This window comes from Puntigrus tetrazona, chromosome 10 (assembly GCF_018831695.1).
Source record: "Puntigrus tetrazona isolate hp1 chromosome 10, ASM1883169v1, whole genome shotgun sequence".
In the NCBI taxonomy this organism is placed as follows: domain Eukaryota; kingdom Metazoa; phylum Chordata; class Actinopteri; order Cypriniformes; family Cyprinidae; genus Puntigrus; species Puntigrus tetrazona.
Genome location: NC_056708.1, coordinates 16,321,601 through 16,465,779, shown reverse-complemented (window position 1 = coordinate 16,465,779; position 144,179 = coordinate 16,321,601). Strand labels below are relative to the sequence as shown.

Genomic DNA, 144,179 nt, shown 5'->3' with positions numbered 1-144,179 from the left:
AATAAATTACATTTTAAAATATATTAAAATAGAAACAGATCGTGCAAATTAACTGCAATAATATTTCAAAATATGACTGTGGCTACTACCGCTGCTGCTACTACACTTCTTCTATTCCTGCATAACTGAACACTCAAGCAAATAAAATAGATTTAAAAAGCAGGTAATTGTTGAATCTCAAATAAAACACGTCTTTCTCAGCAACGACCTTTTCTTTCGGGATCTGTAACGTTGTCTCCATGTATCTGACCCGTTTTAATTAAAATGTTTCTTTGAACATGTTTTTGAAATGCGCAATTCAGAGAAGCGTGCGAGCCGGTTCTGCGGTATCTGCGCCGTCAGCATGTTTAAACGTGTCTTTGCGTATCACCAACATAGAATCGATGTGCTCAGAATGTGTGTGTGTGCCGTTTCACTGTTATCTGACTGATTCAGACGCGCTGTTGGCCCGATGTACACTGAAAATGTATGACAGAGATGAATGTGTGTACTGTACATTTCCATATAGCTAGACCTGCGGTGCAGAAACTCATCTGTCCTGTATGAAACGATACACACGAGCTGCGCTCACGACATGCAACGTATTCTGAATTCCCAGCTTGCTTCATATATATCAGAGCAAAAGAGAATGAAACCCCATTTGAAAAAACAGACTACAGTATTGTTTTACAAGCATGGTTGCATGTGGTGGGTTTGGAGAAGATTTTTTTTTTTTTAAAGATAGGGATTCAATCAAACACAGAACAATTCATGCCGCTAACAAACTACACTGGGTATATATTGCAGTGAATGGGTGCCGTCAGAAAGGCAGTCCAAACAAGTGATAAAAACATCACAATAATCCACATGTAATCCACTCCAGTCCATCAACTAATGTCTCGAGGATTTTAGCACACTAGAAGTGTAATATCTCATTTGAAGTGAAAAACTTACTTTTGGACACATTACTTGGACAAATAAACTTCATTAGACCGATGTAATGTGTGTGTATGTACAGGACATTCATGTAAATATTATATCTAATTGCGTGTGTGTTTGTGCGTGCGTGTGTATACGCCATAATTAATGACTGTTTGACTGTGAAGCAAAAATAATATGACGTTGTTAAGTAATGTAGGACCTAATTACGGTCGAATGTTGGAAAAAGTTACTAAAAAGTAGGTAGCAGTAATACATTTAGATCTTTGTTTCCCAATGCTGATTAAAACAGTTCAGAACATACTGATGTTCGTACTCCAATCAGCAGCCATCGCTAATGAGTGAAGTGAGCGAGGGTTTTTTCGAGAGGATTCAGGTGTTGAAATGAGCGTTGTGTGTTGGGACTCGCTGCTTGCGCTGTATGAATAAGGAACAGGCAGATTGTCGGACAAATAAAGGGCCCGGACTTCTCGCCTCGCTGAGGGCTGGCTAATTGAGCAAACAATTATTTTGGCATTCAGCGCACACTAGGCAGATGTTTTTGAAGACAGCTGTCGGGATAACTCCGTCTGATTAAGTCAACAAGGAGTCTTATTTAAAATATGCTAATTGTGTATATTATTAATACATTTTGAGCAGAAAAATCCGTTTTCCTGGCGCCACTGTGGAAATAAAGTGAAAATGCAACATTTCTGCACCTCTGTATTTAGCGCGTGTGGCGAAATCACAACCCAGCTTAATTTACAGATAACGCTGTTTTTGCATGACTAAAACTCTTCAGGGGCCGAGGACCAGCAAATTGCCACTTCACTTTTGTGATTCATTTTTTTCGATCTATTGTGTGCTTTGAAATGTTTTTGAATTTGAAGTGAACGCACTTATCCGAAGCGAACGAACAATCACCACTAGTGCGCGACAAAATGTTCCGCCATTGTCCAGCGTGTTTACCCACAATACCTTAATTCGATCATTTCGTGTCCCGTGTGTGAAACTATGACAGAATCCCGATGAAGCTCCTGCTCTTTAATGCAGCTGGTGTCGCAGAAGGCTTTGGGAAATATCTCACATCTACATTAGAATATCTCATATTGCGCTTTTGACAGCTCCCTTGAGCAGCGGGCCGTGACCTGATTCAGTGGTTCATGCTCCATAATGCATGGCTGTCTTTAGCAGGGCAGGCGCAGAGCTACGGTTCAGTATGTACACAAGCAGGGGCTATTAGTGCTGGATAGATGGACGAGAGACGGAGAGACAGACAGAGAGAGAGAGAGAGAGAGAGACCTGACCTACACTACAGACCGAACCCACACGACCCCGCTCTTCACATAAAAGATCTGACGCACACACAAACATGTTTAAGCGTGGTTAATTAAACAGTTTAACTGAATTAATTACATGGTGATTAATTAACCTTACGGTGATGATGATGATCATTCAAAGGCTTTGCTTTGCATTGAACAGACGTTACAAAATTAGATTCCATTACGATTCCGGTTTTGTTTCCTTAGAATATTGATTATTAACTTTTGTCCACCTAAAGTGATGACTGTTTCTACAACCACTAACATCATAGACCTAGCAACGTTTTTATACATTCATTTTAAACAGCTGTGTGTAGTTTTATGTATTTTTGCGGTTAAGTGGAGCGCTATTTTCACGAATTTCTTACAGCTCAAAAAAACGAAAAGCCATTCTCCTTATCACAGGTCAGATTTTTGGAAAGCGATTATTTCAAGTTAAAAATGCTTTAAAAATATATATAGGCTATAACACTATACTTTGTGTAACATTACCTAAATTACAGTTAACTGTTAACTGAATTTGGTAAAAAAAAAATAAATTGGTTCCATTTGTCCACCACAAGATATCATTATCCACCATATGGACTCTCACACTACACAGACTGTGACGCATCACCCTGGACTGCATTTCCCATCATCCATTGCACTGATTGCACACAGCTGTTACCAATTCCTCACCTGAAAGGAATCATACACACACTCTTTAAGACTAAGCCTCTGTTCTACTCGCTGAGTATAGTTCTGCGTGTATTGCTCTCCCAGTGATAGCAGCAATGCAGAGCCATCCTGTGTTTCTTAGGTTAAGTCTAAATCCAGTGTCATGGTATATAGCCCTAGTCTGTTTCATTCGCGTCTCGACCCTTGCTTGGTTTTTCTCATCTCATCTGTCTTCAGTCTGACCCGGATTTCTCGTCTTTTTCTCGATTAACCCTTGTCTTGCCATTTCGTTTTGTCAGCTCCTGTCTGGATTATCTCTCTGCCTCGCTCACTGGATAACGTTCGCTTCCGATTGACCCAATCTGCTTCCTGGATTGCTCTTGAGTTTCGTCTATGATATACCTGTTTGCTGTTGTTTGACCCTGCCTTTGTTTTTGACCATGTGTCATTCTGATAAAGCTTGCAAACGGATCTGCTCGCCTCATCGGCTCCGTTACATTAACGTAGGTGTTTCTAATGCAAGGGCAATTTCATATTTAGCTTTCCTCTTTTGGAAAGTCATAATAGTTGATTTCTTTTCTTTTCTTTTTGCATTACAGGAATAGTTCACCCAAAGATAAAAGCTCACCCACCCTCGTGAAAGTCTAAAGCTGGTAAAACATCAAAATGTTCTTGTGAAGCAAAAAGCAGCATGTTTACAAACTCAAACTTCTGCAAATATTTGAGATATTTTACCAAATTCTCGCTTTTGGCCAAAAAGCCTGTCCATAATGACATTTAATAACATAACATTTCATCCATTTTCTCCTGTAAAGGTGATTGGTCGGTTCATAGTTCTCTCCTGATCCAGAAGAAATGACTTTTTCACTGTAAACAAAATTTTATGGAATATGCTTTTGAATGCATCTGGATGGATTTATTTCAGACATCCAGCTTTTTTCTTGACGAGATAATCACTGAAAAATGGTGAATTTCGCAAAAAAGTATCCGGAGGTTCTGAAGTAGAAAACCGAATTTGTTCTTGTAAAATGTACCTTACTCCATTTTTATAGTGTAGGTTTGAGAAGACTTGCTCCCAGCAGCAGCTGTTGTTAGATAGATGCTAATCAAAAATGACTGCGCTGCTGTTACGAGTTGTTGTTTTATGCCCAATGTGAAATATCACTCCGGCTCAGGAGCAAAGAGTACTAGAATGCTGTTTAGACTGAAAACCTCTTAAATTTAGTATTCTTTTAATTACCAGTGGTCTAAGGGCGCCCTTGGGAGAAGACATCCTCTTAAAAAACAAGTCCATCAAACATCTCCGGGCCTAATAATGAAAAAAGAAAATGTGGTTGCATAACCTGCGAATGCACTGTGGAAACAAGATAAGCAAAACTTTTATCTTGTTGTATACAAGCTGGGGAATTGCAAAAACTTTCTTTCCAACTTTAACCCTGCTGTTTACAACCATACACTTTATGTGTCATACAGCATGTCTGTAGTAGATAGATGATTATGATGTTGATGATCGATAAAAGTATTAAATAAAATGTGTAAAATATTTAAAATATAAAAATAAAATAAATAAATATATATATATATATATATATATATATATATATAGTATATATATATATATATATATATAATATATATATATATATATATATAATAATAATATATATATATATATGTAATAATGTAAACAAATACTTTTACAAATCATATTTTAATTCTTTAATATACAATTAAATTTTTAATAGTATTACAGCTATCTTTATTATTAATAATAATTGTTATAATTTTCAGATGCAATTTTATACATAAATATATGTATAAAGTTAAATAAAAACAATGTAAACATTTAAATAATACAAATAATATATAATCGAAAAAATAATCAAATAAATTACTTCAATGTAGTGTGTATTAAACATAAAAAAGCATAATGTAAGTGTTTAAATAAAAAAAAATAATCAAACATTTAAAAAACGATCAAATTGTTGTAATATAATTAAATGCAAATGTTGTAATATGTATTAAATGTTATATAAACATAACGTAAACACTTAAATAATACAAATAATATCAAATCGAATATATAATCGTAATATACTTTCCGGGTATGTTTTTATTTCGCATTATCATTTTATAATTTTGAGTCATGTTTACATTTGTAACACAATGCCTGCTGAAACGACCAGAATGAAAACGTCCATGCTGTTTGAGTTACGCTGTTAATTTCTGATTGGTGTATGTGTCATTTAACCATCACTACACCATCTGAGCCCAAAGACCCCTGATGTTGATGCAGTCATGATATGTTTTAAGACGCAATAAACCCTTGACTGGCAGATGCACACGCAATATTTTGGTGGACAATATTTCTGTTCTTTCTTCGCTGTAGTTTTTGTGCTGTCTTGCGCGGCTGTGTTCAATCACGCTGGTTTTATATATGCGTTATTGGATTGCCGATGCATGAAGCAGCGGTTTACTGGCCGAATGATGCTGAACTCACGCTGTATCGACGGAGGGGAGCGCCTCATAAAATATCGAACTCACAGACAAATTTAATTGGGCTGCTGGAATATCTGTTTTATTTTCCTCCGCGCAGCTTTCATTGAGCGGGACTGAATGTTCAATCTTTTGAGCAAATCACACGGAAACGTCTGGCTAAGCTGTGCAGTTCCTTTTGTTTTGCTGTTAAAACCGAATTGCAAATGATCCATTTGGTCTCGGGCGTCTAAAATGCATTCAGCATGATAGAAACATATTGACCGAGTATTAAGTCCTCAACTTCCAGGAACATTTCTTTATGCATTTTCTCGTGCAATGCAAGCGTCAGCTAATTTATGAGAACAAAATGTTCCAGATGAAGTCTCAAGGAAAGTTGGGCAGGGTACAGTAGATAGTGTCTGGAGTATAGAGCCTGTAGCATGAATTAGATTTAATAATCTCCAGAGAAACCACTGAATTCTCTGTCCCAATTCCATTTCTCTTTATAATTAAAATGTGCTCTAAGATTGATAACAACATCCTTAAGGGAAATGGTGTAATTACTTTACATTACGTTTGTTTGTAGCTTAGGTATGCGCAGTATGTCTGGAAAAAAGGTTAAAAAAATGGCCAAAATGTCTTGTTTTCTAAAAATAAAATATTATTATAATCGCGGTATAAATCTAAGTTGTAATGTTAATTATATTTAAATTATTGTTTTACAAATTATTTGTATTTATTATTTCATATTATTTTTGGCAGTTTTGTAAAATTATACCTCTTAAATATAACAAATACTTTACATAATATAAAAATTAAAAATATTTAATAATATTAGTAATATTTATATATATTATATATATATATATATATATATATATATATATATATATATATATATATATATATATATATATATATATATATATTACTAATTTATTAACATTTGTATATATATATATTTTTAAAATATTTATATATATATATATATATATATAAAAAATATATATATATATATAAAGTGAAATAAAAACAATGTAAACATTTAAATAATACAAATAATATCAAATCGAAAAAATAATCAAATAAATTACTGCAATGTAGTGTGTATTAAACATAAAAAAGCATAATGTAAGTGTTTAAATAAAAAAATCAAACATTTAAAAAACGATCAAATTGTTGTAATATAATTAAATGTAAATGTTGTAATATGTATTAAATGTTATATAAACATAACATAAACACTTAAATAATACAAACAATTAAATAATACATTATATAATTATATATAATATATATATATATATATTTATATATATATATATATATATATATATATATATATATATATATATATATATATATATATATATATATATATTATTTTTTATACTACATTATTTTTAATGGTTATATTTGCAGTACAGACAGAATATGGCCATAGTAAATTTAATGATTTATTCTCTTAATTTCTGAATCGGTGCTTGTCTAGCTCTAGAGGTCAAGGTTTGGAAAGAGACAGTGTGTCCCAGTATGCATGATGTGATATGCATTAAATTGTATAAAAATATGTTGATATTTTTGTTTTCTTAATATCATTTTTCATTACAGATATCTAAGCATTCTTAAGTTAAGACACATCTGAGGAAAACGCTTTGTTTTCTGAAAGATGCATCAAATAATGTGCATATTAATTTCAAGATCGCAGCTTTTGCAAAAAGTTTTTACTTACATAATATATGTATGTGCTCTGTTTATATTTATTATGTATATATACAAACACATATACATTTTGAAAATATTTACAAGTATTTACTTCTCTGTGTTTATATTCTTATAATCGTTTAAAATATATTAAATATATACTTTTTTTCTTAAATATAATATATACGCATTATAAATAATAAATATATACCGCACACAGATATATATAATGTAAACAAAAACTTTTATTTTGTAATAATTGTTTGACAACGCTAATTTCAAAAATCTGTCAGTGGAATAGGAAAAATAAATAATTATTTTTCTTACCACATTCATGGATAGCTTCTTTTTTAAATTTAAAATTAAGTTAAACTTTAAAATTTGCTCACTCTCAGGTCATCCGAGATGAGTTCTTCTTCAAAACAGATTTAGAGAAATTTAACATTACGTCACTCGCCAGCCATTTGATCCTCAGCAGTGAATGGGTGCCGTCGCATCACAATAATCCACAAGCAATCCAGACCACTCCAGTCCATCAGTCAGCATCTGTCTTTAAGGTGTCCTCCTCTCAAATCAAAATATTTGGTTAGAGCTGCTTTTATCAGCTTCCATTCTGACGGCACCCATTCGCTGCAAAAGATAGTCAGTTAAGAGCGATATCAAGGCTTCTCAAATAAATACAAAAATACTGTGCAATTAATTCTTCCCATTGTACACATCAACTAGCCCCGCTTTATATGCTTTCCCACCACCAGAGAAGTACATACAAACTGGGACGAGCGCTTCGGAGGATGTTAACCTGGATAATAAAGTTGTCTTTGAATTCCATCAGGTTCCTGCGAGACGCTGTCGTTGTTTAAAGCCGGATCTTTGAGATGCAAAGCCCGTATACTGCGCTGAGATGCAGCACCACAGCAGAGAAGGCCGACACATCTGTACTGGTTCCGCTGGTAGCGCTGGTGCGGTGTACGACGGGTAATTAGCCATCATGGGAATATTTGTGGGACAGAGATAAGCAGATGGATCCTTTGCGGGTTCGCCATCAATCTTGACACCCCTCCAACCGTCCCCGAGAGCCAAAGTCAGCCTCCTTTTGAGGACTAAACGTGCATGAACATCACGTACTAACCAGTTGACACGGGAAGGCAGATAGATACGGTATTTGGAGAGAGATGCATTGCAGTTCCTGAGAGGGACACAGCGTGCGAAAGAGATTCAACACACGGTGCTTCTTTTTAAGAAACTATTTTTTATTTACATTTTTAAAAACACTTGTGTAATTAGATGTGCACATAGTATGCAGTCTCACGATGTAACATTTTATTAGGTGGCAAATGTATTACAGTTCGTTTATTTAATTAAATTTTTAGTAAATATGCTTAATTCATATATTTATTTCAATATACCAAAAATGTTTTTAAAATTCTGTCAACAATATCTAAACTTATACATTTATTATATATATAAATATAGGAATGTATGTATGAGAAAGGTTATATATATGAATTAGTGTATATATTCTATATTACCTATTTATTTTTCATTTATTTTATGTTTTAGTATTTATGTGCTTATGTTTTTATTAGGTATTATGCGTTTAATGTAAATATATTGTAAATATATTGTTTCATATATATATATGTATATATATATATATTTGTATATATATATATATTTATATATATAATATATATATATATATATATATATATATATATATATATATATATATATATAATGTTTATATATATTTATAAAATATGTAAACATATATATATATATATATATATATTTTTTTTTTATTTTTTGATGTTATTTAGCATTTAATTTTCAACTAAAACAAACTATTAAAAACATTTTTAATTCAGTATTAAATTAATTGTATTTAAAAACAATCATTTCTGTGTTCATTTACCTTTTTTTGTGCCTGTGTGTTTTGCATTGGGCCTGTAATGCCACAATGCGATAGCATTTTTTTCCTTTAATTGTCCATCTTTTCCTCAATGTTCATCTCACATCCCACAAAGGTTCTTCACATATCAGCAGGAAAATGGCAATCAGCTGTTTGAGCCGAAGACCGAGGTGGTATTTGTAACGCCAGGGATCATTCGCATCTGAGTACAGACAATCAGGTTGTCCGGAGTCTGTTAATTGGCTCTCCAGTTCAAACGCAGTCTTCGTTCTTCTCTCCGAAGGTAGCAGAGATGGTCTTCAGAGAAAAGAAGATACAGTAATTGAGCTCAATCACTCATAGACCTCCGACGGCCAATCAGTGAAGGCTTCTTTGGAAACCTGGAACATGCGGCCCTCATCAATACCACCCGCTGAAACAGTTTGATTCTCTGTCTATCCAGTGAAGCAGGGTTTTAAGATGCGGATAAATGGTAAGTGGGAAGGTATGCTGTAAAATAATCATATAATGAGATATTTCTTTTAATCTTGTAGCAGGTTGCTAAGCAGCTGGTGTAAGTGCCTTGTCATTATAAGCATTGTCAGGTAGACCGTTATTTTAAGGGGTCGTGTTTTTATCAGAGATAATGACCCCAGGAACAGACTGCCGCTAATGCAAAAGAAATGGAAGGAATCAGTCAAGAACAGATTACATGCTGTAGGAGGAACTGAGAAGAAGTTGAGAAATGGACATCTGCTGGAAGTGGGAGAGGAATGGCTTGGGGAGGAAGAAAATCTCCCAGTGATGAATTCATATGTCAGAGGCGTATACGTAGATAGGTAACAGGTTACAGAAGAGAATGGCTTTTTCAAACGCGTTGCGCCACTATCCGATTTGTGCAGATCGGGTGAAATGTTTAAGCTCATACACAAAACCACCAGTCACGGGAAGCGTGGAGTGATTTGTGACGCTCTCTTGGAAATTCGAGAGAGATTATAGCGGTTTACACCTCACTAGGCATCAGCCAGTTCCCAAATTGCTTCATGAATGGTAACAAATGAAGCCATGAAATGCTAAAGAATTCTGAGTTTTTCTGAAGTATGTGGAGATCTTCTATAGCATGTGGAATATATGTCGCTGTTGTTCAGGTAATGACGTCATAATGACTCTCTTAAAGAAACAGTTCAATGACAATCAAAACTCTGTCATTGATTATTCAGCCTCATTTCATTACATATATGACTTTTTTTATGGGACGCAATCTCTCTTCTGTTTTTTTCATACAATGAATGACAAAAAAAAAAAAGTATTGTGAAAGTCACAGGATTCTGAATTGAGCAAACTTTTTTCAGATCTTGTGGAGGACATATGATATGTTTTGTGTGAAGAACAGACCAAAAGTTAGGTTGTTCAGAACATCCTTGTTTTGGTGCAGCTTTTGCCATCTTTTCTACATCCTCAAGTGCAAAAAGTGATATCACTTGAAATGTCTTAACTTTTCCATTCAATAACAATTAATAGGATTAAAAGGATTTATTTTTCCTTTTTCATTTTGGTTGAGTAATGTGTGTTGCTGTTATTTTTTTTTTGTTTAGTCGTGTTTTTATTTAATTTATAATTTTAGTACTTTAGAACTGTAAACTGATTTTATTTGTTAGTTATCAAGGTAGCATGTCTCATTTTATATATATATATATATATATATATATATATATATATATATATATATATATATATATATATTTTTTTTTTTTTTTTTTTTTTTTTTATATTTCAGCATTATGCCAAATTTATTTTTAATAATTTTAGTTAAAAGTAGTTCAGTTCATGTAGCATTAGCAAATTGCTCTAAAATATCAAACAGATTTGTGATGAGTGAAAAGGCTATTATTGGAAACCGTACCTTTAAGGCGTTAAACGTTACGCAATAACATTTTGTCATTTTCACAGAAACTACCCGAAATCCTTCCTGCTGTCTTGGAAAGGCATAATAGAAAAACTTTAATCTTCCCTTTTTTTCATATCCATCTCTTTCCGTCCCTCTTTGTTTCATTTTTATCTGCTTTTTCCGCCTTTGTGTCTGACAGCTGGATTTGCCAGCAGTCACTCTTAGTGCAGATTCATGTGAATGCTTGAGTTCTGGTGTCCATGTTGTGCTTATAAACAGGATCCCCGCATAAAGAGAAGCGATGTAGGTCACACTGAGACCAGCTGCGTGAGTTTCTTGTTTCCATAGCACTCGTTTACCAGGCGTCCTCTCGCTGCTGCATGAGCTGTGAGTTCATGTCAGGTTGACAGTGTTGGAAAAGCTACTTTGAAGTACTTCAGTCCAACTACGGCCAAGCTTTTGAAAAGGAGGATTCTGCACTGAAAAAACAAAGCAAGATTATTTTAAGCACTAATACATCTGCCTATTTAACTATTTGTATGTACAAAAAAAAAAAAACAAACTAGTTTTTATTTTGAGCTTAGTTATTTTACAGGTGTAAAAATACAGAAAATAAAACATTTACAGTCCTATTTACAGTATAAAACTGTAATTTACAAGAAAATTTACAAATCAGTAAAAACCTAAAAAACAGTTTTGAACCTTTAGCATAAACAACCACCATTTTGCAGGGGCAGATAAAGCCACATGAAGAATCAAAGTTTATCACAAAAAGCGCCATACAAGCAGCAGTATATACTAATATATAGAAAGTGCACAAAGTTATTCATGCAAACACAAAACACCATCATAGCAACACACGACGCTTAAATAATGCAATAAACATTCATTAAACAATCGAAGATGTACATCAGTTAACATAAACGATAGCACAAACTATTATAAAACATCATTGTTTAAGCAATACTTTCAAATGTGGGAATTCGAAAATATCAGTTTACAGTTTTACAATGATTTGTCATATTTCTAAAAACTGTACAATTAACAACATTTTACCATTCATTTTACATTTAATTTTGGTTAGATGTTTTACAGTTTTTCCTGTATATAGTACAGGAATTTACTGTAAATCTATTTACAGTTTTTTTTTCTGTTTTTGCTTTACATTTTGCATGAAATGAACTGGAAAGCAAAATTTAAATGTCAAAAACCTAGTGATTTAACTACATCATTTAACTACTATCTACTTACGCATTCGAAATACCGGACTTCTTATAAAAAGAACTGAATTGGTGATTCATTTATTTACATAAACAGTGTGAATGAACTGATTCAGCGGCATAAGTAAGTCACTTCCCAGCATCGCAGGCTAATCCTTTGCGTTAAATTGTTGTGACATCTGTCCATGTCACACCTGCCCATGTCAACGTTGCGAATTCAGTGTGCAGCCAAAAGCAATTCGCGAACTCCCTCAAAAGCGTCGCTTCCCGCAGCCTTGATGTTTCCTGCGTTTTATTCATGTATTCAGACGGCGCGCTGCTGGGGTCTCAACTCTGCCTCCTTTCACACCGGAGACGGCCCGCTAAGGTTAACACCTGTCCCCGAACCGGTAATCTGCTCCATATTAAACATCTCTGTTAGACCGTGACCCGCATAATATTAAGCAATTATTATTTCACAGCAAGTCTTCCTCGCGGCCTAGTGAGATATTGCAGGTTTGGCAAGTTTTCCATCGCAAAGAGTTTTAGCACCTAGCATGGAATAATCTTAGCCTTAATCATGAGTTAAACCATATTAGTAAGTCTAAAATTCTGAATTAGTTAGAGGTAAGCAGCCATGTCGTTAAAATCAATAGGAAAAATAAAAGGCTCAGATGGATTGCTGTCTTGACAGGCCACCAAACTACATCATATGTTGTTTTATATTTCATGATCTTATTGAAAAGGCCATCAGATGGGATTAAATATTAAATTTCTAATAAACGCATAAATGGTGGTGGTCAGCAGCTGTGAATGCCAAAACGGAAAAAACGTACTCCAACACGTCTTCACAGATAGCAATGAAAGAGAGTTCATCCACCTCCATCTTTCTGTTTACATGTTGGCTCTGACAGAGCGATAATTGGAAAGGAGATACTCAAGCTGGCTGGAGAATGGAAGTTCGCAAATTAGGCGCGATCAGTCTTTTAGTTGTTTCTAGCTTGAGACGAGTTCGCCGCCAGCTCCAGGCATGCCGCTCTGTACAAGGCAGGAACAAAACCAAGAGGAAAATGCACTCGAAATGTCTAAAATTAAAGCGATGTGTGGGAGGAAAAAGACAATTACGTTTCGTTAGATAGTACGTTTGGTCAAGGTGTTAAAAGAAAATAGATGTCCACCTGTTTCGGTTTAAGGTTGTGGAGGTGTGAGAAGAAAATGAGCTGCCAAGAAAGGCACTGAAGTTCATTTTGTATAACAGCATCTAATAATAACAGTTATTTATTTATGAGCTTGAGAGAGAGTGTGCCATTTGAGTCGTTCTTGGCTAGCTGGTTGCTCTATACATTAGTAAATATATGTAACATAAGTTATATCTCACTTAAAGGGTTTCTGAAGGTCTTGAAAAGTCTTTGTTTACCCCTCCACCAATTAAAGACCTAAAAATGGCATTAAATCAGAGCAGAAGGCCAAAAATTCATAAATGCATTAAATGTTGAATGTATTTTTTAAAAAATCATAATGTTAATAGTATTTTTGTCTTATACGTACATCTAAATATCCCTGGTTCCACTTTATCTTAAGTGACCTTACCTACTATTTATCTACATTTAAAGTAATCATTTGATCTAACGCTCTTTTGTGTAGATGTTTTTACATTGTGCTTATATTTTAAAATATACCTGTAATTATGTGTGTAATACTTTTTGGCAGTTATATTTATAATTACACTGTTGACCCATCCCTTACATCTTAACCCACCCTTAAACCTACCCATACCACCAAACCCGTCCCTAACCTCACGTATCATCTTTTTTATACAAATACCATTGTAAATGAACTACTAGTTGTAAAGGTCACTTAATATAAAGTGGGGCCTGCATTGTTTTAACAAATACCTGTAAATGAAAATTAATTTTTCCTTTGAATAAAGTTACATTGGTTATTGCAATACATTAAGTCAATTTGTGGATTTTTTTTTACCTTCTCGAGTAAATGGATCTTGATTGAAGAGGCATAAGACATTTGTGCTGCAAATCCAGACAAATATACTAAAGAAGAACATGGCTTTATGTCCAGTGAGGTCAAAGAGTATATAGAGGTATAGAAGCTAGATTCTTGTGAAATGGTTTAAAAAAGTAATAGAGATTGGTATGAAATCATATTTACATTCTCTGAAGTGAATACAGTTTCTTATTTATAGATTGTTTACCTCAGTTTATTCCTTAAATGTTCTTTCCTTGATCTTAGGGTCTTAAATTTACCTTTATATAAGGCTCAATTACTATAAAATGCCATAGAAATGCACTATCGTTCAGTTCCTTTAGAGCAGATACACAGTTTTACTGTAAATTAAAAACGCACAACAAGGGGGTGATCGTTCTCATTTAATTAATCTCTATGCTAAACGGGCATCCAGGGAGCGTGACTCATTTTATTGGGATCTCAAAGCATCACTTTAAATACCATGTTTGGTAATAACTTTATATCGAGGAAATACGGAAAAGCGTGCTTTACGCAATGGCTAACAGCATTAGCTCTGCTTAAAAGTCGGCCCTGCTTGTATAATAACGTGACTCACCTGGTTTAAAATAACCTGAAACTGATCCATCCAAGAGTTTTCACCCTTGACTGAAACGATACTTGACAAAGCATAGTTGTCGAATGTAGAACTCTACTTGAAAGCTGATTTCAATAATTAAGTGGCCTGGTTGACACGTTCTACTATTTTCTTTTTTTTTTTCAAAGAAACAAAAGGTATGAAATTTTATTACTGGTGGACTGAAGTGAGTAGGCTGCTTTTTGTATTTTTAGTCTAGTACAAATTTATTTTTAGGCTAAATGTTTAACAACCAATAAACAACCGATGGCGGTTTACGGAAAAAACCAACCATTTCCCATTTGAGAATAATGAATCAAATGAATCAGAAAATTCTTGAGTTCAACTCATTGATTCAGTGATCTGGTGACAATGGATAAACAATCATTTTGTTCATGAAAGCCATTATTCTGATGGTTGTTATTTATTATTCACTATTCCTTGGTTACTGTTGCTACGTCCGACAAGCCAAGCTGCTCAGTAAAAATATATCACGAGCAAAGAGCATGCTTCTGCTATGAAACGAAGCCTCTGTTTTAAAATTAATTTTAAGAAATTCGAATAATCAATACCTTCCTGGTGCCCATAAATAGTCACAGTTTGTAAATACAAGTGGTAACTTCACTTGAGAAGGTCTTTATTCTGTGCAAGCTGTGCTTCATACAACAGAATGGACCTGTTAAATTTCACTAAAATGTTTCTAATTTAATGCGCTTTACACTTTCTAAGCATCTGTCCCCATTCATTACGATGAAATCGAGTCACCAGCACAGCTGTGTTCCAGTGAAGATCGCATTTGGAGCAACACCGGAACTATTTCAATTCTTGATGTTAACATTTGTTAATATTTCCTTAAAACAATCACGCTAGCTTCTTAGCAGTGGCGTCATTTGAGCTCCGTCCACGTGCGTCGCTCCTCTCTCAGCGTGGCCTGTGTCAGTCTCCATCACATTAACAGCTAATTAAGATCTGAGTGATTTCCTGTGGGGAGTGTGTTCTACTTAACCATCTTCCCAAAGACTGCGATTCCCACATTAATCTCCCGCCCCCTGAGAACACTTCTATCGATTTGCGGTTCCTCGGGAGATACTCTCATCAAGGGACGAACAGGATTAGACTGAAACGAGCAGTCAGGGGAAGGAGGTGTTAATGCTGAAGCGGAGAGATGGATATTTCAGACGTTGTCTTTTGTTATACTTTTTAAGTGCTTTGCTTTACTTGATCTTATTGAGTGTAGTAACCAGAGAAAAGCAATACTGAAAACCAACCAATCGTCAAATGTGGACACAATATTCAGATTAATGGGATGATCAGTATAGGGTTTTTTACACTTTGAAGAACCTTGAGGAGGCGTTTGCTTTCTTGAATATTAGATATTCAGATATTGAATATTTTAATTTTATCTCATGAATTCAGGGATATGTGTGCTATTAGAAATTGATGTGAGAACGTCTAATTAAAATTCATCTGCTGACTTTGATTTGAACTTGAATCGAGGTATGAACAGAATCTAAGCTGTTTCTATACATTTTAGATTTTTAATTCTAATCTGTTTTTAATACACTGTATATACATCACAGGGTAATTTATATCTGTGATGCAAAGCCATTACTCTATGTTCAAGAAGCATTTCTTAATACCGTCATTAATATTCAAAACATATACATCTTTGATACTGTTGTGGAAATTTGAAGAAGAAATCGCTTGCAACGTTATAAATCTCTTTACTGTCGCTTTGGCCAATTTAATGCACCCTTGCTAAAAAACAAATCTTACTGCTTTTGAACAGTAGTGTATATATCAAAGTTGCCGTGGTATGTATTATAATTTTTTTTTTCTATGTGCTTGAGCTGTTGCTTAGTAACGGTGTCATGAGACGTGTGATTCAGGTGGAGCTGGCATTAAGTGGAACATTAACTCTGATGAAGTGTTGTTGTTTTGACGATATTTCATGAAAGGTTTCCTCCCGTATGGTGAAAGCTTAAAGGGAACGCTTTCATACACCTCCTCAGCTCAGAATGATTTGTTATTTCTTATTATCTGACGGGCCTGAATGAACTCACTGAGGACTCCGGCTGCCAAAATGTATCAATTTAACATCGGGTTCTAGCTTAAACTCATTTTAGGTGATTCACTTCACACCGAAACAGGAGGTTGGAGCGCCATATTGAAAAGCTCGGCCTGTTTTTAATCATGATTTGCTGCTAGCTAATGCAAAAGAGATAGGCTGAGATAGGATGTTCTAGTCGTAGAAAGCGAGGCACTGACAAAAACATTTCATAGACCGATGCAAAGAAAAGCCATTTATATTTTTGATCCATTTTCTTGAGAGAAAAATACTCAATCATAAGTGCATTTATCAGCTAAAACATCACTGTTAGCTATATTGTAAAGTACGTTAATGTACAAGTACTATTTTCATTTTAGTTTAACTTTGTGTGCTAAAAAGGTAAATGCATAGAAATATTTTTAAATAATATGAATACAGAATCCCAGAACTATAATCAATGTTTGTAATTTGTGCATGTCATATTCTGCACGTATCATCTTCATTGCCAACTCTAAACCCGTACTCATATGAACTGTGTAGACTATTTAGGGCAAATGACGAACAGTCTGTTGTTTTGCGTGGCTTTCAAAATCCTTCAGGCCTTTTATGTTAACTAATTATGAGTTTATTATAAATACAACCATCTACACGAGGAAATGAGCACGTAAACCATTGCGCATTATCAATATTTATGCTGAACTCTGCTTTACATGTTGAGTCAAGTAAATGAATAATTTGTGAGTGTTATTGTTTGGTGAAGGCTTAGTTTTCCTGGAATCAAATTATTAACAAGCAGCAGTGATTTTTTTTTTTTTTCCCAGTCACCCATGCAAACAGCATTATACTAAACATTATTCTCATCTCAGCGGAGCAAGTGAGCCTCGGCGCCCCTCAGGGCTGGATCCATGCCCACCAAACTGATTAGCATTGCATTTCCCGTCCTGCCTGCAGTAATTACTGTCATTTCAATAGGATACAACTGATTTTCAAAAAGTGTTTATAAGAAAACTTCTCATTTTGGTGTATTAAAAACCCTTTGGAAACAAAATCGGAGAGATGTTTAGTCTATATCTGTTTGCTCTGAGGCCATACTGCATGAAATAATAATAATAATAATAATAATAAAGGTAACTGTTGTTTTTGCTCACGTTGATTTAATATCTCACAAATTGGGAAATAATTGATGCAAAAAGTATGATAAAACGTAAAATTACAATTCAGATTTTTAAAAATTAGAATTTTTTTGTTATCTGGCAATTCTGAGAAGAAAAGTTTCACAATTCTGATTTATTTCTCACAAATGCAGGTTTATATTTCCCAGATAAACATTTTTATTTGAATTTTGTGACTTTTTTTCTCACTTTTAGACTTTTAAAAAGTAAACATATAAAACGTCACGTCTATCACAACTTCATGAAATCAAGCAAAGATGTTAATCCATATTTGTTTGATATGAGGCCATACTGTAAAAAAACAAAACATGTTATTAGTATACTACATCTTTTTTTTTTTTTTTTTTGCACAGGGGTCTTCAACAGGGGATGTGTGAACTAGCAAGGGTCTGACGCCGCATAATTCACCATTATTTCTATTTATGGTAATTCCCACAAGCTTTCCAGTCTCTTTTTGATAACAACACTGGAGGACAGTGACCACAGTGTTCTTTCCATGAACACTCTGGATAATTGCTTCGGGCCTGTCTCTTTAAACTTAAATTTGTACGAAACCCTATGGAGTCAAGCAATCTTAAGGAGCTTCTTTCAAACAGAGTATAACGTTTGATGACGCACGTATTCACGGACCATTGTGCACACAGTTCTGTTATAAACCTCCTTTTATTTCAAACTGTGCACTGCTTCATTTGTTTTAATTAACTTGTTTACAATTTGTGTGGCAGATTTTCCTGCTGCCTGAACTCTGAATGCAAAACAGCTGCTGCCCATAATGTGATGACACGATCATATTTCTCTTGTTCTACCTTAAATTTCCCGAAACCATCTGCATTACGGTTATCAAAACCATAATGCGGTTCCATTTTTCTGTGACAGACGGTGTCTAAAGTTTTTGCGCCCTGTGCAAATAATTACAAGTTATTCGACGTATCGAAAATGCTACATCTGGACGAGTATGGTGAATCATTTATGTAATTTATGCAAACACAACATTTGCATAGTATAGATATACTGCAGAAATAGCGTTTTTGTAATTGTTTTGAACATTTATGCTATTGAGTATGAGTAGCTAAATCATCACTTTCATTTAGATTTGTAAGTTTACATTGTATTGTAAGTAAATCATTTTTAGCGTAATATTTTCAGTGCACTATTTAGATAGTTAGGCTGATATTGATGTTTTCTGAAGGGGAATATTTGCATTAAAGTTTTGTTTTCGCTCTCAGCAGTTGGTAATAGAAACGAGTCTATTGTTGGCAATTAAATCTCAGTATTCTATGTTTTAAGTAAACACAAGGGGGAAATGACTGCGATTTCAGTTTAATCTGAGATTTTATGGCTTGCCAGATTTCCTCTCGTCTCTTCAGACTCTATATAGAAGCGCATTAGCATTATCAGTGCGATAGCTGCTTCTGGCAAGATCTCTGTTTGTCTATTCCATCCTGGGATTCGTCCAGAAATCAGTCTAGACAGGACAAACGACAATCAGAGCAGACAGAGAAGCGTAATGGAAATAAATCTGATCGTTATTTGTTGCAGCGCAGAATAAACCGTCTGTGTTTTGAGAGAGTTTTGAGGGCAGATGCTTGTAAAAAGCTCTCGAGTTGAACTTCTCTCTCAAATGTAGCAGACTGCTAATTAAAACACCGACAGATTGTGTGCAGATTAAGAGCGCGACTGCGAGGAAGTTCTTCGTTTAATTAATAGTGAGCGACGCTGTATCTTTACAGCGCCTGCTGCTGGTTAGATCCTCTCAAAATTCGGTTTGGGCGCCATTTGTTACAATCCATAACATTTTTAACCGATTTACAAGGGTTATAGCTCATAATAATGTTTTCTAGTTTCATTTTGGTGCTGATTGTAACGCAGAAAATATGTGAAACACATGTGAATTAAATTATTTTAAATGTGCTTCTGATTAGAGATAGCCTTGTATTTTAAAGACGACCACTTGAAGGGCGTGATTTCCTAACATGAAATTTTAATGTTTACAACAATTGCTTGCATAAATTGAAATCTGCACACTGTAGGCTACTCTAGTCAGGCAATGCCGATGTTGTTAACATTAATAATTTGAGAATAAATATAACAATAATAATAATTTGCGCGGTTTGATGTGTTATGAGCCAACTGGTATCAGGGCAATCACCGCTGGTAGCACAATTTATTGTAATGCTTTTTTCCTCAGTTTGTCAAAACAAGTATGGCAGAGTTGTTCAGACAACAATGTAGACCTTTTTCACGGAACGCAAAATTACCCATTATGCTTTGCGCTCACACGAACTTCCGGTTCAAGGGAGTGTGTTCTCAGCCAGTAAAAAAAAATATGGCAGAGCAGAGTTATTTCTTATATTAAATAGGGCTCATGACTCTCAGCTTTTAAACTGTGTAATTTTTAAACAAATTGAACTATAAATAGTTTTGGGGCTCTTAAATGGGTCGTGACAAACCACTGTATTGCATCAGTTTAATCGTGAACTATTCCTATTTTTTTAAAAGCACGAAATAAAATAAATGAGCATCAAACTACTTTATTTAAATCGCGGAACACGCCACGTTAAAATTGAAATTAATCCGGTTAATCTACTCTTCTGTGTGATTCGTGGTGAAAGCTAGAAGGGTTAGTTACGGCAGAAACGGCGGCGGATAACGTTACTGGGTTTATGCTTATTTACGTATTTTCCGAGCCAAATATAACGTGAAAACTCAAAATGGTTTTAAAAAAAGCACAGTAGGTTACTTCAGAGTATTTATATACGGCTTTTTTGCAGTAAAACCTGTAATAGTTTAATGAGCTACAAGATCATTACAATTCAGCATAAAATCCACTTTTCTTGATTCAGATCGCGAATGTTATGTCCACAGAATGATAAAATCAAACATTTAACTTCATTATTGGATTATTTAACACGACCTTATACAGTGTCAATTACAGGTTTATAAACATGGCATCTGTATGATCAAAGACAAATTTGCAAATATCGCAATACTTTGATTTATAACTTGTCGAAGAGAAGTGGAACATGCTTAATGGCATGTTTGTTCGAAATGCGTAGTACTTTCGACCCATATGCAGTGACTGATAGCTACACACATACTACTCAAAAATTAGATCTGGGGTGTTGAGGAAAGCAAGGTTAATTATCTGCTAACCTCTGAACTCTTGGTTGATCAACCAAACCTTGACTCAGGTACATGGTTCTAAAAGTTCATTAAACAAAGAGTATAGCATGTTAAGACATGTATTCTCAAAGAGCCTTCAGTTTCAAAGGTCATTTGGTGCATATTGCCACCTCTGCCTTGTTTTTACAGTTTAATCTTAAATGTTAGTTAAAAAAAAAAAAAAAAAAAAAAAAAAAAATAATCACTATAAATATATATATATAAGTATATATATATATATCAAGTTTGACTAATTAATAATAATGTAATTATAAAATTATAGAAAATGCAGATCCGTGATAAGTGAGATGATAATAAAATACAAACATAATATCTTTTATAAAGCGTTTTATAATTGATATATATTAATATTATATATGCAATAAATATTTAATATTTATTATAATAAATATAATAAACATAAAATTTTATTGCAATGATATATAATATACTACGCAATATCACACCCACTGTTAATTAAATAATATTTTTATAATAAACATTTCACTAAATTAATATTTTAGACTTCAAACACCATAATGCCCATGTCTTGACGATCAGCCTATTGAGCTTGTAACTTTAAATTCATTGATTGCAGTGCCTGTCATTTTTAGCTATAACATCCAACATGCTAAATATTTTGTCCTGTTTTCTAATATTAACCCTAAAGCTTCCTTCATTATCAGCCCATTTACAGTCAGTATTTATATAGGCTACTTGAATTTGAATTGGTAACCAAGATCATTACAATTCAGATAAAATCCACTTTTCTCATGCAAAATGTTATATCCAACAGGCATAGATTATAATAAAACAAAACTAACTGAGCAGGCTAAACTAAAAAGACCTTATCTGTTGTCAATTAATGCAATAAACATAACATCTGGACTGAGAATGTTTACAGAGCTGAATCAAAGGTGAGTTATAACTGTGAGAAGCAGAAGAATGGCTGTTTGTTCGAAATGAGTAGTCTTAGACCCATATGTGTGACCAATCAAAAAAAAAAAGTATCTGGAGGGGTTGAGGATTATGGAGTTATTAGATGCCCATTTTCAATGCAAACAGGTGATCCAGCAGATGGTACTTCTAATTAATACTAAGAAAAAGCATGTGGTTAATGTACAAAAAAGCAGCTTCAACTGTTGGACTGCCTAAAATTTTTCAGTTAGTTAAGTCAACTAAAATATCCAGTCATCACTTAAATTAACATTAAGTAACTTAAAATATCAAGTTGACTCAAAAAAAAAAAAATGGGCAGCAGGTATTGAAATAACTATTTTTTACCAGTTGATCCTTTAGATATCCACATATGATATAGCATTATGTTTTAAAAATTAATAGATAGTGTAAAATAAAATTGATTCAGTAATGTCACTATAATATCCACGACCGTTATAAAAATGCGCATGCTAAACATGCACTACTTTGGTTCCTCATAATGCCCCCGTCTTGAGCTCAACCTCTGACAACTTTAAATTCAGAATGCAGTGCCTGTCATCTTTTAGCTCTCTCATTCACATGCTTAAATACCTCGTCCTGTTTTGCAATGCAATACGTCTTCCTTCCTTTGCGAGCATTCATCAGCTTGACATTGTGAAGCTATTCACCTAATATGTTTGCGCACAAAGTATATTAATGAGAATGTAGACAATCAAGATAAAGCAGCAGGCTAAACTAAGAAGATTTCACCTATTAAGATCTCATTTTCTAAAATGCTGTCTCTTTATGGAGCTAGATAAGGTCACTGTGTTTAGATGTACCTCGGGAGATAGACTGTCTTTGTGTTTTTGTGTTCTAATAATTGTGTTTGTCAGCTACATTTTTAACAGTGATTTCAGACACAGGTGATATGTGGGCTTCTAATTGTATGAGGACGTCTGTAGTTACTTGCTGCCACCTTTGGGCAGAAAATATAATTACACGTGAATATATGTTTTATATATATAATATATATATATATATTATATACTATATATTGCATATAATGCTATATATAACTATAAGATAAGATATTTATTTTTGTGTCAATATTTTTTTGATTACACCATAAAACAAGTCCTATTTTTATCAACTAGTTGTACATAACCTGGCTTATGTTATTTCAGTATTATGATCTCATTCAAATTTATTATCTTTTATTCATTTATTTTATATATTAATATATATATATAGTAATATATATATATATATATATATATATATATATATATATCATATAAATTCTAGTTGTATTAATTTGGGTTTATTTTTTTGGCAATATTTCGATTACACTTTAAAAAATAATTATATATATAATCACTATTTATTTATTTTTTTTTATTTTATTGTTTTTATATCTATATATATATATATATATATATATATATATATATATATATATATATATATATATATTGTATATATATATATATATATATATATAACACTGTATTAGCCAGAATGATTTTCAGAAATTAAGTGCATTTGTCAATGCCAAATCTGATGACGCAATGTTTAATTATTGAAATATAATTATATAACCAAATACAAAATCTTATATGTTTTTAACGCTTACTGGTGCGCTTGTGGCGTCCTCCTCTCCAGCAGGGGGAGCAGCGCTCCGTTCTCAGTCCTGTGTTATCATCGAAGAAGAGAACAGCGACAATAACAACAACAGCGTTTGGCAGCTGTGCGGTTATTGCCTAACGTGAGCTATCAAATTTACATTAAACACTATAAAATCGCTTTGATGTATTTGTGTAGCACCAGGAAACTCGTCGGATGTTTTAATTACCTTAATGGTGAGTGAGATGCTATGACAAACCTGATTATATGCTAAAAGGAAGTTGTTTTACTGTTGTAATGGCAGCTTTAATATGGTAAACCGCTGTCTCCTGTTCACTCAGGACGATCAAATCTAGACCAAAAAAACCCTGAAGATCTAGGAAAAGCAGCAGTGAACTCTTCTCAGACATCATGGCCCAACAGAGAGGAGTAAACAGCCTTCAGTTCAACCAGGACCAGAGTGAGTCTTAAGTATAGTAGTTTCCTTAAAATCATGCTGCTAGACTGACTGACTGATTATTTATATAATTTGAGAAAAATCTTGCCCATAGTGCCTTATTGCATATAACATTTTCTCTTAGAGTTTGCCAACTCTTTAACACTAATAATTAGTGATTGACTAATGACGTCTAGACAGCAAGTTGACCAAAATAATACTAAAATGTCTATGATATAATGTCATATCAAGGTGGTTTTTGAGCTGATTAATTTGGGATATAAAGGTAGTATTCTCAAAAATTCATAAAATAGTAGGGAAAATACTTTTACATGAAATATAGAGCCAATATTTAAAATAAATAAATAAAATATACTTTTTGTGTCACTATAAATGATGTACTAATGTACTTAATGCACAATATTCATTAGCTTTGAATTGTTTCGTGTTATTTAGGTTGTTTCTGCTGTGCAATGGAAACAGGTGTTCGCATTTACAACGTGGAACCTTTAATGGAAAAGGGCCATTTAGGTAAGAGAAATCTGTGTTTTGTTTTTGTTTGTTTTATTACAAAATGATTTGTAGAGTGATCTGCGTTGATTGGATTGGTTACAGATCACGAGCAGGTGGGCAGCATTGCTCTGTGTTCAATGCTTCATCGATCAAACCTCTTGGCCGTGGTGGGAGGCGGCATCAACCCTAAATTCTCCGAAATCTCAGGTACACTTGGAGTCTGACGCACTCTTGTATATTTAGATAACTTACTCTTAAACTGCCCTTTTCAGTGAAGACTCTAAATGAGCTGTTTTATCTATGCCAGTATTAATTTGGGATGATGCTCGGGAAGTGCGAGACCCTAAGGACAAATTAGTCCTTGAGTTCACGTTCACCAAACCAGTGCTGGCTGTGCGCATGAGGCATGACAAGTAAGATACTCAGCCATACGACAATAGTGCTGTAAAATGTTGGTCATATTAATAATGTCTCACATTATATCTTTTTACACGAAGAATCATCATTATCCTAAAAAACAGGATCTACGTCTATAGTTTTCCCGACAATCCTGTCAAGCTGTTTGAGTTTGACACTCGAGATAACCCGAAAGGTACCATGAGCCATGCTTGCAGTTTTCGTATAGTTTTATCAAAAAGAGGCTTGACTTGTCGTATTTATTTTTCTTCGCTTTGTGTTTGTAGGTTTGTGTGACCTGTGCCCTAGTTTGGAAAAGCAGTTGTTGGTTTTCCCCGGGCACAAATGCGGCAGCCTGCAGTTAGTGGTAAGACTTGAGTGCAAATTGTTATAAAATATTACAGCAGTGAATTGAGCCTGCAGTCATGTATTAAATGAATCTTTGATTTTTAAAAAAAACATTAATTTGCTGAATATGTCGTCAAAATGTAGATGTACATGAGTTTGTTTTCATCAGAACAGATTTGTAGAAATGTATCATTAGTGTATTTTTCGAATGTTATCATTAGTGAATGGGTGCCGTCAGAGTGAGCGTTCAAACAGCTCATAAAAACATCACAAGTATAATCCACACCACTCCAGTCCACCAATTAACATCTTGTGACATAAAAAGCTGTCTGTTCCTAATAAATACATGTAACGTTAAGATATTTTTAACTTCAACTGAAATACGAGTCCTCTATCCATATATTGCTTTCTTGAAAAAAAGTGATTTTTCCAAATCTGTTTGAAGAACTCATCTACATCTTGGATTACCTGAGGGTGAGAGAATGTTCATCAAATATTCTTTTTTGCAGTAACAGTACACTATGTTATTTAACATCGTTAATGACTCTTTGACAGGACCTTTCCAACACCAAACCTGGCACATCGTCTGCTCCTTTCACTATTAATGCCCACCAGAGTGAAATCGCCTGTCTGGCACTGAACCAGCCTGGCAGTGTGGTTGCGTCTGCATCTAGAAAGGGCACTCTGATCCGTCTGTTTGACACCACAACACGAGACAAGCTAGTGGAGCTGCGAAGAGGAACTGACCCTGCTACACTCTACTGGTATTATATTTGAGCTTCTTCTTCATTTTAGACTTCAGCTGTGTTCACTCTCGAGTATCCTGGGATACTTTCTGAACAGTATTGAAAGAGTTCAAATAGATACTGAATTTACTTCACTGTCTGTAAAACAATTTTTTAATAATCAAAGAAATTCATATGAAAATGCTATGTAGACATAACATATTTATTTTTAAAATGCTAGTTACTATATATATATATATATATATATATATATATATATATATATATATATATATATATATATATATATATATATATATATATATATATATTATTTATTATTAAATTATTATTATTATTATTATTTTTATGAACCACATGTGAAACCCTAGTCTACAGAACTAATTTAAGTAATTATTTCCATCATATTTAAGTAGAAGCCTTTAGATCAAAAGAAAAAAATATTTTATTTGAGTTTGTCCAAACTTCTTTAGTGCATACATTATTATAAAAATTGTGTAATGCTGTTTTTTGAAAGACATTTCTCCTATTCTGATGATGGATGAAATTGAATGACATAATTCAATAATTAATCATTTTTGTTGTTTACAGTATTAATTTCAGCCATGACTCATCTTTTCTGTGTGCATCGAGTGACAAAGGAACTGTGCACATATTTGCACTGAAAGACACCAAACTGAACCGACGTTCTGCGTAAGATTAATCATATCACAGTCATTTAATTACAGCATTTATTACATACTGGGTGTCACTTGGTTTTATGTGTGGTGTCTTGTCTTCTCTAGTTTGGCGCGAGTAGGAAAGGTGGGTCCGGTCATCGGGCAGTACGTGGACAGTCAGTGGTCTCTGGCTAATTTCACGGTGCCGGCTGAGTGCGCTTGCATCTGTGCCTTTGGGAAGAACACCTCCAAAAATGTCAACTCTGTTATTGGTACGTGGGCTTTTTTATAGACATTTGAGAGAACCATTATTGATTTTGTCAGTTTCTCATCACTTGTGTCTCTCGTTAAAGCCATATGTGTTGATGGGACATTCCACAAGTACGTCTTCACCCCTGATGGAAACTGCAACCGCGAGGCTTTCGACGTCTATCTGGACATTTGCGATGATGATGATTTCTGAAGCTGGAGATTGAGCTGTAACTAATGTAAAATAGTAGCCTCTTCAACCGCTCGTTGTTCCTGATGCTTATTACTGTTAGATTATGTTACTGCCTTGTATGATTAATTGTACATAAAATCTGCCAATGAGTAAATGTCTTGTGAACTTTTATCTTATCACTTCACATGCAGGAGTTTCAAAGTCTGATCGTTTACTTTTCCTTCAGAGATACTTAACCTTTGAACACTTGAATGATTTCTCATCATTCTTTGTTCTGTCAAGGAATAAGGTTCCTCGGCCTTTAAGGAGCTTTATTTATGAATCAGTACAGCTTTTTGGGACTAAATATATAGAACAGGATTTTGACTTTGTGTTGTGTTTTATATAATACATGGTACAACTTCTAATATGATAAATCATACATTTTATCTATAACAAATCAGCCTTTGTATTTATTTATTTTTTTATTTTACAATGTTATGTAAAGAGAAAATAATGATGACTAGGTTGTGATGCATACTACACTTAAAAAGTTTGCGGTCTGTAAGATTTTTTTACTGACCGAGTTTGCATTTATTTTATTTAAAACATGCAATAACAATAATGTTACAATTCTAATATATCAGATGTAATATAGATAAATAAGACATTCATCCTAAGGTAAATTTAAGGCATCCTGTAGCTTATACAACATAGAAAGCATAAGTACACACAATATGACCGTAATAAAAAATCAGATAACATGTATGAAGTCTAAAGATAATAGTGTAATATGTAAAAATAACACTAATATTAATAGCATCGCATATTAAATTAAATATTTAATTTTACACTATATGCATTGCTGTATTTGAATACATAACATTTTGTAAATACGCAAAATAGATAGATAGATAGATAGATAGATAGATAGATAGATAGATAGATAGATAGATAGATAGATAGATAGATAAAATATTGTTTGTTTTCAGTGCACAGCTATTTCCGTAATGTATAAAGTGATGGATGAGTTTTTATCTGATGTACAGAAATAGATAATACACGTTTGCATTTGTATTTGCATTCGCATTCACGTCCACAGACATAAACATGACGGGTGTTGAGTCAAGGGAGGGAGTGCTTGCGGCTCATTATTACAAACGGATGTGCTGAACTGTCCGTGACAACCATCCAAAAACACGCCACACGACCGAAAGAGAGCGTCCCGAGTCGATACGAGACGGCGGAGGTGTCGTGTTGGCTTGTTTTTGTTGTATGACAGCAGAAGATTGTTAAGCCGAAGCTGGGATTTCTCCTCAGAAAGTGAGTTTTTGTCATGCTAACGCGCTAGCCGTCTTCGCTAACACAGCAGAAGTGACAAGTGAGAAAAAAAACATACTAAAACGCATTATAACGGAAACGCTCTAAAATAATGATAATATCAGATATTAACGTTTTAAGGGTGTTAAACGTTATTATTTATATAGACAACGTGTGAATGTGTTAAATTTACGGTTGTGTTTGCGCTAGCTTTAACTAGCTCTCCATAGCCTTAGCACAAAAACCGAAATGCTAAACTCACCGTTTGAAAACATCAGCGGTTTTGTTGAATATTATTTTAATCTAAAAAAGTATTTTGAAGTTTAACACTGACAAAAAAATCTGACAGGGCATTTGCAGCAGGTTAGCAAGAATTCAAAGCTAACGCTGGCGTTTAACGTTGCATTGACAACAAATATCCTTTTAATGCCGAGAAATGTGAAGGATTTTGTTTTTCAATAACGATACTTCATGTTACATACAGTATGGCAGATTTTACGCTTTGCCACATTGGTTGACATCGTGCAACCTTCCCTTTTCAACAAGTTTGATGTGTGTTTGCCAATCACAGCCGTTGCATATCATTTGCGAAGGTTGCATACTAAATAACGTAATTACACATTAAAGTGATCTTCTCGTTTTTTTTTTAAGGCACAGTTTAGTCCACAAGGATGGCTTCTCGTAAAAAGGTGCTTCTGAAGGTGATCATTCTGGGGGATTCTGGGTAAGTGATGACCTTCTAACCCAATGATGCGGGACAGTGTTATTTAATTAGGTTTTCAGATGCAAAATCTTCTACAATAAACACTGTGGTGTTTGTTTGTTACAGGGTTGGGAAGACTTCTCTGATGAACCAATATGTCAACAAGAAGTTCAGCAATCAGTATAAAGCCACCATCGGCGCAGATTTTCTTACCAAGGAGGTGATGGTAGATGACAGGCTGGTGACAATGCAGGTATGAGTCTTTAGTTTTTACTTTATATAGAACAAATCGATCTCTGTATATTATTTTACACCGTTATGGGAACAGAATAAATACTAGGTTTCGATGCATACTACATTTAAACATTTTTGCAGTCTTTAAGATTTTTTTGGAAGAAGTCTCTATTACTTACCAAGTTGCCAAGACAGTGTTTTATTAAAAAAAATAACTAGCTAGCTAAATAAATTAAATAATAGCAATTTAGTCATATTAAAAAGTAATAAAAACACTATTTTCATTACTTAAACTTCAGTCATTAAAAATAAAATCGAATTCATATTATAAATAAAAACTCAGTGATACTAAAATAACACACAACATAATACAAAACAAAAAATGTGGTGAGTAATATTTATATATTTATTAATCATTTTATTCACTTTTATTTTAGTTTTTTACCTGATGTCTATCTGCAGTGGACATTTTTTGTATATAATACATTTGTGTGTATTCTTATGTCATGTGTTATCCTCCAGACATCCCTCAAAATTAAACAGTTGTTTCTAAAGATCAAAAATGTAGATTTCTAATAATATGGCTCTATAAATGCAAATGATGCAGCGCTGTAACATTGTCATGGCCGGTTTAGATCTGGGACACTGCAGGACAGGAGCGCTTCCAGTCTTTGGGTGTGGCTTTTTAACGCGGGGCGGACTGCTGTGTGCTGGTGTATGACGTGACCGCACCGAACACCTTCAAAACCCTGGACAGCTGGAGGGATGAGTTCCTTATTCAGGCCAGCCCTCGAGACCCAGAGAACTTCCCCTTTGTAGTGCTTGGCAACAAAATCGACTTGGAGAACAGACAGGTCTGTCTTTATTTAGCCTCATAGAATTTCATGGTTGCATTTTAGATTTATAAAAACCTGCAGTTAATTTCTACATCTCATCTAAACACGGTCTTCATCTGTTGTCATCTTATAATGATTGTTGTACATGTAAACACTGCTTTTTTTTAAAGGTACGGAATGGAAGAAAATAGTATTGTTTAGCGTTATTATATAATTTACTATTATATTTTTTATAAATATTTTAAGAATTTGATTATCATTTTGTTATTATATTTTTATTTTAGTTGAGGTTTTAGTAATTAGTTTTTGTCATTTTTATGTTTTTATCACTTTTTACAGTTAAAATGTTACTTATGTCACCTATAGATATTTCTTACTACAAATTATTATAGTATTTTTTGTTTAATATTGATAGTATGATTGAGATACTATTATAGGTCATTATAAATATATTAGTATTCATATGTATATTTAGTAATTATAATTATAGCAATTATAGTGTGTGTGTGTGTGTGTATATATATATATATATATATATATATATATATATATATATATATATAGATATATATATATATATATAGATATATATAGATATATATATATATATATATATATATATATATATACACACACACATATACTATAATTATATATATTATATATATATATATATATATATTATATATATTTTTTTATGGTCTGTATTATTCATTGTATTCACATTTTTAAGTTTAATTAAGTTTTAATTATTTTTGTATAGCAAGATCAACTCCATGAAAATTAGTAATCTTTTAGTTTTAGTTATCGATATTGATTCTAAAATGACTGGATGAGCCACACATCAATTTATTGTATTCACCTTGTGCAGGTGACAACAAAACGAGCCCAGGCCTGGTGTCAGAGCAAAAGCAATATCCCGTACTTTGAGACCAGCGCAAAAGAGGCCATCAACGTGGACCAGGCTTTCCAAACGATCGCCCGCAACGCTCTCAAACAGGTACGCACCGTTTGACGTGTTCAGTAACGGCACGTCCGCTCTCGATGCTAACATCCGTCCATCACGCAGGAGTCTGAGGTGGAGACGTACGACTTCCCAGACCAGATTAAACTGAGAGATGACAGACCCGTGTCCTCTGGCGACAGCTGCAGCTGCTGAGATGGGACGTTTGGAGACCGAGGGGACCAGAGAGGCAGAGGAGAGCCAGCATGGGGCCGACCGAACCCCATGTGCAGAACATCCAGCATTCAGAAGAAAACACTTCCTTTCCAAACTTGTATGTAAAGAACTGTTAGGAATTTAAAGAAACTCCCTGCTACAGCATCACTTTTAATATAACTACCTTTAAGGATATTATTTCTATGAGAAAAAGATGAAACGTAATAGATATTTCTATTATTTACAAGTGATTTTTTCTTTTTGCCTCTTGTTTGTTTATTCCTTCATCCACGCAGATCGTAGTCTTTCAGACTTGTCTCCTGCTTATATATCTCTGTCTGTGCCTTTTAATTTTTTTTCTTTTTTTAGGATGTAGAAGCAGTCACACTTCCTTTAAATTCCTTTATTTTGCCAAATCCTTTAATATGCTAAATGTAATCGATTCTTTATCTAAAAACTACACACACACACACGCACTCGGAATAAACAGCCCAACATGACACAATATCAAAATCTTCAGTGAAATATAAGAGCTGCCGAGACCAGAAAGAAATATTAAAAGTTTGTGCCTAAGGACGTCTTCTGTGTGCAGGAAGGCTGCTGGTGTCAAATGAACGTGTGAGCTCACAAATTAAGTGCAATCATTTTAACCATGCGGCATGATTCCTTTCGCTTCGAGCGAAAGCACTTCCCCAGTTTTAATGTATGAATGTAAGATTAATCATTTCTGTCTTGACCTCATGCTGTTTAATTACTCGGTTTACAGTTTATTTTTATGTTTCTGTGTTCTTGTAGTAGACATTTCTAACGGGCTCATCTCATTGACCAAATTATGGGTATGACGTAGGTCAAATAAAGGCACAAAATGTGAAGGAAAGCTGAAATTGAAGAGTGGGTCCTGACAACCCTTGAATCCATGTGATTTTTTTTTTTTAAGTCTTTATTTCTGTCAACCAGTATTGTAAATGATTTTCATCGAAAACTTAGTGATGTCTGCCAATAGAAACACATCTGTCTCTCTTTTATAAAACAACTACCTTTCCCTGAACACCGTTAAATCATCTCTCGGTATTGTTTTATCAACAATGCTCCATTAATAAATCTTTATTCAAATGACAAACCGCCGGATCCTGTGTGTTTTGGCTTCCGTTACACCGATAAACACCAAAGGAACGGTTCAACCGAACAGCTTTCTAAAACAGTACTCGCCCATAAGCCATCCAAGATGAGTTTGTTCTTCAGACCAGGTTTAATTTTCAAGTGTAACATTACATCTCTTGATCCCCTATGGATCCTCTTCACTAAACTGGGGCCGGGTCCAAATAGCTGTCCAAAATGCATCATAATCTAATTAACCATCCTTGTCCTCTTAAATCAAAATTCACTAACATTTTTATTTTGATCAGTTTTTGCTTGTATACTGATTTTTCCTCATAATTCAGATAAAACAACTTTTTCAATGGAGAGAGCAGTATTATGTATTAGTTTCTTATAAACAACTTTTCACTTGACAAACTGAAGGACTGGAGTTCGGTGGATTGCTTGTGAATTATTGTGATTTTTTTGTCAGATGGTTGGACTCTCATTCTGACGGCACCCATTCACTGCAGAAGATCCAGGCATCTTGACTTGACACATTATGAAGAGCTGCATTTCTCAAACAGCAAAAGCAAATTATTTATGCTTTTTTTTTTTAAGAGTCTTTGCAGTCCATACCAGACACTTGGCAGATGATGTTTCTCTTGGATTTCTGAATAAAAGGAGCAAACGGTATCTGCATCCGTATTTCTCCTTCTATTTGTCTCTTTTTAGAGAGTCATTGAGAAACAGGCGGACCAAATGCATCCATAGTCTCCAACACTAGAGACAAATGGTCCAAGAATGAGCTTACAGAAACACGAAGAATGCGGGCTTCATCTGCAGTCCATCTCCTACAAAGACATGTGCAAAAATCAGTTGTATCGTGTGTAATAAAAATGTTCTGTGAATTTCATCAACAAAACACACATATATGTCAGGTAATTAGAGCAGTGTGTCGACCTAAATCTAAATTAGGACAACTATTTTAAACACTAGACTTTTTAGGTGCTTAACTCACACAGACAGTGTTTGTCCTGATAAATCCAGTTTTTTAGTGATTCCTCCTTTCCTGGGCTCAGGATCAGGAGCTAGAGACTGCAGGGCGATAGTTGCCTCTCTCTCGGATGGGAAAGGGACCTTAAGTAAGCTGAGGTTTGTTAAAGACAATAGGACTTGACAAACAGCATCACCATTTCTCATTCATTGACACATCTTCACTTGGCTGCACATGTCTGTCTGTGAGCGAATCCGGCAGTGCAAGCAGGTAAAAGCTAGAAAAGTTTTAGTAAATCCTACAAAACATAAGCAGAGCTCGGATATGTCGTAGTTAATTATTTGGACATTTAAGAACAGCGGTAAAAGGATACAATTGGAGTTTTCTCTCTGAACCGTTCTCACTCATGCAAGCCGCCATGTTGACATTTTAGTTAGTCTTGAGATTGAAAGCAGCACTTTCGTCGTGTTTTTATAAAACGTATTTTTTTCAATAGAATAACATTCGACAAAATTCAATTTACTTTACATCCGATAAATCGTGCTTTCAACGTAAATGTTTAATGTTTTCTTATAAGTAATGATCATGTTTTTGTAACCTGGGACAGTTAGAAAACAAACAGTAGAAAAACAGTAGCAAAAGGGATTTAAAACATAAATGGCAAGCGTTAATAAAAATGTAAATAAATGTTAGTTTATTTTGTTCAGTGATTGTAATTCATGTTATGATTAAATTTAGCAAATGCCGCGAAGTACGCGCGGACATGTTTTTAATTATTCATTCAAATGAATCATTCGAACGAACCGATTCAATCAAATGAATCTTCTTCTTCTGAAAACTTAACGCAAGAGCGAGCAGACGTGAGAAGTAGCGCAGACCCGTTACTCGTTATCATTAGTAATGTGTGTAATTTGTGTGTAACTGTGCCTATTAATCACTGGTCAGTTCAAACAAATACGGGGGAAACCCACCTGCTGCATCTTCTTCACATATACATAACAAAATGTTAAGCAGCGTGACTCGTTCTGAGGTTCCATGCTGCTTCTGGACGCTCGTGTAGTGGCCAGAAACGCGGTCTAGTTAGTGTGCAGGCAGCGCTAGGTGTTGAAACACAGCCGAGCGTCTCTCTCTGCTCGTCTCCGCTGGATCTCTTCAGTGCTCTGTGCTTCTTTGTTGCAGGTAAGTCCGACAAACGGAACATCTTTTATTACGTGCTTTAACTTACTTTTAAGCGATAGGGTTTTTTATTTTTACGTGAACATGAATGACAGAATTGTAAACAATTTTTCCGCTTCTCCATTTATATTGTGATGATACGAATTTCATAAACAGCTTAACATACCTGTAAAGGACCATAATAATATCTAATTATATAATATCTAATTATAATTCTAATTATTATCTAAATAATTTGAATTATTTAAGCCAGAAAACATTATGCTAAACATACAACGTAATATATAAAAACTAAATAAATACTTTATATGGTTCTCTGTGTATTTGTTCATCTGAATATAATATATATATATATATATATATATATATATATATATATATATATTATTATATATATATATATATATATATATATAGTTATTATTATTATTATTATTAGTGATTCAGTGTCTTTGCTTAAAAATAAAATGTTGAAAATGTAAAAATGTAAAACAAGTAAACATAATGACGTAATCAAAATTTGTAGAATCATGTACTAAGAGACTACGAAATTCATAATTTCCATAATTCATACTTAAATGATTGCTCTGAAAATATGTAATGAATGAAAAGACCTACTATTGAAATCACACTGTATTTTGCAGGCTATTTTTATTAATGTATTTTAGCTGTTTTGCTTCTTTTAATCGCGCAAGTAAAAGGAAAAAAGGAGACCAAACGCTAAAAGCCATTTATTTTTGTATCTTGATATTTTAAGTATAACTCACAGAATACAATTTGTCATGAAAAAACTGCACTGGAAATAAAAGTATTTTCAAGAGGATTGTATTTCCTGGCTATCTATTTTATTTATTATACTGTATATAATTAATATTTATTTGTCCATAATAAATCAAAATAATTATATATTAATTATATTTATTATAAATAAATAATATATTATCATTTATTTATAACTCTGCCATCATCATGCCATCAGACACAACACCTCCGTTTCTTCCCAAGATCAATAACGTGTCGGAAACATCCATCCCAAACACGTTAAATTTGCTTGTTCGGCTGCATTTTACTGAATTCTTCACAGGATTTCATTGCTTTGATAGATGCGCAATCCTCCAGCGGCTCATGGGAACCCTCCGCGACCTCCAGTTTGCCCTGCAGACGAAGATTGAGGAGCTACGGCAACGTGACGCCCTCATCGATGAGCTGGAGCTGGAGCTGGACGCTAAAGATGACCTCATCAGACAGCTGCAGGGCGAGCTGGACCGTCTCCGCACCTCCTCGGCCTCACACCACCCCTCCGGGACCACAGAAGTCACAGGTGAGCCGGGAACTCTATCACGAGCCTGGATTAGCCGGACGGACACATTTTATTTATTGCTGCATTTTGTCACCAGATGAGCCCCTGCGCACTAAACGCCAGGCCATATCAGCCGAACCCACGGGGCTGGATCCCAATCAGCTCACCCACGTCACCCTCACCAACTACAGCAAGAGCGAGGAGTGAGTTAGAGCCCCGGAGGCATCAGGTAAAGCTTCAGTGAATTTAGGAAAGCTACATGTTCGATTCAATCCCGCCCCCAGGTCTCGAGAGTTGATCCAGAAGGCTCTTTTGGAGAACGATTTCATGAAGCACCTGGAGGCCAGTCAGATCCTCACCATCATGGACTGCATGTATCCCACCACACTTGGACAGGGCTGCTGCGTCATCCAGGAGGGAGACGACGGCTCTACCGTATACGTTCTGGAAGGTGAGGAGCATCTGCTTCAAAGCTACTTTGAGAATGCTCCTATTATGGGTTCATATTTTGGTTTCGGGGGTATTTAGCAACAGGTTGACATGCATTCAAGGCAAAAGCACTTTCATAGTTTTTATGCATTTAGTTTTACCTTACATACTAATTGACTCCCAAATGATTCAGTTTTCATTTTCGTCACGCCTTTAATAAAGCAGCATTAATAAACCGCTTTTTTTAACCGTACCAAAAGCGACAACTAGCGGCAGAGGATGATTTCGCATTTTCATTCAGACCCTTACGAAAAGACCAGCAAGTGGGCGGTCAACATGAAATGGCTTGGGATTCATTTCAAAAACGACTCGACTGATTCGGAGTCGATTCTTTCTTAGAGGGACGGTAACTTTATACATGGCGCGCTTTCACATTTAAAACATTGCAGGATGTTTTCATTCACAGCTGTGTTACGCGCTGCGTGAAAGGTCATTTTTCGAAAATCCACTTTAAAGCTGTTCCGAGAAAAGCGAAAGTGTCTTAAACAACAGCTGTTTTTATGCTAACCTCTGTTAAGTGGGTGTGCTGCCTGTTCGTCATGTGTTTGTGACAGCGATCCTCTAGAAAACACTGCACATGACGTGTGCTATTTTTTGTGGCTTTATTGCAGAAATAGTTCAGACACACACACAAGACATGAAATTTACTCAAAACCCTTATTCTGTTTATTTTTGGAGCTTTTTTTTTACTTATTCAAAAGTTTGTATGACATATTTTTACGTTGTTGTTGTTTTTTTAAACTTCTTATGCTTAACAAAGCTGCATTTATTTAATAAAAATATACAATAAAAACACTAATATTTTAATATTATTATAATCTAAAATATCCGTTCTATTTGAAAAAACATAATTTATTTCTGAAATGCAAAGCTTATTTTCAGCGTCACTGCTTCAGTCTTCAGTGCCACACGATCCTTCGGAAATCATATTTTTTCTAATATTTTTTCTCGTTATGCATTGAAAGCAATGTATTTTTGTGGAAACCATGAACTTTTTCCACTGACAAAAACCTTTTTCCTACGAATAGAAAGTTCAAACTAACATTCATTTCCAACAGAAATCTTTTGTCATTTCTCATCAGTTTAATTCGTCCCTGCTGAATAAAAGTATTAACAGTTCTCCTGCACGCATTCATGTCACTCTCAGGCTCAAGGTTGTTGTGTTTGTTTGTGTGTATTGTGAGCAGAGGGGCTGGTGGAGGTTACCAAAGGAGGGCAGAAGCTGTGCACCATTGAGCCGGGGAAAGTGTTCGGGGAGCTGGCGATACTTTATAACTGCACACGCACAGCCACCGTCACGGGTGAGACCGGGTGAAGGAAAACTATTCCTATTTCATACCCAATTTTTCTCCTACTTTCAGTTCGGTACATGCACAACTGCATCAAAATAAATGGAATAACATGGCAGAGCAAATTCTGAAATATCCAAAATATACAGATGAATAGAGAGATATACACACTTTGTTGTCTTGAGGCTGAATTCGCGCTCATCCGTCAGCGCTGTAGGCTATAGACAATCTGCCATGCGTCTGAGATTGAGTTCAGCCCTATTAATGGATTTCTCCTGCGGAGTGAATGTGGAGGAATCTGCGGTGTGTAATTGCTGGGTTGTTTGGCCATATGGTTTTTCTAATATATCCTCATCTTTTGCCCTTTTACGACACATCGGTTTAGTGTGATGGATTGGGGTGGAATGAGTTGACTTGGGTGGTGTCTGTTTAATCGGAATAATAAAAACGCAATTAAGTTCAGGCCTTTGGCTGTCCTTGTTCATGCATAGATCGCTGTTTACCAGTCTCTCCCGTGAACCCTGATCAGATTCGCTGAACCCTGAAAATGGGCTTTTTGACTCTCTCTGTGCAGCTCAGAATAAGTCATTTATGTTTCGCGTAGAATAATATTAATCCAAAATGTTTCTCAGCCTGGCGCACGTTGGCTTTATCACCCAGCATTAGTTCACCGCAAGCAACTGGTGAAAAGTTACTCACTCTCAGGACATACAAGGTGTAGATGAGTTTGATTCTTCACCAAAACTGATTTGGAGATTTGCTCTGCAGTGAATGGGTGCCGTCGGAATGAGAGTCCAAACAGCTGACAAAATAATCCATGAGTCATCCACCCCATTAATAAATGTGTCGAGAAGGGAAAGTTTGTCACACTAGAAGTGTAAGATGAAGAATTTGTTTTTGGATATATACTATTTCATGGCATATTTTCTGGTTTTATTTAGTGAATTGAGGTGTTTCATGCACACAGAATAAAAATGTGCATAATTTCATTAAACAAAACAGTACAAATTTGCTGCGTTTTAACAAATAGTGCTGCGTTTTTTTCTTTTTTTGTGGCCAAGGATGACTACTATATAAGCTGGAGGATATTTTAATGTGTTGTTACAGTGTACTTATATATTTATGTATAATATTTAGTGCACTTACTATGTGGTTAGGTTAAGGTTTAGGGTTATGTTGTTATTATAATAGTAAGTTCAAGTAATGTGTAACAGGGACTCTCAGGACATCTAAGATGTAGACGTAGATTTAGATGACGATTCTTCATCAAAACAGATTTGGGGAAATGTATCATTAAATCCCTTGCTATAGATCACTTGCTCTACAGTGAATGGGTGCCGTCAGAATGAGAGTCCATGTGTAACAAGGACACCCGTAAAAAGTTGTTATCAAGGTTGATTTACATAAGAATGAAATGAATCAACAATGTTCATCAACGTTGTCACGTCTCTCTCTTTTGTGTCAACTGAAAGATGACAGACGCTGTCTGCTGTTCAGGGTCAGCTAAATGAATAGCTTGAAAATAAAATAGGTTCTTTGTATTGGATTTCTTACAGCATCCTGCGTTCATTGTCCGCTCTGCCTCCAGCAGTTATTTCTGGCCTTTTCTCATTTCTTGCTCTTTTTGTGGTCAGAGTTCAGCTCCATCTTCATGTACATCTGACGTCACTGAGGCATCAGAGAGCGATGAAGTAGGGTGAAGGTCTGTTGGAAATGTCAACAGCTACTTAAGGTTTAAAGTAAGACTTTATAAATACAAGTTGAGTCAATCTTGATTAGTGCATGTTGAAATCTTTTGAAAACACTTCAGTCGTCATTTAACATGAAAATGAAAATGTTTAGCTACTGCTAGCACAGCGTTGATTTTTTTTTCCTGCATCGCTGAACGAAATTCAAACAGTAGTATGCATAAATATTCTTTGCTGAGTGCATTGTTGTACATAGCACGTGATATCGATCAAGTACTTTGTTCATATTAATAATTTGCATAATTGGAACAAGATATTAAATCATACAATCATGCCATCGAATGCTATTTTGGCATAGTGTAAGTTTTTTTTGCATATGTTAGGAAGTTATTCATTGTTGTTGCAGGTCTATTGGGGTTTACGGAGGAATATTAACAGTATGTGATAGTGTTTGTGTGCGGCTGGCTGCAGAGTAATTACATGAAGTGGGATGTGAAGAGTTCTCAAAGCAGCAGCTGAGAGGAAGTACAGAACAAAAGTGTAGTGAAGTAAAGAGATCAAACCCACAGTTATATCTGCACATGTCTGTTTATGAATTATGAAGCAGAGAATTACAGTAAATCCATCTGACCTGAAAGGTTGTTAATGAATTCATTAAAGTGAATAAAAATGTTGTTGATTCTGTGATAAAATGCATTACTATTATATTAAAATATATTTAAAATAATATTTTAATTAAATTTTTTTAAATAAATAAATATAAAAATGTACGTATTATTTTGTGATGGCTTTTTAGATTTTATTTGAAAGGTCTGTATTGACCAATTAGAAAAAAAAATTGTAAGGAATCTAACTAATACTAGCATTTGCATGTAAAACCTTTCACTACAATTAAACTGCACTTAAAAAGGTGAATGTTCTCCTCACCACTGTCATCCTCTTCCCTTTCAGCTCTGACTGATATCAAACTATGGGCTATAGATCGACAGGGATTTCAAACCATCATGATGAGAACTGGCCTCCTCAAGCATTCAAACTACATGGAGTTCTTGAGAAGGTGACACAATTTAGCATCAAATCAAATTCAACATCTCAAACCAAAATCATCTAATAACACTATAACCTGAATTGTGTCGTCAGCGTGCCTTCCTTCAAGACTCTCACTGAAGATGTGCTGAGTAAAGTAGCAGACGTTCTGGAAGAGGTGAGCTGTTTGAACGCTGCAGATTTATTCTAAAATCAATTCCAAATTGATCTGCGTGACCTCCTTTTATTCTGTGCTGTTCTCCCTCTCTTTACTCTTTACTCTTTAGACTCACTACAGTGATGGCGACTACATCATTCGTCAGGGCGCCACTGGAGACACGTTCTTCATCATCAGTGAGGGTCAGGTGAGAAGAGAGCCTCTCGGACGTTTCCAACCGAGTTGTGGAACAGAACATTTATTGTAAATATCGCGGCTGTTTTAACCCACAGGTGAGGGTCACCCAGCAGAAATCAGCCAATGAGGAGCCAGTGTTCCTGTCCACACTGTCTCAAGGGGACTGGTTTGGAGAGCAGGCTCTTAAAGGGTCAGTGAGGAAAGTTATTTCTCAGTCTAACCATTCTGGTTAAGATTTAAGAATATCTTCTTCATTTTTTTTTTTACTTTTCTTCCCAGGGAAGATGTACGTACAGCAAATGTAACGGCTGTTGGAGATGTGAAATGTCTGGTTGTGGACAGAGAGTGAGGATCTCACAAGACACAATCTATCAAATCTACAGCCACGATCATTTAAAATCATAACCAATCAATATCGCAACAAGCAATCAAAATAATAACTATAACAATCAGAATATTAGTCCAAATAATAATCACATTTCATCAAAGTCTGAATCAATATCACAACCAACCCAATCAAACAAAATAGCCTTTACAATCAAAATCTCAATCACAGTAACAATCACATGTGATCACAATCAGTTTCACAACAATCTCAGACGATTCAAATCATAACCATCACAGTCAATAACATAACCATCTCAGGCGATTAAAATGATAACCATCACAATCAAAATCTCAGTCAAAATAATAAATCACATTTAATCAAACTCACAATCACAATAAATATCACAACAATGCCATTTAAAATGATTAAAAATTTAAATCCCAATTGGTCAAAATTAGAACCATCACAAGCAAAATCTCTTAATAAAAGTCATATTTATCAGTCAATATCAAAACAATCCATATTAATCAAAATGATAATCATTGCAATCACTAACACAACAAAACAAATCAAGATCACAATCAAAATACTCACATTTAATCAAATCACATTTAATCACAACTATCACAATCAATATCACAACAATCCCATTCAAAATCATTGCCATTACAATCAATGTCACCAATATCACAATCCCAGCTGATCGAAATCATAACCATCACAATCAAAATAGTTATTACATTGAATCAAAATCACAACTATCACAATCAATATCACAACAATCGCAATCAAAGTCATAGAAATCACATAAAATATCACAATCCTGATTTATAAAAATAATAGCTATAATAAGCAAAAAAAAATCATAATCACAATCAATATCACAATCCAAATAAACCAACTCATAACATCACAATCAATATCACAACAGTCCAAATCAGTCAAAATCATAACAATCCCAAATAATATAACAACAATCCCAAAAAATCTTTACATTTAATCAGAATCATAACTATCATAATCACAATGTATAACCGTCAAAACTGCTATTTAAAGCAAAATATCAAACAAATATTTACTCAAAATCATCATCTATCATAATCAATACCAGAATGATGCTAATCATTCAAAATCAGAACCTGTATAATCACATTCTCAGAGCAGTCAGTGAGTTAATAACATCTCATCACATGTCCTGAGTGCTAATGAAGCTCAACTCTAACAGGTCTTTCAAGCAGCTGATTGGAGGACTGGACAATATGAGCAACAAGATGTACGAGAGCGAAGAGGTGAAGGCCAGGTAAACACATCCATCCAGCAGACAGTGTTCTGGAATAAATTCATCAGAATAACGGAATAACATTTGTCGTAGGTTGGAGGCAGAAGCTGCGTTCTTCTCTAGCATGTCTCTCAGTGACTTCCATGTGATCTGCACGCTGGGGGTGGGCGGCTTCAGTCGGGTGGAGCTGGTGAGACCACTAGTTAGTCGGTAGTCTCTGTAGGGGTGATTAGAGCTTTATTGAGAGGATCCTCTACAGGTGCAGCTGAAGAATGATCACAGTCGATCCTTCGCCATGAAGGTCCTGAAAAAACGTCACATCCTGGACACGAGTCAACAGGGCCACATCCTGTCTGAGAGACGCATCATGATGGAAGCCCACAGTCCTTTCACTGTCAGGTCTGTACGGCCTAACTTATATAAGTATAATTATTATTATCCATCCATAAACGGACATACCATAAGTGTTTTAGCACAAAAAGTAGAAGAAAGTAAAATACATATACGAGTCTTTATATATTATCCAATATAAAATGTATATTTTAAGGCCACATAGACCACTGGGTAATAGTTTAAGAATTTAAGAATGTAAAAAAGCATATTTGTTGACCACTAATCTTATTATGACAATTTATTATTATTATTATTATTATTATTATTATTATTATTATTGATTTAATTATTATAAATATTAAAAAGTCTAATAATTAAAATGATTATAAATATTATTATAATATAATAATAATATAACAATAATAATATATTAATTTACTAATCTGTTTATAGCAATTAAAATAGAATTCTAAGTATTGTAATCTGATTATTAAATAAAAATCTTAGCTGACTGTTACCTGACATATTTTTATTAATGGCATGGTATTGTTCGGTAAGCCCAGGTTGTTCTCATGCTCCAGGCTTTACCGGACGTTCAGAGATGTGAAGTACCTGTACATGCTGCTGGAGGTGTGTTTGGGTGGAGAGCTGTGGACTCTGCTCAGGGACAGGTATCAGGAACAGCATGCAGTCTTACCTCTCTTTCCTCTGCTTGGATTGAGTGACTTAGAGGAAGTTGCGTGGCTGTTTTCAGAGGCTCGTTTGATGACGGCACCACGCGTTTCTACGCTGGATGTGTGGTGGAAGCTCTCGCTTTTCTACACTGCCATGGAATCATCTACAGAGACCTGAAGCCTGAGAACATCATACTGGACCACCGGGGATATGCCAAGCTGGTAAGCAAAGCAGTGTTATTTTAGTTTTGTATTAGGATAAATTTTTTTTTTTAGTTTACATTTATTTTTAGTTTAAGTTTTGCCATGGTTTTTGTAGTTTTGTAGTTTTTTAAATAAAGCTAAATTAGATTTTTATTTTATTAGTACTTCAACTAAGATTAAATAAATGCAACATTTATTGTAGTAGTTTTAAATTAGATGTTCTACATTTCTTTTTAAATTCTATACATTTTTATACTTGCATTGCATTTACATCATTTTAGTTTAATAAGCGCTAATCTGATAATATTATTTTTAGTATTTTCATTCAGCATTAGTTTTTAAATTTTATTGCAGTTCTTAAAAAATTCAATTTTTTAGGTTTCAGAGTTCATCTAATAGTTATATTTTATTTTAGATTTTTTTTTTAATGAACAAAAACTGTTTTAGTTTTTATTTATACATTTTTTAATGTTAAACTTTTACTTTTTTCATAATTTAGAGCTAATTATTAATTCCTATTTAGCTTTAAATGTACTTATTTTAGTTTCAGTTTATTTGAAGTGTTCGTCTGATTTTATATTCTAAATTAGCTTTTAAATATATAAAATACAAAAACATAGTTTTAGCTTACATCACAACACCAAACCAATGTACTTCTGTCGTACAATTAATATAATTAAATCAATTAAACTACTGCAAATTTCATCCATATCCAAAAATGTTTGAATAAAATTTTTACTTTACTTAAACTTTACTTCAATTAATTTTAATCTTTCCTTTGTAAAGAAATCTATTTTGTAAGCGTACATTATATTAGTCTACAAAACCGGTAATCATTATGTCTTTAGATTTCTAAAGAGATGAGGAACATAGTCAGATATGTCTAAAATGTTGTATATTTAACAACGAAATATTTAAATATCAAAGAACAGTTTTTATTTTCAAGGTGGACTTTGGTTTCGCTAAAAAAGTTGGTTTGGGGAAGAAGACATGGACGTTTTGTGGAACCCCGGAGTACGTGGCCCCTGAGATCATCCTAAACAAGGGTCACGATGTCTCTGCTGACTACTGGTCTCTAGGAATCCTCATCTTTGAGCTGCTGAGCGGAAGGTTGTATTAGATTTATTAATGCCTTTATTAACAAGCTTAAGTTTGTCCTCTCTCAACCTGGTCTCGTAAAAATATGTGACCCGATCCAGCCAAATGAGTCACAGTGACCCAGATTTTAAAATTGCGATTTTGGTGTCAATTAAAAGAGGAGGCCGTGAGCTCTGAAATGATATCCAAGTCAAAGTCATCCCTTGGATGGTTTTGGTCCTGATTTGTGTGCAAACTTCCTTCAGTAAACGCAGATAATCCATCGGGGCCGATCAAGGTGCTCCATTTTTGCTCCGATGCTCGGGAGGGGAAAATCAGGCAAAAAATTTAATTTCAGAAAACGTTCATTTTTATCAATAAAGTTAGTGTTTCATTCATTATTTAAACCCTCTTCTAGCCAATATGAATTAACTCAATTTTGTGAAAAGTCATGACATGATATTCTTCAAGTAACTGCGAAAATTACACTTTATTCATCGAAACGCTGTAGGTTTGTGTGAAAAAGGAATAAAGGGTGTCAGGGTTTTACTGCCTCTAGTGTTCATTTGTTTGGAAACTGCACTGATTTACTCACTGGTACGTATTTCGTGGCTCGCTAAAAAACGCACCCAGGAGCTTTTATGCCGTGAGGCCAAGTAGTCCTGTTTCTAAACACTCAACACCGCTTTCCTCTTTCCCCCCAAGCCCACCTTTCTCAGGGTCGGACCACATGAAGACGTACAACATTATTCTTCGAGGAATCGATATGGTGGAGTTTCCCAAGAAAATCCCCAAGAGCGCTGCAAACTTGATCAAAAGACTGTGCAGGTGCGAATCAAGCCTTTTATACAGAGAGCATGCGCTTGACTTGCAGTGAAGACCCGATCACAGTAATTAATGACAAACATTTCATATAATTTTATAACATATTCAACAATGACTTAATGTTTAGTTATGAAAACATGAGCTGCTGTAATTTAGTGAGGGTTCACCTTAGCTTTTACTTCACTTTCTGCAATATGAAAGTTGTAATATTAAGTTTATGTTCCTTATATATAAGTCAGTATGGTAAGAAAATATAACAAAAAATAATATATATATATATATATATATATATATATATATATTTGTTATATATATATATATATAAGTATAATTTATAAGTAAAAAGTAAAAAAATAAAATAAAATAAAAATAAAAATAAATAAATAAATATATAATATATATATATATATATATATATATATATATATATATATATATATATATATATATATATATATATATATATCTTTTTTATTATATTTTTTTTTTTTAATTTTTTACTTTCCAAAAAAACTAGAAAGATATTAAGATATACAGAAGATAAAAAAGATAACATATATATATATATATATATATATATATAATATAAAAATTATTTTTGGAATTTGTGTTTTTTTTTTGCATTTTACATTTTTACTTTCCAGAAAAACTGAGAAAGAGAATTAAGAAAGAGAATTGACAGAACCTGAAAAATCCATCCGAGAACAAGCCTACTGGCAGAAAAAAATCTGAAAAAAAAGGTTTTGAATAGAAAAATTTCATTTTTTTCAGAAAAAGTGATGGCGTGAAGTGTGTTGCAAATTTGCATACTTGCATTACTGCTTTGATACAATCTGTGTTGTTAAAAGCGCTATATGAATAAAAAGTGATTGATTGATACGTGTGTAACCTGACAGGGACAATCCATCCGAGAGACTCGGCAACCAGAAGAACGGTGTGAAGGACATCCAGAAACACAAGTACAGACGACACATGCGACTCTGACCTTATCACTACATACTCACATCCTTTCAGACAGTCGTGATGTGTGGGCTGTGCTGCTTTTGATGTCTCTTACAGATGGTTTGAGGGGTTTAACTGGGACGGTGTTCGTGAAGGAAACCTGACTCCTCCGTTTATACCAAATGTAAGTGAGAAATGAATCATTTAATGGACTGTTTGCAGAGATACGAAAAACGTGCTCATCTCAGATAAATAAAAACAAATATTAGTTGACCTCGCAAATCCTGATGTAATTTAGACATTTCTAAACTGGTGCAGACCCAAGTGAATGAGTTTCTGTATTTTATCTTGCGTTTTCATCAAAAGAAAATGAGTTTTGTTGCGTGTGGCGCAGGTGGAAGGGCCTTTGGACACCAGTAATTTTGACTGCTTCCCCGAGGACACAGATGAGCCGCCTGACGAGGAGTCCGGCTGGGACTTTGACTTCTGATCACGTGAACAACATTTCAGAATAAAACAACAACAACAGCTCTTTGTACCTGAATGTCATGTGCAAATAAATGTTTTTATTCTTCTGTTTATATAAAATATATTTTATATATATATATATATATATATATATATATATATATATATATATATATATATATATATATATATATATATATATATATATATATATATATATATATATGTATATATATATATATATATATATATATATATATGTATATATATATATATATGTATATATATATATATATATATATATATATATATATATATATATATATATATATATATATATATATATATATATATATATATATATATATATATATATATATATATATATATATATATATATATATATATATATATATATATATATATATATATATATATATATATATATATATATATATATATATTATATATATATATATATGTATGTGTGTATATATGTATATATGTATATATATGTGTGTGTATATGTATATATATATATATATATATATATATGTATAGATGTATATATGTATGTATATGTATATATATGTATATGTATATATATATATATATGTATATGTACTGATATTATCTGCTCTCAGTCTCATTACACATATACACACACACATATACATACATATATATATATATATATTTACATACATACATACACAAAATGGTACAACGCAAGGTGTATAAAAAATAAGCAGAAAGAGATTTTAATCAATAATTTATTAACATTTTTGTCATTATAATTCAATTGAAATATTGATAAGCCTTTCCTTTGTTCTACAGACATATTCAGTATGAAGACAGCTAAGACACAAGGAGCAGTACTGAATTAGCACAAAATCCAGACCCTCACACAAAACACATTTAAAATGACAGCGCGCTCTCATCCTTCACTCGCCTCGGCATCCTTCCACCCCCGTGACCTTCTCTCTTCTGCGGAAAACAAAGGGTGTGTGTTTTTCAATATCCTCCACACAAAAAAGCCAGGTCTAGAGGGACACGAGGGTGAATAAACAATGACCAAATGTTCGCTTTTGCGTAAACTGCCTCCTTTATTCCCATGAAATTCAAGAAAGGTTCTTTGCTAAATGTGTAAATGTTTAGCCGCTTGATTCGATACCCAAACTACACTGTAGTGAAAAATATAAGCTCGATGACCATCTAGTGCAGTGGTTTTCAGACTGGTTCCTGGGGACATTTTACACACCTGATTCAGATCATCAGCTCATTAGCAAAGAGCTCCGTGAACTCAAACGAGAAACATGCGAAATGTGCAGAGCAGCTGGTCCCGAGGAACGGGCCTGAAAATCACTGATCTAGTGAGGATTCGACACGGAAAGACTCCGCCAGCAGAATCTCACCGTGACATTTCTAAATAACATGACTGGGCACAACTTTCCCATTTAATCTCAGCACTAGAGCCTAGTGATCACCTGATAGTCATGCCTGTTATAATCAGGAGGATATATATATGTATATATATATATATATATATATATATATATATATATATATATATAAAATGATATGATATGATATGATTCAGAGCATGAATCACAAAAGAACCATTGTAGGTACAATGCTAAAGATAAAAACATTGGCTAAAAATGCATTGCGATCTGTACAAACAGGTTTAGTTTTGTTCTTCGGGTGACTTTGGTTTTCCCCACAGTTCTTCTTCGTTGAGGCTAAATTGTTTTAAATCAGTAGTTCTTGATTATTGAATAAGGGGGGAAAAAACGAAGTAACTAAACGTTTAGAATAGCAAAATATCTCAATTATTAACATTTGAAATCTCTTTTGATATCGAGGTCAAATTTGTGTCCAAACCGGTTGTTACTGTTAACTAAAACTATTAAAAAAATTTTGGTAACTGAAGTCACAGCAAAAATAAATATAAAATGAATGACTTAAAAACTGAAACACTGCCTTGACGAATAAAATAAAATACGTTTGAAAAAGTAGTATACTTCTTTAACAAAAAAATAAATAAAAAAAATTCAATGCCAAAAAGAAATAAAATATCAAAATTTCAATATTAATATTTGGTCAAAAATTACAACATAACTGTATTACAATTAAATAGAAAAAAAAAAATTGAAATGTTAATAAATAATATAATAGTATATAAATATACTAACCGAGACAGCAATCAATTCAATAGGTTTTATGATAAACCATTTGAAGTAAAATCAGCAGAGAACAACTAAAACTAAAAGATTTTTCATTGTTTTGAGATGAAAATGAAAATGTTCTACTCATTTACTCAGTTGTTCCAAATCTGTATGAATTTCTTTGTTCTGCTAAACACACAGGAAGATATATTGAAAACAAATTATTGTAACCAGAGTGTTCTGGTCACCATTGACTTCTATAGTATTTTTTGTTGGGAGTCAAGGGTGACCCAAAACTTTTCTTCACAATACCTTCCTTTGTGTTCGGCAGAACTAAGAACTCCAAACAGGTTTTGAGCTTCTCGAGGGTCAGTAAATGATGGAAGAGTTTTCATTTTTGGGTGAACTATTCCTTTAAAAGCACATTTGGTAAACAGTTTTCATCTAGACCGTGTCCTGTGTGAAGCCTGAACTCTTCCAAGTGCAGGACTTCAAGCACCGAGAACTTCAAAGCACGACCGATGAGATGTTGATCAGAAGCCAGCTGTGGAAAAAGCAGAAAGATTGGAGGATCTGTTCACTGCGCCTCACAGTTTCTCCATCTCTAAGGCTTCACCCTCGTCTCTTCAAATAACAGCAGAGGAGCCTGAGGAAGAGGAGGATGAGGAAGATGAAGAGGGGTTTGAAGGGGAGGCCGGAAGATTCCACAGCACCCATTTACGCTTGTTTTGTCGTTTTTGGGACAGGTAGTCCTCCTTTTCCCGCTCTTTCCGAGCTCTCTGGTAGTGGTCGTCCTCCTTCAGGTACCAGACCGGAGGCCAGCGGTGCTTCTCAAAGTATTCTTGGTTCTCTGAAAAAGCAAATGAACGTGCATCCAACAGGGTTATTGTAATAAACGGTAAAAAAAAAAGTTTTTGTTGCTTAAAAATAAAATATATAATATACTTAAAAAATACTTAAAAAACATAAAATTGGACTTTCTCTCAGAATTCAGGAAAAATTTTTTATTGCAAAACATAAAGGCACAATTCTGTCATTAGTACTCACAACTGTAAGTTTATATCACTCAACTAAAATATCTAAATAACCTTTTTAATTTTTTATTCAGTGGTGGAAACAGGTTTCTATAGATTTCAGCTAGTTGCCAAAGCTAAATTTAAATATAGTTTAACGTGATGTACCAAAATAAATAAAACTGAAATAATATTAATTTGATTTAAATAACCAATTTAACATTTATTTAATTCATTCAAAATTAATAACTCGCAATTGTAAAAAATAAAGTCAGAATTGTGAGACAAACAGAAAATTCAGATTTTCTGAATTTAGAGACATAAATTTGCAATTACGAATCATTGTGTCCAATTCTGAGGGAAAATGGCAATTTTGACATTTTCTTTCAATTTCAAATTTAAAAATTCTACAAAAATTTTTTTAAATCATAATCACTTTTTTGTGGTAGAAACAAGCTTGATTAAAAAAAAGGACATTAATAAACATGACAAAATGAAAACAAATTAGAAAAAAAAGGACATTAATAAACATGACAAAATGAGTACAAATTAAAAAAAATAAAAAATTAAAAATTCACATTAATAAACATGACAAAATGAATACAAATTAAAAAAAAAAAAAAAAAAGGACATTAATAAACATGACAAAATGAATACAAATTTAAAAAAAAAAAAAAAGGACATTAATAAACATTAATAAACGAATACAAATTTGAAAAAAAAAAAAGGACATTAATAAACATGACAAAATGAATACAAATTAAAAAAAAAAAAAAAGGACATTAATAAACATGACAAAATGAATACAAATTTGAAAAAAATGGACATTAATAAACATGACAAAATGAGTACAAATTAAAAAAATAAAAATAAAAATTCACATTAATAAACATGACAAAATGAATACAAATTTGAAAAAAAAGGACATTAATAAACATGACAAAATGAGTACAAATTAAAAAAAATAAAAAATAAAAAATTCACATTAATAAACATGACAAAATGAATACAAATTTGAAAAAAAAAAAAAAAAAAAACTAAACGGACATTAATAAACATGACAAAATGAATACAAATTTGAAAAAAATGGACATTAATAAACATGACAAAATTAGTACAAATTAAAAAAAAAAAAAATAAGAAATTCACATTAATAAACATGACAAAATGAATACAAATTAAAAAAAAAAAAAAAAAAAAAAAAGGACATTAATAAACATGACAAAATGAATACAAATTTGAAAAAAAAAAATGGACATTAATAAACATGACAAAATTAGTACAAATTAAAAAAATAAAAATTCACATTAATAAACATGACAAAATGAATACAAATTTAAAAAAAAAAAAAAAAAATTAATAAAACATGACAAATGAATAAAATTTGAAAAAAAAAAAAAAAAAAAAAAAAGAATACAAATTTGAAAAAAAAAAAAGGACATTAATAAACATGACAAAATGAATACAAATTTGAAAAGAAAATGGACATTAATAAACATGACGAAATGAATACAAATTTAAAAAAAAAAAAAAAAAAAAAAAGGACTAATAAACATGACAAAATGAATACAAATTTGAAAAAAAAAAAAAAACATTAATAAACATGACGAAATGAATACAAATTTGAGAAAAAAAAAAAGGACATTAATAAACATGACAAAATGAATACAAATTTGAAAAAAAAAAAAAAAAAAAAAAAAGGACATTAATAAACATGACAAAATGAATACAAATTTGAAAAAAAGGACATTAATAAACATGACAAAATGAATACAAATTTGAAAAAAAAAAAAAAAAAAAAAAGAAAATTACATTAATAAACATGACAAAATGAATACAAATTTGAAAAAAAAAAAAAAAAAAGGACATTAATAAACATGACAAAATTAATACAAATTTGAAAAAAAAAAAAAAAAATTAATAAACATGACGACATGACGAAAATGAATACAAATTTGAAAAAAAAAAAGAACATTAATAAACATGACAAAATGAATACAAATTTGAAAAGAAAATGGACATTAATAAACATGACAGAAATGAATGAAATAAAAAAAAAAAAAAAAAGGACTAATAAACATGACAAAATGAATACAAATTTGAAAAAAAAAAAAAATTAATAAACATGACGAAATGAATACAAATTTAAAAAAAAAAAAAAAAAAAAAACAGGACATTAATAAACATGACAAAATGAATACAAATTTGAAAAAAGGACATTAATAAACATGACAAAATGAATACAAATTTGAGAAAAAAAAAAAAGGACTAATAAACATGACAAAATGAATACAAATTTGAAAAAAAAAAAAAAAATTAATAAACATGACAAAATGAATACAAATTTGAAAAAAAAAAAAAAAAAAAAAAAAAACATTAATAAACATGACAAAATTAATACAAATTTGAAAAAAAAAAAAAAAAAAATTAATAAACATGACAAAATGAATACAAATTTAAAAAAAAAAAAAAAAAGGACATTAATAAACATGACAAAATGAATACAAATTTGAAAAAAAAGGACATTAATAAACATGACAAAATGAATACAAATTTGAAAAAAAAAAAAAAAAAAAAGAACATTAATAAACATGACAAAATGAATACAAATTTAAAAAAAAAAAAAAAAAAAAAAAAAAAAAAACATTAATAAACATGACAAAATGAATACAAATTTGAGAAAAAAAAAAAAAGACATTAATAAACATGACAAAATGAATACAAATTTGAAAAAAAAAAAAAAAAAAAAAAAACATTAATAAACATGACGAAATGAATACAAATTTGAAAAAAAAAAACAAAAACATTAATAAACATGACAAAATGAATACAAATTTGAAAAGAAAATGGACATTAATAAACATGACGAAATGAATACAAATTAAAAAAAAAAAAAAAAAAAAAGGACTAATAAACATGACAAAATGAATACAAATTTGAAAAAAAAAAAAAAAAAAAAAAAAAGGACATTAATAAACATGACAAAATGAATACAAATTTGAAAAAGAAATGCACATTAATAAACATGACAAAATGAATACAAATAAAAAAAAAAAAAAAACTAATAAACATGACAAAATTAATACAAATTTGAAAAAAAAAAAAACATTAATAAACATGACGAAATGAATACAAATTAAAAAAATGCACATTAATAAACATGACAAAATGAATACAAATTTGAAAAAAAAAAAAAAAAGGACTAATAAACATGACAAAATGAATACAAATTTGAAAAAAAAAAAAAAAAAACCATTAATAAACATGACGAAATGAATACAAATTAAAAAAAAAAAAAAAAAAAAAAAAAAAAGACATTAATAAACATGACATAATGAATACAAATTTGAAAAAAAGGACATTAATAAACATGACAAAATGAATACAAATTTGAGAAAAAAAAAAGGACATTAATAAACATGACAAAATGAATACAAATTTGAAAAAAAAAAAAAAAAAAAAAAAAAAGAACATTAATAAACATGACGAAATGAATACAAATTTGAAAAAAAACAAAAACATTAATAAACATGACAAAATGAATACAAATTTGAAAAGAAAATGGACATTAATAAACATGACGAAATGAATACAAATTAAAAAAAAAAAAAAAAAAAAAAAAAAAAGGACTAATAAACATGACAAAATGAATACAAATTTGAAAAAAAAAAAAAAAAAAAAAAAAAACATTAATAAACATGACAAAATGAATACAAATTTGAAAAAGAAATGCACATTAATAAACATGACAAAATGAATACAAATAAAAAAAAAAAGGACTAATAAACATGACAAAATTAATACAAATTTGAAAAAAACAAAAAAAACATTAATAAACATGACGAAATGAATACAAATTAAAAAAAAATGCACATTAATAAACATGACAAAATGAATACAAATTTGAAAAAAAAAAAAAAAGGACTAATAAACATGACAAAATGAATACAAATTTGAAAAAAAAAAAAAAAAAAAACCATTAATAAACATGACGAAATGAATACAAATTAAAAAAAAAAAAAAAAAAAACAAAAAAAAAAAAGGACATTAATAAACATGACATAATGAATACAAATTTGAAAAAAAGGACATTAATAAACATGACAAAATGAATACAAATTTGAAAAGAAAATGGACATTAATAAACATGACGAAATGAATACAAATTAAAAAAAAAAAAAAAAAAAAAAAAAAAAAGGACTAATAAACATGACAAAAGAATACAAATTTAAAAAAAAAAAAAAATTAAATAAACATGACGAAATGAATACAAATTTGAAAAAAAAAAAAAAAACATTAATAAACATGACAAAATGAATACAAATTTGAAAAAGAGATGCACATTAATAAACATGACAAAATGAATACAAATTAAAAAAAAAAAAAAAAAAAGGACTAATAAACATGACAAAATGAATACAAATTTGAAAAAAAAAAAAAAAAAAAAATTAATAAACATGACGAAATGAATACAAATTAAAAAAAAAAATGCACATTAATAAACATGACAAAATGAATACAAATTTGATTTGAAAAAAAAAAAGGACTAATAAACATGACGAAATGAATACAAATTTGAAAAGAAAATGGACATTAATAAACATGACGAAATGAATACAAATTAAAAAAAAAAAAAAAAGGACTAATAAACATGACAAAATGAATACAAATTTGAAAAAAAAAAAAAAAAAAAAAAAATTAATAAACATGACGAAATGAATACAAATTTGAAAAAAAAAAAAAAAGGACATTAATAAACATGAAAATGAATACAAATTTGAAAAAGAAATGCACATTAATAAACATGACAAAATGAATACAAAAAAAAATGCACATTAATAAACATGACAAAATGAATACAAATTTAAAAAAATGCACATTAATAAACATGACAAAATGAGTACAAATTAAAAAAAAAAAAAAAAAAAAAAAAAAAGGACATTAATAAACATGACAAAATGAATACAAATTTGAAAAAAAGGACTAATAAACATGACGAAATGAATACAAATTTGAAAGAAAAAAAAAAAAAGGACATTAATAAACATGACAAAATGAATACAAATTTAAAAAAATGCACATTAATAAACATGACGAAATGAATACAAATTAAAAAAAAAAAAAAAAAAAAAAATGACAAAAGACTAATAAACATGACGAAATGAATACAAATTTGATAGAAAAAAAAGGACATTAATAAACATGACAAAATGAATACAAATTTGAAAAAAAATGCACATTAATAAACATGACAAAACGAATACAAATTTTGAAAAAAAATGGACATTAATAAACATGACAAAACGAATACAAATTTGGAAAAAAAAAAAAATGGACATTAATAAACATGACAAAATGAATACAAATTTGAAAAAAAAGGACATTAATAAACATGATTTAAATGAATACAAATAAAAAAAAAAAAAAAGGACATTAATAAACATGACAAAATGAATACAAATTAAAAAAATGGACATTAATAAACATGACAAAATGAATACAAATTTTGAAAAAAAAAAAAAAAAAAAATATATATATATATATATATATATATATATATTAATCACTTTTTGTGGTAGAAACAAGCTTGATTAAAAAAATGGACATTAATAAACATGACAAAATGAATACAAATTTAAAAAAAAAAAAAAAAAAAATATATATATATATATATATATATATATATATATATATATATATATATATATATATATATATATATATATATATATATATATATATATAATATAAATAAATATCTCTCAATAAAAATAAATAAATAAAGGACAAAGATTTGATGTACTACCTGTAGATTTGGCTCTCATGTCTCTGGGGAATTTGCGGCACACGTTGTTGTAGTTGGTGCAGATGTGGTGAAGGCACCAATCGGTGAGCTGGTAGGCACAGTGGAACTGAAACCACATGACAACATCACATTAACTCACCCTCCTGTTCTTTCAAACACATACAATAAAACTTGTTCAAATGTTTGGGGTCACGAGGATTCATAAACGTTTTTGAAAAGTTTTAAAGAGCGGTTCAACATTTCTAATATATTTTAAAATGTCATTCATTCCTTGATGCAAAGCTGAATGTTCAGCAGCACTACTGATCATCAGTGTCACATGATCCTTCAGAAATCACTCTGAAGTGCTGCTCAAGAAACATTTATTATAATCATCATGAATTTTAAGAACAAGTTGCGCTGGTATGTTTTCATGCCCTGGTCACTGAACAAGTGCCAGATTGGTTAAATATCTCATAGTTTGTAATGACATTCACATAAAATGTACTTTTATTATTACATCAGCGGAGTCTTCTACAGAAGTCCTTCGACATGAAATGCTCAGCGTTCCTGAGAGACTTTAGTAAAGCAAGTGACTCAGCTTGACCAGTCATGCATGACAGAATGAACCACGTGAACGCTCACAGAAATGCCGCAAAAATGTGTCGGGATTCACACAAACCCCAAAGCATTTCCTTTAATTACCGTAGATCTATACTGCCTGTAATTGTTAACTCTGCACAACACTGTTAATCAATAAAGGAAATGGTCACGTGAAAACGTTATTAAGTAACCTATGTACTGTTGAACGGGTTTTACCTGAGCCATCTCCAGAAATACCAGCACATCTCCGTCGATGTCCGTGCCCAGGGCAGCAGCCTCCTTCAGAACAGTCACGGTATGCAGCTCTGCAGCAAAACACCATTAAATGGTTAGTTCACCCAAAAATCTATATAATTGAATCATTTATTCACCCTCGTGACTGCTTTTCTTCAGTGCAACACAAAGAAGAGAGCTTTACCACAACATTCATGCTGCATTTCCAAAGAAATTGAAAGGTGATCATTAATTCGTATAATTAATTTACAGGAGTCGTATTTATGCTGCTGTTTAAATACTTAAAATAAGTTAGATTAAAAAAAATATATATTTAAATTTAACAAGGATACATTAAAATTACCAAAAAATGACCATTAAAATTTTTGAATACATTTTTATATTGAAAAAAAAAAACAAAAAAAAATATATATATATATATATATATTTTAATGGAATGCAATTATTTTAAGATGTAATATTATTTCTAGTGCTGTCAAACAACTAATCGCACTCAAAATAATTTTTAATTTATGTAATATTTGTGTTGCTGTATATGCTGTATATTTAAAAACACACACATGCATGTATGTATTTAGAAACATTTATGTAAATATTATTAATATATATATATATATATATATATATATATATATATATATATATATACACATATATATATAAACAAAAACTTAACAATATATCTTAAAAAATCTTACCGACCCCAAATAAAATGAACATCTATTTGTACATTTCACTGTAAAATCCCAAAAACCAGTCATATGTGAAAAACAGTTCTAAAGTAATTCTTGGTATATATATACTATTAACATGACAATCGCTCCTCAGACCTGTGAGGGCGACCAGGTGAGGCAGGCAGAGGCGATTAGCCAGGATAATGAGCTCCATGGTGTCCAGGTCAGGTCTGGAGCAGAAGCAGCCCGTGTAGAGATACTCCAGCACCGCCTGCATGCTACTACGGGTCGTGTTCGGGAACAACACCTGCAGAAACGCAACAGGCCGTGAAAAAGCTTACCTCAAATGCAAAAAGCTGCATAAATCAACAGTAGACGTCTTTGAGGTTAATATTAACATCTGGACACTAAAGAAAGATCATTGTAATACTGTTTGAAATCTCAAAGACAAGTGGAACAACGCTATTCATCAAATGATAGAGATTTATCTTCGATGTTTATGATTGCTGTACCTCTTTAGTACAGCTCTCGACAAATGGCCCTCCAAACATGGCTGCCATCCAATCACAGCTGGAGATGAGCAGAGGTTTATGAGCCTGAACGGTACCATCATCCAGTTTAAACACCACATCTGGGGTATAAAGAAAGAAGTGTTTATTGAAGCAAAAACAGATGCTTCTGTGAGGCGGATAATGAAACGCGACTGAATTGGGGCATCCAGTCATAAAGTGCCATTTACAGTATTACACAGGATGTAACCGAATCTGTCAAACGATGGAAAAATTAATCAAAAGTAGGGCTGTACGCCTAATGATGTGGAGATATGGGCAAGTGTCTGTGAATACTAATGTCATAGTTAATTTTTAAGCTTCTGTGTGAATGAGCACCGCAGTTTTATTTAAAAAACATCTGCCATCTCAGTCATCATATATAAAATTATGAAACGTTAAAGTCATATCTGATCACATTTGAAAATACTAATCTCATGTTTAATGTTTCATGCCTTCATGTGTTTACCAGCATTTTTGATAATGAATGTACAGTAGATAATAAATCCATAAAACACCACAACGTCTGAGAAAAAAATACAATAAAAAAAAAAACTATTAAGGCAATTTCTTTAATAAACTGTTAAACATGTATCAATTTAATTGATTAAATGTGCGTTTTGTTGTTAAACTTTAATCAAACCATTAAAGCAGGATGCTTTTAAAAGAATAAAAAATAAATAAATAAATTTTCACAAGAGCCTAAAAATTTAACAATTTTAATAAATGTTCAATTTTACCTAGGTTTATGATTTCAATCGATTAGATATACATTTTAAATTTCACTTAACCATTAAAGTCTAGATGAATTTAAAACAAAAGAAATAAAATGGACGGAAATTTTAAACGTAAATAACATAACTTTTGAAAATGCTGCAGACCCTATTTTAAACTCCAGGGGTTTTTTTTGTAAATGTAATGGGAAATATACTGCATTACCAAAAATGATTGAATATATTTTGCGATAAGTCGATAAATGGATTATGTGACATGCGTTTTTGGTCGTGTAGTGTAGACAAAGTTTTTTTCTGAAATGCAGCAGAAACACAAATGTAGACGAAGATCTTTTTCATTCTAAAACTAAAACATTGGAAATGAATGATAAAAGGAAATTTGACCTGAGAAAGTTCCTTTAGCCAGGCATTCCTTCACCCGATTGGTCCGTCGCACATGAAAAGCCTTCGTGATCTCCTGATTCATGAAGGCCTCGTTGTTGAGGATGTTGGCGACCATCATGCGCAAGTCGAACACCTCCAGCAGCTCAGCGATGTGCGCGATGTGCATCAGGTCCTTCTCGTGTTCGTCCAGCTGTCCCGTGTAAAGGTAACGCATGACTACACGAAACGGCCCGAGCAGCACCGAGGGGTCCATGTGCACCACCGTCATGGGCCGGGAGATGAACGTCACTGGGTCCTGGACCGTTTCTCTCCTGATGCTGATGAAAGCCCGACCCAAAGACGCCAACAGCCGGCTCCCGCGTCCGCCCTCCAGGACCCCATCGGAGTCTGCGGCCATCAGGGTCCCGTCGCTGATGCAGGCCCTGAGGTTGACCCTGCTTTCTTCATCGCTGCTCTCACACATGTCAAAGCTGGCCGCCCGCGCCGGAGGCTCCCGTCCGGTCGGTTGCTTACAGTCAGCCTCGGCCCTCACATCCTGGAGGAAAAGGTCGTAGAATTTCGAGGAGGCCGTGGCGAGGTAGACCTTATGAGCGAAGACTTGCTGGTTCTCCTGGAGGACCAGAACCACATCGGCGCACAGAGGCTCCTCCAGCAGCCGGCCCGGGTGCTCCTCGGTGGTGGAAGGGGGCGGAGGGATGACTATAACGGGCGGAGGAGGTTTGGGAGGCAGGAAGGGCGCCTGCAGGAGAGGTCTTTGGACGTCCCGCAAGTGAGACTTCCAGAACTGCAGGTGGCGCCGTGAGATGAGAGCTGCGCGGATGGCATTGTCAAACACGTCCTTCACTCCAAACTGAGCCACCACGCTGGTCTCGTAGTACGGCACACCCAACTCTTTGGCCACTTCGCGACCCTTCTCGGGAGGAAGGATCTCGTTCGCTTTGATGGGTCTGTAAGGTTAGTTCGTGGAGAAAATGTCAACATAAAAAAATATGTACTTCCAAATCTTTGATGTGAATGTTACATTTTATTTGTGAACATTTTATTGTATTGACAAAATACATCCACATGTACATGCAAGGTTCCTCAGTATTTTCCAGGAATATAATGACTATAAATGTGAGATATATGTTATTTAAATTACATTCATTTTTAAAATCACAGATCAAATATTTAACACGTCACCTGGCAAGAGGTCTCCTTGCCCTGTTAACAGCCTCCAGGTCAGCGTAACGCAGGTCTAACTGGCAGCCCACCAGAATGACCGGGGCACGAGGGCAGAAGTGCTTGATCTCCGGGTACCACATGGTCTTCACGTGAAACAGAGAATTGGGGTTGGCGATGGAGAAGCACAGGACCACCACGTCTGACCTAGTGTCCAGACACAAGATAAAGCCCTCAAAAAAAACATCTAGAGTCGTATTCGAGAAAGGTGTGGTCCACAAACACACCTGCCGTAAGCGAAGCGGCGGTCTTTGTGATGGTCTCCAAAAGTGTCCCACAATCGAAGAGACACGCTCACATCATCCACTACATCTCTGGAGCGTTCAAGAACCTTCAAAACCAGAAGAGAGTTAGATTCAAGCCGGAATTGGACTGGAGTTACAATACGCATGCTTCTGAAGTGTCATAAGTGGAAAGATGAAAACCCAGACCTCTTGACAGACTCTATACTGGTCAATGGCCCAGACAGTGGGCACATGCGTGGCGAGGAGCTGGTACTGTGTAAGAGTGGCGTTACACGCACGGGCACAAATCAGGCGTGTTTTGCCCACAGCATTGTCTCCTACCACCACGCATTTAATGGTCTCGACATTAGGCCTCTCATAGTCCATGTCAGTATCTGTAAACTGGGACCTAAAAGCAATGGAAAAGTCATGCAACTCAAAATACTACAAAAAAAGTCCAAGCATGCTGTAACTGATAATTCTATACATTAATATATATTATATTCTCATGTAAGGCTGTTAGGTTACAATTTTTTCTCAATATGATAGAACAATAGAACAGTGGAGAGCTGATAGGAAGTGAGTGGGAGAGAGGAGGGGTCGGATCAAAGTCTATGGGTGGGTTTCGAACTTGGGACACCAAAAGTGCCAATATATGCTGGCTATCGGCACCAACATTTAGCAACCATTTTAAGTATCTAAGCTGACACTTTTTAAGCTAAAATTAGTGCATTCACATCGTAGCAACAAAAATGTTTAAATATAATTTTTTTTGTACAGGATATCAGTAAAAATAAGTATTTTTTTAATCATATTTTTGCTGCTTTAATTGGGGACTTCCATTTTAAATCTCTCACACAAAATAAAAGTAGCACAAGCGCTTCTATTGACAATTACAAAATATATAATTTGACGATCAATTTGAAGATCTTTAACCTTCCACTACAAAAAATTGTCTACTACAAACTACTTTTTTCTGATTAATAAAAAATATATTTATGTTTGTATAAATCATTATTGTATAAAAACTGGAAAACCATGTTTTTCCTGCATAAATTAGAAAACAAAATAAAAGTAGCGCTAATAATCTTTAAGCAAAATGTAGTCTATTCATCATAGCAATAAAATTAAATATTAGGGTACTATTACTCTGCATAGAAAAGCTTATTTTAAAAATACCAGCGATAAAATATGGAGATAGCTGAAAACTCCTATAGCAATGTGTTGTTGTTTTTTCGCTCTAACTGGTGACTCCCTCTGTAAAAATAATTTCTCAAATGTTAAGAAAAAAAAAAGCAGCACAGTAAATAAATACACTTAGCCAAAAATAAACGATATGCCCAATGAGCTGTTACTGACCAATCAGAATCGAGTATTCAAGCGCAACGTTGTAAATAAAAACAAGCTTGCCATTCTAATCGCGCGCAGTATGGTCTGAAAAAAAAATACGCCGATAAATGCTGTCTAGGTAGGCAGCTCGCTAGGTTTATGAGACACAGCCTTCACCCTCAACTTATGTAATACTCCTCACGTCCGTAATGTCCTGCTCAAGAGGGCAATTAATGTATCCTACACAAGCACATGCATTAATGAATGCGTGAACCCTTACCGAAGTGAACTGAAGGGATGCATCGGGTTGGCGGTCGTTTGTGATCTTAAAGATGAAGATGATGGTGATCATATACCCGTTGGATGCGGCGTGCACCTGAAGCGAACCGGGCATAAACTTCATTTTACCGGCGGAGACGCGGAAGATACACAATTATTTTACCGCAGTTTACCTCAACCAGACCTTAGCTAACCCATGTTACCAGCCAGCCCTTGTTCTTGAGCTTCTTTGGGTAAAATACACCGACTGAACGAGCAGAAAAGCGCGACGACTGGAGGTTTCTGATTCGTGACATTCCCGGTGTTCTTTGGTTTCTCTTCCGCATGTAGGCAGCGCCATCTGACGCACCACACAAACGCCGTTGAGAATGAGTGGCTGAGAAGAAAAAGTCGTCGAGACACGAATGCATTTGACACGTTTAACTACCTCGGGCTTCGTGGGCTAACTACCAACCTGATGCCACCTCCGTTAGCCCTTTACATCCGACACTCACACTCACTTCAAAGTATTGTAGCCTACCTAGATAACAACAGACTGAAGAGAAGTCTGCGTGTCATGATGCGCTTGCTGATAAAGTCTGAAAATGCAACACTGCTTTGTACTTTTATCATGTCGTTATAAAATAATATCAGCATTTTAATCAGAGTGAAGAACTGAGTTGAATTCATAATTTCTACTCTTTTTATTATGCATCAGGCCTGTAAAGCCTTAATAATCCATCGTATCTAAGCTTTTATTGCTTCATTGTAGAAAAGATCACATTCAATGTCACTGCATTGCTTATATTTGATTACTGGCATAATAGAGCTAAATATTCATATGTAAAAAAAAATTTATGTCTTTCTTAGGTTATTACATAAATGTATTTTTATATTAGACATTTATTATACATTTACAAATTGATGCTCGTTTCCATTTTACATTTCAAAATTGTAACACTTTATAATGTCCAGGTTTTTAATTGGAAAAAAATATATATATATATATATATATATATATATATATATATATATATATATATATATATATATATATATATATCAAATAATTTCAATTAAAAACCTGGACATTATATTCTCCTCATTTTTGGAAACTCACTGAGTTGTTGAGTTTATTGATGTTGTGCAACAATTCCATCCTCATTTTAGCTTTTCCCTAAATGTCTCAGGTAAGCTCACTTAAAGTCATGTAAATATAACTTCATGAAGGAGAAATGATTGATTACCAATTCCTTGTAGTCTGAGAGTCAATGGGTTTTTGGAAAATTCCAGGTCTACAGTGTGTGTGTGTGTGTGTGTGTGTGTGTGTGTGTGTGTGTGTGTTCTTACTCATTCACGTTATTCAGTAAAGATGTGGGTGTGACTTTCCTGCCCTACTTCAACAGTCATCTGTGCGAACAAAGGTAATAAAACCAAAATAGCTATGTCTCCAGCCCCCTTCTACAAAACCAGTGAGGGCTTTGATCATTATCAGTGTAATTAACCCTTTAGGGGAGGAAATTTCTTAAGGCTAATGAGATTCATCACGGAAAACACATCACTTCCTCTAAACTGAAGCCTTTGTGACATCCCCTGATCAGACGCTGAAACTCTTCTCTGTCAAACCGAGCACTGCAAAACGGTGGGAACGGATGCGAGGTCAACTAGTTCGGACAAGCTGCACGTGTCTGTTTTCATTAAACGCTTCAGCATTTTCAAAAACAGCTTGTACTGTACCTTTAGCACAGTTACCTGTGCTAGGTGTCAAAATTACTCTCTGAACCCTCTTTGAGAACCGCAGCCAAAAGTATCGAATATTAGAGATGTGCATACATGAATCACAGTCACATGAAATCCAAACCAAACACAATGTAGCTGTTTTCAACAAAGAAGCCATTGAGAATGACCTGCCTGAGGGGAATATCGTTTATCTTCTGTATCGTTACTGAACAGCGCAAATCAGGATCCTCCAGATGAGAATGTAAACCAAACATCTTTCAGAAACCTAAGAAATCTGAGATTGTTTAGAAGTTTAGATTTGCTACACTTTTAATAGTTAAAGAAACAAACGGTTCCATGAAGAACCTTTAACGTCGATGGAAACTTTCAGATGCATAAATGGTTCTTTATGGAAGAAGGTTCTTCAGATCTTTAAACTAATAAAAAAAACCTGCAAAATCTGCAGAAATGTCCTTTTGGAACCTTTATTTTTAAGAGTGCAACTTAATAGGAACGGGTATCTTTTTATAACGGATGACTGACAGCATTCAAAATATAACAAGAATTTAAACATCTAACTGGAGATAAAATCTTATCAGGGGGGGGGGGTTCGCATTAATATCCGCCCATGAATATTCACGAAGAGACGGAAAGTTTGAGTTTTCAGATCCTGCATTCTGATTGGTGATGGTGGGGATTTATGAGCCGTCAAGCTCAGCTGAAGATCTGTATAAAGCTGAGGCTGTCATAAACCTGAAACACAAACCCACAGAATCAGCAAACAGCCTCCTGTTTCAAGTCCTTGGTTTGATTCAAAGTGCAGACATGCTCCTGAAAAGCGGATTCGTTTTACTCGTTTTGGTTGCATCTGTGCTTGGAACGGATCAAGAACCTGCACAACCAAGACGGGCACGCTTCTCAGCCAACAGCCCTAGTAAGTACCGTCTCCTTTATTAAAGTCTGCTTTTGTTTTAAGGAGCCTGCATGGGCAAATGTTCAGAAGTGTTTGGCGGTCACAGGCTGAAAGTTGTAGGTCCAGGGCTTCCAGAGCAAGCTCTAAGCAAATGCGTTACTGCCTATTTACGAAAGGCATCAACTTTTACAGCTCTCTGGATAAAAGCACCTTCCATAAACGCATTTGTCTTCTCGCTCCAGCTGATGTTGCCCGCTGTCTGAACGGGGCTCTGCAGGTGGGCTGCGCAGCTTTCGCCTGTCTGGAGAACTCGACCTGCGACACTGACGGCATGCACGAGATCTGCAACGCCTTCCTCCACACTGCTGCGATTTTCAACACAGAGGTACGAGCTCTCATTCACCCGAACCCTTTATTTTCCGTTTGTTTTGCCACTCAAGTCACGTTTATTTATCCCCCGTCCCCTCCAGGGCAAGACGTTTGTGAAAGAGAGCATCAAGTGCATCGCCAACGGTGTCACCTCTAAGGTCTTCCAGACCATCAAACGCTGTTCCACCTTCCAGAAGATGATCGCCGAAGTGCAGGAGGAATGCTACAAGAAGCTTGACATCTGCGAGGTGGCCAGATCCAACCCTGAGGCCATCGGAGACGTGGTCCAGGTGCCCAGCCACTTCCCAAACAGGTAGCTAACGCTTGATCGGTCCCTAATCTTAAAGTGACAGTAACGCAAATGAAGATTCGCTGCATTTATTTCCATAAATAAATAACGCCAGTTCAAGCGATAAATAAGGCTATACATTTGTAAAGGTAGCCTGTATTGTTTACTTTCATAATAGGATATTTGCAAACCAACGACACGCACACAAAATATGAAAACAAATATTATATGGTGTTACAATTTATAACAATCCTAATGCTGTATATACTGTAAGGTAATAAATGCAATGCAAGGAGGATGTAAGCTGTTGATATTAAAATAATATCAAGTGCATATTAAAATAATACATTAAAATGATTGCATGTTTTGTATGAGGTAACAGTTTGCAGTAGCAAGAAGCATAAAGGGCTGTTTTTGTACGACTAAAATAATAACTGGAAGCAAGAAACACCGGAAGTCTCGCACAATTGTTGTTACAAACGGTCGCGCCCGTTTAGTCGCTTTTTTAAATCTGGCGCCATGTAATACATTTGTTTGAGGAACAGAACAAAATTTTAATTTTATGGCGCTTTATAATGTTTACTGCGTTTCTGGAGGTTAACCAACATGCAATAAAAAAAAGATTCTTCCACAATTTGCGTTTTTCAAAAATATATATGCTAAATGTTACATTGTGGATTTCCTGCATACAATACTGAACTGCGCATTCTAATGCATGCGGTGTTGCAGGTACTACAGCACACTTCTGCAGAGCTTGATGGAGTGCGATGAAGACACCGTGGAGGTGGTGCGAGCCGGGCTGGTGGCCAGACTGGGACCTGATATGACCACGCTCTTCCAGCTGCTTCAAAACAAGCCCTGCCCTCCCGAACCTGCTGCCGCCGGGTCTTCTGGGATGGAGGGCCACACCGGCTTCCGCTGGCCTCCCATGTTCAAGATCCAGCCCAGCCTGCGCAACAGGGACCCCACTCACCTCTTCGCCAGGAAACGCTCCGTTGAAGGGAGCTCTTAAGGGTCACTTCTTCACAACTCTCCATTTGCAGAATGCATGTATAAGAGGAAGATGGTAATAAGTAGTTAGTGCGTTAAAATGTAGTTTTATAACAGGACACAATGGAAATCTTTGCTTAGTTCACAAACAACTACTTGATTCTTTAATTGCATTACATTAAATATGCATGCCAATGTCATTTATAGCAGAAAAATATTTTAGACTCTGCATTTTTGGTTTATGGCCTAATGCATGAGAAAATTATTTGTGATGTGCAGGATATATATCACGAAATTTTGAAAAAGGATACCTGTCATCTTAATCGACTTATAGTGGCAGGACAGAAGTATTTATTAGTGTACGCTGAAAGTAATTTATATTTATTTTTCCTACCAAATGTAATTTATATAGTGTATTATTGTTTATTGTTAACTGAAATGACAACGAATTGAAATAGTCTTTGAAAGAGAGAGCGAAAACTACATATTTCAGTATATGTTTCAGATATGTTTCCTATGCTGGTCACAGGAAATATTATATATGACTAAGAAGGGCATACTTTGTTAATGTTGGTGATGTTGTATAGTTGATGTGCTTCAATGTAGAAATAAAACTTCATGGTATGCTAAATAGTTTCATCTTGCATTACTTACGGTATGAAATTCAACCATGTTGCTAATAGCATCCATAAAAAGATACAGCAGAATCTAAATCTAAATGTAAAACTGTAATGTTTTCTGTGCTCGAAAGGGGGCGCTGCTTTCAAACGCATTGCTTTCTTACAATTTACCAGACTTTTTGGAAATGCATTTGTTTCCTTGCGGTCCCAAATTTCTCCTAACAATGGTCCGTAACAGTATTTACATATTTGTTTGCATATTTTTACATGTTGCGTTAGGAAATCATCGCTTATTAACTGCGCGTTTTGCCTAGCTAAAAGAAAAGTTGCTAGGCTAATGAAAGCGTTTTTAGCTGTTATACAGATATTGAGTTTGTCTGTTCTTCTGTATAAAAAACCTGTTGCTCGTTCACAATAACAACTGTAATTATGCTGTATGTAGGATAAGAAGAATTCCAATTTATTGCATAATTGCTAAATTATAACAATGACATAAAAAGTCAATTATTTATAATATCTCACAATTTAAAAATGTTTCTCCTTATTTTCAATCATATCTCACGACTATGATTTAGTAGCCTGTATGCACCAAATGTCACATTTATTTTTTTCTTTGTTTAGTTGATGCATGCACAGACACAGTTCATTTATCCTCTTCACCTTAATCCTTTGCATCCAATGCATTACCTCGTTGACAAGAGATGATTGTAACCGCACACTTTTCCTAAACAAAAAACAATTTCTGAGCTTCCCAGAATTATTTCCCAGAAGTGGCCTGTTGCCTAACTGAGACCAAACCAATAAACATCTAATCAAGTGATCCTAGAAAGCGAGCAGAACGTTTCTTAATCTGCTCTTGGGTGTTTTGCGGGGAACAGGAACACAGGGGGAGCAACTGGTGTAAACAGACAGACGATATGGTTATTATACTATAAAGTTACGACACAAAGACTTTATATTTAGTCTTTATTGCATAAATAATGATGAGGAAAAGAGCAAACGGAAAGATCAAGTTACAGCCGCCAATGTATGTGAGTGTTTATGAGACAATGGAAAAGATCCAAGTAAATGTCATAATATATGAACGCCCTCTCATTCTGAGGTCATTTCATTTTGGTACATGGGCACTCATTAAAAAAAGATTTTTTTTCCACGCACATCAAAGCCTGACCCTTTCAGAGTGCTCTTTTCTTCCATTAATATAAATAGATTTTTTTATTAGATGCCTGCTTTATCTGTACTTTGAAACCTGCTAATAAGAATCCGCCTGCTATCCTCAAGTCTTAGCTTTCTTCTCTTTATAGGCCGAGTATCCCTCTTGATCAAAACGTGTCAGCGCATCATATCATAAACACACACAGACGCGCATCAAAACAGGCGTCACGACATCTTGACACTAAAGCTACAAGAGCTTAGAGAAATAAACACAATGAGTGACGGTGTCATCACCGGCGCCTCGACGCAGTGACAGCTCTCAAAACCCTGAGCGTGTGCAGGGAACGTACAAGGCTAAAGGAGAATTTCATATCAGTAAGAGCAAGAACGAAAACTACTGCAAAGCACATTAAGTAGCAAGCATCACACACACAGCAGAACTAAAGAGTTCGCGTTTAAAATGTGCGTAATTTATTGACAAGAACTTTTAAGTAGCTTAATGCTAAATCGTTATTTTGCTAATAAATCAAGCACCAACATTCACACCCTCTGTGGCTTTACTCACTGCTTATTAGACAATGGACCGTTTTTAAACTTTTGCTAATGTGACAACACTATAACAAAATGTTAAAAAGGGACTACAGTGTCATAATTTACATTTTAGTGATGACCACAGAGCTATATAACATGCTATGCTAATGATAAAACAAGTTGATGGACAACTATAACAAAATGTGAGTGCATGTGAACATTAATGTTACAATGAACAAAACATTAAAGTCTCTGTAAGTAAATAAGTAGATAATATTAACTCCAAATTTTTTTGAACTGATCTATATAACACATACACAATAATCATGGAAGTGCCAAAACTAGTCTCTACTATCTAAAATCGCAAGATTCTTTTCCAGTCTGGGGAAACAAATTGAGTCTTTAGCCTACAGTTCGGTAACGTGACCCCTTTATGGAGCCTAAATAATTCGATTTGTTTGCTCAAATGTTTGTCTAGAGGTCGTTGCTTGTAATGACAGCACTGTCGCTATGAGAGCACTTGAGTCATTTATCCAGGACTTTCCTGGACCATCTGTCAAAGGTGATAATGGTTGACGGTTAATTGCACCTCATGGGCCATTAGCTGCTCATAAAGCCAGGTGTGTAGGCCACGGATAGCTTTTACAGGGAAGCAATGGCACAAACAGACCGGCAGATGTGACTCCTAACGGCTCCTATTTCCAGGCATTAATACAATTATGACCCTTTCCTGCCAAAAGCAACAAGATTACCGAGACTGAAAAGAGAAAGATGCTTAAAAGGGTTCTGATAGATCAAGCACATGAAACATCCTGATACGCAAGTTAATGTAGCCTGGCGTGTCATACTAATAATTTGTACAATTATTTGACATCAAATGTCGACGTAAAACTCACTCTCACAATGGTAGGGTCCTTAAAGGTTGCTAAAGTGATTAATGTATGGTTATGTTGGTATACAATTACTAGTCCTTTTTTGGGAGTTCTGCTTGATTGCTAAGAGTTTTTAAAAGAAAAGAGTCCACCAAAAATGTCCAGATTAACAGACATTTGTGAGTGTTTCATTGTATTTCTATCTATCTATCTATCGAGTTTGGTTTGGATTGTAAAATATATTGCCATATTGGATTCAGCCTACTGAAAAACTACTTAGCATTAATCAAAGACTCTCGCTGAAGCGCTTTAGTCGTCTTGTTTCCCTGATGTGAGAGTTTTTCCTCTTGATATACAGCCCGATGCTGTCGTGTTTGTTCTTGGTGTTGGCGTGGTGAATCGATGAGGGGCCGGCGGAGGGCAAAAACACTTTCTTCTCACCATTAATCAAGCTCTTAGCTCTCGCCCGAGCTTTTAACATGACTGGACGGTTCGCATTTAAGTCAGCAACTTCTTATGCTCACCTGCCCTTCCAGCAACCTCTGGCCTGCAAGGAGAGATGTTTGGTTCATCTGTCATTTACTTATGTGCACGAATGCAAGATTTTATTTTATATATAACATTTTTTATTTATATTCCCACAGGAAAGGCAATATCAGTCAGCTTATTGACAGCCTGAATATAAGTGCATGGCCACTGCCTCGAAATTCACATCAGGACATACATAAACAATCACACAAGCATCAAAACTCTATTCAACAACAAAATTTTACACAATAAGTTGCCAATCCTGTCATATAAACCCTGTTGTTTAGCTTAAAATAATGAAGAAGCTACAGACATGCTATGCTTTGAAACTGGTGCTAACAGATTGTCAACCACCAAGATGACGCTAAACAGACATACACATTCCAGCTGTTTCATATTAATACTTACTAAACATTCATTCACGCTTGAATGTAGTGTTTCAGGACATTTACGATCGTAACAGCAAGCAATAGGAACATTTGTAGCTTATTTTTAACATATAAATCTGTGACACCTTCTTCTAAACAGGCACGAGATGAAATTTTGAACAGTGAAAGAGAAAATTCAACACAGTCACAGCCAGTCAGAGCATGTTTGATGTTTAAAGGCCAAACTGCATAAAATAACTGTTTTCAAACAGGTTTCCTAAACTTTTACTTCATCTTCCATTGGTCGAACAGACAGTCCCTGATACTGGTTAAGCCAATGTTGCTACACTGAGCAGGTCAGGATCGAACAGAAAAATATTTTGAGAGTGCAATAGTGTTTTTCGGGGAACCAAAGACCGTTTTTGAATTACAGAGATGCAAGAAAGTATCTGAACATCTTCAAAGCAACAAAATTACACATTTCAGTCTTGATATAATGTCCTATCATTTTTTGTCTAATGAGATTTCATTGCTAGACTGCAGAAATAAAAATGAAAAGCAACGACAAAATGTTGCTGCGGATCATGTTTAAACATAACGGGATAAAGTCATACAAAAATAATAATAATAATAATTATAATAGTTATATAAAAACATAGTGTTTATATAATTTCATTTTTGTACAATTTAAGTACATTTACAAAGCCAACACTTGAAATTATTTCTCTACTCCACTGACTTTGTTGGCGCCGATGAGCATTTTATCCTTCTGTGATGTTTTGCGAACACCTTATTAGTGAGGATCGATCCCTCTGAAGGAAAATCGCTGGCCAAAAACGTTCCCTCTCTGTTGCGATCAGTCTTGTTTTCGAGAGTCTGCCGACCTCCTGCTTGCGTTTCTGTGCTAGAACGGCCCAGGCTGAGCTCCTCAGTCTCTGAGCCTGCAGAGTGTACGAGTCAAAGGAAGCAGAAAGATGTAGAGAGATCTTCTATGAACATGGTGGTCCAGGCGTTCTCTCCTGTCAGCGTTTTTTGAAGGATCGTACAGTTTGCTGTGGAGGGATGCAGGGTTCTTCGGGTCCAGACTCTCTTAAAAACACAGAGTCCGGCTCGGACGAGCAGGTGGAACTCCGCTCATTCAGGATGACCTGAGAGTACATGGGCTCCAGGGGAACGGAGAGGTCCAGATACTCCTGCAAGAGAAGCATATACTTTAATAAATCTTTCTAAGAATTTACTGCAATAACAACAGTGAACATTTTGTTGGCAGATACAGTACAGCGACATATTTGGAGCATTTTGGAGTGAGTTTCACATCAGTCACTTTAGGGCATTCATTTTGAGTGGGATGCTGAAATAAAAGGTAGCTTGCTACGTAGTGTGCTGGCCTTACCTGATTGGATATCATGGACAGAGTGCGATCGAGGTCTTCTACCAGCTGTTTAAAAGTTGGCCTTTGTGTGGGAACCGCATGCCAGCAGTCTTTCATCATCAGGTATCTGCCCAGAAAAAAATCAATTGAATAATTAGTCATCATGTGAAGACAAAATAAAATAAGTAATATTTCTATAGAAAATATTGACTCTTTTAAACCCATTTTTTGTGATTTATTTATATATTTAAATAATGATAACGAAAATACAAATTTAGCAATTAGCCAGTTTAGCTACTTATAACATTTTCCTATTTATTAGGAAATTAAAAGGCCTGTTTCACTTAATATACTTAGTATTTTAATAATAATTAAGTAATAATGGTCATTATCATTGTGTATTTATTTATGTGTATTTACAATCTCCGTTTCACTTATCACAAATGTATTATATAATTTACGATGATATTTATTATATTTATTTTAGATATAGATTATATTTTATTAAAATTAGTTTTTATTAGATATTTTATTGAATCAGAAGGATTTAATTTGCTGATAAAAACATTGGAACGGATAATTACATTTTATTAAAAAAAAAAAATATTATATATATATATATATATATATATATATATATATATATATATATATATATATATATATATATATATATGGCATGTTTCACTCAAAAATGTGTCAGATTCTGGAAATGTTTTGTGAATGAAAAGTTTTAAAGACTCCGTTTAATCAAATTAAAGGAATCACGTTTTAGTTGCTAATTATAACATTTGAAAGGGCCGTACATCTCCTGAGTGCAGGCTGAGGGTCTGTCCATGCGATGACCTTCTCGTAATAACTTGAAGAGCTCCTCCACAGGCACTCCTGGATACGGCGAGCCCCCCAGAGTGAAGATTTCCCACAGAAGGACACCAAAAGACCACCTACAACAAGAGAACGCTCAGTACCAGAACGTCTATAAAATAAGAGCACTGATATGAAGATATACTAAGATTGAAAACATGAGCCATCTTACACGTCACTTTGGTGTGTGTATATCCTGTCAAACAGAGCCTCAGGTGCCATCCATTTGACAGGCAGCCGGCCCTAAAGAACAAATAAAGACGTTCACTTGTCATATATTGACTTTTTAGATAATAAACAAGACCATTTGAAGAACGGATTGCTTACATTTGTAGTCTTCTTGTAGTAATCTATGTGATGAACGTCCCGGGCCAGACCGAAGTCTGCTATCTTCATTACATTGTCCTCCGTTACAAGTACATTGCGTGCTGCCAAGTCTCTGTGAATACACTGTTGGGGAACGCGCACATATAAAATAAATAAATTTCAGCCCACATTCTGACATTTTTTAATAAAACACGCAATAATACCTTTTTGGATGCAAGGTACTCCATGCCACGGGCCACTTGGTATGCACAGGAGACCAAGTCTTTAATAGACATGCTCTCCACAGGCACCTGGTCAGGATTGTAACAGTACTCCATGCCGTGCGGCCGGCGGGCACGCAGATATTCCCGCAGGTTTCCTTTAGAGGCGTATTCCACGATGACATAAAGAGGGCCTGGAGGAAGGAGATAAGAGTGTTTTGGGAGGGGAAATCTAACATCTTCAAAAGCTGTGTGAATGCAAGGATGCTCAGATGGGCTCTTACCATCCTGGGTGCAAGCTCCGAGAAGGTTGATGATGTTCTTGTGTTTTCCAATCATCTTCATCATCTCCATCTCTGAGATGAGGTCAGACAGGTCCTTCTCCGTGGCGTCAGCTAGCGAAAACAGGTGAAATATTGATGAGGTCTGGTTCTACAAAAGTAAGCATCTGAAGTAATGTGGCTTGGTCTTGAATTCCCCAGGAAATCAAAATTGGAGTCTTATGACTAAAAGTCTGTTGGATCTAAATTAAAAAAAAAATTTTTTTATAAAGTTTGCAGAAAGTAAATACCTAAATGTTAAAATACATAAAGCATATTGTCCCAATATGGAAATTTTGTTAAGTGCTTTATTAGTTTTTGTATTACTACTTAGGTTTAATTTATTTTAGACAACATGAAATAATGTTTGTATTAAATCCTACTGTGCACAATTCATCAGTACATTTTGTTATAAATGATAAAATTTGATTTTAATAAAAATATAGAATCTTTTAAACTTGTATTAAAATTATAATGACATTTTTGAGTGATTTATTTAAATAATACTTATAATAAATACTAATTAAGTTATATAATTATAAGATTTTCTTATTATACAGTTAATTTTACTCAGTATTAGTTTTTTTATTTTACTAATGATTATTACTGTTGATTAAATATTTATTAAAATAAATAAATTACTATTATTATTACTACTATCAATTAATAATATTATTTTTATTTCTAAACCTTATTATTAAATATGATTTTTTTAAATAAATAAAATAGTTTAAATGAATTGTCACTTCATCAATGATCATTCAGATCCCTTAGAAATTGCACCAAACCGTTTCATGGGGCCTTCAAGATACTTATCAAAACCGCGTACATTTCAGCATTTTCACAGCGACTTTAGTTATGCGGTTGGGCTTGTCTTTGTCCAGCCCAATGGCTTCACCCATCACCACCTGCCCGAAGCAGCCCTCGCCCAGAGGTTTCCCCAGTACTAGCCTGTTACAAACAAAAACAAAATTGCGAATTTAATTTTAGCTTGGTCAAGTTACAGAAGTTCAGCTTCTGGGTGAGCGGTGTCCGTACCTCTCCCGGGGCACCTCCCAGCAGGGGTCCTGGGGCAGCTCGTATTCAGACACCCCTGACAGCATAGGCGACCCGCTGGAAGAGAGTCGTGAAGGTCGGACCAACATCACACCTGAGTTCAAAGAGGAACTGGATTCCACTGACACCTGCGGAGCGAGGAAACAAAATGAGGGGGGGTTTAAGGGCCTTTAGAAGGATACACGGGCCCTTCTTTGGACAGCATTCATCAAAGCCCTTATCTGTTACCTGTCTGCGGAGAGGAATGCTTTTGGCCAGCTTATGGACGGCCAGCTGGCTGTTGAAGTCACTCTTCTTGGAGGAGCTGCGGACTTTGACGATGGTGGCGATTCCTACCATGAGGAAGATGAGGAAGAATCCAACGCAGTAGATCAGCACCTCTAGGTAGGACTGACTGGGGACTGCAGAAGGAGTGGTGGGGGCTTATGGGATGAACAGAATATTACAGTCAGTAAAAAAATTTAATTTATAAATATAATGGTATAAAGAGTTTCTTATTTATTTGATATTTTAGCATTGTTTTAAAATTGTATTAATATTTTTAAAATACAATTGTATCGTTTTAATTAAATTTTTAGTCATTTTGTTATGTGCTTTTATCATTTTTGTTACTTAGGTTTCATTTATTTTCATTTAAATGTTTTTGCCTCAAAAACAAGCAAAATTTTAAATACATTAAAAATATATACAATATAAAGAGTTGTTTTCAACAGAAATTTTATTAGTTAATTCAGAATTCTATTTATTTTAAGTACAAATAGAAACATTTTTTGTTGAGCATTATACGGAAGCCAGGTTCTGGCCACTAAAAAAAATAATAAAAAAGCTAATTGCGACCTTTTCATCTCGCAATTCTGGAAGTTTCTTACAGTTGCGAGTTTATATACCGTAATTCTTATTTTTTATTTTTTGTGAGTTTATATCTCTTGAGTCAACTCTGCAGAATTTCGTCAGAATTGCAAAAAATAAACTAGAAATTACAGGAAAAGGAATTGCTTTCTCTTTTCTCTCTTACAATTCTGAGAAAATTTGCAAAGTCGCAATTATTGTCAATGGCAGAAACTGCCTTCCATAGGTTTATGCTTAACTTGATTCAAGATTTTTTTTTCTGGAAACAAATCTTATTCGACACTAATTTTGCTTCTTAAGTAAATGCATCTTGTTTTGTTGTATTTTTCTGGAAAACAAGGCAAAAATACAGATATAATAGTGATGCTTGCACTAATAAGGCTAAATCCCCTAGTAGAGTGTCAACCGACATCAAGAACACCTCTGTTACTGTGTCTACAGCATTAAACAGCGCTTTGGACTGACACTGGTGACAGGCACACACACGCACACGTATCTACACATACACCCAGCTCTGTTTTATTTCAACCAGTGCATTTGACACTATTGGCACTGAGAAAAGAGCACAAGCTCCCTTTGTGGCCACATAATGGCTCCTTTGTGGCGTAGTATTTCGCCCCACATTCTCCACCGGCATGAGGCTGCAGTCATCCCATGCATAAGTATGAAAGAGAACCATCCTGGCCAAATTGTCCTGGGAGGCCAAAGTGACACATGGCTACACCTGAATGGTTATTAAATTAGAGCTATAAATCAGAGTTGTTCTGCAATAGTATGCAAGGGTTGAAATAAAACGAGCATCACAAAATTAGTTCCTTATCTTCTGGAGAGTTTGATCATTAATAATGCTTTTTCCCCCACAAGGAAACCCATATACATTAGTGATCAGTCTAAAAATCAGATTACCGGAAGTGGCATGAAGTGACAGTCTGAAAATACATTAGTAAAAATGTTTTAATGATGCAATGATATTGCAGCACCAAGTCACAGTAATTTCAGATGATAGTCAAATAATTATAACACTGCTCCAGAATTAAACTGGTACCTAGACCCCATTTTAATGCATTATATATCCATGCTTGTTTAGTGGAGGATTTGTCAAAAAAAACCCATTTCGCAACCAGAGGAACATGGTCGACTTCTAAGAGGTCTCGAGATATAATATAACAAAACAAGCATTAAAATGTGCCCAAACAACTACAAAAAAGGCAAGAAATTTTGAAAAAAAATTAAATTTTTAAAAGTGGCATTTCCAGATCTAGGAAACACAAGTAAATTAATTAAGTCTTGAGCTTTAATTAATAAAAAACTAATTTTTATAAAGAGACTAAAAAACTATTTGTTATTTCTTTTATTTTTTTATTATTTGTATAAATCGTGAGTAAAACATATTTAAGAAAAATTATTTTTAATCCTCATTGAGTGAATCATGAAAAACAGAAAAATCACAAAACCTGATTATTGTGGAATGTGGGGAGTCAAAAATGTTACGAACCAATTGAGGAGATTACGGATTTGTCATTTTAGCAATATATAAATCGAATCTCCTTTCTGTGGGGCACAGGAAGTTACAGTCTATGTCAAGCATTCCAAATAGGTCACTTATAAGGCTTCAGTCACAGTTAGGATGCTGCCTTAGAAGACAACAAAGTAGCGCACTAATTATTGGAACAGCTTTTATGCAAAACGTACTCTCAAAATGAGCTCAATTATTATGAATAAAGATGACTTGATGTACACTTACCACTCATTAAAACAACAAAGATAGCAGGTTAGAGCGAGAAAGGTATTTAGAGAAAGTTAAGTAGAGCAAGTGAAACAGTGCCATAACTGGTGTCATTTGCCAGGCCAATGGGAAGTGAAAACCCTGAGGGCTCCCAAGTAAGATGATACTTATAGGGGAAGATGTCACTAAAATCTAAATGTTTGGTCTACTTGGCATGCTGGTGTCACGCATGAGTGGTTGTGCACCTGTGGACGGCCACACACATTCCCGTAAAACACCTCTGCCTTTGTCAGCGGTGCAAAATATACACCGGCTAAAGTGAGTAAACGCTCTTAGACTTAAACACCTGAAACTGGCGAATGACACCAACAAATGGCCACTGTTGGGAGCGACGGACGAAAAGGAAAGGTCTAGAGAGGACAGGAAAGAGTTGCCGGATACCTTTGACAACGGTCAACCAAGCTGAATGATGGGAGATCCCAATTGAATTGCCCGCCAAGCAAGTATACTCCCCAGCATCCTCAAAGGACACATTCCTCAACTGGAGCACCTCCATCTCCTTGTCGGTGGTGTTTAGGCCAGCCGTCTGGAAGAGAACGAGAAAAGCAGACCCGAGGCCCAAGATGTGAGGGAAAGGAGGAGGAAGCGGGACCACGCTGAGCTTAGGAAATTCCGGGGAGTCTTTGCGTCTATCTGGTTGTTTTAAAAACCAGTTAGATGCTCGGGAAACCACTTGAAACATTTCCATCACCTTTAGAGGGATCAAATATTGCTGCCCAGCACCATCACCTTCAATCATGAGACAAGTCACATGGAGACTCTCTCCAGCAAGACCCAATCCATAGCGAGGAAGTTATCGCCATCGGTTGGGTCAACTGGGAATTTCCATGGCATCATGGGATAGGAAAACCCAAAGCATGAGAGAAACCCAAAGCTAAAACTTCTACAGAGATCGCTTCAGACTTATTCTGTGGTCAAGTTACCTTGCATGTCATGCCTAAGGACAGTTAACCAGGCTGACTGATTGGCTTCTCCTATATAATTGGACACTTTGCATATATACTCGCCGCCCTCTTCTTCTGTGATATTGTAGAGTGTCAGCACCTGGGTGTCCGAGCTATTGACCCCCGAGTGCTGGAGATGACAAGAGACCAACTTCATCACATCGGATCCCAAACCAAGACATCTTACTATGTGTGGACCACTGATGAATTTGCTCCAAGTTAAACTTAAGTAAACTGCCTGCATTTTAGTCTAAATATTTACCTTTAGGACGCGCACATAAGGGTGTCCATCGGGTCCCAGTTTGCTTCCGTTCACCAGTATGTGTTTGAGCCACTGAATATGAGGCTGGGGATCGCTGAACACCTTGCAGACAAACTCTACATCACTGCCGACCACAGCTGTTCGGTTTGCTGGGAGACCAGCGTACAGGATGGGCCTGTGAGGCGATCGCTCTAAAATAAACATGAATGTTAGATTTGGATACAAGCGCAATATTTATTCCTGAACTTCCACTGGTTGATATCGAGAGATGACTGACCCACTACATCCAGCTGATAGGTGTGATTGATGCTTCCGTATTCGTTCTCCACAAGGCATGTGTAGTTGCCCTTGTCTGAGGGCACCACAGACTCCATGATTATGGTCCACATGTGCTCCCGCAGCTGAGAATGGAAGAAAATAAATATTCTTTAATATTTATTCACACAATATTTACTCCACAACCTGCCTAATCCATTACGAATCTCTTGAAATACATATATGTGACCCTGGAGCACAAAAGGTGCCAAAGATTGCACTGATATAGTCTTTTAAATTGTTCTCCGGTATCTACTTAGAAAGTTTCAGATAATTTCAGATATTCAGATAGTTCTATGCCAGCCAAATATTTGCACCCTTATGAATGCTTCTGTGGTCGAGGCTCACATATATGTATTGTTGGTTTATTAATGACTTTAACTTATTTATATCCAATTAAAGAGACCATCATTTACCATACAGATGTCTAAATAAATATAAGAACAATATTTAACCGTTTTCAGTTATACTGACTAATAGTACTCATTAAAAAAGTAAATCAACAGTTATCATTTAAAAATTGCTGCCATGAAGCTGTTTTTCCATCCTTTCAAGCTGAGCCAAATGAGGTGCCATTGCTCGTTAAAAACATGTACAGGTATGGGTTTGAATCAGTTCAGTGAAACTGACTGATTAATTCCCAAAATGAATCATGATTATGAAGCTGGTTCACAGAAATGAAACAAACTTAATTTTTGCTACATCAGTTTTAATGCTCTTGTAACTGCAAAAGTACAATAATGCATCCTGAAGGGAAAGTAATGGCCCAATAAACATCACCTCCAATAAACATCACCTTAGTATTAATGATGCTTCATTTTAATTGTTGGTTACCGATTGTTCTAGTGCATTGTGCATTGCTGTCTTGACATCTGCACATTGTCTCTCAATTTTTATTCAATTAGTTTTTTTGTTTTTTTACAATTTTTCTGGATCTTGAAGGAACTGCATTTCACCTCCTCTGTATGCTTGCAAAAGGCTGGTATGACAAATAATCTCTCATGAATCTTGAATCCATTTTTAATCCAGGAGCAAATCAAGTGCCAAGCTCTAATCACTACGGCTAGCTCTTTGCAACCAGAGCTTGGATGTTTCCTGCGCGTTTACATCAGGGTGTGTATATTCAGGTGTCGGGTTCAGGGTGTAGAGATTCAGGCTGTGATTTTGGCCTATTGTAAGCTGAGGTATCAGCTTTCGTACACTCATCTCAGGTGCAGAGTAAATGAGGGCTGTATGTCCCACATAACAGTGATATCAGTCAGGAGTTGAAATCTGCTCAGGTGCAAACGTACCTTGTAGCCCCCGATGCGCTGGTCTCTTCTGAACTCTTTTCCATTCTTGAGCCAGCGCAATTTCGGAGTCGGGTTTCCTTCGGCCTGACATCGGAATTTCACCGTTTTGCTAGCTGGTACGGCATGAAGCTTTTTTTCCATCTTTTCAGGCTGGGCCCAACGAGGCGCCATTGCTACAGAGGAAATATGGCATTAATAACAGCGACCAACTCATTTAATTTCCTTCCCAAAAAAGAGAGGGCATGCTTACGTAAGAGCTCCTGGCTACTTGACGGCTTGTTCTCTTCTGAAGATGACTCATCGTCATCCTCATCCTCAGAGGACGCTACTGCATGACCTGTGACAGAATCAACAGGATATGTGTCAGAGAATACATTCATAAAGCCGCTCATAAAGGTCAGAATGTAGCACGAGTCCACAATTCATCATGCACAATTTAAATGTCACAAATTCAGCAAAGTGCATGCAGATGTGGTTATATATACACATGTTTGTCCACCTGCTAACGTCTTGGGTGTATATCCAGTAAGTTATAAGTGCTTGATGGCAAATAATGGCAGCCGGTTGTGAAACGAGTGGCTTCCGATGCTTTTATTTATGATTTTGTATGCTTGCTTGATCTGAAAAGAGAACCAGGACGAAGTAATGCATTCGCCCTTCACAGAGCGGCGGACAGCGAGAGCGCATGAGTCACCGCAGGCTCCGCTCCAGAGCCGTGCCCACGCTCCCGTCACACAGACGCAAACACACACACTCTGGGGAGCTGTCTAACAAATTCACCACTCAACGCCTGACACATTCCACAGCTGAAAGCAGAGAAACGGCCTCACAGTGTCTCAGTTGCTCATCTATAACAACAAAACAGTCTCAAAAGGCAACTTAAACTAGTTTTTAACAATTTCAGAAGACAATACGTGGTGTTTGCCTATGCAAAACTCGACAGCATGATGCCAGGGGGTTGCTATGTGGTTGCTTAGATCATGTCTGGGTCATATTTTAACTGTATTTAAAATTTTAAAAAGGAAATAATTATCATATTTTGGAAATAGGAAATGAACCCTTAAGCATGAAGGTTTTTAGCATTCTAACATTATTTTCATGACAATTAAGCACATTACAATTAAGCAAATAGTACTGGAGAAAAAAATATTTTGACTGGAATGTGGAAAAATAAGGATTTAAATAATGATTTTAGATAATTATTTATATTGTAAAGTATTTATTCACCAATCAATTATCTGCATTTAATTACTGCTCAAATTTTAAATAAATCTATTGATATTAAGATTAAATAAAAATGTTGAAATTTAGGGAAAAAAATAAACTAAAAGTAAAATATGTACATTATAGGTTTTGTGTCAAGGAAATGATATAGACTGTGCACATATTCTTATTCATACATATATATATAACATTTTAAAAAACAGCCAAAAAATATTTCAACTTAAAAACGTAAGCTTATTTGCTGCCTTAAAGTAATATAAAAACTGTTTGGTTGCCACCAGGCTAAAAAAAGCCAGATTCTCTTGTCTCCAAGTATACTTTAGATTCCTTCCTTAGTAGTAGTTAATATGACATTTTGTCACTTGTTTGCTTCGAAATGTAGCAGAACAACTGTTTAACAAGACTATGTCCATTCATTTGTGAAGAAATTTGTGTTTCTTCATTAAGAACACCACCACCACACATACACACAAAAACCTAATTTTCTCTGAGCTCCTACGAGACATACCTGTCACGTTAACGATGTAATATGTGGAGTGGTTGCCGAACAAGCTCTGGACAGTGCAGGAGTAAAGTCCAGAGTCTGTCAGCTCCACTGACCCGATCTCCAGCTGGCCCCCGTTCACCCGCATGTGGTCTCCATTCAGCACTGCAGCATGGTCTTTAGTCCAGATGACCGCTAGGCCTACGACTGGGGTCGCGTCTTGAGCCAAGCACTGCAGCACCAAACGCTCCCCAAGGAACAATGTGTACAGCTCCATTTTCACCTCTGTTCGGACTAGTGGTGGAACAGAAGACCAGCGAAGGTTTGGCAAAGGGGGTAATGGATCAAAATCGGAATTTTAAAACAAAGTGTGAGACAAGAGGTGACTCTTGTCCGAAGACAAGTGAAGAACCGCAAAACTTAAAAGTTAAGGACCATGACTAACAAAAGAGAGTGGAGCAAAGCACCATGGAGAAAGAAGCCTATAGAAGTGCCTTAAAAAAAACTTATGAAAAATCTAATAGAATTGAATTATAAAAATATAGCATGACCACCACCATCAAAATAAATTAAGGAAAACTGTGAAGCCATAAAATTAAAGGTGAATACAAAAAAACATGAATATGGAAAATCATCTACATTTTCTCAAGAAACCTGTCAAGATCACATTTGGCCATATTTTAATAATTAGTATAATTTTAAGAAAGGAAATGCAGCCTTGTGTGTTAATATTTTGGAATGATAACATTATTTATGACAATTAAGCACATTGCGCAGTTTAATCTAATTACTGCAACGCAAACAGATATCTTTCTTTTGACTGGAAGGTGAAAAATAACGTTTTAAATTTTTAATTTGTAAAGCATGAAATGAATTAGAGTAATTAATAAAAATTAAAAAAATAAAAACTGTATGACAATTTTATGTACTACATTAATACAACATCTCCTTTCTGAGAACAAAAAATTGCAAAAAAAAAAATTGCAAAAAAAAAAAAAAAAAAAACTCACAATAAAATGCCTGAACATTACAAAATTATGATTTTTATGGGACAATATGCTTATTTTTCATGTGGTCTAGGCATGTTTATGATGAGATTCGCCCCTAAATTCAATACTGTGCACAACTCAAACACTTTGCATCTTAAACACAAGCCTGCTAGGAAGAAACAAGATACTTCCTTTACAAAAAAGGGGAAGTTCTGTTGAAAAAAAAAATGAAACAGTTTAAAGATTAACCTCCGGTGGACCATTACACTTATTAGGCCCGAGTTTCAATACATACAAAACAAAAGCCCACAAAAACCCTGACGCCAAAACATACGGCTGTCTCATTCAAAGAGACCCCCCACCAAACTAAAGTCACCTTAATTGTCAAACAAACTAATCCGTCTCTTTTGTCCTCCATAATGTTTCCCGACAATGCGAGCGGATCCGTAAGAGACGGAGAAGAGCCTGTAACAGCAGGTTCCTCGGCTAGTTGTCATGGAGATCTCACTTGAGCCAAGTGGAGGTATTTCCTGGATCACAGGCCCCTTAATCCCGGCAGGGACGAGAGGGGGTTGGGATCAACTTTCCCTTCAGACCAATTTAACCAAAAAAAGCAGCCTTAACGGCTGAGGGAGATGCTGGTCTTGAAAATAAAATGAGAACTGATGTCTCATCCGATATCCTTTATTTTCATTCATTCCCATCACTTACTAGAGAAGAAAAATGACGCGCACCTCTAAACCTCACGTTTACAAGAAAAACAGCACTTGTAACTGCAGTTAACAGGGCTGACAACTCCCTTTTGATGCCCTTTGATGCCTTTATACTAAAATTAAATGCCTGGCTGTGACTATTGTTGCAATAAATACAGATAAGTTATTTTTAGAGGAATCTAGCATTCATTAATTCTTCATAGACAAGCGGTTTTGCATTAAACGTCCATTTACCCTGTAACATTAAGAGTTTGCTTTTAGGAACTGCTCTTGAACTTCAATTGTTTCAGTGGCTGAACTGGTGTTTAATAGCCTGGGATGTGCTTTTTCACTTGGTTTTGAGGATGACGAGCCAGTCTTTATTAGCGTGTGCCTAATTAGCTACTTTCTACCAAGCTATGAACTGAGTTGAAGCAATGTAGCATCTGATTCGAGTTTTTTTTCGATATATTTGCTCATAGTGACCAAGGCTGCATCTACATATTTTCATTACCCTTAAAATGGCGTATACTGAAATAGCGAATTGAAAATACGTCCACTGGAAACACATCAATGGAAAAAAGATGATTCTTTAATGTACTATAATCACATAACATGGATGAATTTTTTATTTTTTTTTTTAAATCAACATATAAAACATTGCAATGGTTTTGTGCAATTTAGTTACTGCTGGTTAAATGTATTTATTTCTTTAAAAATAAATAACAGCAGTGCATGGCTGGTTGCCATTTATTATTTGCATGTATTTTTTTCCTAGACAATCCCATGCATGAGGTTCATGTGGACAATGTCCAGTTAGAATCTCATACAAAGCTATTGCACAAGCTTCAACTAAAAGGAGCTTTCTGCACATAAAACAGCACTGTGAATAAAAAATTGCAGTCAAATTTGATCCTCAACATGCAGAAATTCAAAGCATTTCTCTAGAAAAATGTTAAGCGGTCATCAACAAGGGGAGGAGTGCACCTCCTAAAAAGCCGAATTGGAAGCACATTTTGTTTACAGAAAAAATTCAGTGAAAAAAAAAAAACACTTGTTTATGACTGCTACAGAACAATCGAACTAAATTAAAACGCTTAAAAATTTTCCGCTAAACAGAAAGAATCTCGATATGCTCCTACGTCATTCTTCCCAGTCTGACCGACCCAAAAACACAAACATGATTTCATCGGCGAGCCGTACCAACGCACATCTGTGTGCTCGGATTCAGACAGCTCCGGACTGGCTTCTCAGAGAAGCAAGAGAGAATGTGTTTTTCAGAGGGAGGCGGAGGCCTGTCCCATTTGTCTTGGTCAGTCTGTCCAAGCTGAAGTGGACAGCATCTGTCATCACCTCGTTATTCATCCGCGACATCTTTAAAAGCTTAAGAATCATTGCATTTCAGATCATTACGAACCTTTTAATGAACTAAAGCTTCTATAAAACAGGCCTCGGATCCTTATAGCTGCCCATCTCTTTTCGCATTGACCAGGACTGGTGCTAAGCTCTGGACTTGGCTGGGAATCAGTAGAGGAAGTCATAGCCTGGATGGATTGTTGCTGGGATTTCCTGCCTGGCTAGTAATAGTGCTGGGCACCGAGTTACTATAATAAGTCAAATCAGGCGAGAAGGCAAATAGACAGTTCGATAAAGGCTCATAGACAATGGAGCAAGAGTTTATGCAGCAGCAGGATACAGATGATGGCTGTTATCACATGCAGATTAGCTCTGCGGCCCACAGTGTGCAACATATCAGCGTCTTAAGTGGCTGTGAAAGCACACTACGTCCAATTGTGTGTAAACATGCATCATCAATAAAGCTGTAGACAATTGAGGCTGTAGTGTGTTGGTATCAGGCTATCACAACAACAATTCTGATTCATGCCTTCACAGTAAAGTTAAAAACAAATGATCAAACTTCTTGATTCCACTCAAAAGGATGAACTACAAAGATGATCATTTTCATAATTTGGCAATTATTGATTGATAATAAAACCTTATACACTATGGCCTTAAAAAAGAAAGAAAAAAAATTTAATCAAAGATGCATATTTATTGAGATTTATTACATTATTATTAGCTATTAATACCATAAATAATCCTCATTACGTAAAATAAACTAAGCAATTTTTACATTTAATTTTACTTACAATAAAAAATGTACTTTAATTATGGGTTATCCTGTTAAACGAATACATTACTTGAAACAAAATAAACGTAAATAAATGTAAAAAAAAAAAAAACTAAATCAAATTGCTGTACTGCAACTAAAATAGAAAAGACATTTTTTAAATAATAAGTACACTAAAACTTTAAAATAAAAATGAATAAAATTATTAATAAAAAAATTATTTTATATCTCAATTATACTAAAATAATAGCGATATAGATACTGATATCCAATATTAGAAGGGAAGAAAAAATCTAAAATATTTAATAATATTTTAGCTGTAAGCATGTGGTGCCAGTATATCAAAATCAATGGGTAAGAGTAACGCAGTTAATGAATATTTCCGATTAAATATATAAATGTTTCAAAGTCATTCTCCCATTGCTACAGAGGTCTGTATTGTGTTTGTAGATCTTTTAGAATTTCAAGGAGTCTTTGCAATGCAGTGCATTCCACCGTGATCCATCTGAACCTCTAAGGTTTCAAGAAAGAGCAAAAGACCCCGAAGCTACTTGGATGCATAAAGGAAAAGCATCTGGAGTCCTACAGCACATGAGACCCTAATGAGTTCCAGCTTCACTTGTTAACTCCACATCAAAAATGAAGCCGTGACCAGAACTCTGCTGCTGCATGAGGTACAGCCAAGTGTAAACTGAACATCAAATGAATGTATCGGAGCCTAAATCACGCAAGTAAAAGATGTGCTGCTTTCACCCATTTGTTCCGATTAGAAACAGCCTGGAAGTGGACATGGGAACAGGAAAAACTTACCTTGTTCGGTTACTGCGGGACGTGAGTGGGCCAAGGGGAGCTGAGCTAGAATAACCCACAGGAGAAGCAAACGCCATGACTTCATCATCCTGAGAGAAGCCATGCCAGGGCAGCTGGGCGAGGAGGGTGGGCCGAGACAGCTCATTCACACAGCTGTGGGCAGCACTGGCCCATCAACACCGGCAGCATAGAGCTACCTGCCAAAAAAGTGAAAGAGAATGTGTACAGGAATTAGTCTTTCACGCTATGAAAAGATACAAAGGAAAACATTTTCATTGGATGGATGTGGCTTTTTCCCATTAGCATCAATGGTTTCATGAAGAACCTTTCGCTACATGGACACTTTTAATTGCACAAAAGGGTCTTTATGGTGGAAAAAAAGCTTTCCTCAGATTGTTACCAATTCTTTACAATAAGAAACAATGGGTCTCATTCATTAATAATTGTGTACGTTTTCCATATTTATATGCACATTTGAACTCACAAAAACTGGCATCAGTGTAAAAAAAATCCCTTTTGAAACTTTTATTGGTGTGTTTTGGTAGGTTCCAGACAGTTGCTTACATGCTTGAAAATAAATGGTTCTTTATTGCATCAGTGGTTCCATGAAGAACATTCAACATCCATAAAATCCTTCCATTCCACAAAAGTTTCTTTACAGTCAAAAACGTTTTTATGATAAACGTTCAATGCTATTTTAGGTATTATTCACCCAAATGGTTCTTCCACCTTTGAAAATACCCTTTCGGTTGGAAATGATGAACATGTTGTACCCATCTGATGAAAACAGATATAAAACTTGCTAGAAAATACTACTTATCTAGAGGACTATGTGGCAATGAAAAACTCCATGTCCCATAATTCTCTGTGACAACTCAAGAACGATAAACTACATGTATAAAGCATCAAATATTTAGACTTCAATTTAAATCTTGTGAATGAATCCATTTTATTCTGATCAAAATCACTTCAACACACATCACATTGCAGGAGGAAGGAACAAATTCAAGAAACACCAAGAAAAACAATCAAATGTTTGGGGCCAGTAAACCTTATAACAATACATGTTTGTTAAGCAGCAAATCAGTATATTGGAAAGATTTCTAAAGTATCATGTAGCACTAAAAGACTGGAGTAACAGAATTCAGCTTTGCATCACAAGAATAAATTACATTTTGAAATATATTCAAATAGAACAGCTATTATAAACTATAATAATTTCACAATATTACAGCATTTTTATCAAAGAAATGCAACCTTGTTCAGCATAAAAGGCTACTTTACCATTAATAAAAAATTCTGGGGCCACACTTTTGAGACGTTTCCACTTATAACTATATCAAAAAGCCACAAAGTAAGCCCAGCTACAGTCACGCTCTGCTTACAAAGACCAGACCCCTCTCATTTGCCGAAATAATAACGTCACCTGGCCATAAAGCCCATCTGGTACTCAATAATTTGACTTCTAAGGCTCCTTCATTGCACTTAAATATTAATTAAGTTTGATTAACATTGGTAACTGTTTATGCATCAATCCACCAGCCAATAAACCAACCACATCATATGAAAGACAATTTAAACTTAACCAAGCAAAAGGGACTAGAGACCTCACAAACCAAAAACTAGTTCAAACATGGTTTTCCCACAAGTAGGAAGAAAACAGAGGCCCCAGACCTCTCGACCCCTCACCCGACAGCAGCTGCCCCCCTGAGTAGGTGTGGAGAGGCCATCCCGGTGGTGTGAAACACATCTGTTAATGCTATGCCCCCCTAAGAATCGCCACTTGACACTTAGCTTTCCTTGGGACCCCAGTCACGCCTCCATCCCAGCCAAACGTTACCCAACAAAAGCCCCGTAATCTGGCGGTTGTTTTTGTACCCCCTCCTCCAATAATCACGCTGCAGACCATTTGCTCTTACACCTTCGACTTTACTCACAATTTCCAATCTGAAACAACACAATTTGGTTTCACGTGTTTTGCTCTCACTAATGAGAAATTAGGGAATTAGAGTATTACTGAATGCAAACAAAGCTGTCAACTGATTATCACCTGTGTTGCAAGACTCACAAGTGTGTTTAAAATACTTGACCGTGATGCATTTTCATTTAGATGATAAGACGTACAGCAAAATCTAATTCGGTTAATTATCATCACCTCATTAGAATGATAAACGAGGGATGTCCGTCCATTACTGTGAGCTGTCGGATGGTTTTGTGCCAAAGTAATTCAGCTGGAGGCAAGCACACGAAGAGACGGTCTTTCTGCGGTGGGTGGCGACCCTGAATGAAAAATCCTAAATGCTGGTGTGCAGCGGGTTTATGATAAGGCCATAAACGCAGTTCATTTACCTCACAGGCGCTGTCCATAACAGTGTCAAAGCAGTAAAACTTAAGAATCTCTTAAACTGATGAGAATGTGGAGTTATTCGTGGAACTTTTTCACACATTAAACTGCGGCAGCGACGAGATTCAAAGAAATGTTATTGGACGAGCTATAAAAGTGTTTTTCAACAACAGTCACGAAAACGTATTAAAAAAAAAGTGTGAGGTTCTTCAGGGATAATTGCTAACACGTTACACAATTCTACCACCGGCCTGATGCATTTTGGGCAAAAAAAAGAAGAGTTTGCTCATGCTTGATAGCTTCTGCTTTTTAAAACGTGATGTACAGGAAACGAGCAATTTGCGATGTTAACCAGCACCACCACAAAAGAGAGCCCTACAACACCAATACATAAATTAATTTAACACTTAATTATAATTAATTTTTACTTAGTAGTACATTTCACAAATAACTGGCTCAAAGAAATGGCAAGTAACTAAACATGTACACTACTTGTATATACACACGCACATTAAATGTGTGCATGTTACAGATTAGCACATATGAAAATGAAAAGAAAAATAACAGTAGGGATAAATAAGTTGTTTTAATTCTGTATTTTTGGCCCCAAATAACCTTTAAGTAGCCGTTCATACTTGAACTATTCTCTTTTAAGAGCTTCTTTGGACAAAGCATCTTCTAAACACAAACGAAGAAGCGTCTACTCAGCTATCTCCACCAAAAGTGGAAAACAGCATTGAAACCAGCAGTCCTTTCCCCACAGTAATGCAAGAGGAGCATTTGAAAAGCCCATTGTGATAATTAAAGGTTGGGGTTTGTTGTGTTCCCTACCCCCCTGAGAGTCCAGCCCGACCCTTAATTTCTATGCCGCTGCATCCATGCATGACATTCCTCGACTCGTGTTTGTTTTGGGAGATAGTCATGCAATCCATCCACCCCACTCCCCCCCCTCACACACACACACACACACACACACACACACACACACAGTGTTGACCACCTGGGAAGTTATCAAGCTTTACACCAGTAATTGTATAGATTAGGAAAGGAAATCCGAGTGAATTATTTCAGCATTTGCCTTCCTATCCACACCTCCGCTGGCTTTGTTTTGCATGATCACCGATGCACACTAAAAATGTGGTTTTGCAAACTCTTAAAATTAGAGGTTCTTTACTGGCATCAGAAGAAACTTTAACATCCACCAAACCTGAAAAGTTCTATAGTGGAAGAATGTTATTTAAATAGCTTCCACACAAAGAAAAAGTTTCTTTGGGGGAACCCAATATGCTTATTTTGTGGCACTGCTAAGAAAACCACCTTCCAGAATCTGTATTTTTGCAGCGAAGCCTGAATAGACGGTTTACTATCCAGTTTTGCTGAAAGTGATATTGAGAAGATTACCAGAAAGAAACCAGCAGCAGGAATAAGTCGCAGCGGGTGACCGAGCAGCGCTCTGACCAGGTGCATGGACGCAGATCGTCTTTCAGCGCATCCAATATTACACATTCAATTTGGATGGGCTCCAGCTGACACAGTCGACTACGAGATTCGGCCGTAACTCAGCACAAGTGCCACAATAAGCCAAGATGGGCTCCTCGGGGAGGGAGGTTGTGGTTTCGAAAAAATATCAGTTTAATTTATGATTCATCTCTGAAATTAATGGTTGTGGAATGAAGTAGTCATCCTCGGAGGTTCGGACATGCTGACACATTGACTCGTGATCAGAAGCGGCTCTAAAGGTAAATTAGCGTAACATGTTGAGCATGGAACTGACTCAGTCTTGGTGGTTCTCGGCTATGTTTTGAATGACTCTGCTAGTGCATCTTTCCACCTAAACTGTACAACGGGGGAACATCAATTCAGTTAAATCACAAAAAACCTTATTTATCATCAACACAGAAGCAGATCACCCTGGAAAGGTTTGTTTCCTCAAGGAATACAATGCATCCATAACAAACAACTGGACAGACAATGCCACCTTGGGTTTTACAGCTCAAAATAGGTCACTTTTCATATTCATTGATATGGAAATTGAGGGAACACAATGTAGCATTCTTATTCTACTCCTGCTGTGAGCACCTATTCAATGTTTGTCTCTTCATGAATGTGCAAACACAATGGAAATGAGAATGATTTACTTTTAAAAAAAAGCACAACTAGGCTACATGAGCCTCTATTTATATTTATATCGCAATCATATAGGCAATATCAATAGTTCTGTATTGACCTCTCTACATAAAACTAGCAAAACAATCTTTCAATTGAAATGTGAAGATAGCGTGCCTATTTACGCGTTGTAACTGAAATTATAAAGTTGGTTTTATACACATTCGCATATGTCCGCGTTCAATAACTATATGTACAACAATCTAATCATCTGCAACATTGTCAGCCTACTTATTTTTTTCACAGTCGATCAAAATGGCTTCAGGCTTCACAAGTAAAATGCACATCTAAAGCATCACAACGCTAAAAATGTCGAGGTTCTTCGCCAAGTTAAAAACACTCACCTCTGAATATTAGTTTTGAGTACTTCTTGTGCTGAAGTGCACTTCGCGTGGCGATTATTTAGGTTTGTAAAGAATTACTCCAAAACAAGCTGAAAATATCCCACGCTGAAACGAATCAAAACAAGTCACTCCGCAAGATTTCTCTCCTGCAGCGCGCCTGTTTTTTTTTGTTTTTTACTCTTGTTTTTCGCAAAAAGCAGCGAGTCGCGTTTAAACCTGTTAAACCAAACGATAGGTTTTGGTCCAGGTGCGTAGATAAGCCGTGATAAAAACTTCCACGTCTTTGCCGTTTGTGAAGTTTCTCATTCATAAACTCGCGCGGGTGTCTCGCGGCAAACGGAGATTTACGAGTCGCACCGAAGGTAAACTTCTCCGAATGTGCGTGCTTGTCTCGCGCTTTCTCTGTCGCTCACAGCGGCGATGCTTCCTCTGGAAAGGCATATGAAGGAGGGTTGTTTTTTTCTTCGTACCTCCCACTTCCAGGATTTGAGGATTCAAGAATTCCACTGCCCCCCTCCACCAGCCCCCCAATGCGATCCTCCCATTCACCTCTGAAACTCAATGCACATACACTGCTGATCCTTACCAACTCACTATTACTATATTTACTACATAGATAGTATATATATATATATATATATATATATATATATATATATATATATATATATATATATATATATATATATATATATATATATATATATATATCCAGAAACGTTCACATGAGCCATTATTTTATTCATAATAAAACGTTTAAATTGAGAAATTGCATGCTTTTATTGACTAAATTAGATTTTTATGAAATTTGATTCTATCTACAGGTCTCAAAAAAGCTGCAAACGAATTAAGCGACGAATTAAGTTAATTGACATCAGGTCTGTAATACGATTAGCTATAAAAAGGGATGCCTTGGAGAGACGGCGTAAAGAAGTGAAAACCTGTGAAAAAGTGCATTAAAAAAATGCGGAATACTTTAAAACCAACGTTCCTCAATGCAGTTTGACATTGAGGAACGTTGTTTTTAAAGTATTCTTTAACGGCTCTGAGGTCTGATACTGCATCACTTGTCACATGATTCTATCATTGACATTACTAAATAGGCCCAGGAATACTTCCAAAACAACTGTTGGTAAACATAATCCGCCGTGCCATCTGCAGATGCCAATTAAACATGCAAAAAGGAAGCCATATGTGATCCTGGTCCAGAAGCTCCATCGCATCCTGTCAGCCAAGGCCAAAGTCCCTTTAAGACAAGTCATGTCACTCGGCGGCCATTTTTAACACGCCTTTCGGGCATCTAAGTCTCTTTGTATTGGGAAACGTCATATTCTCCCAAACTGTTCACTGAGCTTACGATTAAATTTTTATAATCAAATTTCAGATCAGCCAGTGCGCATGAACATTCCTAGATGCACATCTCAGAATGCTGACTGTTTCTATAGCAACCGGAACCTCTTAAAGGCAGGTGCGGCGATGCGCTGACTTCACAGACAAGCGATTGGCTATTTTATTCAGAAGGCGGGGCTTCTTGTGATTGATCGGCCATTTTAAGCACTGTATTTCCCCCCATTTAAAACTATACTAGTGGCACGTCTTGGGTATTCTATAGTCTTTGGCCAAGGCTCATTTAGAATAAAAAGTGGAAAAGTGTTCTATGTCCAGACAAGTCCAAATGTGAGATTCTTGCTGGAAATCATGGATGGTATGGGGGTGCATAAGTGCATACGGTATGGTCAGCTTGCATGTTTTGAAAGGCACTAAGAATGCTGAAAGGTATATAAAGGTTTAAGAGCAACCTATGCTCCTCTCCAGATAACGTGTATTTAAGCAGGACAATGCAAATCCGCACACTTTAGTTATTATAACAGCATGGCTTCACAGTAGAAGAGTCTGGCGCTGAATTGGCCAGCCTGCAAGTCCAATGTGACCTACAGAAATCATTTGGCACACCACAAACTCTTTAGCAGCCGGATACCTACTGTATATCAGCCAAGAATGGGACCAAAACTCCAGAATAGATGCCCAGGCGCCTGTTTTGAAAAGAAGTGGAGATGCTACACAATGGCAAACAAAAGATAGATACTACGTCACAGATAGATAGATAGAAAGATAGATAGATAGACAGACAGACAGACAATGAGTGTGTTATTGTGTGAGTCTCAGCTTCTAATTGGATTGATTGGTTCAGTTGATGTCATGTGGTCTCAGCAGCACTTAATGTCAGAGCGACTGGATTGAAAATATGAACTGCTAAAACAAATAAAGACTCCATTTACTGTTAAAGTCAATAATTACCCAGTCAACTGTATTCGTCAATGTCTCGTAAACAGGAGTTCTGTTGAAATATATATATCGGTCTAATTTCACTTACTGTACTTAAAACAAAAATTCCATTCAGTATTTAGAAACCATGCACAACATCACGGCACTGTTCAAACCTGCCTTACTTTTTACTAAAAATCAGTATGTCTGGTTAAGATTTGGCCACACAACACCTCTGACGACAAATAATATTAAGTGAAACAGAAAAGCAGTTCAGGTTCTAAATGACTTTAAGTGCATTTGATGAATTACCTTTTTACTGTGACACCGCTGTATTTTTCAAACGGCTCCCCATGAGGTGCTTTACATCAACATTCAACTCCTTTTGCTCACTTCCCTTTCAGAGTGAACGTATCTCCATCTGCTGAACTCATCCAGCGCACCACACCTGCTTTATTTATGAACGTCTGATGTGGTATTGGACGACTCGGATCATAGAAAAACCACCTATAGCGAGTCTAGATCCCACAGCATTAACATCTGGAGATCTGTTTAAAGGATTTTTCACAGCAGTGTGTGCGCTGTGCCTTTAAGTCTCGTATTACAACTATGAATGTGAAAATTAATACATGACTATGTATTAATTTTTGACGCTATGAAGTGGAATTGATTGGTTATAATAGAGACCTATTCATTTTTGTAGGGATATAAATATACATAAAAAATTTAAAAATGGTCTTTTTATATTTATTTTTTCTTTTAATAGTTCTTTAATATTATTATTTTTACTTCAGAATGAATAAATGAAAAAATTAAAAATATAAATAAATGTATGTAATAAAAAAAAGAAACAAATGAGATGACATAAAGAATAAAATCAAATCAAATTCCATTTTATAAAATAAAAATCTAAACAAAAATAGAACAAGAGTCATAAGCATAAATATACAATTTAGCTTGAAAAAATAAATCTTTGTCACTATAGTAACCTATTCATTTCTATTGTGAAAAATCCGTAGATATTATGAAATAAAAAAATACTCTGAAAATGAACAAACACATAAAACTAAATTAAGAGAATATAAAGGTAATTTTGAAAATAAGCCAAAAGCTTATTAGGGTATGTTTTATCTTTTTTGCATCTAAATAAATAAATATACATAAATAAATAAACTGAACATAAACAAATTAAAAGAAATATGTATTAAATAATTTAAAAAGTTAATAATAAAAAAGCAAAAAACTAAATCATAAAATGAAAAAAACATTATGCTACATAAAATAAAAATACAATGTTTCAATTTTAATTACAGATATTAAAAAAAAGCAATCTGCACAACCAGCACAGATCTTTTTCATAGTGTTCAAGCTAATTAGCATTTGTTCCGATCAATAACTGGAGTCACACTTGCATTTTGTTTGGACTGAGTCCTGCATTACATTACAAGCGCTCAAGAGGAGGGACGTTTACTGCTGTAACTGGAAGGGTCAAACGCTGGTTAAATCACAAACAATGAAGTGACATTTCCACAGTGTCACTGTAACTGACGGCAGAATCAATGCAGTAGAATCAGTACAGCCAGAACTGCATTGCAATCATCTGGAGGGTGACTGATTGCAGACTGGTAAAAGAACGGATATATACAGTATTCAAGAACATAACGGTGGATAAACGTCATTCATTGGATGTTTGTCACGAACGGAACAAATGATCGCTATTAACAAAGTATTGCGACAAATGTGATTTTTTTCAACTTTTTGTCCTGAAATATGAACAGTACACAGGACTAAATGAGAAGGTCATGCATCTCAAAATGACGCCGGAGGCAGATGCTACCATTTTGTCAGAAGTATCGATTTCCTCACAACAGTGGTCTCATTTGCTTATTTTCATCTCATTTATCAGGGAGTGGCTGGATTTGTATCTTGTATCGAAAACTTTTATCTGACCTGTCAGAAAGTGGTGAACAGCAGCAGCACAAAACAGGTCAAATCAGAGTTATTAGAGGTAAAGGGATATTTCACTCAAAAATGTAAATTCTGCCATCATTTACTTAAATGCTGACGGTAGTCATGGCCTTGCATTGTATTTTTCCATACAATGTAGGTCAATGGCTACCGTCGACTGGTTACCAATCTTCTTTTGTGCTCAACAGAAAATACAGGCTTGAAACAACTAGAGGGTGAGCAAATAATGACAGATTTTTTAAATTATTTTATTTAAAAAAAAAAGAATAATAATTTTAACTAATTGCCAAAACAACATTTCTCATTTCCTTTTACTTAATTTGATGTATGTACACAAAAATGAATAAAAACTATTAACTATTAACTTTAGTACTTAACTAAGCTATAACTGAAAAAAGCTATAAAAAACGATAAAACAAAAACTAATAATCATTTTAAAAAAAAACTAAAAATGACTAAAATGGCAATAGAAAACATACAAATAAAACCACATTTTAAAAACAAAATATTAATATTAAAAATCTATAAAATCACTTCAATAATACTAAACAAATGATACCAAATATTCTGCTTCCATATATATAACCCTATTTTTGACCTCAGCTAAAAAAAGAAAAATATATAATATTATAATTAAATATTACAAAACACTCTTTTGTAGTCAGAACGAGATGCACAAATGAATTGTGAACAATGTGCATTTTAAAAGTAAACAGGGTAAATAACAAGAAAGTAAACATTTATTTAGCTATTGGCATTTTAGACACATTCCTCTCTCTAGATTCCTGCATTTAAATTCGACCGCTGTTCCCCTCTAAAACAGGCCTGTGTCTGTGTCTGTGTTCAGACAGAACACACTGCTCTCAAAACACTCCAAACCTTTTACTGGGCATCCCCTGACGTGACCTCGCCAGCTCATGAGGACAAACACCTTCATCCAGACCCAAACACGAGCCGAACTCTATTCACATTACATTATATAACAGCATTTAGCGTGCGGCAGCATTTATTGGGTGACATGGTCGCCATTTTGATTATAGTCCTAAAAGTCTGTCAAACTGGGTCTTCAGTTAAGCAAGGCCCACTGCGTTTTACTTTCACACAAAGCTAAAACTCTCAATTTTTGCTCATCTGTCACCATCCCCGGTTTTTGCAGGTTTCATGTTTTTGGACCGAATTTTACATCACGGGTTTAAAAAAAAAAAAATACTAAACTGCTTGCGCTTTGTAGTTTTCGAAGATGGTATGCTGTACGCTATTGTATTGTAATAATATATTTTGCCAAGTGCATTAGAATTAGAAAACAAAAAGGTTAGGCGCTTTGTTTATTGGCATAATTTCTGCTGGAAACTATGGTCATTTTCTTCTGCTCATCCATAATAACAGGCATTCATTACGGTGAAAATGACAGGCTGAGAGTGGGTTGCCACCCTAAGATTTTTCATAATGACACACAGTCTTCATGGTTTATGGTCTTCATGCTCTTGTTTTTGCTATCGCTTCTGTCCTTGTTTGGCAGCCGACACTGACCTTGCTTCAGTGTTATGAAACTGCAAGAGAACTGAATGATGATCCATGCCCAAATAAAAACATATTCAGTATTATTTGTTTGCTATACAAAATCACGGGTTTGGCATTTTATGATATATGCTTGTTCTTCTTCGCTTTCTGATCTTTGCATCCTAGAAGAAGAAGCAAATATGAAAAAAATATAATAAATTCAATATATTTCTAATATACAAATGCTATTAAAAACACAAAATATTACAAATATTATAGTTCAAAACTTAGAAATGTCAAACATTACCACACTGCAAAAGACATGGCTATTTATTGTTTATTGAATATATATTTTAAATATGTAAGGACACAAACTGACCCGCTAAAAAAGCATCTCGTTGGACCTTAAACGACCGGTTATCATTTTTAACATTGGCGATATTCTGTATTGATGAGGTGTTTTGCTTATCGATAGAGCTGCTTTTATATCAACCGCCCTTGATGTGTAACGAAAGTGACCAGATGCGCCGGCAGCTGCTGCTTTGATCGCGGCACATCTCTGTCTGTCACGTCGACATACAGCACAACCGAAACACAGTCCGGATTCCCATTCATAATCAGAATCGGAGTATTAAAGACGCCCCAAAATAAACGGTTTTAATCGGGCGCAATGTGCATAGCACATGTTAGCAGTGGCGGCCGGAGAAAGATGTGTTGGTGGTAAAGCACGAAACCGATCAAAGGCTTCATCGGCTGCAAATGATTAGCACTCGCGGACTCGCAGCTTTATGTTGTTCCTTTTCGCGAATGAATTAGTATTTTTTTCGTTTCACGCTCGCTGCTAGATTGTCAGGTCCTCCTAAACTTAGTCTCTTTATAGAGGAAGCTGGTTTTGGAAGCTACTGCCGCTTTCCTTTCGGTACGTGACATCCAAATACCAAGGTTTGTGGTGTCTCTCGGTTGTTTTCTGCTCCCAATCTGGAAGTTCTGAAGCCGTTTAAACGTGCCTGGGTTAGTCCTCTCGGCATTTAGGAAGTGTTAGCGCAACTTTATGCCACAGTGGCAGTGATGGATGCCGAGGAAAGCAAAACGCGGTTTTGCCGGGGCAAAGCCTGGCCGCACCCAGATCGCCACAAAGGAGCAATCCGGCAAACGCAAATCCGACGGAAAGCACAGAGCGGCGCAAGACGCTGCGATCTGCAGTCTGCACGAAGATAAACGTAGGTGCACGTCATATCGCGATCGGTGAGAGCACAATGCGCGCGGTGGACGGCCACACAGCTGGAAATGCAGTAATGGTGAGGTCATGTGGTAAACGGTTGCCACTTCTGTCAGGATCGTCCATTAAATGGGAAACGCATCCAGTATTTTGAGTATCCCAGAGCCTGTCATTACTTGCAAAGTTCACAAGGGTTGCAGATTTTCTTAAAATTACATGCTTGTGTGGTTTAGCATCATTGCATATTCACAACCCTCTGTGGTGCACCAACAAATGAAACGAGGACCTTAGAGAACAAAGGGCTAGCGAATACCTAGGTCTGCGGTCGCGCTGCGAATTCTGCGCAGACGAGACACGCTTCGTCCGAAACCGGTCTGTTTTGGTACTTTCTGACCATGGCCAAAGTGCGGCTTTCTGCTGTCTAGGGGTTCGGTTGCCCAGTTCTTTCTATGACCTTGCATTTAGTCATGCTGAGAGATTCACAGGAGGCTAAAAATAACCGCTTCGATATAAACACGATCAGGTTCCCCGCGAAACAAATGATTTCTTGACTTCGAGACGTTTTAAATTAGCTTGCTGTCCGAAATGTGTTTTTTTGTTGTTTTTTTGTAAATGTTGCTTTGTTGCAGAAAAAGTGGAAAAGATCCACTTCCAGCTAAATACCGGTATTCTTAACGTTTTAAATGGTGTTGCTTCACAAGTGAATTGGTCTTGTTTCAGGATATTTTTTTAAATACTGTAAAGAGATAAACCCCTGTGCTTCCGATTTCTGCTTGCTAGCGAATACACACATATTGACGGATTGAAAAATATAGCTAATGTAAAAACTAGTTTTGTCTTTATTCTAATCTGCATTTTGTCATGATTTGTCATTTTGGCATATTGATTTATTTCATAAAAGACAGCCTTTAAAACTTCTACCTGGTTACTATGGTTTTGCACAGTAAACTGATGATAAAGGTATGTAACTGTGTTTACTATATAATAAACTATAACTATAACATTTTAATTACTTAAAAATGAAATAAATAACCAGTCACTATTATCCAGTTGTTTACCAGCATGCATACTACTAGCATTCTGGCCGTTTATTAGTATTTATAAAACTTTACATTATTAAAAATACTTTCGATAACTTAACCCACCTTATTTATACCTAACCATAACAACTATCTTACTAACTATACATAAGAAGCTAATTATGAGTATACGGAGGAAAAATGAATAGTTAACAGTTAGCTGATAGTAATAATAAGTCCTGGAGAGTTTGAACAAAATAACTGTTTCTAATAAACACCTCGACCCTGATCCATATTAACCGTATTTACTTAATGTATCGAATAATCCTTAAAACAAGAAAACTAGACCAAAATACTTATTACGCATGTGCATGAGTTTCTTGTGCTGTGTTTTTCCCCTGTATTTTTCTGCTTTCAGCGATTTTTGCTGGTGAGGTGGATGGAAATGTTGTTGTGAATAACACTGGCGGGTCAGGGAGTGTCTCTGGGCTGATGCTGGAGTTCGTGGCAGGGTCTGGGGCTGAGGTTTGGAGACTCTGATGGGCTGAGAGAGCAGCTGGCGGACGGGCTGCGTCCACATTTCCGTATTTTTAACCTTGCCTCATTCTGTGGTGAGTGCCATCAGTCACATCCTGAGACTGCTGTGCACCGCACACAAGAGTTCAACCGCTGGGAGATCTGTCAGAGAAGTGTGGATTAGTTGGAGAAAACCTAAAAACAAAAGCATGGTTTGCGCTAAACGAGGGACGGTTTAGATTAGTTAAAGATGAAAGGAGGCATTATTGACATTTTATAAACACACAGAGGGAAATGTTATTGTTCAAAGGTTTCTCAGGAGACTTCATGAAGCTCTCAGTTGAGCTTTAAATGCATCGTTCATGAAAAAAAACATGTCTTCTGAAGTCATTTCGAAGAATGTTGGTTTCATTTTGATTTTGTTTACGGCAAAGAAAAACCAGTCTCCTCTTTGCTTATATCAAAATCCTGATACATTTTTCTTTCCAAATCCTTGTTGCATGCTTCTAATTCCCGACTGGTGTTTTGTTCGGCTTTGCTTTCTCCTCCGCGTTCGTCACTTCTTACCGGAGCTTACGTTACACCTAAGTCATACGTCTTCTGCTGGATCGCAGTTCTCTCGTATACGCACATCCGACAGTTAGCAGAATTATGGCTGTTATAGTCAAAGTTTTAAAGCCCAGAAGCCGTGTGGAGTACTTTTTAAGATGAGTGGATGCACTTTTTTGGCCTTCAATATCTCCACCCTCATTCACCGCAAAATTGTAGATTCCAAAGCATGGAAGAGCCAGGATATAAATCTCAGTTTGTATTTGCGTGAGAGAAAAAAAAGAATGCTGTCAGTTCATATTTTTTCTATTAATGGTATTATAACATAACTATATCCACACACTATACATCCTGTGGCTCACTGATCAAAATGGTGTTTTCTCCACTCTGAGAAGCTCCATATTATTCATCCTTGAGCAAACAGGGCAGAAGAGCGCCTCTGATCACCCGACACAATCAAACTCCGTCCACGTACAGTTTTATGTTACCTTGTGCGTATACAAGGTCCAAACTGAGAGTATTTACACTTACGGTCTCAGTGCCATGGGCAGGGATACAACGGTAGACCGCCGGGCACCTCTAAATCACCGGAGTTCGGAGAAGCCAGGACCAGGGCCTTCGTCAGCAATCACCAATGTTTATTGTTCGAGGAGTGAGCGAACGCGCTGCGGGATCCTGGAGCAAACAAATACACCGCAGGCTCGGCAGGGCATAAACACTGGCAGCCCCCCTTCGCCCTCCACACAGGAAGCTGCGCTGCGGACGGGGGCGTGGAGGACAGCTGAAAACACACATGCCACGCTACGTCAACATTCACGGCCACATACACAGACATGTGTCAAATTCAGGATATCCGAAGTGGTGGACTTCATTTCCACAAATCATGAGACAGATTTCTGAAGCTCGTCCAAGATCTGGCTGCTGGTTTTCGGATGGGAGCTGCGTGGTTTCTAGCTGGTCAGATGGTCCAGTTGGACCTGTTTTTAACTGGTAGTTTAACATCTTGGTTGAGTCGGGTAGGGCAGGTAGACCACCTGACAACATCTGCTAGAAATCAGTGGTTCTCAACAGGAATCAAAATGATTAAAAACAACACAAAACAACTGGAAATAAAGACACTTCTCACTCCAATTCACTTTTTGTCTCTTATGTATTTTCAAACTTGAAAAAAAAAATTTACACTACAGGGTAGCTTCATTTTAAAGTGTAACTTGTTGAAAAATATAATAATATTAATAATAATAGATAATAATAATATTAAAAATGAATGAATATACATTTATGCTTTTTCAGACAAAAGTATACATTTAAAGTGAAAAAAAAAATATATATATATATAAAAATAAATAAATAAATAAAATAAATAAATATATATATATATATATATATATATATATATATATATATATATATATATATATATATATATATATATATATATATATATATATAAATAAATAAATAATTGTACTAAAATTAACATTTAAAATCAGAATTCAAAACAGAATCATAGACTTCAGTTGTCAGAATTTCTTTTAGTAGAATTATAATTTTTTTATCTTATATAATGTTCTATTTTTATATTTAGTTTTCACTTTAAAAGTGTACTTTTTATTTATTCAGTTTATTGTTATTTACTTTATAATTTGATAATTTTTTTACTTAGTTTTATATATTTTACTAGTTAAACTAAATAATAAAATGTTAAATATATATATATATATATATATATATATATATATATATATATATATATATATGTTTATTATATCAAGTCTTTTTCAAGTATAACTTAACAATATTCAAGGAACAGTTCTGATAACATGTCCTCCCCCTTTTTGTCATTCTAAAACCATACAATATTCTTTCTTTCTTGGAAATGGAATTAAAAGTGTTGCTTGTTTGCATAAAGTGAAAGCATACAGTGACCACTGACTATATCAAGCTCCATAAAAGGAAACTTTTAGCCATAGCTGTATAGTAATAAACAAAAGTGCCCACATACCAACTTCAGTCATCAGATTTACTCATTCAATGGCATTATTCCTGATTATGCCATAAAGCCCCTGTGAGCCTGTGATGAGGTTTCCTGTAAAAGTCTGGCATCGATTCACGCTGCAGCTCTGTAAAAGAACGGCAAGTTAAAACCAGAGCTTTGTCTAAATTAATCAGAGATGATTTATGAATGTTTCTTTAATAAAAGCATGTTTCAGAAGCCCTGCCTTCTCATCTCCTCTCTGGGGCCCAATGTGGCGCCGGCTGCCACAAGCTCCAGATGTGTTTCTTTCTTTTCTCTGCACCGTACCCCACGACCACACGTCTGGATGGGCTCCAGGTGCCAACAAAAGCCCCGTCGGCTCTCCACCACGCCTCTACATCTCCAAAAACACACGTGTGCGGTTTCCTCAGCACGACTGATCAGTGTCACCCGTAAAAATGAACACACACGGACTCTCTCCAGCTCAGATGTTTGAGATTCGTAATAGCTACCTGAGGGAAAATATCTGAAAAGGGCCTTGTTTTGCCATCAGTTGGGGAAAATTTGCGAATGGCGGCCAATGGCGAAATGCTTTTTGGTCCAGATAACGTAGTTTTATCTTCCACCAACAGAGGCTAGCTGGCCTGTTTTTCTCTGTGCAGTCTTTTTAAACTATTAGTTTGAAGAAAGAAGGTGTATATTTAGCGCATTATGCAACTGTGGCCACGGTAAGAGAAACAATGGGTGGGTTTATGATGTGCTTTTATTACACCAGGGATTGTGTTATTTTACCCATTGGCACGTCGGCCTTGAATCTACTGCAGGGTCACATGTCAGTCAAGAAAACATTTCTGCATAAAGAAAACGAAGAACCTGTTTTCAGAAATTTTAAACTATTTGCACGGTGATGTTACTTTCATGAAAATGAAACGCATCGTACTCCTCAAATGATTAAAAAGCACTTTTAAATGATGTAAAAGCATTAATAAATCATACTATTAAATAATGAATACACGTTTTTATTCAAATATAAAATTATTGTATATTAATTTGTAAATATAATAAATATAATTCATGGTATTTGACATCTTTTTTGATAAAGCATATTGGTCAGCTGATGCTATATAAAGTTTGCTATATATAAATAAACTTAAATATTTAATATCAAATTATTTAAATAGCATGAATACATTTTTAAAGTGTTTGTGCATGTGTTAAGTTTCTTTATTTTGCAAAAATAGTTATAAATCTTTCATTATAAAGTAATTTTTTGCTTCATTAAAAAACACTGTATTGCAGTATTTTCAAGCATGAAACTGTACAAAAATACTATACTGTGGTCACGAGGTTTTTCTTTTCAAATAATACTTTTTAACACTAATAATAATAATCCGTAATGACTGAGCAGCAAAATAGAATATCAGAATGATTTCTGAAGGATCGTATAAAAAGTATAGGATAAAAACACTGAAAATTCAGCTTCGCACGCACAAATTAATGACATGTTAATATATATTAAAATAGAAATCGGTTATTTTAAATAGTAATAACATTTCACAGTATTACTCCTGTTACTGTATTTGTGATAAAAAAGATACGTCTTTTAAAAAGTATTTTAAAAAATCTAACCAACCACGGACTTTGAACGATATAGTTATAAATCTAGTCAATTTTGACCTGGACACCTGTGGTTTTGGTGAAGTTCACACAAGCATGTTAGTTTTAAACGGAAGGGAAGTAGAAAGTAAGGTTTTCTTGTGCTACTAAATAGCCACCTTTACTCTTGTATTAACATAACCAAACATCACAACCACAGGCATGAAACAACCTGCATTAATTCACATTTTCTGATGCTTTGATACCACAGAAAACCCGACTGTATTTGGATGATAAATGAAGTGTTGTTGCATCATTCTGGGGTTTGCTAAAATGCTCCCCGGTGACTTAAAAACAGAAACGGTGGTAGATCTTTTCTGCAGCCAACGTACAACACAGGCCCCGTCTTTAATGTAACCCAGATGTCCATTAGGTCTAATAACTCTGCGGTCGTCCCCGCTGGGGCTCACAGGAAAAGGAGTGGGGAGTTCTCGGGTCAGACCGTCCCTGTGCCGGACGCTGGCGGGCCTGTGGGTAGAGGAAGTGGGCGGGAGGAAGGGCCACATGTGCGTGTGGGCGAGTGTGGGCCGGCTACTGCAGCCGCTCGCGAGGACCGTCCATGTGAGGAGGACAAACGCACCACTCATACCTTCACACACACGACACGGAAAGGAGGTGAACGCGGGGCGCCTCGAAAAACACGAGCGCCTGGCCGTACGCCATTTCCGAGATGGCAACTTTAGTCGAGAGGCCAAAGAAAATATTTAAGCACGTTCAAGATACACAAGTACGGACTGGAAGTGCACGTAAAAGCACCGTAAAACTCTTTTACTGCAAAATACAGGATATTCCTCAGAAGTTTCTCGGAAACACAGCGCTGCGATAACTCGCAAACATCCGAACACAAACCTCAGACCGCAATAGCAACGATTGTCTAGTCCAAACGAAATATCTCTTCAAAAACTGACTGACCTGAAATAACAGCGGAGCTCGCTTAATTATTAATATATTCATAAACGAGCGCTGAAGTGATGACGATTTTTGCCAAACAGGAAGTGAGCAATATCCTTCTTTCTCTTAAGGATGTTTTTTTTTTTATGGAATTAGTGTAGAAAATAAGATTTAAGATTATTCACGATCTCAACGAACGAACGAACACAACTTTTATGTATGTTGAAGCCTACACACTATTTTCTGACATATAAAGCTAAAACATAAACGAACTACAACACAGTCTTGTGACTTCAACGTTACTACCCTGAAGGTAGAAGTAGTGTTCGGTGTGATGGCGTTTAATGTCCTTGATGACCTCTGTAAGTAAGTTTGAAATGCGTTTTTTAAGAAGAATACTATAAAAGGTACCTTAAGGGGGCATGACACAGTCTTGAGTACCTATAGAGTAGTACTGCATCCTTGATATGTCCAAAAAGTCTTTGGTTTTATCACATTTATAAAAGAAATCTACAGCTTTACAATTTTCTCCGAAAAAAGCAGAGCTCCTGGAAGCGTGGCGTGTGGGGGCGGAGCTAAAGAATGACGATTGGCAACAAAACACAGACATTCGAAGCCTAAGTGAAGGACCTTAACCTAGAGTTAAACGAGATGGCCTTCGTAGGACGGGCGGAAAAGGAAACAAGTATCACGTTGCTATGCCAACACATGTTGCGCTCTAACACTACTTAAATAAAAAAGAGAATAAAAAAGTAATTGAAAAAAAAAATGCTTTATTTTATTCAGTGTTTGAGGAGCTGCAGCGTATGTACAACGGACATCAGTTAGAGAAAAAAGAAGTTGTATATGGCAACGAAAGGAATTGTGGGTCATCTCTAGCAGAGAAGGATACACCTAAAAACTCGGAAATAAGATTTTTGGCATAAAAAAACTCGGTCATATGTCCAAACTTTGTCGTAATGCAACTTTTTAAAAGTGTAAACAACTCTGAATTCATGAAAGTGCATTTTAAAAGTAGAAGTACGACTGCAGAAGGCTTGAAATATAATGAACTAGTTAGCATAGAGTAGCTTAAAGGCCAATTCACACCACACTGACAAACGCCAACAAACTAGTCTGTCAGCAACCACGGCTTCAACCACAACCTCCTTCAACTTATCTGTTGCCTTTTCATGCGAAGAACGGCACACAAAAACATTAATATGAGTAAAACTGAGATACAGGATAATCCATTTTTTCCCAAGTCAGAGTTGGTGGATGTCTGTTGGCAAAGTGTGAACATTTTATTATTTTTCATGAGATTGTAAATCCAACTGTCAGCTTGAGCCAAAGTGTTTGTTGGAGTTGGTTGGCGTTTGTCTGTGTGGTGTGAATTGACCTTTAATGGTACATTTTCTGTCATTTTGGGAGGAAAACCGTTTAAACGGTGTTGCTAGGCAATATTTAAGTCCGTGTTATTTAATCAGAATTCATCCGCCAAATAATCTAGTCCATTATATTTGTTTATTAACACGGCGCATTGATATGGAATTCGACGTGATTTGGCTCATCCATCCATTTTGATTATTCTGAAAATTGTAACATTATTAATATAACACGGCATGTGTCAGCGTGTTGTACATGTGTAAATAATATTTATACCTAATTGCTGGGCAGATGTTTGCTACCACAGGGAGATCTGCTCATCTGCTCCTGTCGATGGTTTTTCCACACACTCAGGTCCGATCAATCACTGTGGCAGCGCATCCTGGCGAACAGATTTCACGGTCTGCTGCAGTACTTTTCTGCTGTGATGAGCTACTGACCGTCATGGATGAAATGAGGCTGTTCCCAGAAGGTGTAGACAGCAACACGTCTCATCCACACGCTTTGTCGGCGTTGTTAGAGACACTGCTGCCTCTGCTGGCGGCTTGGCGTTATGCACGCTGTTTGGACGAGAGTTATGAGTTATGATTTCACTTGTCCTACCGAATCGGTTGTTTTTATGACTAATAAATAACGTGCACTAAGCTAGTTTCACATCCATTATTTCACGTTGTCATCACTTACTGAAATAATTCCATATGGTTTATGAAACTGTAATCAAATGATCATTAAGCACATTAAAAAATCTCATTACTGTAATGCATTTTTTCTTTTTTTAGTGATTCTTATTATCCTAAATAGTGATTAGCATTAGTTTTTAACTTATTTTAATTTTTTATTTAACTCTTTTATTTTGAAATCGGCATAAAGGCATGGCAACGAACACCATGACACATAAATATTTTAAATGTCTTTTAAAAATAAATAAATAAATAAATAACCAATGCAATTCTTGTATTATTGATTTAATATTAGTCAATATTTGTAATTGTTTTTTCATTATTATATTTTCTATTTTAACTGTAATATTAGAGATTTAATAATTTTTATTATTATTATTTTCAATAATGTCTGTATAGTTCATCTTATCCATATTTCTTAATACAGACTAAAACTAAAATAAAAAAATGTTGCTTTAGCAACTAGCTGGAATTATAAAAAAAAATAATAATGTTTTAAAACGCCTTTTAATGGTAATAAGAGCGTGAAGAGTAATGAGACTGAGATATCTACTAAATCATCATAATATATATATATATATATATATATATATATATATATATATATACATACATATACAATTAGTGATTAGTGATGTAAAAAAGACACATATATAAAATATACAAATATAAAAAGACACATGCAATATGAATATGAACACATACATTTAAATACGTGGAAATATTTTCAAAATATATGCTGTATGTGTATGTATTTATATATGCACATTTATCCCAATTAATCATTTCACAACACTATACTTGCAATAACCTCTCTGCTATGAAACATTGCAGTGCATTGCAATTTAGTAAACTATAAAATTGAAAAGCCAAAATGTCCTTTGAGTCTCCAGTGTTTGACTTTATTGGATCTTATTGGGCTGGTGACATTAAACTAGCAGGTTTCAGCAGATGTTTTCCTCGCTGCATGCAGCACAGTCCTGAAAAGCCACGTAACAGTGAAACAAGTGTAAAATCGGCACGTATGAAAAGGTATAAAATTGCACATTCGCAGAACAGCCACATTCCTAAATCGGAATCAGATGCAAAAACAGACATTTGGTTCACAGACCAGCAGTGACACATGTACAAGCTTGGCACAAATATACAATGTATGCAGAAAATCGTGCATTGAGAAAAGTAGCGAACACCATCCATAATAATGCAAAGATCTGAGGCAACAGCAGACAGCTGATGAACGCATAATATCAACAGGCACAAAGTCACAAGACAGTTTGCAGGTAGGTTTTTATTTAAAGCTGCTCTGTGAAGAGGCTGCAGTCTCGCTGAAGGAGGCTATCTGACGCTCTGTGACATGTGCAGCGGTGTCAGCATCTCCTCAAAAATGGCCCCCTTCACGTTGGAGCCCCGCAGGTTCGCCTCCTGAAGGTCACAGCCGGACAGATCACAGTTCTGTTCGGCAAAAACAAAGAGAAGTGAAGACATGACAAACGACTGGACGATTCTCAAAACAAAACTGACGCGCGCTCACCTCCAGATCGGTTCCAGCCAGAGTCGCCCCCCGCAAGTTACAGTTCTTGAGTTTGGCGTTCTTCAGAGTGGCCACGCGGAGATTTATGCCCGTCATCTGACTGCCCTCCATGTCCACCCCCTTTAGATTGGCTCCTGTCAGGAAATGACAGGCATTACACGCTGGGAAATGTGAGATCCCAGAGAAGCAGTTCAGGATCGAGTCTGCTCAGTTTACCCTCTAGATTTGCTTTGAGTCCTGCGGGATCTTCAAAATTACAGCCTTTGAGAGAGGCCCCTTCTGCATTGGTGCAAAGCATTTTGACGCCCTGTAAATTGGCACCCTGTGAAACGCATGCAAAAACAGCAAATCAGTGTCACTGGCAGACATATAAATGCTGGATACATGCTAGAACAAAAAAAAAAAAAGCATAAAAATATAAATAAAAATAAACACAAATTATATTTTGCATTGAAAAGCTTTTTGATATTTTCCTTTACTTTTTAAAAATGTAATATATTTTTAAAAATTTATTTATATATATTTTTAATAATAGCTGACCTTATTCTCTGCAATGGTTATCCTTAGTTTATCAATTAGATTTGATTTACTTTGACATGTTTGAATATCTTTGTATTACAATGATTTTTCAAAATCATAATTCAAGAGATTCAAAAGTTTGGGAGCAGTCATTTTTTTTTTTAAGAAATTACTTTAATTAGCCCATGACGCATTAAATGGATTAAATGTGACAGTAAAGACATTTATAAATGTTACAAAAGATCCCTGAAAGTTTTAAAAACATTAGTTTTAACAAAAATATTAAGCTGCACAATGGTTTTCAACACTGATAATAATAATAATAATAATAATAATAATAATAATAATAATAATAATAATAATAAAAAGAAAATATTCTTGAACAAATCAGTATATTAAAATTAAGCATTGCCATTTTAGGAATAAATTAGATTTTAAAATATATTCAATTGTACATTTTTTAACATAATATCAAATAAAAAACAAAATAATGAAAAACAAATAATATATTTTTTTCAGATTAAATTAGACTTTGCTTACTATGAACAAGATAAAATATAATAACATTTTATAAAATTGTGTTTACACGCACCTTCTTGGAAATTATGCTTAATAAGTTAGGACATTCCCTCATTGCCAAAAAATGAGGTATAATTTTCTTTAAGATTTTTCTTCTTGCGATTTTGGGTTAAAATATGTTATGGACCCTGGCAGATACACCCTTACATCTAGATTGGCGCTGGACAGGTCAGCTCTCTCCAGGTTGGTGCCACAGAGGTTGGCGTGTGTGAGGTTACAGCGGCTGAGGTTGGCCATCTTGAAGTTGATGTAGCGCAGATCAAGACGAGAGAGATCCGCCCCACTGAAATTCAGGCCCTAGGAGAAACAGCTTACGTTGACAATGCACAATAAAATGAAGAAATAAACCGGTGCAAATATTCAGCTACTTCCTACCTGACATCTAAGTTCTGATTTAGTCGGAGTGGCAAGTAAGAAACGCACAAACTCTTTGCGGGAGATGGGCGAGTGATCGTCGGGAGGCTGAGGAATTCTGAAACGGGACAATCTCTTTTATCCACAAGTCACGTTTTCACCTTCTTGTAACATTTTTAAAGCTTTTTTTTTTACCTTAATAACACCTTCAAGCTGCTCAGCAAGACGCTCGATTCCAAAAAAACGAGCTTCTTCAAGCACACCTGCATAAAATGATTCTCCATAGGAACTCATTTCATATGCAAAGAGCTCAGCCAATCATAACAGAGCTCATTTACATATCAGAACGTAGGTTAAACACAAAACTCTATAGATACAGTTCCAAAAGATGTACGTATGAATGCATATATATCTCTAAAGAAGGGGGGAAATGCTTAAGGAAAACTAAATGATGATGGTTTTCGGTAACAAGCCGTAGGAAGCACATAAAATGCTGGAAAATGTCTCTACTGTCTTACCCAGCAGATTGATGCCATCATTGATAATGAGCTGGCCATGTCTCAGGTAATTTAATATGGGCTCAAAGTAATCTGGACTCCGATCAATGAGATACGCCCCTTGCTCGTCCTGTTTGTTTCCCCAAACATCTGCCGGGAAATGACAAAAGAAAAAAATGCAGCATGAACAGAAGCACATGCACAATTTTTTTTTTGAACATTAGACACTGGTTCAGTCCTCACCCTTGTCTCTGAACATGTGAGCCAACATGCTCTCCGCTTCTTTGACCAAAGTGCTCCTAACAATCACACAAAAGTGTTCAAGTGTTAGATTTATCACATGGCACAGTTGTGGACTGGATGGGTAGAGGGCATTAATGTGACAAAAACATAGTATTTTCATTTTAGTCCACTTATGTTATTCTGAGTGCTTAAGTGTTTTTTTTTACCCCCCACAGGTTATCTAAGAGTTTTTCCACTGATTTAATTATAGTTTTAACGTAACCATTTAACCAATATTATAATATCATGCATGTTTAAAAAAAAAAAAAAAAAAACGTAATTTGAAGAACCCAATCCAATGAATTTTGTGGCTAAAAAAAATAAGTTCAAATGTTTTCAGTTTATTTACTTTCATATTAAAATATGATTATTATAAAATATGCTCAACATCATAAAGTAAAATATGTTTGTAATACATTTTTCATCAGCATAGTTAAAAACACGGCAACAAATTTTACCAAATGAAATTAGTTATATCGATTTATATATGTATTCATCAATTGTATTATTATTTATATTACAAATCATATAATTAAACAGACTAATTTAAATCATGTATTTTATTTCACAATGCAGTATTGAGAACTAAATGTTAGCGAAAATAAATAATAAATAAACAAAAGATGGTTGATTATGCTGGTTATGCCATTTTAGATTATGGATGACGGTTAATGAGATTAGTGTGATCTGTTTTGACTTCACCGTGTGGTTGTGAACCGTCGGCCTCCCACATTGAGGGTGATCCAATCTGTGTGTGCCCAGGAATGAAACTCATGCGGACTCTCTAGGTTATTTGGTGGATCTGCAGGATATTATTCAGTTATGGTGTTTTAATGCAACTGAAAACATATCTAAAAGAAGCATATGCCAAATCTATAGTTATAATGCCAAACTCACCAACAAAAGAATCTCCTTCCGATATATACAAGACATCATCATCCCTGTACCACAGAAACAAGCGTTTTAATGTTAATGATGATATACATGTAAATATACTTGTTTTATACATAAGATAGCTAGTTCCTGCTCTTACCTGATAAGAGCTATATCATCAATAAGACCTCCTTTCCCATTGTATATGTTGGCAGCTTTTATTCCAAATTTTGTGCTTGCAACTGACAGCAGATCAGCTAGAGTTCCATAAACTGCCACCACCTGACGCAAAAGTCATGAAAGGAGCAACAACGTGTTATTTATTCAGTAAACATGCCATTAATTATGCATTAGACAGACAATAGATGACAAAACACGCTCACCTTGCCATTGTACGAGGTTCCATTTACAAAAAGCGTGACTCTTCTCATGTCCGAGCTCGTACTGTGACTCCTCAGTATCTATTTTTTATTGTTTTTAAACTCCACGTTACCGTAATTCATCGAAGCATTTCCGACTACTGCAGAGAGCTATTTACTTCCGTCATTTCTGCGGCCAATCAGAGACAGAATCGAGCGCTGTAGGCCAGTTCCACTGAAATACAACAACTCGCATTGTCCAAGGGTGGGCGGGGTTAAAGGACTGAAAGTCTATTCTGATTGGCCAGGCACGATGACGATAAATAATTGTTTTGATTTTTGTGTGTCGTGAATTATCTTTTCAATGCATAGTGACGTTTCTCTGTTGTCGTCATTTGATACAAAATTATTGTCAAAGCCGCTTATGAAGTAACGCGTAGATGACCGGGTCACGTGGTGCTCGCTACTTTTCTCACCGCTTTCGTGATGGCCGAATCACAGCCGTTTGTAATTACTTGATGTATTTTATAATCGTCTTGTTTCTATTAGTACGTCAGGTACTAATTGATGGAATTGATTTAACGGATCATATTGTGTGTGTTTGACCGTCCCCAATAAGACAAAAAATACTCGACTAAATTTGGAAAAAATTCAGTTTTCTGAGCCATCAGGAAAACATGTTTGAATAACTGAATCTTTATATATATATTTATAGATATAATTTACTTTTACGATATTTCACAATCAATAATAGTAACTGTAATATGTCATCATATACTTTAAACATAGTCGATTCAGGGAGCTCTAGACTTACAAAAAACAAAAACAAATATAAGTTCTTGTATTACAAAGTCACATAGACAAAATGTGAGAAAACTTCAGCAGTCTTAAAAACCACTGTTAGCAACATCAGCAACAAAGCACAAGACGACAAACACTAACACTGATGTGTGTTAACACAATGCACAGAAGCTTATTTCAGACAGCATTAATTTATTTATACTGAATTTACAAAATTAAAAGAAAAAGCAACAATTGAAGAAACAGGTTTGTACATTTTAGTCCTTTTTGTCGTTTATTTTTTGGTTTTTAACAGTTTGAATAGCAATCCACTGTACACAAGGCTTATGATGATATTTCTATATCTTTAAAAAGGAAAAAAACAACCAAGATGCTCTGACTTTCCAATGACGACACTGGAGTAAGGCGATTCTTAGGTTGGACAAACTGGACTTAAACGCAACCCTGCTACCCCATCATCCCCTTAGAGAGCAGCTCGCTTTCAACAAACACTACAGAAATACTAGTGCCAGAAGAGCTTCTAAATCCATTCAGCCACCCTCTGCCTTCGATATCCACGTCGATGAGATTTACAATGAAATAACACACAATCTCAGTCGTTCTGTTGAGTTCATGCACTAATCTGGAATTCGGGAAGAGTCTGAATTTACATCGAAATCGTGCCACAATGATGAGACGTCTCATGGCAAAGTAAAACTCACTGGACGACTTCATTAAAGCTTCAGTCAACAGCTCTGGTTCGTGGGTAGGATCGTGGGAAATGTTCAGAGAAAGAAAAAAACTCGAAAGGGCTAATGTTCGCATCAAGTCGATTTTTGTGCGGTAACAATTATGCTTCACAACTTAAAGCTGACAAACATAATTCTAAGAGCGACACTTCAACAAAAAGACAGTAAACAACTCGAAAAATGTTCCTTAAAGCCGCCGCGTTTCATTAACCAATGATTCCATGTTAAAATGTGCTGTATACTAATAATAACACTTGTCGACATTTCAAGCAGCGAAAATTCTAGCTACCTACCGTGTATTTTGTATTTCAATTTACATTTAGTTCCCTTGAGCTATAGAGTGGTTTCAACCTCGAGATGGTCAAGGGGAGGGACACAGACAGGAAACACAGTAGTGTCCATTAAAGTGAATTGTTGTAGTGGTGAGCGATGCTTTTTTTTTCTCTAACGTATACGCTCTTCATTAACAAATAGGAATAAAAATACTACGCTGACAACTGCGACATTTAAAGAAAATGATCGATCTCTTCGGTTCTGGAATGAAATTCTTACAACAGAGTAAAACATTCACCTTCATGTTTCATTAGAATAGATATGACGGTATCATACAGGGCAGGGTAAATAGTGTAATAAATATCTAAGCGCTGAATCGAAGCATTGGCTTTAAATGAAACAATAGTTAACAGTATTGACTGATGCCCTGAAAAGCCTTTTTTTTTTTTTGTTGGTTTTTTTTCGTGTTTGATGGGTGCAGAACGGACAAGGGATGCCCGGTCGCATCCTGCCCCAGTGCCACTCCGCCGGGTGTCCCGGATGAGAGCTGGGCAGGGGACACGGAAGGCATGCCTTAGCTGCGGATGGGAGGCCCGGCAGGTTCGCTGTCGGGATGGGAAGGAGAGAGAGAGAGAGAGAGGGTAACAGAGGGAGGCCAAGCGAGAGAGGAGAGGGATGTGAAACCGCAGAGATGAGGGAGGCCGGTGGCCTTAAACCCCATTAAAATGTTTTCCGGTGGATGGCACGGGCGCGATCTTCCTCGTATTCCTTCTTGGAGACCCACATCTTCTTAAAGGTGTCGAGTGAAGCAAGGATAGATCCCCTGTACAAAAATGAAGGAAAAAAGAATATTAAGAACACTGCAAAATATACCAAAGTGTTTTTTTTTTTAAAACTTACTTATAGGTTCGGAATCTATAATTTCTTTTTTATTTTTATTCTTTGAAATAAAGAATGCTCACCAAAGTTGGATCTGTTTGTCAACAAAATAACAAAATACTGTGAAATATTTTCAATTTTAAAAACTTTATTTTAATATATTTTAAAATGTAAGTTTTATATTCTTTATTGACACATTTTATTAATTGGCTCATTTTTACTGCATTTTTGTTCATTTAAATTTCAGTTCTTCTTTGTCATTTTGGTATTTTCTTGTCTTTTTAATCTATTTTAATTAATTAAAGTGTAATTTTTTTCAGGTTTAGTAAGTAATTTTAGTGCTTCAACAAGCTTTAATTAGCTTAAACTTTTAATATTTTTTTTAAACATCTACAGAGAAAAAATATATAATAATTGTATTTTTCAACGTTTCAATGTTTGAACACTTCTAGTTAACAATATTAACCCTGAACTGGTGGCATTTTCAGGATTATTTTTGCGTTGTATGATCTTCTTTTAAAAGAACAGTATTTAAATCATTTTAATAAATCTTTTGTAACTTTAAAAACACCTTTACTGTCACTTTTAATCAATCAACGCTCCAAGTTACTGTTTTGTGCAACAAAGGCCCATATATACACACTGTTCTTACCCTATCCATGTTGAATAAAGTCTCTCTTGTGGTGCAGATATCTGAAACAACAAAAAGATTATTTATACAACATATTTAAAAACACATTTCTTACACCAAGCAAACATTTCTTAGCAGCGGCAGAGTCACCTTAATTTTAACATCTTTGGGCGCAAGTTTCTTCACTTCGCTTAACAACCGGTCTCCAAAACCTGCAGGATACAAAGATAAGAGTTTCAGTTCTGTCTCTGGATGGAGAAGTGAGATGCTTTCGATTGATCTCATCGCTCTACCTTTAAGGAGCGTTGAGCCACCAGACAGCACTATGTTAGAGAAGAGTGTGCGCCGCAGATCCATGTCTGACTTCTGAATGGCAAAAGCCAGCACCTCATGAATACCCTCGCTCTCATCTCCGATCAGATCAGGCCTGAAGAGAAGCTCTGGAGCCCTGAACCGTGCTGGGCCGATCTGAGGGAGATAAACCACTGTGAGTAACAAATCAAGTTGATGTCCAATTAAAATCGACTCTATTTACTTTCTTAACACACAATTCAGGCGCCATCATGAGCGAGTTTTCAGTCCCACATATAAAATATGTGACCTTGGACCTCAAAACTAGTCATAAATAGGACAGGAATAATATAATAATAGCCAACAATACATTGTAAGGGTCAAAATGACAGATTTTTCTTTTATGCCAAAATGCATTAGGTAAAAAGATCATGTTCCATGATAAGATTTAGATTTTTTTTTTGGTTCACCCTCAGATTCCAGATTTTCAAATAGTTGTGTCTCAGACAAAGATGTTCCTATCTTAACAAAACCAACATCAATGGAAAGATTATTTATTGAAATCTTAATTTTTTTAAATTATGACTGGTTTGTGGCTCAGGGTCACATATGGCACGTTTTCTGAATGCCATTTCACGTTGACTTATCGTACACTAATATATGCAAGCAATCTCATTCTTACATCTAGAGTGCTTCCGTCGGGGAGTGTGTATTGTGCTTTTTCAGTCTCTAGAGTTTCATCCTTCTGGGGGTTGAGGGAAAGATAGCAGGCCCTCTGGAAAACAAAACGGCTTTTTCACACCATTTCGAATCTAGATTATAACTTCCGTCAAGAAGGAGCCGCGTAAGCGGATTCTCTTACCTCCTTGATGGTGCGCACGACCTCAAACTCTGCAGAAGTGTGGAAATCGTAGCCTTCCTTGCGCAGGAGGAGACGGAGGTACCGGGAGACGTCGCGTCCGGCGATGTCCACGCGCATGATGGAATGCGGAATGGCGAATCCCTCGTAGATGGGGACCGCGTGCGTCACACCGTCACCGGCGTCCAGGACCACGCCTGTGGTTCGGCCTGTGGCGTATCTGTCAGACACGAAGCACGTTTGCATGAGAGAGGGAACAGGAAGTGTGATATCAGAAAAAAGAACTTCAAAGCGAACAACTCACAAACTGAGCACCGCCTGCATGGAGATGAACAGAGCCGGCACGTTAAAGGTCTCGAAGAAAACCTCAGCTGCCCGTTCGCGGTTTTTACTGGGGTTCAGCGGCGCTTCCGTCAACAGTACAGGATGCTGCGAAAAAGCATCAAAAATACGCATGACTGAAACATTGTTATTATTCATTTAAACTATAAAAATTGTTAACGGTAACTGAAATGAATGAGATCAAATAAACAAAAGGTTGCACTTTATATTTCATGTGATGTTGCTACAGAAAATTACAAATAAATAAAGATTATTTGAAGATAAATGAACTACACGTATTCTCAATAGGGTTGTGTTATTGTGAAGAATTGGTTTAGGGCTAGTTACTACTGTAATTATACATAAATTATGCCATTTTTACAATTAAGTACATGTAGCATGTAAAAATATCACTATATAAAAATAATAATAAGTATAGTATCAAAAGGTATCAATAAAGTCATATTAAAAATTAATATGAAAAAATGAAAAAGGTAAGGAAATGAAAGAAGAAGAAGAATGAATATGACCCTGGATCACAAACTAGTCATAGTAGCATGAGGATATTTGTAGCAACAGCCAAAAATACATCAAATGATTTTAATGTATGCCAAAAATCATTAAGATACTAAGTAAAGATCACGTTCCATTAAGATATTTAATAAATTTACTACCGTAAATACATCAAAACTTAATTTTTAATTAGCGATACGCATTGCTAAGAACTTCATTTGGACAACTTTAAAGGCGAGTTTCCCCCACAACTCCAGATTTTCAACCGGTTGTGTCTCAAAAATTCAAATTCAAATTTTATTTGAATCAAATAAAATTTGTCTCAGTCAAATATCGCTCTATCCCAGCAAACCATATATCAATGGAAAGCTTATTTATTCACAATTGCCCCTTATGGCTGGTTTTGTGGTCCAGGGTCACTGAATATAACAACTGAAATAACTTTTGGTTGAAATAAATATAAAAACCATATGTAAAATAAAAATAAACTGTATTTAAAAAATAAATGTTTTTTTTTTAAATTACAGTAAATATACGCACACAAAATACATCAAATATACACCCGTACCTCCTCAGAGAAGGTCTGCAGCTGTTCCTTTGAGTACACGTACTGCCAGATGCGCTCCATGTCATTCCAGTCTTTCACAATACCATGTTCCATAGGATAGCGGACAGACAGCAGTCCCCTGTGCTCCTGAACACAGAACACAAATAAACAGCATGAAATCAAAACTATCCGCCCAAGTTATATGAACTGTTCTTTTGTGATGACATACATAAAATATTATTAATCAATAACATCCCAGGTTAAATTAAGTCCCACACAATATTATTTCTGACTAAATATTGCGACACATTATGCACTGTGAATGTCATTATATATTGTCCACAATTTAAAGAAAAAAAAAAGAAAGAAACATTCTTCAATTAAAATAAAAAGGTTTACTTCAGCTTTGGGTCCAATGAAAAGATCACCCTCAAGGGCACCAGCCATCACCCGAACATGCTTGGGTCGCCCCACGCTACAAATAAACACATTACACATTAACAACACTTTACATGACTAAAATATGATTTTCACACAAAAAGCCTGTATTTATAAAAACAAAAGGCATGTGTGATCATTTGGCAAACTTAACGATAGCTAATATTACATCAATAAACAATATTGACGCTAAAATTAAGCAAGTTTTGTTAAGCAATATTTTATTAAATATTAAAGCAAATTAAATGATCTGGTTTACATCTGAACGTATTTTAAAATGTAATTTATTCCTGTGATACAATGATCACATGACCCCAAACTCTAATGTGGTAATATCAATAAAATGGTTACTTACTAATTTGGGAAACAGTATTTAGGGATCTGATCTCCAGCAAAGCCAGCTTTTATTACTCCAGATCCCTGGAAGAGAAATTGTAAAGCAAGTTAAATACTATATAAAAGCCACAATTGTCCAAGAAGGTGTTTCAAAATAAACTTAAACTATAAAAGCTCAAACAGTGAACGTGTTGTAAAATGAATCATCCAATGATCTGATCCCTCCTTGTTTGTTCTTGAGTCATGAGACAGAGCTGGAGGGAGCAACAAAAAAAACCTACAGACTCCAGAAGAGTCACACTGTGAGAAAACAACCTAATGTTTCATTGAATATCACTGACGTTTAAGTTTTCATAATTTTAGCAACCTGTCAAACTGACACATTCAGTCTTTGAGGTCTCCCACCTTAACTATGATTAACAGTTGAGGCTTACTAGTCCTCCATCTATAGCTTAACACTTTTGCCTTTTAATAAAATCCACTTTCTAACTTATATTAACTATCTTATGCTGATAAATGTGGCTGTATGTATAAGGCGGGGCCACAGCCAGCCATCTTAGCAACAATAACAAGTCCGGCTCAAATACAGGATTTTATCTGACAGATATGCTTTGACAACCATGCATCTTGCGGTATTTTATTCATTTGTACAATGCTGAACCATTTATTGAAGCTTGAGAGACTCTTTTAACGCACCACTGAAACGAATGACAGATCAGCTTTATAGCGATGCATCATTCTGACCAGCTAATGCTTCAAGATAACGCAATTTAGACGGATATTACAATGTTCGGCTTTATATACTAAAAACAGTCAGACGTGCATCAGACTGTGCACATTATTAACTAATTAAATTAAATCCTAAACACCTCTCATTTAGCATTGGCCGGCTAGCGCAGGTTTTGGCACAATGGCATTAGCTTTAGCCTCTTAGCACAGACTGGGTGTGGAGGGCTGCTGACATCATACTCACATTATCAATCACAACCGGCTGGTTGGCTATAATATCATACGACTCCATGTTCAACCTGCGCTTGAGTGCGTTTTTCGGTCAACTCGTTCTCAAGAAGCACCGATTATGATTTTCTTTTCATGTAAATAAAAATAACCGTCGCTGCTTGGCAGTACAACCACTGGCTGAGCGGTGATGGGTCAACCGAACCGCACTGTGGAGGGAGCCAATCAAACCCTAGTAACTAGGAGATGATTGACAGCTCATTTAGCCAATAGCCATTTAGTTCGCAGGCGCAGCTTGAGAACCTCCTATATATGTGAAGACTGTAATTTGTAGAGCGTGATTTGATACATTTGTTTATATGTTACTTTCAAATATAGAAATAGAAATTAGAAATTAAAAATATATGTCTTTAATTCACAGTTTTTGTCAAGGAACAAAATAATGGAGAGAACGACTGTAGTAGCAGATTGGATCCTTTATTTTTGTATTCCAAAATAAATTGGCATATCTTACAATTATCCAACACACGTAATTTACTTATTAGTTTCATGTATGTATGTATAATAAATATAATATACAAAAAATAGAAATATATATTCAGCGAGGCATTCTTGCAACTTAGAGACATTTATTTTGACACACGGAAGTGGCCTATCCGGAAGTTGTTCTGCATAAGGTTGTTGTTCTGTCCTCCGAGAAATTGAAAGTGTCAAATAAGCTGGAGATCTAAACTAAACGCATATCTGAAACATTTACAGCTATAAAACATCTTCAGGTGAGGATCTACACTGAATTCGGTTAACAATGTTGTCTGAATGACACGTTTCGGTGCGTTAGAGCTGTTAAAACATAAACCTAAACGTTTTGTTAGTTTAATGTGAGTCATTCCATGTGAAAATAGTCCTGAATTAAAACATAATTTAAATGTTAATTTGTTAAGTGAGAAATGTCCACTGACATGACATTCTTACGTGACTAGGGTCCGATTAACAACAAAAAAAACGCAAATATAAGATAAGATAATTTTTTTACTGTGCATCTTTCATACAAATACGTTAGTAGAATAAATACAATTATCACACTTCATATTGTAATAATAATAAAAAAGTGATTTTTTTTCAATCCCTCTAACATATGACCAAACACTGTATGCATTTTACTCTATTTTACTTCTAGTAGAAGTGATACAGAATGAACATTATGATAATATCTAAAATATTTTTTAGTCATGCAGTCATGTCTGTTGATCTGTATTAGGAGGTGTTGTACACTGAGCCTGATCTGGCGTACTCATGGTTGAGCTAGAGAGTGTGGATCGAACCTGACACAAGATGGCCTGTGTAGATGAACCTCCAGAGAAGTGAGTTTCTCCGTCAGCTTCTCCATCAACCAGGACTGGTTAGCACTAATAGTAATCTGTTGTCCGATGACAGGCACTGCTGGGTGTGTTTTGCTACGGAGAAGGAGGACCGAGCTGCAGAATGGGTTAGCCCATGCCGGTGTAAGGGCTGCACCAAGTGGATCCATCAGTCCTGCTTACAGCGATGGCTGGATGAAAAACAGAAGGGAAACAGCGGAGGAGCCGTCAGCTGCCCACAATGTGGCACTGAATACCGGATAGTTTTCCCCAAAATGGGTGAATATTCCTTCCTTTTTTTCCTTTTTTTGAAGGAAAACGTATTGATGCCTTTCCATGTGTTGTCATGGATTGTCAAATTATTGCGTACTTGCAAAATGTGCCAGATATTTTGGATTATTAGCTCCTGATAAAAGTGTAGAACTCTCAATTCTGCTTTGCACCAGTTTAACAGTGTACATAAAAATATTTTTCATAGGTTTAGTTAACAATAACACCGTGCCGTTATTGTTACTTAAAACTATTCTATATATTTTTCTATTGACTGAAATAAAGTTAACAAATTAAAATACAAATATTAGATAAAATCTTTGCAACTAATAAAAATAAAAACTAAAAAATGTTTAATATATATATATATATATATATATATATATATATATATATATATATATATATATATATTACACACACACACACACACACACACACATATATATATATATATATATATATATATATATATATATATATATATATATATACATACATACAAAATTTATACTAAAATAAAAATGTAAAACTAAATGCAGATTCTGAATATTAATCAGTGTAATAGTATGTAAATAATAATAAACTTTGCTTTATAACACAGTTTTGCACTTGCTTAGTTGGCAAACTTTATCGTTTAGGTATATTATCATTCATATATTTTTTAACAAATGAGCTCATAAAATGTGACAAAAGTGCCCAGATTCTGCGTGGGCTTACCAATGTGCAATACTCTGACATTCTGTTTGGCTGTCATTCTGTTAATTTAATAGGGAAGTGTTAATGTGTGGTTTTGTGTCTCGTCCAGGGCCTCTGGTGTACTTCCTCCAGCAGGTCGACAGAGCTCTGTCCAGGGCCAGTCCGTTCGCCGCAGCAGGAGTCGTGGTGGGCACCGTCTATTGGTCGGCAGTCACTTACGGTGCCGTCACAGTTATGCAGGTGCGTCACAGACAGAAGGATAAGGGGATAAGGGGCTCTTCTTGGCTCTTTTCAACACATTTTCTCATCTGTTTTCAGGTGGTGGGCCATAAGAAAGGTCTGGATGTGATGGAGCGTGCAGATCCTCTCTTCTTACTCATGGGTTTACCCACCATCCCCGTCATGCTGGTGCTGGGGAAGATGATTCGCTGGGAGGATTACGTGGTGCGGCTTTGGCAAAGACACTCTTCTAAGCTTCAGATCTTCAGTGGGCTTGTACCTGGTATGTGGACAACAGGGTTAAACTTGTCAATAGTTCATTATAGTGTTGTTATTGTTAACTAAATGTAACTAAATTGAAATGACATAAATTGTTCGTTTTTCATGATAAAAAATATTTTTACTAAAACCTTAACTTAACCTTAAATACAAAAGATAACGGCAAGTCATAGTAACAAAATAAATATAATTTATTCTAAAAGTAAAATGAAAACTGAAATGCATATTCACAAAGACTGAAATAAATAAAAATAAAGCAAAATTATTCAATCAAAAACAAAAAGTCATAAATAAAACCTAATAAAAATTACATATCACTTTCACTAAAAAAATTATAAATATTCAATTGTATATCATATAGTACATTAAACTAAAATTAAATAAAAGTGAATAAAACCTAATAAAAAATTACAAAAGCACATAGTGAAATTATTAAAAACTTCAAATTCAAGTATTGAAATTGCTAAAAATGAAATACAAATAAATTTTAATATGTTAATATGATTTTTTTTTTTAAATAAAACAAAAGCCAATACAAAAGTACATAAAATCACTTTTATCAAAATGCAAACTAAAAATACAGACGAATTCATCAAAGCAATAAAATTAAGTTAAACTTAAATGTTTTATATTGTGGAGGGTTGCAAAAACGAGCTCGTTTGCGTCTTAGCATTTCTGACCCATTGTCACAATCATACCATAAGTTTATGCTCATAATAATAATAATATTTAAAAGTATAAGTTTTAAAGCAGAAAGCTTCATTTGTTTGTGCAGGTATGGGCCGTCCTCTGCCCCGCATCCCAGCCGAGGGTAGTTACGGAGGAGATCATCTCTCTGTATCTCGCACCCTGTGCGGCGCCCTCATCTTCCCCTCCATCGCCAATCTGGTGGGACGCCTCCTGTTCCGCAAGGTCACGTCAAACCTGCAGCGCACCATCCTGGTGAGGGTCCCAGAGCGTTGAGACTCTTCCATACGTTAGGAAGTGTGCATCCTAACCCGGTTTTCCTCTTCTAGGGTGGCATTGCTTTTGTGGTGATCAAGGGAGTGCTGAAAGTATATTTCAAGCAGCAGCAGTACCTCATCCAGGCTAACAGACACATCCTGAACTACCCAGAGCCCGAGGGACGAGCAGACGGCACTTTTGAGGACGACAACGAAGACAGTAGCAACGAATGAAGACGATGCTCTTGAGGAAATCAACAAATGCACTGTAGTATAGGATTCTCAGTATAAAGAAAGACATATTTACAGATGTTTAAAGACGTAATTTCTCAGCTTTACGTGGCTCTAAATCAGCACAAACACATATTTGCTATGTGTTACTAAACTGCAAGGAAGATGGAATTCTTTCGTCGGTGAGGAATGTCTGTTGGGGTGTTAAAAGTGCCTGTAATAGCAAAACACACCAGTAGATGGCGCCAAATGCAAAGCTGGTACCTGCACTGTGCACTGATGTCTCTGATGAAGACATTGTCATTTAGGCTGCAAATGTACCAGCACAATCATGTAAGCAGTTTGGGAATGAGTTAATTGATTCTGATTGAAGATGCACTGGCTCTTTAATGACAAATAAAGGATGATAAACACACAAACTTTGACTTGGATGCTTTTAAGACGGTGGTTTACAGTAATGGTTTTTAACCTGGAAAATTACATCTGAACCATTTCAGCGCGCAGTTAAAGAAATAAGAGCAAATCTGAAATTACTGTATTTGGGGTTTTTTATGGATATTAAATGGTTTATTTTACATTAAATCTGTGATATTTTTTTCACGATTATTAAGTGTATTTTTCAGACCAAATTCAAATTGAAGTTATTTTTTTTATTGTTTCTGATTACGTTAATGCAGAAGATCTTCACTGTATTAAAAAAAAAAAAATTAATATTCAATTAATGCAATACAATTTCAATTGTGGTGAAACTAGCATAAAGGCACTACAATAAAAGCCATGATGCACTGAAATAAAATAGAAATAAGCATAATTTGTCCTCATCGTGAGATTTTTGTCACGAAAAGAATTTAACAATCCAACCAACCTTAACAGTTCTAAAAATGCGATTATTTTGTAATACATAAAACACAATCTTGATTTTGTGGTCAGGATTCATATTCATCCAGATAAGAAAACTGCTTTTCAAATACAACGAAAATACTGAGTGAATCTTATAACGGTCTGAGAAAGAATATTGATCTGCTGCATTTGTATTGAATACATTTACTTACCAATGAATTCTCTGCAGTGAATGGGTGCCGTCACGATGAGATTCCAAACAAATGACATCACAACACAGTCTAATTATACGAGTTTGTATAAGAAATAAAACCATCAATGCTTTTTTAAGTTAAAATTGTTGCTTCTGGCTACAATATTTTTCCATAATGTTATTTATTCCTTTGAAAAATGTGTCTCATCAGGAGAGAAATATGCACAGATCGAGCACAAACAAAAACAGTTCTAAACAAATTCGTTGGTGGATTTAAGTGGACAACAGGGGATAGACTTCCACTGGAGAAAGTATTTTTTGCTTCAGAAGATGTTAATTGTGATGTATTGTTTATCAACTGAGTCTCCTTTTGATGGCACCCATCATTTCTGTTTCAATGAAGAAACAACCTGGATGGCCTGAGTAACTTTTCATTATTGGATGAAATTATGAAAATAGCCTTATTTTCCAACGCCCCTAGAGCTAAACAGTTGAGCTTTACCGTTCAGCCGATCTCCGGGCCTTGGGGTAGCACTTTTAGCTGCAGCTTAGCATAGATAATTGAATCCGATTAGACCATTAGCATCTCGCTCAAAAAAATTAACAAAGAGTTTCGATATTTTTCCTATTTGAAACTTGACACTTCTGTAGTTACACTGTGTAATAACACCGACTCAAAATGATTTTGGGACTATATTCCAGCGTAAAAATCTGCCGTACAGTGAGTGTAGCAGGCGCAATGATTTTCAGGCACTGCATAATATCACTGCGCCTGCTGCAACCATGGTTCACGAAGTAAGTACGGAAGATTTAAGTTTTAAATAGAAAAAACTTTTTGGTCACTTTTTTGAGCACGGTGCTAACAGTCTAATCAGATTTAATGATCTATGCTAAGCTAAAAGTGCTACCGCAAGACCCGGGGATGGGCCTGAACGGATTCGAAAACGGTAAAACTCAACTATAACCTTTATGTTAACTCCAGGGGAGTTGGAAAATAAGCCTATTTTCAAAAGTAGTGGAATATTCGTTTAAGTAGAGACGTTTATCTTAAACAGAAGCGTTAATTATGCAGTCATCGGGGGTTGAGGTGACGGGCAGAATTTTCCCGCTCCGCACACTGGCGAGTGTTTGGCAGAGCCCATCATTACCTGCTGTCAGCGAGCGGCATCACGTCCTCTCTGTGCTCTCCGGCAGGCCCTCGGAAGAAATAGAAAAGACGAGGCCGAGGGAAGGCACCCCATAAATAATCTGGCCCGCTTCTGATCTCTTATTTCTTCATTTCGAGAACGAGGGGGGGGTAAAATATGAATAATGCAAAAGTTTGCAGATGGTAAACGACTGTCTGGGAGGAAAAGACAGCAGAGGGAGCGCAATCGCCTCACCCAAGATGACTTCATTCGGATTTAAAAATACACCCCCTGCTCACAGCCGTAGAACTGGAGCAGCGCTCAACTTAATTCACACGGCATCTAAAAACAGTCCTCTGGGATTGTTGTCGCCCACTTTGGAACATCTCTGGCAAATATAACCACGGCAGACAGGCTTTGTTGATGCTGCCAAACGTACAGTGGAGCGTAACCGCGTTTGTGACGCAGATTCTGTCACTTACTGGATATAAACACCCCACGTAATACTACGCACTAACGCAAGTTTTTCTATTGATATTTCATTAGCCTACAGAAGGATGCAAATAAATGTTTTGGATGCACTTTGGCCTAGTAGCAAATCAAAGGATTTGAATGGCTGAATCATAGATGCATTTACATAAATGACATCCGAGATTTATGTCACAGCTGATGCAGAACCCATTTTATATATTTTTTATGTTTTTAGTGGTCTTTCTTGATGCTCCAGATGAAAAGAAATGTACTTTGTGTCATATTGTGAAGTAATGAGCAAAGGAACATAAGAGACAGTCCATTTGTAGAATGACAAAAAAGTGCTGCAATATATGTGTGTGTGTGTGTGTGTGTGTGTGTGTACATCAATTTCAAAAATGAGGCATCTTAACTACAAAAACAAAAAACAACTACAATAATAGACATATGTTCGAGATCCACTTTAAAACACAGAATGTCTATGGAAATACATAAACAGCAAACCCAGAGGGGTTGGGGAAGTGTTATCTAACCAATGGCTCATTATAACTGGGTCATTTTGTAAAGATGTATCAAAATTAGACACATTTCAACGTTCAGCACATAAATGATCATGACTTAGCCATTTACAAAAGAACAAAACAAAAACGAACATTAGCCGGTTAACCACTGGCCAACGATAAGAGGCTAGCTTGCATGTGAATTTTGTTATCGTTTAAAATTGATACCTCATTGATTTTTGTACTATCAAAGAGAATAAATTATGAAACAAAACAACAAATGCAAGGCAACAGAATCACAGAATTCACCAAATCCGTTGCTAATTCTTTCCATTTCTCAAATGGTGGTTTTCCCTCTGAAATAACACCACTTCCTGAAGGACGATGTGATTAAGGGCTTTTGTTTTGTTAAGAGTTTAAATGGATGATTTAACCTCTGTTTACTTAAAATATGCTAAAAACTGTATGTTTAATATTTCATCAGTAAACCACACGGACATGTGTTGAATAGCTAAAGCAATGCCCTCAAACATCAAAGACTCAAAATGTGCTGCATTCGCAAGTAAATATGATTGGCGAAAGACTATAGGGGAGATTCTGTCATATCAAGCTGTACACATCAAAGCCACTGGGCCTCCTTAGATGACGTTTGAATAAATATAAAGCAAGAGGGACTCGATTTCGATTAAAGCGGCACAGATAACCCACGGCATGCTAATAAACTGAGGTGAGAATTCTAAAACAGAGAGGAGACAGCAATCCCTCTGGACAAACGATGATTATCCGTTTCTATAATCTCAAAGCCCTCTTTTGCTGGTGCGTCCCTTGAGGCTTCGGCCTACACATAAATGTACCCAACCGATGGAGGATTGTCTTCAAACACTTCACTTTAAGATATTGTTGGTGACATGCTGGAAATCAATGGCAATTTAAAATAAGTGCATCTTATCCAGAATAAGAAAACAAGGTTAGGTAAAAAGCTTTTTATCTTCGTGCCAAACGTTTCATCTCCTCTAGTAAAACCGCAGCAGCAGTGAAAAGAAGTGGGACACGCGAGACAACAAATCGAGCGACCTGAGATTAGTAACACCTCAGAACAGAACTCCTTGACCTGGACTCCGTTCACGGAAGAATGGATGTGATTTTAGCACCTGGGATGTCATGTCACAGACAGCACGCTGAAGAGCAGCATGATCTGGCATAATGAAACCGCTCTCCGTGACAAAATGCAAGATGTCCTTTTGACCAGTGAACTTCCATGACCTTTACGTTTTTTCCAGTTGATCATAAACAAAAAACTAAAAAGATTGCACAAAAACTTATTAAGAACATGTTAAGGTTACATTTCATCCAAAAAATAAAATAAAGGTATAAAATAGTTTCTCAGTAAAAAGCCAATTTCTCTCAACATTGTGAGACTCTCTCCACATTGCAATTAACATATAACACCCAATGTATCAAAATTCAGATTTGATTTCAATAATTTCCCCCCACCTTTTAATAATTGCTATGACCTTTGTAGATAAACAGATTGAACAGAGCTTTGGCACCAGCAGTGGGTTCAGTTATTGAGAAATGCATTAGCTGATAAAATAAACACCTTGAATGCAAAGCCAGTGTTAAATGAACATCACAATTTTAATATTCCCCATGTTTTTCAACACCACAGGAATGCAGTAAAACATTTTCACTTTTGTACCTGCACTTTTGTTGGCATTTTAAAACATTTTAGGGCCGACAAACGATTACTAGCAGTTAATCACATCCAAAATAAAAGTTTTTGTTTAGAGAATATATGTGTATACTTATTATGTATATATAAATACAAACACATGCATATATTAAACCAAAACGTTATTTATATAATAAATATATTTATATATAACATACAATATAAGAATATGTATAAAAAAATATATGTACTGTATAAATAAAAAAAGTTTTATTTTGGATGTAATAAATCATTTTGACTAGTTGAGTAAACTGACTAGTACCTTGAAAGTCATCAAAAGGGTGATGTCTGAGGGTGGAACATTGCCTAAATAAAAGATCTATTTCTGTGAACATGAATTTAGTGGCTCATTCATCGTTAACACAAACACACCTGCTGTATATGCAAATTATTTTATGTTCAGTAATGAGCGGAAAAACATTCAAGATAATTACCAACGATGACACCGAACACAGAGAGTAAAGTGAAACAATAAGAGTCTTTACATGGATGTCATGTTTCCAAATTTATTTGCGCTTTCAGAACTACCATTTATAAGGCAACGAGAACGTCAACACCAAAACACTTTTGTTAGAAACTGAACTTTGCTTGCACTTCAGTCGTCAAGAAAATATGTAATGATACCAAACTGGCATTGGCACAGTCATGTATCTATTGTAGCAGAAGATGGATGTATTGTTAAGCTAACACCAATGCTCAAATGTTTAATATGCTTCCCGATATTACAGAGGCACGATTTCAAAGTTAAAATTCAGCGCAGGCGGTCTCACCAAAGCAACACAATAGATAGTAATAGTTACAATTCATTAAACAACAACATCAGCAACAATAAAACCAGACAGAAGAAATACTTTGGTGAGGGCACCGACTCCCTGCTACAGTGAATAAATAACTGAAAGAATTGTACATGAAAAGTACTTTCATCATAACAACAAGTTTGATGTGAAATGTCTGTTGCGCAATGAGCGCTAAAACAATCCAGCCTCATAAATCAGTCACAAAAGCTTGAAAGTGTCACCAGAGGAATAATCACATTCTTGATGGAATATTGATGCCGTACAAGTTGTACGAGGAGGCAGGAATGTCATCCTGACTACCCTGGCTGTCGTTAACAAAACATCACACCGCGTTCCACACCTGGACCCCAGAAAACACGGCAACAGTGGGTTGAGGTTGTTTTTAGATCTCTTGGGTATGAACTGATGCAGAAACCCACATAGCAATTTCACGTCTCCATGGAAACAGTGCCAGCTCGTCCTCAACCCCTCCCCTCATTCTTCCCTCCGTTCCTGCCGTCTCTTTAGCAGTGAGCGCACTGTTCCGATCTCAAGAGAGAGCCTCGCTGCATGGACGACACCTTGGTGACGTCGGTGGCCACCGTCGAAAGCGGGAAGCTCTCGTAGGTCTCTGGAACACCCCAGCCGCAGTGGCAGCGCTGGAGCGTCGCCTTCAGCTCCTTCTGGAAGTTGGTGTTGAGAAAACCATACACCACCGGGTTCACACAAGTAGATGCCATTGCCGTGAGGTGGCAGGCCGAGAAAATGACATCATGCTGGCAAGAAGGAAGCACCTGATGGTACCAGTCAAAGATGGTGTTGAAGACGTTGAGCGGGAGCCAGCAGAGGGCGAAAGCCACCACGATCACCACCAACATGGCGTTGACACGCTGAGCGCCCCGTGCCTTCCTCTGCCGGGCCTCGGTGGCTTGCTCCACCATGTCCTTCCGCCTGCGTAGACGAAGGAATATGCGCAAGTAGCAGAGTAGAATGAGAAGCAGGGGGAGGCAGTATTGGAAAAGCAAAAGCGAAGTGGTGTACGCCAAACGGTTGCGTTCAGACGGCCAGAGCTCCATGCAAATCACATGGTCGCTGAACGGGTTGAACGGAAGGCTGAGGTTCTGGAATGGGGCATTAGTGAGGATGTTAAAGGACAGGAAGGGTAGGGAAATGAAGCAGGCCACCATCCATGTGACCGCCACGGCCAGGTATGAATGGCCCGCGGCAGGCGTCCAGCCGGTGGGGTGGATGATGAGCTGATGCCGCTCCAGCGCGATGAGGACCAGCGAGAAGATGGACACTGTGACGGACATGCACTGCACAAACGGCGTGACCTTGCACAGCGTCTCGCCCAGGATCCAGCGGTCCATGAGTGTGTAGATGACCGTCACAGGGAGGCACACCACGCACATGAGGATGTCGGAGCAGGAGAGATTGGCAATGAGGATGTTGGTGACGTTCCTCATCTCCTTCTGTCTGGATATGATGAAGACCAGACAAGTGTTGCCCACCAATCCCACCGCAATAACAGTGCTGTAGGCCACGATCAGAAGGGTCGTGCCGCTCACAGAAGGAGGGCACACATTGGATTCAACCCATGTTCTCTGGCCCAACCCGGCTGAGGTGTTGCTGATGTTGTCTGAGGTCGCAGAGGCCTCCATAAGTCCCAAAGTTGTTTGAAGAGAAGCTAGGCGTTCACAAAACCGTTAAACAGCAGATGAAAGTTGACTCATTGTTTAGATCCTTCCATTTATTTGCGGACGGCCAGTCGGGTGACCTGGAGAAAAAAGGAGCACGTAAAGACTGTTAGCTGGCATCAAAATGGACAATATGTTTGGAGAGATTTAATGGGGAAGGATTTAACTCTGCAAGTGAGTCTCTGGGAAAGGTTAAACCCACTTAATCCAACGGACGGTTGTGTACTTGAAATCTGACCACAAACATATTGTTTAGGGAGAAAACGCTGCAAATCTCTTAAGCAGTTTCACCTCATCATTTCTTGAATTAGCTCACTTGTATGTTTACCAAAACACACAATTCATTCTGCTCTAATAACGGCGTGGACTCAACTAATACTCTTTGCAAAAACTCCCTTGGGGTGTTGACAGGTCATCCTGTCCGTTAAGCTGACAGATGGAGGTCTCTCTCAGCAGAATTCTCTCTTTATCCCTTTTATCTCAGAGTTCTCTTTTCTTTGCCCTAATATGGCTTTTATGTGATAAAAGCAATAAAAATAATCATATCACAAACTACAGATTTAAAAGCTGTTGACGTACTAGCACATTTTTATACAGAATTTATTTCCACAGGTTTACCTTGTCAACCTCAGTCCATCAGATAAATTTGGGAAATCAAGAATTTTTTTAAATAAAATACTGGAACTGAATGATCAAGAAGTTCAGTATTAATCAATGGTACTACAAAATAGCATTTTCCAAAAATGATATTGTTTTTGTTTCATATGTTTGGATTGTACAGATTAGGGATACATCCTCAAAAGTATTAAAACATTTAATTGTTAAGTGAAATTTCAATTTTTAACAATTTCTTCTCTATTATTCTATAGCTCCACATATTTGAGCACTGCATCTAACTTGACTTCACTTGACTCCTGTAATGCATACAGATTGGCAAATGCTTCAAATATTTTACTCCCTCTGCAGTCACTTTGGCTAATTTATTCCTTGCTCCGACCACTCTGAGTTTCTGGATTGAGTAAGTGTTGTAATTAAGTCACTGTTAATATCCTCTCTCTCCTCCTAACCAACTGTCAGGAGTTTCACACCAGCTTATTACGTCATTCATCTCACATGAAGTGGGAAGCTTATTCAGGGAATGCCTTACTGAGATTTACTCCACAGTTTCAATCCTTCACAGCTCTAAAGAGCATAATTTATCACACATAATCTTTTGAAGAGGACCTCTTCAATTTACATTTTTTTACGAATGAAATCCCAGTGCTTTTAAAGGCATCAAAAGTGAGCTTCAGTGGTGTTCCATGGAAAAACTTTCCAGTACAAGACTAGGGTTCTCACCAGGGTATTGCTTTACAGTACCTAAAGTAGATTGCAGGATGTTTTGGGTGGTTGCCAGTTGAGTTGGTTACCAAAACCTGATGCCAATAGGCCGAAACTGACATAAGCATCATCACCTCACTTAAATCACTAGTTATATTATAATGCATTCATGTCTCCAAAAATTAATGTTAACTAAAGTCAGAGAGCTCTGATAATACAAATCCAACACATCTTTGTATTAACGATACACGATAGTGAAATGAGGACTTCCGATGAGCATGTGAATGCAGCAATTAAAATCAGCATGTAGCCTATAACTAGCTACATTTAGCATGCCTTCCCTTTTAATGAAGTGCATTTCTTAATCTCTTTTATTGAGCTTCTTTTTATTGAGCTATAAATAGATATGTCCATATTAGGGATTACCTGGAGATTCATGAATCATATTACTTATTACTTAAAAAAATACTGAATTTTCAATGCATGGTAGACCAATCACAGGAGACTTGGCCATCTGACCAATCAGAGCTCAGGAGTAGGCTCACAGAAAGGAGGGGTTTAGAGAGACTGAATCTTAGAAGTGCTTCAAAATAACTGTTTGAGATTGGCAGTAAGGTCAGGTGATATTAAATGCATATTTTGAGAAAACAAAAGTGTTTTTTCACCTGGCATGCAGATAAACTTATTGTAGCCTAAACAATACCCACGCCCAGTTGCTAAGTGATTAGTAGAATGTTCTATGTGGTTGCTAGGGTGTTTTTAAGTGGTGAGTCCAAGAAATCCACCTTTCAAACATCTACATTGAGCTAAATAGGGCTTGAATCTCTCTTTTAATGCGAGTCTAGAGGATAAACACTTCCCAATAATGTTTCACATAAATAATCCATCACAATACGGTACACTAAATATCCATATACACTATATTCCCAAAAGTCACCCGCTTCTGATGAACAGATCTGACTACTTAATATTTATGCATATAATGATATTCTAGGGTGTGCTTCTAATTATACAGCAACAGTTTGGACAGGACCCTTTTCTATTCTAAAATGACAATGCCTCTTTGTATAAGGCAAGGCAAAAAAAAATAAATGTTTGATTGAGTCAGTGTGGAAGAACTTGGCTGGTCTGCATAAAGCCAACTCCTAATCCCAGCTGAACACTTCTGGTGTGACTTTAAATGCAGTCCTGGAGACAAAAACTCATCACCAGACACAACTTGTACATATAGGTGGAGTCATTTAAGACACTTCCAAAAAATGTTGCAACAGAGATGGAAATACAATTAGTTAAATTATGTTTTCATCTTTGTTGCCACAGCTTCGGAAGTGCATTTTTCAGAAGATGGCGTTTCAATACTTTTGTCCATATAGTGAATGTACAAGTCATTGGTGTTTGGTGATGAGTTTTTGGCTCAAGGACTGCATTTAAAGTCACACTAAAGGTGTTCAGCTTGGAATATGATTTTTTTGCTCTTTTCAGACAAGCCAAGTTCTTCCACACTGACTCAATCAATCATTTCTTTTTAAACCTTAATCCTTGCCTTATACATAGCATTGTCATGTCATTATATGCAGAAATATTAAGGTTTGCACTTTAAAGTAGTCAGATCTGTTCATCAGAAGGGGGTGACCCAATGCTTTTGGCAATATAGTATACATTAATATAAAATGTATGTAAATGTGACATTCTAACTTTGAGTGATTTTTCCATTCTTATTATTCAGTTTTGTCTATTTTATTAATAATGTCAAATTAAAATGTGAGTTGTGTCTAATGCAGAAAAGCATTATAAGATAGAGGTCACATATAAGAGTATCATATACCAGATACAGTATTTGATACCTTTGATAGATGCGTCCTTCAGAGGATACAAGCTATCGTATTACCACAGCACCGACATGCTGAGATATAATGGCATATATCAGAGGCAGCGGCATCTGAGGTTTGTGTGTGTGTGGAGAGAGTGAGTCAAGAATTTAAGGGAGTGTGTGAAATTATATAAGGCAGAACTAAATTAATCATCTAATTTTCATATCACACAGACAAGTCTGAGCGACATGCTTTCATAACCGCTCAGAGATTCTCTACTTGTGCAAATCAAACGCTCATTGTCGTTTGATATGGAAAGAATTGAGGAAATAAATAAAACAAAAAGACAAAAATGAAGGCAAATGAGTTTCCAGCAGACATTTGAATCAAGCTGAGGTCAAAAAGACCTCAACATTTTAAGGGGAAGAGTTCAACGAAAAATGAAGAATCTGATGTTTATTCGGCCTCATGTCATACCCCCTGGAATTTCTTTCTCCTGTCAAACACAAAGGAAGAAATTTGTATCAGAATGTTCAAGCTGGTCTTCTTCATGCAAAGAAGAAGATAAGTGACCATCATTGCTAAACAAGAAGACGTATATATTAGTTTGACATTGTATAAAAAGACAGAGAAAAAAGAAGCCTACGCGAGTAAAAACAATTATGCCAAAATGTTCGTTTTTTTGCGAACTGTCCCTTTAACGGTAAAGCTCATGTAAAAACTCTTCTCACAGGAAGTAAAAAAAACGCAATGGGACATTTATCATTATTTGTGAGCTGCTGACTAAGTGTACAAGGTCCAATAGATTAGGTCAGAAAACAAAGAGTGAATTGTGCCAAAGTGCTTTTCTGCTTCCGTTAACCTTGAGGATTTTTTTGACAGAAGCTCTAGCAGTTCATTAGCTTGTTCCTCGTGATCTGCATCCTGTCGTTCTCACTGTAGCTGCAAGTTTCTTGTCAGGCAGCTAATAAGCTGACAACAACCACTGGCATCAAACATTTCGGTCAGGCATCTAGTATAACTGAGAGAACCATCTTGCTTCTCCAGGGGAATATTACAGTTGTTTTTTTTTTCGCCAACCTTTTTATTAGTACTTTATTATGCTTGCAGACATTCGAATGCTATTGGACTCATATTAGCAGCCGTGAGTCACTTGGGTAATTGACAGCTTTATAATGACCCTGAGATATGCCAGGCTTATCACAACCTCTGATTAAACAGACTCTTGATGGTCCTGTTGAGTCAACAAATAATAATGCGAGCGATCAAACCATTCCTTCAGCATTACGATGATTGTTTAATTTTCTCTTTTAAAATACCTTCTCCAATTTAATCTTAAAGAAACAGTGCCCCAAAAATGTATATTCTGTCCCCGTTTGATGATTTTTTATCTAATGATGGAGGTGTCCAATGACTTCGAAAATACAGTGTTTTCAGAGGTTTGGAACCACATAAGTGATAACTATACTGTAAAAAAAATCATACATTTTTAAAGTTGTGAAATACATAAATTTACTAAAAAAATTAAAAAACATTTAAACTCTTTTACCATCATTTTTTCCCAGCATATAAGTAACCATTTGTCAAAATAGTATATAAAAACAGATTTTTTTACCTGAACATCCCCCAAAAATGTAATAATATATATATATATATATATATATATATATATATATATATATATATATATATATATATATATATATATATATATATATATATATATATATATATATATACTATGCTATGCATTGCTAAATAATGTGAAATTTGCTCAATGTTTGTCTGGAGGATGGTAATGCAAATAAAGACATCCCAGATTTGCACTCAAGGAGAACTCTTTTTCTATCTAAAAGCATGCAAGTATAAAAAAAAAGACATTTTATACTGTAGTACACGTTTTAAAAAAATAGACCTACTGTAGCTGTCAGGGATTGAATCCCATTTTGATTAAGAAGTGTATCCCTGAGCTATTATGATAACCATACAATCACGTTTCCACTGATGATGTTCTTTGCACAGATGGCAATTACACATTTCAACAACCTTGAATAGCTGGAAATGATCGCTCTCTTTCTTTAGAACAAGCTCTCTCTCGACTTTCGACGAAAGGACAATGACATACTGCATATGGCAGCAGAAAAACAGTGTTAAGGATGCAGCTTCACGGCCAGAGAAGTCCTCAGCATCTCTGATTGAAGAACAGCCTTGCTCTCCGCTGTAGTGGATTTACATCGCTTCTGAGTAACAATGCCGAGTTTCCATAAATATAAGTCTCCCTATAGGATGTTGGAAGGGCAATTCACTACATAGGACACACACTGAAGGTAATAGCCCTGCTGAAATACCTCAAAGTGGCCCGAGGCGATGTGGTTCAAATCCATCTGGGCAGGCCAACTATACAGAGGCAAGCCAATTCATCAGAAAATCAGGGTTGTAGAATAGCTCCTCTACGGCTTCAGCGAAGTCTATTATGTTGGAGGACATGAAAACAGCAGGAAAGTACAAAGCTATGCTAAAATATTCACATACAAAAATTCCTTCAAGGATCAGTTCCAGTTCACCCTCAAAGCTAGTCACTATTCACATTTTTCAAACGTGTGTGTGTATATGCACATGTATATCTATATACATATACATGCATACATACATGCATACATGTATATAGATATACACACACACACACACACACACACACACACACACATACATAGTACATAAATCATTCAAAGGTTTGAGATCAGTAAGATTTTTAAAGAAATTTCTATTTCTATTTAGAAAGGATGCATTAAGCATTAAATTGCTCTTAAGGTACAGGAAATAAATTTATAACGCTACAAAAAATACTGTTCTTTAAAAATTAATATTCATGAAATATAAAATATTCATCAAAAATATTGAGCTGCATAATTGTTTTCAACATTGTTGAGAAATGTTGTCAATGAATAAGCATATTACAATTATTTTAATTATGTGACACTGAAGTCATGATACTGAAAATTCAGCTTTGCGTCACAGGAAATAATTACATTTTAAAATATATAAATACAGAAAACAATTGTATTAAGTTTTAATTAATAATAATACGTCACAATATTAGTGTTTTTATTGTATTTGGCTGGAATAAATGCAATGAGCATATGAGACTTTGAATGGTCAAATGGTTATGGTCAAATATCACATATTGAAAATCATCATTATCTTTCTACAAATGAAAGCAATTACAGGTTTAAATTTTGACATGGGAGTGAGCAAATGATGACTTGATATTAATTTTTGACTGAATCTTTTCTTTTTAGGATGCATTCCAGCTGTGTGTTTCAAGCGTAAAGACAGAAAATCAGTGACAAGTCTTTCGGAGCATAGTTAAAATGTCAGATTTTGGGCCACAGGGCTGTAGTAAAAACTCAGTCCACCCACCATCTCAAACTTTAGCCCGTCCTCTGTCTAATTGCCGCAGGGTGTCCTTTAAGAATCTCACGGTGTCACCTCGCTCCGTCGGAGTTGGGTGTTCAAAATGCACCGGGGGAACGGCTTAAGCATAACACGAGTGTCATAAAAAAAACGAGTGTTTTCTAGACACGTTATCTTCACCCGAATGACGCCGTTTGACAATCCATCAAAATGTATTACATCCATCCAGTGACCTTTTGATGTTTTCATCAGCACCTTTTTAGTTTGGGAAGCCTCCCCTCGCGGGCTAATGCGGCTTCACATCAGACAGACATATGTATGATCTCTGCCCACTGAGAACTCAACGCAGCACACGTAAAGACTTTTCTTTTCACCTTGAACCTCCTCATCCTCTGCTGGAAAATATGAAAGGCACATGAACAATCGATGAGCTACAGAAAGGTCTATAGAAATACACCTTATAATGTACACTGCAACGGTTCCTTAAAAGGTTTTGCTGCAAGATGCAGAACGAGCATCGGGTACGAACCCAAAATTACCACACCTGTAATAGAGCCTCTGAGGTTTCACGTTAAGTACAAAATGCATAATATTATATTACAAAATACAAGATATTACATTGAACAAGTATTAACTGACCCTAGACCCGCTTCTAACTCCAAATGTAATATAGTCTATGCTATATTTTCTTTTACCGTTTGAAGTTTTGCTCGTTTTCTTGTAAAGCAAACCCAGTTTGACTGACTTCATCCAAACGGCACATAATTAGAAGCCTTTTGCCCCGAGCGCAAAAGATATCCAAGGCATTTCTTCTCCCTTTTAAAAGCTGACGTTGCCATTTACTTTGCTACCTCGATTTAAGCAATTATGTGATGCATTTAAGCGATTGTTTCGCATTTAGCAAGCCATTTTTATGCATATCAGTCCACCGGTTGGTTCAGAATCAGAGACTTCCATTTTCAGATATATAAACTGTTGCTATTGTGCAGATTATTATTTCTAAATCGATTACAATAATGTATTGCCGTTCTTGCATTAGCAGCACAGTGCTACACATTGCTCATATACCATGAACGATCCACAGGGTCAAGCGCAGACCCTTAAACAAAGTACCAAATAATCCAAGGGGTGGCGATGACTGAAAACTAACCTTAGATTACTTATTGCTAGAAGACAACTGCCCCCCATTATGTCCGCCTGAAACAACATATAGTCTCCGAAAATAAATAATGGTCTATTTTAAGAGAAAGGAAACCGTAATCACCATTACCTTGAGATCCCTTCGCACCTGTCAATCAAACCGCCGGGAGGGAGACACCATAATAAACACTCCACAAGGGCGGAAATCATTCATAGCCTATATATAAAGTGCAGTGACATACCTCTCATCTTCACATTTATCCTTAATCTCATGTCTCTCAAGCCGCGCAACCGAACAATCCTCGCGTCTAGCCTTGAAAAGAAGCACACATTATCTTCTGAGATTACAGAATTTCAATGCACACTGACAAACGCATGCCAGACATCTTAAATCCCACTTGAGGAAATCTCGGGCACGTTTTCTCACCATTCCTTCGCGAAATGACTATTTCCAGCTGTCAAGCCAGATCGTTCTTTCGAGTCTCGAATTCCAACTTGGTGGAAAAGGTGAAAACACTCCGACCTGCTTTCAGCTGTAATTTCCATCAACAGATTTCACGTAAGCACCAACTGACTCCATGCCCGGATACTTGAGAAAACTGCTCACTGCATACAAATTGTGGCAAGTGTAAGTTTCTTAATAATAACTGAAGGTTAATCGAGAGACGTCCTCGGTTTGCCTGCATCTAAAAGTTCAAAACCACACAGTTCACATCACGAGCCAAGATGTAGATGGTGAAAATCAGTTGCATAACTACTCAACACAGAAACGCGAGGAATCCTAGAAATTCCTTTAGACGCGTTTAAACTGTGTTCACGTCACGCGTCTGCTCAGATGCTCGCGCGACACGCAGTTTACGTTATGTTTTTTAATCTCGGCGGCACGGCATTTTTACCGCATGTAAAGCGATCTTACCGGGAAAGCGGTGCTTTCTCTTCTCCAGCGCTGATGCCCGGCGGTGCGGTGAGAGTCTGAACTCGACTAATGACGGAGGAGGACTGGAGGATGCTCAAGCTCCCCAGATCCAGCGGCGGCAGCTGTCTGCTTCTCTGGACGGGACTTCGGGCGTGCAGACGGGCAGAAAGTGTCGAGATGAAACGCTGGGAAACTTTGCGTGGATGCGAATGTTGGTGTCATCCTCCCCCTCGCGCGCAGATTTCACGGGCACCTTTGGCTCATCTCTCGATTGGTTGTTGTTGTTGTTGTTGTTTGAAGCTCTCTGCAAACGGGCTCGATGGCGCTGCATGCTGTAAGAAAGGTTAATTAATGTGATTCTAATTAAGGGTAATTGATAAGTCACTGCTGCAGTGTCACCGTGTTCGTATTAATTATCGATTAAAAATAAGTGCCTCGTCATTTTTATCAACGTCGATATTTAGGCTGGAAATGTACACGGTTATGATAATATATAATGCTATGGGGAATTGTAAAAGGATTTAGAAACCCAATGTTTTCGTCTTTCGCGGGTTTGAAAAACGCTCACAGACCACGCCATTTTCTACAAAGAATTAATTTTAGTGATGCTGGAAAAACTATGAAGTAAACTGTGAAACATTTGTCACGAATATGCGATATTAGGCAATAGAATATTACACCAAGACGTTTTTTTCGAGATTAGCGTATGCTATATGGCTCGAACAAAATGGCGTTCTTGCGTGCTGCTTTCGGCAGACAAATGTTTAAATATATATAATATAAACTTTTTATGCAGCATTTAAGAATTTATTCAGTTGAATGCATTTTTTATTCTATTTATTTATTTATTTATTTATTTATTTGCATCAACAGATGATAAAAGCACACGTTTTGACAGATTATTTTATTATTTAACACCGAGTATTTAACTTGAGATAGCTGAAATCCATGCATACATTGCCAGACATTACAGGTTTTCTAGTACACAAAACAAGTACTTTAAGGAATTTCTTAATACCGTCACTGTGGCAGCAAACGGAAATTCGAAGCATTTTACAGGAAGTGACTCGCTGCTATGGCGCCCTCCACATGGAAGCGAGGAAAAGGTTTATAAAAACGTTTTCAGATGTTTATATATATATATATATATATATATATATATATATATATATATATATATATATATATATATATATATATATATATATATTTGTTTTAGAACTACGATTAAACTCAAATGCCAAATGTTCAATCATGAGACCTGCATTTACTATAGTCAAGAAATTTTCAAGAAAGGAGACTGGGGAGATAAAAAGTATTTTTAGTGCACTGAATGTTCAGTGTGAATGTCATAACCGTCCGCACGAGCTATTACATTCACTCTCCATGTCTCCAGCATCTGAACTTTACCAATCTAGATATTCATCAAAGATTAGACAGCCAAACACTTGTAGCCTACTGTGCAGACTAGATTATTGCTTTTTCTGACGTTTTGCTCCTTGACGCAATTAAGGGTCAAAATTAATACCACAGGCTCCATTCGAACATGACAGTATGATTTAAAAACAAATGAAATCCAAGAAATCTCCACCGGTGTATTGTTGAGAACTGGTAATCACATCAATTTGGATGTGTAATGAGTTTTCGGGCCCTGGGAAAAGGATTGCAGACAGAAGATAATAAAAGGAGCAGAGCACGCAAGACAACGAAGGCAAGCCAGAGAAGAAACTGTCATTATGAATAACACTCTTTCATCTCAGACAAAATAGGAAAAGAAATCGCAACGAGCAGGCTGTCTGCTGCCTAACCGAATGTTTGATTAGATGTGCGGTGGGAGTTTGAGTCACTTCGGTGGCAGGTGCGTTGCAGTCGGTGATGATGGCTAGACCTTGACGTGTGAACCGAGCATGGAAAATATTAAACTCACTTCGCTGGTTCTTCCCTGTGATTTACTGCACTGGTCTGTGCTATTTTTGGCGTATTCGTGATGTAACTTGCAGGGGGATGGAATGTTTTACTTGGTTTTTGGTCTTTAAGATGCTAAACCCATGCTGTTGAAATGGAAATGACGTTCTCGCTGCCGCTTTCAGAGGTACTTCAGGAGCAAAGGACACTTTGAAGCGCAGAGCTTGAGCAGTCTGCACAAGAAAAGCAGGCGACGCTACTGTTTGAAGCAAATGTTCAAGGTGTTTTTTTTTCTTTTCTTCTCTGAAAAGAGAAATTTAAGTGAACATGTCTCAGTAGATATGTTTCATAGTAGTAGTATATAGCCTATATATACAGTAGTAGCTAAATAATGTAGGAAAAAATACCCTTATGCCCTTGTCAATAAATAACACAATATATATATATATATATATATATATATATATATATATATATATATATATATATATATATATATATATATAGTTTGTTGACGTACACATAATATGCATGTACAAATCTACCCAACAACACTAATTCTTTTTCATATACCATTCTGATTTCTATTTGCATAACTGTGGGAGGTACCAACCTTGCAATTATTGTGTTCACTTTGTTTATTTAATATTAATTTAATTATATAGGAGTTACTAGTTTACATGTTTGTTGATAACTTTGAGTGAACCTTGCCAGAACTCTCTGAAAATATACCTGGTTTTCTGGGTCTCTATGTGACAACTAGCCCTGATTTTATAGAGTAAACATAAAAAATAATGAAGGCAAAATATGTTGGTCATCTCATGCATTATTCGTTTAATGTCAAGTAGTCAGGTGAAAGGATGCCGTTTGAAGCTCAGTGCCTTCATTTGGCACTTGAGAAACTGAGAGCATCCTAATTCTAAGTCTTAAGTGGTGAAAAGCCTTAAAGTGGTAAACAGTTCTTGGGGAAATCCCAGGAAAATCTCCCCGTGGCACTGCTGAAATGAGCTCACTAAGCTTCTGGTGAAATCCAGTGCACGTTTCGTCATTTAAGCAATCATAAAACGAGAGCATCTGCATGCACAACACCAGCCAAAAAAACACTTGGAACTGGGGTTTTTTTCTCTCTATTTTGCACATGTAAAAACAAAACACGAGAAAACAGAACATATAAGAAAAGCCTCTTAAAAAAAATGCATAAATGTGACATTTGCGGCTCTCTCAAGGGTCTTCTACTGAAAACGCATTTTGGCCAAAGAACTGATCTGTAAGCTTCTTATGCTTTTCTTGAGCACATGGTCAAAAATTGCTCGACCAAACACTAAAACAATATATCCCACTATGCATGAGCTCTGGAAGCAATACCACATTTAAAGATTTCAAACGGCCAGTAGATAGGTATATGGAGCCATAATGTGGGATGACATTTCTCTGGAGTATCTCTTTACGTCATCTAGCCTGGTATTGTGACCCAATGATAACTACAGAGTGTCTCTGACATTTACATAAGAATCCCTGAGCGGCTGTGTCACTCTTCCTCAACATTCACCTTAGTGTTTACATACATTTGGTTTGCAGAGTATGTTTGAGTAAGGAAATTCTCAATAGAGAATAACAGCAAGTAACAACACAGCTGGGTGTTAATCATAGCCAGCTTTATTTTGTTACAGTTCATTTTTGCATGATCGTAAACTTTCTGTAATGTGTAATAATAATTTGCATTGTATGTTGGGACATATAGATGCATTTCAACATATACTGTTCAAATAAAAAAAAAAAAAAAAACAATACCTTTATTCACAAAGAATTTATAAAATGTATTTAAAAAAAAACTGACAGCACATATAAGAAACAATTTTAGGTTTTTTTGTTTGTTTTTACATTTTTCTAATCATTAAAAACTACTGAAATGAATTAAGCACTCTTACAACTCTGATAACAACAAGAAATGTTTCTTGCAAATCCGCATATTAAAATTATTTGTGAAGCCTAGTTATGTAATGCGGTTGAAAATGTAGTTTTGCCATGACTAATTATTTCAAATGTAATTTACACCTTTAACTTCTATTTTAACAGTCATTTAAAATTGTATTTCATTACAGTGTTACGTAATTTTATCATACCGTGTTTTTAATCAAATGAATACAATAAGTAAACAAAACATATGAAATTGGAGGCTGAAAGAAAAAAAAGGTGCCATTATGATTTGTATGATATTAAAAATGTAAAAAAATAAATATGATGGCGACACGGTTGACTTTCAGTGTTAAAGCTAAAAAATAGATAAACTGGTAAAAACTACATTTCCATATATTATGTTATCAAAATGTGTTGATACAGTAAAGAGAAGTTAGGAAAAAGTGGCACCGATTGTATAATGTAGAATGACCCTTATGTCTTTCCACTAGGAACAAATGTAACGAGCACCAGAGCAGAAATGTATCGAGACTGACAGACTGTGTGTAGTCATCTCATGCTTTGTCATTTCTGCTACGAGCTCAATACAAAACGCATAACTAATCAGAGATCGCTTTTGCCCTTTTTGCATGCCACGTCACTTCAGATGTGCGGTTCATGTGTGCTTGCTGGGCAGGCTGTGTAAATTTCAACTTTTCAAAAATCGTTAGCCCTGCAGAAAACCGAAAGCATTCAAAGTCGCTCGCATCCTGTCAGATGTCACGCTAAGCCACATGATTTAGTTCACGGGTTTTATACACAAGCCCAGCCAGTAGATTAACAGTCCCGTGGTGCAGGACAAAATCATCTATGAAAGGGGATATAAAAAAAAAAAAAAAAATGGTAGTTGCATTCAGGCTCAGTAGGAAAGGAAAGACTGTAATAAAAAAGAATAACTGTTGGTGATCTAATCAAAGGCCAGATGGCAGAAGATGATGGAGGATTGCTTGCCAGTGGAGTGGGAGGGGATCCAGCCCTGGCACGCTCGTCCCGTGGTGTCACACCGACACAAATACGACATTAGCAACCAACGCTGCCCCGCGGTGCCA

The 144,179-nt window shown here is 35.6% G+C and overlaps 11 protein-coding genes across 20 annotated transcripts; 5 read left to right on the top strand and 6 right to left on the bottom strand.

The window, feature by feature from the left end:
• Nucleotides 1–23,762: 23,762 nt before the first annotated feature.
• On the top strand, nt 23,763–27,460 carry LOC122352454 (WD repeat domain phosphoinositide-interacting protein 4). Its single transcript, XM_043249861.1, has 11 exons — nt 23,763–23,796; nt 23,902–24,020; nt 24,453–24,527; nt 24,612–24,716; nt 24,817–24,922; nt 25,007–25,101; nt 25,193–25,272; nt 25,809–26,017; nt 26,591–26,692; nt 26,785–26,930; nt 27,012–27,460. The coding sequence occupies exons 2-11, from the start codon at nt 23,972–23,974 to the stop codon at nt 27,119–27,121; spliced, it is 1,077 nt and encodes a 358-aa protein (XP_043105796.1). The 5' UTR covers nt 23,763–23,796; nt 23,902–23,971; the 3' UTR covers nt 27,122–27,460.
• Nucleotides 27,461–28,185: 725 nt separating this feature from the next.
• zgc:100918 (Ras-related protein rab7-like) lies at nt 28,186–32,451 on the top strand. Its single transcript, XM_043250526.1, is given in 6 exon segments — nt 28,186–28,402; nt 29,051–29,123; nt 29,229–29,355; nt 29,972–30,190; nt 31,044–31,172; nt 31,242–32,451. Coding segments are annotated over 5 exon segments (618 nt in total). The 5' UTR covers nt 28,186–28,402; nt 29,051–29,070; the 3' UTR covers nt 31,332–32,451.
• Nucleotides 32,452–32,897: 446 nt separating this feature from the next.
• On the bottom strand, nt 32,898–33,863 carry LOC122352832 (EKC/KEOPS complex subunit LAGE3). Its single transcript, XM_043250527.1, has 3 exons — nt 33,779–33,863; nt 33,430–33,558; nt 32,898–33,262 (listed from the first exon to the last, which is right to left on the bottom strand). The coding sequence occupies exons 1-3, from the start codon at nt 33,823–33,825 to the stop codon at nt 33,148–33,150; spliced, it is 291 nt and encodes a 96-aa protein (XP_043106462.1). The 5' UTR covers nt 33,826–33,863; the 3' UTR covers nt 32,898–33,147.
• A 454-nt stretch (nt 33,864–34,317) lies between these two features.
• Nucleotides 34,318–48,868, top strand: LOC122352830 (cGMP-dependent protein kinase 1-like). Of its 2 annotated transcripts, none has more exons than XM_043250525.1 (21): nt 34,318–34,584; nt 35,685–35,902; nt 35,979–36,084; nt 36,166–36,332; nt 37,558–37,671; nt 40,299–40,404; nt 40,488–40,551; nt 40,661–40,738; nt 40,824–40,918; nt 41,008–41,073; nt 42,282–42,356; nt 42,429–42,525; nt 42,601–42,734; nt 43,250–43,339; nt 43,423–43,564; nt 44,493–44,656; nt 45,329–45,451; nt 46,345–46,407; nt 46,508–46,574; nt 46,785–46,884; nt 47,696–48,868. In XM_043250525.1, the coding sequence occupies exons 2-20, from the start codon at nt 35,707–35,709 to the stop codon at nt 46,878–46,880; spliced, it is 2,043 nt and encodes a 680-aa protein (XP_043106460.1). In that variant the 5' UTR covers nt 34,318–34,584; nt 35,685–35,706; the 3' UTR covers nt 46,881–46,884; nt 47,696–48,868. The 2 variants fall into 2 exon arrangements, with proteins under 2 accessions (XP_043106460.1, XP_043106459.1); XM_043250524.1 differs by having other exon boundaries at nt 42,595–42,734.
• A 59-nt stretch (nt 48,869–48,927) lies between these two features.
• Nucleotides 48,928–62,552, bottom strand: rhobtb2b (Rho related BTB domain containing 2b). 3 transcript variants are annotated; one of them, XM_043249880.1, is made up of 11 exons: nt 62,239–62,551; nt 62,056–62,151; nt 60,654–60,855; nt 60,450–60,553; nt 60,184–60,369; nt 59,002–59,948; nt 57,848–57,966; nt 57,492–57,642; nt 56,644–56,732; nt 55,846–55,951; nt 48,928–49,876 (listed from the first exon to the last, which is right to left on the bottom strand). In XM_043249880.1, exons 2-11 carry the CDS (start codon nt 62,076–62,078, stop codon nt 49,653–49,655), a joined length of 2,151 nt encoding a protein of 716 aa, XP_043105815.1. In that variant the 5' UTR covers nt 62,079–62,151; nt 62,239–62,551; the 3' UTR covers nt 48,928–49,652. The 3 variants fall into 3 exon arrangements, with proteins under 3 accessions (XP_043105815.1, XP_043105818.1, XP_043105816.1); XM_043249883.1 differs by lacking the exon at nt 60,654–60,855 and having other exon boundaries at nt 62,239–62,552; XM_043249881.1 differs by lacking the exon at nt 60,654–60,855 and having other exon boundaries at nt 62,056–62,552.
• A 1,693-nt stretch (nt 62,553–64,245) lies between these two features.
• On the top strand, nt 64,246–66,927 carry stc1l (stanniocalcin 1, like). Its single transcript, XM_043250084.1, has 4 exons — nt 64,246–64,686; nt 64,908–65,050; nt 65,136–65,347; nt 66,053–66,927. The coding sequence occupies exons 1-4, from the start codon at nt 64,440–64,442 to the stop codon at nt 66,333–66,335; spliced, it is 885 nt and encodes a 294-aa protein (XP_043106019.1). The 5' UTR covers nt 64,246–64,439; the 3' UTR covers nt 66,336–66,927.
• A 3,167-nt stretch (nt 66,928–70,094) lies between these two features.
• fgfr1b (fibroblast growth factor receptor 1b) lies at nt 70,095–91,612 on the bottom strand. Of its 5 annotated transcripts, none has more exons than XM_043251058.1 (18): nt 91,159–91,612; nt 86,305–86,501; nt 81,707–81,976; nt 80,225–80,311; nt 79,975–80,147; nt 78,645–78,768; nt 78,368–78,558; nt 78,085–78,235; nt 74,755–74,948; nt 74,509–74,654; nt 74,300–74,421; nt 73,435–73,545; nt 73,154–73,344; nt 72,951–73,073; nt 72,796–72,866; nt 72,566–72,703; nt 71,781–71,886; nt 70,095–71,580 (listed from the first exon to the last, which is right to left on the bottom strand). In XM_043251058.1, exons 2-18 carry the CDS (start codon nt 86,447–86,449, stop codon nt 71,410–71,412), a joined length of 2,514 nt encoding a protein of 837 aa, XP_043106993.1. In that variant the 5' UTR covers nt 86,450–86,501; nt 91,159–91,612; the 3' UTR covers nt 70,095–71,409. The 5 variants fall into 5 exon arrangements, with proteins under 5 accessions (XP_043106993.1, XP_043106995.1, XP_043106996.1 ...); XM_043251060.1 differs by having other exon boundaries at nt 86,305–86,497; XM_043251061.1 differs by lacking the exon at nt 78,085–78,235 and adding an exon at nt 77,543–77,687 and having other exon boundaries at nt 91,159–91,610.
• Nucleotides 91,613–107,641: 16,029 nt separating this feature from the next.
• Nucleotides 107,642–111,987, bottom strand: kctd9b (potassium channel tetramerization domain containing 9b). The gene is made up of 12 exons (XM_043249896.1): nt 111,783–111,987; nt 111,560–111,681; nt 111,424–111,467; nt 111,229–111,328; nt 110,488–110,543; nt 110,266–110,394; nt 109,943–110,010; nt 109,769–109,882; nt 109,541–109,690; nt 108,512–108,617; nt 108,296–108,429; nt 107,642–108,216 (listed from the first exon to the last, which is right to left on the bottom strand). The coding sequence occupies exons 1-12, from the start codon at nt 111,828–111,830 to the stop codon at nt 108,100–108,102; spliced, it is 1,188 nt and encodes a 395-aa protein (XP_043105831.1). The 5' UTR covers nt 111,831–111,987; the 3' UTR covers nt 107,642–108,099.
• A 747-nt stretch (nt 111,988–112,734) lies between these two features.
• actr1b (actin related protein 1B) lies at nt 112,735–119,553 on the bottom strand. The gene is made up of 11 exons (XM_043250157.1): nt 119,349–119,553; nt 118,395–118,459; nt 118,001–118,076; nt 117,623–117,748; nt 116,525–116,649; nt 116,224–116,440; nt 116,044–116,136; nt 115,364–115,538; nt 115,221–115,282; nt 115,092–115,132; nt 112,735–114,383 (listed from the first exon to the last, which is right to left on the bottom strand). Exons 1-11 carry the CDS (start codon nt 119,394–119,396, stop codon nt 114,281–114,283), a joined length of 1,131 nt encoding a protein of 376 aa, XP_043106092.1. The 5' UTR covers nt 119,397–119,553; the 3' UTR covers nt 112,735–114,280.
• Nucleotides 119,554–119,956: 403 nt separating this feature from the next.
• Nucleotides 119,957–123,751, top strand: march5l (membrane-associated ring finger (C3HC4) 5, like). Its single transcript, XM_043250158.1, has 7 exons — nt 119,957–120,108; nt 120,591–120,693; nt 120,767–120,969; nt 121,769–121,899; nt 121,978–122,161; nt 122,933–123,099; nt 123,174–123,751. The coding sequence occupies exons 2-7, from the start codon at nt 120,665–120,667 to the stop codon at nt 123,333–123,335; spliced, it is 876 nt and encodes a 291-aa protein (XP_043106093.1). The 5' UTR covers nt 119,957–120,108; nt 120,591–120,664; the 3' UTR covers nt 123,336–123,751.
• A 4,936-nt stretch (nt 123,752–128,687) lies between these two features.
• On the bottom strand, nt 128,688–139,607 carry npy8ar (neuropeptide Y receptor Y8a). Of its 3 annotated transcripts, XM_043250155.1 has the most exons (4): nt 139,270–139,607; nt 138,781–138,959; nt 138,596–138,666; nt 128,688–130,748 (listed from the first exon to the last, which is right to left on the bottom strand). In XM_043250155.1, the coding sequence occupies exon 4, from the start codon at nt 130,630–130,632 to the stop codon at nt 129,496–129,498; it is 1,137 nt and encodes a 378-aa protein (XP_043106090.1). In that variant the 5' UTR covers nt 130,633–130,748; nt 138,596–138,666; nt 138,781–138,959; nt 139,270–139,607; the 3' UTR covers nt 128,688–129,495. The 3 variants fall into 3 exon arrangements, with proteins under 3 accessions (XP_043106090.1, XP_043106089.1, XP_043106091.1); XM_043250154.1 differs by lacking the exons at nt 138,596–138,666; nt 138,781–138,959; XM_043250156.1 differs by lacking the exons at nt 138,596–138,666; nt 138,781–138,959; nt 139,270–139,607 and adding an exon at nt 136,148–136,171.
• Nucleotides 139,608–144,179: the final 4,572 nt, after the last annotated feature.

Bases quoted from the DNA above. Each gene is read 5' to 3' on its own strand.
- LOC122352454 (XM_043249861.1), top strand. From the start codon at position 23,972: ATGGCCCAACAGAGAGGAGTAAACAGCCTTCAGTTCAACCAGGACCAG. The intron at 24,021-24,452 runs GTGAGTCTTAAG...CGTGTTATTTAG, and splicing joins TCAGTTCAACCAGGACCAGA to GTTGTTTCTGCTGTGCAATG. The intron at 24,923-25,006 runs GTAAGATACTCA...TTTTACACGAAG, and splicing joins GTGCGCATGAGGCATGACAA to AATCATCATTATCCTAAAAA.
- LOC122352832 (XM_043250527.1), bottom strand. From the start codon at position 33,825: ATGGCGGCTTGCATGAGTGAGAACGGTTCAGAGAGAAAACTCCAATT. The intron at 33,559-33,778 runs GTATCCTTTTAC...AACAAACCTCAG, and splicing joins TCAGAGAGAAAACTCCAATT to CTTACTTAAGGTCCCTTTCC. The intron at 33,263-33,429 runs GTGAGTTAAGCA...ATGTCTTTGTAG, and splicing joins TCAGGACAAACACTGTCTGT to GAGATGGACTGCAGATGAAG.
- LOC122352830 (XM_043250524.1), top strand. From the start codon at position 35,707: ATGGGAACCCTCCGCGACCTCCAGTTTGCCCTGCAGACGAAGATTGAG. The intron at 37,672-40,298 runs GTGAGACCGGGT...CTTCCCTTTCAG, and splicing joins ACGCACAGCCACCGTCACGG to CTCTGACTGATATCAAACTA. The intron at 43,565-44,492 runs GTAAGCAAAGCA...TTTATTTTCAAG, and splicing joins ACCGGGGATATGCCAAGCTG to GTGGACTTTGGTTTCGCTAA.
- rhobtb2b (XM_043249880.1), bottom strand. From the start codon at position 62,078: ATGCATCCCTTCAGTTCACTTCG. The intron at 57,643-57,847 runs GTACAGCAATCA...GCGTTTCTGCAG, and splicing joins TCGAGAGCTGTACTAAAGAG to GTGTTGTTCCCGAACACGAC. The intron at 56,733-57,491 runs GTCTGAGGAGCG...GTTTTGCTGCAG, and splicing joins TCACCTGGTCGCCCTCACAG to AGCTGCATACCGTGACTGTT.
- stc1l (XM_043250084.1), top strand. From the start codon at position 64,440: ATGGTGGGGATTTATGAGCCGTCAAGCTCAGCTGAAGATCTGTATAAA. The intron at 64,687-64,907 runs GTAAGTACCGTC...TTCTCGCTCCAG, and splicing joins CTTCTCAGCCAACAGCCCTA to CTGATGTTGCCCGCTGTCTG. The intron at 65,348-66,052 runs GTAGCTAACGCT...GCGGTGTTGCAG, and splicing joins CCCAGCCACTTCCCAAACAG to GTACTACAGCACACTTCTGC.
- fgfr1b (XM_043251058.1), bottom strand. From the start codon at position 86,449: ATGAGCTGTCTCGGCCCACCCTCCTCGCCCAGCTGCCCTGGCATGGCT. The intron at 78,559-78,644 runs GTCAGTCATCTC...TGTTTATTTTAG, and splicing joins CTATCAGCTGGATGTAGTGG to AGCGATCGCCTCACAGGCCC. The intron at 73,546-74,299 runs GTACGCGGTTTT...TGTTTTCGCTAG, and splicing joins CGCTGTGAAAATGCTGAAAT to CTGACGCCACGGAGAAGGAC.
- kctd9b (XM_043249896.1), bottom strand. From the start codon at position 111,830: ATGAGAAGAGTCACGCTTTTTGTAAATGGAACCTCGTACAATGGCAAG. The intron at 111,468-111,559 runs GTAAGAGCAGGA...TCTGTGGTACAG, and splicing joins GATGATATAGCTCTTATCAG to GGATGATGATGTCTTGTATA. The intron at 108,430-108,511 runs GTAAACTGAGCA...ATTTCCTGACAG, and splicing joins ACTCAAAGCAAATCTAGAGG to GAGCCAATCTAAAGGGGGTG.
- actr1b (XM_043250157.1), bottom strand. From the start codon at position 119,396: ATGGAGTCGTATGATATTATAGCCAACCAGCCGGTTGTGATTGATAAT. The intron at 118,460-119,348 runs GTGAGTATGATG...TTTCTCTTCCAG, and splicing joins AGCCGGTTGTGATTGATAAT to GGATCTGGAGTAATAAAAGC. The intron at 115,133-115,220 runs GTGACTCTGCCG...TTGTTGTTTCAG, and splicing joins CCAAAGATGTTAAAATTAAG to ATATCTGCACCACAAGAGAG.
- march5l (XM_043250158.1), top strand. From the start codon at position 120,665: ATGGCCTGTGTAGATGAACCTCCAGAGAA. The intron at 120,970-121,768 runs GTGAATATTCCT...TGTCTCGTCCAG, and splicing joins GATAGTTTTCCCCAAAATGG to GGCCTCTGGTGTACTTCCTC. The intron at 123,100-123,173 runs GTGAGGGTCCCA...TTCCTCTTCTAG, and splicing joins ACCTGCAGCGCACCATCCTG to GGTGGCATTGCTTTTGTGGT.
- npy8ar (XM_043250155.1), bottom strand. From the start codon at position 130,632: ATGGAGGCCTCTGCGACCTCAGACAACATCAGCAACACCTCAGCCGGG.